General features: G+C 39.5%; 1 protein-coding gene across 1 annotated transcript; it reads right to left on the bottom strand.

The window, feature by feature from the left end:
- Positions 1-40688: 40688 nt before the first annotated feature.
- LOC128358439 (PDZ domain-containing RING finger protein 4-like) lies at positions 40689-87473 on the bottom strand. The gene is made up of 8 exons (XM_053318719.1): positions 87405-87473; positions 59329-59582; positions 54873-54975; positions 49056-49154; positions 46809-46871; positions 44812-44913; positions 43875-44003; positions 40689-42149 (listed from the first exon to the last, which is right to left on the bottom strand). Exons 1-8 carry the CDS (start codon positions 87471-87473, stop codon positions 40689-40691), a joined length of 2280 nt encoding a protein of 759 aa, XP_053174694.1.
- Positions 87474-112295: the final 24822 nt, after the last annotated feature.

Here is a 112295-nt window from a genome sequence, read left to right as displayed (position 1 = left end):
ATGAGAATTATTTATTATATTTGCGTAATTGAAATTTCTAAAGGTTTTAATTTATAATATGCTTTCTTAGTTTCTTCCGTGTGATTCTGTTTCCTTCCTACGTCTTTTGCATCAGCTATCATAACCACTCTGCATAAACTGTACTTGTTGCCCACTCACTCCACACACAAAAAAAAGAAAAGCCATGTACTAGGAGACAGTGGCAAGCTGATAATAATAAATCAATGTGTGAGTGTGAAGACTTCAGAAGTGTTGTTACATGGCCAAAAAGAAGCTGATGTGTCTGGGTCAGTAGCCTCTGGCTCTTCATTTCACAGGCAGATTGATGGACGTGCCTAGAGTAAGCAATAGGTCTGCGTGATGAATTAAAAATGGTCTCTATGCTAAGAAGCTGTTAGATATATCCATTTTTGTCCAGGATTTGGAAAGTGTACTGTGAGTGGGAAAAAGTTTTGTTGTTTTTTTATGTCTTTTTATTGCTGTTTTTTTAAGAAAGATTGAGCCCTTCAGAGGTTTTGTAAGTTACATCTTAAGCTCTGGTAGTCTTTCAAAGCAGATTTGAAGTCAGTACAAACCCTGCACAGTTGAGTGACTCCAAGAGATTTTTATATTAGGCAGTAAATGTACAGTTTAAAGGATTAAGCAAGTGCATAATTGGGTCTGCTGTGTAGTTTCAAAAAAAGCTTTACACCAAAAAACGAGAAAAAAACACACAAGGTCAGTTCATGTCTAACATTGAGTAATGATATGTTTGCAGAAAATTGCTAACTGGTAATATTGAATACCTTAAAGCTCACCCCATAATAAGACAGATGCATACAACTTCAATATGCAAAGCATATTCAGTTTTTAAGGGGAAAGGCTAATGCTGCTACTGCCTGGTTACCCTCCCACTGACTATAATGGTGATTGAGGTCTCATTTTCTTTCGGTCTAACAGGAACTGCCAATGGATTATTCATGTTATTGCTTGTACCACTTGGCCTCTGTGATGTTCAATAGTAATTTAAAGCCCAAGCATAAATTAAAACAGTTGGAGGCAAATGGCCCAAAACAGAGTAAAAAGGGTCACAAAGTAAGGATTATGCAATATTAGGCAACATCCTCTTTATTAAGTAGTAAGGATGGAGCTCACATCAACAGTAATTATGTGAAAAGGACACTTAGACTTTCAAGATAGCATTGTTTTTCACAGTGCATCACACCTGGGGCCAGATGTATAATTTATGCATACTCACAAAAACAATACGCACTCATAAACTGAAAATTATAACTGTCCACAGAAAATGTGAGTATAGACTCGGGCAAGTCAACTATACGGAATACTGCAATGCTGGTTTTTAAATATTACATGAATAAAGTTCTTGCCTCTGAAAAAAGAGAGAGATGAGTATATAACATATTGGACCAGTTTTACAGTCAGGGCTTGCGTTAAGCCAGTAGTAGGCTATAATGTGTTAAACTAGGATAATTAAGTAGCTTTCATGATTGTCACTTAAATTTGGCTTAGTTAGTCAAAGACTATGGAGTCCTGAATTAAGGTATGAAAACCTAAATGAGAACATTTAGGTTTTCATACTTAACCCCATTAGGTTAAGTATGAGCACATGCTGTTGGTCTAATGGTTCTCATAAAATATGTACATATGATCAATTTAGTTTTTATAGTCTAAGGCTGTAATTTATTTGATTTCATTTCAGCCCCCATGTTAACATGTTAGAGCAGCCACACAGCCTGTATGAGCGACTGAGTACACAATGAAGACATGAGAAAAATCCTTGAATCGTGAGTTGCACCTTTCCAACGGGCAACGATGTTTGAGAACTCTAAATAAGGAGTGTGTGCATGCTGAATATTGATTGGAAAAGCAGTTCTTACGGTTCCTGTACTCCTTAGCATCATGATGGACTGTTGATGGACCCTTGATGGAAACATGACATCCATCTATACAGCCAATCACTCCTGGGACGTGCCCATAAAACTGCACTTCATAGTTGACTTGGTCAGCAATATCAGGAAATTTGATGTAATGACTCCATTTACAAATGGCTCTGCAGACTTGGTGAACTATTCTACACAATGTTACTGCACTGGCACCACACAAATCACCAGTTTCACAATGAAAGATTCCAGATGCCAAAAACCTTAAAGTGATCAAAACTTGGAGAGCATTGGGTAAAGGCCTTACTCTTACAAAGAAGAAAGTCTATAGGCTGAATTGAATGTGTTATCCCCAGTGCATTGTCTTGGTACATATGAAAGCAGTCTTGAAAGTTATCTCATCAGAGTCATTTATTGGATAACTCTGATCCACAAGTACTCGTCTGGCTGTCCTCTGTAGTGCATGTTGGTCTTCAAGTTAGCTAGCTTTTCCAAGTTCACACTCCCTCACAAATAGTACTCAGCAGAAGTCTAGACTAGCTCTAATTCTCCCCCTCGCAATTGGTTTAGTTTAAGGACAGGATAAATCTAAGACTAAAAGATAAACCTGTGCAAGTCACTTTTAGTTAAGACAGCAGGCATTTTAGTCGTCTTTTCTATGAAACTTGCTTATTGTGTCTTATGATTTAAGTTTGTCACACCTTAACCAAAATTCTCAGGGCCCTGTAAGTTTGTGGTGCCCTCGAGAGATTTAGAGATAGAATTATGTAAATGATACAGATAGCTACAGGATTTTTATGTATATTCTATGTCCAGTCAGTTTGAATTTAACTTTATCTTTTATCTACCAAAATATGTGTGAAGCATCTTCATTAAGAATAAGCCCATTAGGGTAGATGATAGGTGAGTCTAGACCTGGTGATGGAGTAAAGCCAGCAACAGGAAGACCAAACCTCTCAGCTGAACCTCCTAGACCAACCTAAAGGTGGTGATTTGGAGGTGTTGGATTGTGCAAGAGCTGGTGTGAAAGACAATTATATTTGTAAAACAGAATCCATGTTCTAGTTGGCTCAAGGATTGTGGGCAGAAAGATTATTGGTCAGATAGAAGTCATAACATTTGAATAAAAAGGGACACGAGTAAAACCAAAACGTGAGAGAAAAGATATGTCTGTATATGTTTAAAAGTATTTATTTCCTTTCATTTATACCTTCCCTTTGCAAGAACAGTAGTAAAGTCCTAAATGTCCTTAAACAAGTACTATAGTAGTAATCTGATTAGCAGTGTTGTAGCTTGTTGCTATTGTTTCAGGCATAACATTTGAAGGTTTATACCTGATCCACTTTTGTCTGAGGATCAGCTGTTGACTGACTTGACAAATATGCCTGCCAGCGGGTTTGTACACAGATTTCTTCATATCAAATTGTGCTTTTGTTAAAACTAGGTTGCACAAAAAAAGTATGTATGAATGAGGTCAACAGGTCAAAGCCGAATAAAGTATGAGATCCAGCAAAACAAAACTATAAAGTTCCCATCAGAGGATGCAGGGTTGCAGGAGGTTAATGACCCAGTTATGGTCAATTATGATGTCCCTCTCAGTGGACAACTGCAGGAGAGGCTGCAGGCCTCATCTAATGAATGATTAATGGTTAAACCAAGTCTCCTTTCATCCATAAAGGGAATTTAATCACTTTGGGGGTTTTTTTCCTTTCCCTTTTTCATTTTTTAAAGATAAAACATTGTTTATTATACATTGATGCTGAGTTGCTTCACATAATGAAGAATTCAATTCAATCAACTTTCAGTCCAGTTTTATTTACTATAGAGTGTAGTGTTAACATAGGCAGTTTTCATACAGAGCAGGTCGAGACTGTACTCTTTAATTTAATTTAAAGACACCCAACATTTTCATATTATGAGATGCTGATATCTGATTTCTACAAAAAAAATTCATAATATTAGAAGATTACAACATAATTCGAAAGAAAACAGAAAAAAGTCATTTCAGTATGAGAATAAAGTTCTTAAAGTTGGTCACATATTTTCTTAATTCTTTACTTTTTTCCTCAAAATATTACAACTTATTCCTGTAAGATTATAACTTTTTTCATTAAATTACAACTTTTTCGAATCCTCTGCAGCAAAAAACGGATAATCCTCCGTAAGTATCATTAGCCTATTTATGTTACCCTTACCTTTTTCCTTATCTAACCCTGAATTGTTAGCTAACTTCAGTGACGTGAATATAGGTTATATTAAGGACATTTTATGCACACTGATATATTTTTCAGCATATAGGAGCAAAGTCTTTTTATTGAATATTAATACATAATGTTAGAGTTTAAGGAAGGCTTCCTACAGTTTCATTTGTTTTGAGGGCATCCAGGAAAACAATGAAGACTAAAGTGCTGAGAAGAAAGTAAGAAGTTTGTCACAGCTGAATGGACCAGGTAGAAAATCTGTTTTTCCACCGTGCACCTAATCCATCTCTCTGCTCCCTACCTTTCCTGCTGCAGAAGGACATCATTTAACAAGTGAACACTTCGATCAATAATACATTTGCCTTCACTGTTGAGACAGGTATAATAGTGCTGATATGTCAGGGTTTAAAACAATTAATGTAATTTACCGTTGAACATTAGTTATGCATGGACCTGTCGGTATCATGCAGAGAAGTGAATTTGCCACTGTAAGCAGAACAAGATGAGAAATATGCATATGCAAATAAAATGAAATGAAATCTTCATTCAGTGACTTCAGTGCCTATAGTCAGATATGGATATCATGTCATCATGACGTTCAATTTAAAACAAACTGAGATTCTGCCTAATTTCAGTAAAGATCTGTAGCTCCAATCCCCTTCATATCAATATCCAGTGTGGGATTTGGCATGTTGTCTATAACAAATTCTTTAAATTTACTCTTCAAAGAACAGAAGGTGAATGAGATTAATGGCACATCGCTTTAAAGCTACACTGTGTGGATCAATGTTTCAACAAATAATCTATACCCCAGCTAACGTAGCGGCTCCCCTCTTCTCACTCAGCAGCCATAAACAACAGCTCAAAGAGGTTCCACATTGACCCCTAAGGGCTCTCGCCTCTGCTGCCATCATGTACGTGATACCAAGGCATGTTTTATAGATGCATAACATTCAAACATACAAAATAAGGATGTTAGTACTCATACTCACTCTTATACTGGCATTTTATGGCTCAGTTGGAGCAAATGTCATTAAGATTGAGCATTCAAAATGCGCAAGTAATACCGTCTGTCTGTATTACCACTCATAAAAGAGGATATCAATCACTTCAGCTGACCTTTTTTTCCCCCTGATAAAGTGTCTCATCAGTGAGCCACATCCCGGTGCCTGAAGGCTAAAGGACTATTGGTTGAAATCAATGCTGTGCCAAGGATTGTTAGTGAACAATATGCCCCATGATGAAATGCGACGCACTTTCTTGATTGCATTGTAGACACCACTGACAAGCAGCATTAATGGACTGAGCATGTGATTCACGGTAACTAATTGACTGTTTGTACTATTACGGGCATCCACTCTCATGCACAACCCTGACAGCAGCATCAGTGACCATAAATTGTCTGTGACTGGCCAAATGCCAAGAATGTGTTTATGTTGTCTGTTTGCATGCAGATGAATGTATGGTGGTTATATCTGTGTCTGTCGACTTTTGGAGAACATGCCCATGGGGCCAGCTCTGGCTTGCATTTTTAGTTTGTTTACTGAAGTCCTCCTGGATTCCCTGTAGACTGTATGCCTTCCTCTCACTACAACGACTTCAATTTCACTGTAGTTGTTTTTGACCCAAGTTGTTCTAATTGCTTAATAATTACAATGACTTGAGCATACTTTGTTCTTTGCACTTGTTTCTTCAGTATGAATTGTCTTTTCCCTCCATCTTTTCAGTCCCTTGAGTCCCCAGCCTCATACTGTAGGTCATTTAATTGTCTTCCACATGCACCCACCCCTCCTTCACTGGCATTTCCTAATGAATCTACCCTCCCAAGGCCCCCACACACACAGGTTTTGTCATTGACTATTGGAGCAACTCGACCTGTGCGTGGAACCTTTAATTGTTTTTCCTGAAGTCTGACAGCTGACGACACATGATGGATTTGCCAGAACACTTATCTCTGACACAGAAAAGGGCAATTTATGTATACCTTAAAAAACATTCACAGTCAAATGAGAACTTCTGCAAAATAGAATAGAATAGAAATAGAACAGAATAGAATAGAAAGCCTTTTATTGTCATTGTACAAGAATATACAACTAGGTGCAGTGCAAACAGATTTGGGATTGTTTGGAGGGGTTCAAGCTGGCTTTTAGACCAAATGAAGTCCTTCTCATTTAGATTTGAGAGTATACTCAAAGTCTCACAAGGAAATCCCCACGGCTAAATGGGCTCTTCGACAAACCCCACAATTCAGCGCAAATCTCTACCTCATGAGATGTTGGCTGTGATGGAAGTGTTAAATGAGCTGGGGTTTCTTGAAAAATGCAGACATGCCCCTCATGTGAAACTTATTAAAAGAAAAAAAAAACCTAATCTCAAACTAATTTTGCATTCTATTTCTAGCACTCTAAGGCATTCATACAATAACACTGAAATAGATTAATCAGACACATTACAGCAACAATGCAATTTAGGGTTACCAAGCTGCAAAATGCATAATGAGCTGTATGCTTCCAACACAAATTGCTCCAAGAAAGTCATTTTTCAGACCCCCTTATTATTTTCAAGGGCATTTTGACCACCAAAACACAGAGATGGTTCCTCATCAAAGCTCTTCAACATCATTATCATTATTTATGCATGCTTGGAGTCATTTGTCATATGATATGACTGATAGTAGGTGGTTGCAGATTAACAGAATATTTGCTAGAATATTTCTCAAGACAACCTTATTCAACAACCTTATTCAGAAAACATTAAATTAAAGTTGATCTTGTAAACATGTAGCATTATCACTATACATTATTTAGTAGTCCATGGTGGCATTTTGTTAAAAAAAAAACAAAAAAACCCAACAACATTCATGCTATTACTAGCTCCTTACTCAGCTCCTACTAGAAACCAGGAAAAGTGTTTGCCATGGTCCAAAACATTTCCAAAATTAAATGTTAACTCCAATCAGTTCAGTCCTCTGACAGGACTTAAGGACTTGTGGCTACTGTGCTGCCATTTGTGAGTTTGTCATTTTCTCCCAAAACCACCATGTTCCCCTCAGTAACATGCATTCATAGTTGCACTAAATTGCTTTTTGGTTATACAACATAATGTTATCAATAATATATGAGAAAAAATCAGATGACTTTATAATAAATCAGCTGTCATGGAAAGGGAAATGAAGCGTCAGAGAGGACACTGCCTTTATTTAAAAAGTTGTCCATTATGACTAGAGAATAACCAGATTTCAATTAAAGGGGAAAATCTTTATTGTCATGGGACCCAGAGCAAGTCACTGGCATATGCCTTAAGGGCCTGACTTCACTCTACTTCATTATCTCTGTGCTGCATGCATGGATTTCCTTTTACCTTTATCCTGTGGCCATTCGCATTTCGTTCACTCAATATTCTACCTATATTTGTTTAGGAGAAATCAATTAAACACTGTGATGTCAAGTCGATTGTGAATTGTCACATTGAGTGAAACATTTACACTTGGTGCCCAAATCTTTTATAAATTGATCACTTTTAATCTTTAAAATTGACGAGTCACTATTTGACACACCACCACCAATATAAATTATTTTTTGCATAGTCTCACTGAAGACATACAAGATACAGCTACCATATGCATACAACCTCTGAACCACAGTAGGCATAAAGCAGGAGGTATTTGACATTTCTAATGAAGATTTTGATTTTTTTTTTTTTTTTTGCAGGGGGTGGTTGCAACTTTATATAACATGTGAATGACAATTTAATAACAAGATTACATTATAATCCTTTTTGCAAATCACCAAGCTACTCTGTGACATTGGAGGATAATCCAGGATATAGTAATCCTTTAAACTATTATTGTGACTGAGGATATATAACTCAAATACTGAGTAACTCTTCTTACATAGTCTAACAGACAACAGGGTAAACCATTAAAGAGCCACAGAACCAAAAGTCAGCACTGTTCACTGTTCACTAGGCAACTGCACTAATATTTTCTTGACTGAGTATGTAGGAATGTGGTTATTCTATATGCCATGAATTGGCCATCATCATTAGAAATAGTGATTTTTTATTTTTTTTAAACAGGTCCTACCAGCCTCCTGGCAGTTTTAGTTTGAAAGTTTGAGATTGTTAGGTAGAAAAAGTGTATGCATGCAGACAGTTTTTAGCTGCCTGAACTAGGTCAGAAAAAGTTCATTGCCATAGCTTTAAGCTCTTAGAAGAAGTTTTCAGTATCTGAATCATTCTCACTTCTGGAGAACCTGAGGGCATCAGAAGGTGTCAAAAAGTACACAACATACTATTACAAATATAATTTACACTATTTTGCTGGTGACAACAATATTATTTTGTTGTTTTTTCATCTTTTTTCCTGTAACTGTGCAAAATAAGTGAGCATAGACAGGGATGGATAGATGGATGGGTCTGTCCTTTTGTCTGTTCTTGTTGGGGGGTTTTTTTTGGGGGGGGGGGGGGGGTGTGACTCCTTTGCTCACTGTGCATTGCAATTGTAGATGACAGGTGGTATATAAAATCAGTGGGCATAGAGAGGGATGGATAGATGGATGAGTCTGTCCTTTTGTCTGTTCTTGTTGGGGTTTTTTTTTGGGGGGGGGGGGGGGGGTTGACTTCTTTTGCTCACTGTGCATTGCAATTGTGGATGACAGGTGGTATATAAATGCTGCTCACAATTGTGCTGATCTATGAAGACAGTAAATAACTCCCATTTAAGCTAGCCTGCTAGAGTCTGCAGGAATAGGGGCATCTGTTGACAGCCTCTTTCTCACATCAGTGACACTGATGGCTCTGTGGCAGCAAAACCAATTCTTTTGGCTAGACCTTACTTATGATCCCTTTCATCGAATTGTTCTCAGTAGACTGCAGAGGGGCTGAAATTGCATGGTGACCTTAGTATACATTTGATACAGTTCTACCCACAGGGCACATAACTGTAATATTATAACATAATATATCTGCAATTATGTTGTTTTTAATAAAATGAGAAAGCATTGTACCACCTTGTGGCCATTAGTGAAACACCATTATATTAAATGGCATATCTCTTGAATGTAATATTCCATGGTATCCAAATGCTGCAAAGTTGTACAGACGGGGATGCTTAATAAGTCTGTAGCATTTTCAGCAGTACTCTGCAAATATTTCAGCTGTCAGCATTCACATGCATTTTCTGCAGGAAATGCATTTTCTAGCTTGTACTTGCCTTATACTGATTTCTACATCCTTTTGTTAATTTTTGAAAAACTAACTGTTGTTACAAGAATAAGCGATTTACAGGCTGGGTGGTTTTTCATCTAGCTCCATAACAGAGTGGAGCTTTTTCATTTTTTGCACTGTAGGAAAGGCGATAGATAGATAGATAGATAGATAGATAGATAGATGGGGCTTTATATATTAAATGCAAATTCATTGAAATTCAGATTAAAGATGTAGACATCACCTTACAGGTGTCAGTCTAGATGGGCTTGTCATGCATGAAATGATGGTGCTACTCTCTCTGATTATGTATTATCATATGACAGTTGAAGTTTTCTTCAATGATCTCTGCTGCAGTCTTTCCTGCTTTGCGTTCTAATGGAAAGCACTTTTGAGCAGCAGAGCAGAAAATAATAAAAGTATCATTTGGCTTAATGCTACCACACTGTGAACAACCTTTCATGCCACTGCAGTATCCTTTAATTTCATTAGAAAATGTGTAAATGCGAGGAGATGTGAACAGAACAACTCAGCAGGACTCTCTACTTAGCATCCCCATGCTTTTGATCAAATTCAAATCAGCATCTGCCCTCGTTAGCAAAAGATACAATTCTAAATCATCACCCATTCATCTCGAGCTATCCAGGGCGCTATCCAAATACCTAATTCAATTAACATTTGAGGGAGATGCCTTCTCCTAATCATAATTACAGTATATGCTCAGGCATTTATATAGCTTGTCCACCAAGAGCACGGTCCAGTCCTTTCATAGCACATTGTCGTGATAGTTCCCTGACTCCAAGTGATGTAAGGGAGCTCCACACTAGTTAAGAGCAATCATCAGCCCATATAACATGATTGTTCTTGCCATCAACTCAGCTAAAGGTGTGAAATGCAGAGCACACGCAGCTGAATAGACAGATGATAATCAATAGTGTAAGCTTTATTATTATGATAAGTCTTGTGAGCCACATATTTCTTTCTTGCACTGCGTTTTGATTTTTTATACTTACACTTTATCTGTTTCCTCACCTGTTGCAGTTTTGTTGTGGAAGAAAAAAAGGATCCACAAATTTTAAGACTTCTATTCTACCCATGTTGCCTTCTGGGAATTTACCAGTCTTGCCACAATAACTAAAAGCTGTAATCCTTTTTACTTTAAATATTTTTTTGTCTCTGTTGTGACAGAGTTGGTTTACAGAAACCACTCCTCTCTCCTTAGCTGTCAGGTTGTCATTATCATTCAGGTGTTGACGTCCCATGAGAAATCCTCCCAGAGGTTACATCTCTGTTTTTTCCCCCAGCATACTCCTTCATTATATAGTGAATACAAATAACAATCACTATCTCTCACTATTTTTGTTTTCCGGCCACTCCTGTGGTTGTCTGTGACAACAACATGCATAGTTGTTGAATAGAAATACCTCATCTATTATTGTGGAATGACAATACCTCTGTCTGGAAGCACAGCCAATCTGTTTCAGGGCATCAGTGTGCTAACAGTGATTATCAGATGGAAGGTTAAGGTTGGATATTTCCCAGCTGTGTAAAACCATTGGACACATTTACATGCATATTAACATAATGTGATTGGAATGTAACCAAAGCAATAATGTATGAAAGCCTTATTGCAGTGATAAACATGATTATGATGTTTACTAAAGTGGTACTTTATCTTTTGTTCACCTTGAAAAAGCCATACTTCTAAACAGTAAATTGGAAAGCACAGAAGGCTGCTACTATAGAGCTAAAATAACAGTCTTGCTTCAACCCACATTTTTTTTTTTCTGGCAATGTTTTTGTTATTATCAACAAATCCCATGAAAAGACCCAAACCTCTCAATACAATCCAACTTTACCAGCCTGTCTGTGGCTCTCATTCCCAAGCCCATTGGTTCCCTTTGTCCTCTTGTTTTATGCTAAATATATGTCAAAAAGGGTTAGGACTGTGATTTGTGTTTTCACTCACTGTAAAAATGGTTTCAAATGTTTGACTCATCCTGCAGTCAGGCGCATTTACAAAAGTTCATCCAATCAAATGTGACTTTTGTCATATAAAGCGCACCTCATTATTTGAGGGTAATAGTATCTAACAGAGCAATATGGAGAAAGATAGGAAGCTATGTGTGTATGATGTCAGTGTCCATTTTGTCCATTTTTTGACTGAAATGTCACTTCTAACAACAGGTAGAGGTGTGTGTGGGCCCAACAGTCCTCTGTAGCTGTATCATCCTAAACTCTAAGCTATGCCCACGTTTAGATGTCCAATCAAATGTAACTCTTCACCTCTCAAATATTCTGTTTCACTGGGAAATACGTCAGAATCTAAAGATGCTCTAACTTCCCTTTCATTAGGCCTTTAAAAATGGGTTAATAATATGTACTTTAACATATACATTTTTCAAATTGGAGTAAATAATGTTGTTGTTGTTTACCTGCTGCTTTGTTTCACTTGTGAGATATAATGGCACTAGGAAGATATCAAAATTAGAATATTATGAAATGTATCCTTAAAATTACACATATCCTCAAATACATGGAGTGCAAAATGGGGAAACACAAACAAACCTGAGGAAAGTCTGCAATTCAGCTGATCAGCATGTGTTTGGACTGACATTCATATGAAGCGGAGGAGAGCACAGATTCAGTCAAACACTGAATGTAAAAATCCTAACCGCTGACTACAGTATTACTTGTGGTACAAGCAATAGTAAATTATTTGCCAGTGCACTTTAATAACTGAAAATTGTTCATATCTATACATTTAATTTACTGTAATTTGAATGTAAAGTGAAATCCACTGACATTCTTCGAGTGGAGCTGTCCAAGATTTCAACAAAAAAAAACCCATCTCCTCCACATCTTCTTAATCTACAATTAATCAATAAAAGTACTGCCTTGCAGCAAAAGGCAAAGTCAAGCACTCGACTTCTGACTTGCTCTATAAAATGCCTTTTTTTCCCCCATGTAGAAGTATTCAGCAACTGCTACAAACATTCAAAGTCGAGCGATACGGAATAGTTATCTCTGTACAAATGCCTCCAAGCCAGAAAACCTTTTGTAGATCTTTTGTACTCACAGTGTTGCGCTCTCTCTCAGTCATGCTCCAATGAGGATAGAAGTGTGGTGAATGAATGTTAAAAAATCTCAACAGGAGACAAAACTGACGTATTAAAGCCAGAACCATTTAATGGGTTTGTGGAATATCTGGGGAGAAAATAAAATAATGCATAAAATAATGAACCCGCAAGCAAAAATGGCTCTGCTGATAAAAGATGCAGCATACAGAGGTTGATAATATTCAAGATGGGACCTCTTCATGGCAGCTTTCTCTAGAAAATTTCACGCACTACACTGGCTTTAGATATGCTTGGCAATGGACACTGCAACTAATATAGCTACTGCAAATCCCACAGCATATAAAGGACAAAGATAGCTACTGAATAAATAATGCTTTTATTCCCTGGCTCTAATCTGATTTAAACCCGACTTCTGAAATATTAATCCTCATGTGCTGGCTTAATGATCATCCTAAACACCTGCACCAGTGAAATATTCACATGTAAATTATTATGAGCAAAAAGCCAAATTAACCTTTTTATTTCATTACATTTATATATTTCAGTATCAGATTGATTTCCCCAAGACAGTGGAACAAAGGTTTGCCTCATTCTTAGAGGGCTGACTATAACAAGAGAGTTTCAACAGTGTGTGTTCCAGAAAAAAAAGAACATAGTTTAACAAAGAAGAACATGAGTAAAGTTGCTCATGGGGGATTTTTTGCACTCAGTTGCACTTCTGAGAACTTGGCAATGGTCTGTGCCTACTTTAAGTATTTAAGTCTTTAAATTGTTCTTCCCCTCTTATGTGAGCTGAGGTTTGACTATAATGGTTTGCAGGCTATGCACTGGTCATTCTGCAGAATTGGTTCTAAGTCAGGGTTGGAAACATCCTGAAATAAAGTCAATATATTTTATTTTTGACAAAAAATTCCATGTTTTAGTCCTGACTGCACATTTTTGGTAGAAGTGTATGAATGCAATGTAAAGACTATAGGTCTGTTGTTTGTGTGTGTTCATCTTTTTAACATACATAACTAGCTTCCCCTCCCAACTAGTTGATTCTGTCGATTGGAAACACCTGCCTCTCATTGACCTTTTCCTGAATGGCAATTTGCTGATCATCTTGTTGCAAATTTGAGCCTCTAAAGTTACATAATGTGACTATGATGACAATGGTCGTATGACTTAAATACATTAAATAAAAAGCTATTTTTCATTAATTCCTTCAAATTGAGTGAAACTGTTGTTGTGACGCCTTAGAGCCCAACCTGAACGTGTCTGGGTTTTAAACTTCAGTCCTGTGTGGTCAAACAAAGACAATCAGGTGAAGTCGTGCTGTCATTATCACACTACTGTGAAACTATGAATGGAGAGATGTCTGGAAAAGAAACTCAAGTGAATTGTGATATCACTCACAACCAACAATAGAGAGTTAACAACATCAATTTAAAAATGTTACAGAGGACGTATGTCTATAAACAAACTAAATGGCTGTTACAGCAACAACTGCAGAGGAACTTAATATGACGAGGATATTTCCTCTCCTTGAAAGACAGAACAATGGACCTGGACACCAGTTATCGTGAGTCTCTTCATCATCTATCATGTCTCTTTATCTGCCTTCACTGGTTTTGTTTCCTGATGCTTAAATGGTTAAATGTCTCTCCTTGTGTTTTTAAGTCTTGGCTACTTTCATGTTGACTTTATATACATCATGTGGACTTTATCATGTTTGCCTCTGGACGTGTTGTGTTGTGGCATGCTGTCTGCATAGAATCAGTCCTGGGGATACAGAAATGCTTTGAACAACTATGATTTTCTACATTTTTGCATTTATTTGTTTTCAGTCACTTATTTGTGAATGAGCCATCTGCAGCAAGGCAGTATGCTTGTGAGAGGCATGTGTTTTGTGTGACTCATAAACTTTAATGACTAACTTTATGTAGAATAAGGCAGGCTATCATTGTTTTGCCAGCCATATGAATATAGTGTGTACTAGGGCTGGGCGATATATCGAGTATACTCGATGTATCGCGGCTTGTTCTCTGTGGGATGTAGAAAATGACTATATCGTGAATATTCGAGTATACATTCAATTTACACGCAGTTTGTTTTTAGTCGCTGCCCGTTGAACTACAGGTTTCTCTCACTCTCTCATCTCTCCGCACAGAGAGATAAAACAAGCGCACCTAGGTACGTACATCACATTCTGTTGTGCGTGCAACGTCATATGCCCGGCAGCATGTAGCAGCATGTAGCAGCATTAGCAGCGATCTCAGGTCGCGGGAGCAGCAGGTGATATGGACAAGTGGAGGAGGGAGATTTAATTCCCAAAAAAACAGTTCAGGATCCATCATCTGGCAGTGGTTTGGGTACAAGAGGGAGGACGTTGAACAACAAACCGTAATATGTAAAGTATGTCATAAAAGCGTCACCACAAAAGCTGGTAGTACAACAATATCACCATGTGTGCTTGAAACTCTGCAAGAGCACATCTCCGGCCAGTGACATATTAAAGAAAGTGCCGAAGCAACCAGCATTGACGCAACTGAGTCTGGCGTCTTCTTTTTCCAGAACAGTAATACGACTAAAATAGTCAAAAACAGAAGGAGATAACGTCCGCAGTAACACACCACACAGAGATAGACATGGCCCCAGTGAGTGTGGTTAAAAGCCCGGATTCAGAAAGATCATCGACACACTTGATATAATCTACCTAGCAGAGACAGCTCTACCTTTATATCTTAGTGGCATTATGCACAAAATGTGCACTTTTATTTAGTGTTGTTTGAAATGTTTAATAGTGACATGATGCAGAAAAAGGCACTTTATTGTATTCATTTGTTTAAATATTGTACTGGCATTATGTAAAAAAAGTGCACTTTAATTTAGTGTTGTTTTGAAATGTCATCTCAGTGACACCCTGCGCAAAAGTGCATATTTTTCTTTTAAAATATCTTTGTGGCATTATGCACAAAATGTGCACTTTAATTTAGTGTTATTTTGATATGTCATATTAGTTACATCATGCATAAAAGACACTTTATTTGTTTTGAAATGACATGTTTGTGCCACTGCTTAATAACTCTTTAATAAATACAGTTTTGATGAATTTGTTTAGTTGTGATTTACGCTTTTGGCATGAATGTTTAAAATCAGCATATATTAATGCAGTATGAACAATGTTTAACGTAGAAACGTAGAATCATCATACTGGCATGATTGTATGCATCAAAGTGTTAATTCAAGGCTAAGGCAAAATATCGAGATATATATCGTGTATCGTGAAACGGCTTAAAAATATCGGGATATTAGTAAAAGGCCATATCGCCCAGCCCTAGTGTGTACGTCATGTATTTGTTACATGCAATGGTACTTGTGGCAGAATATACACTATGTAGCTTATTCGTATAAAATGAAAATTTGTAAAAAAAAAAAATGTGTCTAATAAACGCATATTTAAATCTAAATCTTACGTTCATTAGATGAATGTTGTGGTTTCTTATATTACACCGCAATGGAACAGTACCACAAATTAGATTTTTTTTTCTTTTTTTAATACGAAATCTTTTTATTTTGTCAATGTGAGAAATAGCACTTCTTAAAATTGTATGGCTTAGAAAAGCCTCTCCTTATCTTTGTTTTTTAACATTAGTCCTTCCTTTTTAAAAGAATACGGACTTCCTCCCAATCTTCAGACCAGACCAATATAATTCACTTCCTAATATACCTTTGCACATCAAGTCAGAGTAATTACTCAGAGGGGAACTGCATAGGGAAGAGGGATCAATTAGAAGACCAAGCTTTCTTAACTGAGCTGAGAAGCTGTTGACCTGATGTTGTGAATATCTGAGCCACTTCCCTGAAAAGTTAACTTCATTTTATTTGCAGAGATTAAAGAGGATCAATACTAATTTGCCCTTAGGCTTTCTGTCAAAATAGAAAATTGGAAAACTCACTGAGCAATTTTAATTAAGAACTCTCTAATGTTTTGTTGTGTTTGCTGATCTGACATAATTCCAAAGAATCTTAAATTATGAAGTTTGTGATGATGGCTGAGCTATTTGTGTATGTTTATAAGTTTCTGAGGAGGTGAAACAGTGAAAATAAATGCCACTGTTTAGAAATGGCTTGATTAAGTTTCCCTCAGCAAATAGATTACAATTATTGTGGAATATTTAGCCTTTTGCCTACATTGTGAATTAATTAGACAAAACACTTCAGTGGTAGAGGAAATCAATTGTCTCCATATTATGAACCGTAATTACTCTCTTCCTTGATAACTTTATATCCTCCAGAGTTTAACTTAAATGGAATCACAACAACACAGAGGTCACGAAAGGTTAAAGCCTCATATTGATTGAAAAGATAATTAACATGAATGAGTCACGACGAGTAGCTTAACCAACAACAGACATGCTCAGACGAGACAGGAAACCCATTTGATAGTGTTTTTACCAGGGAATGAAACAGCACTGAATGACGGACAGACAGATGGTCAAACATGAATATCCAGTAATTACAAACCGGTTTTGGGTGTTCCCCTTTGGCTGTGCTTTTTAATAAATGAGTATCTCAAGCTCAAAGTCCCACTTCAGCCTCCTCATGAAGGAATTCATCTCAGTACTAAGTCATCTGTTTCTTTCATACAGGTGTAACACTCATCCAATATTTTCTGTCCTCAGCAGCTCCCCAAAGCAGCTTGTCTAACTCATCTGAATCACTGAGTAAAATACTTAGAGAGGTCACTCTTTAATCTCATTAGACAGTAAAATGAACTCACAGACACCCTTGCGCATATCACTATTTAACAATGGTTGACAATGACTTGACAGAGACACATTTCATACATATTTTCATTTGATCAAATACTCATGATGCATATGAAGGTAATTCTGCCCTTCATCTAGACAGGTGCTCTCAGTGTTTGAGGTAACTTGGATTAACTATGAAAAACTTTTTGGTGATATAATTAAATAGCAGTATAGTGGTGCACTATTGGTGTAAATGACATTAACTATTAAAATAACAAGCATTTCATTTTTGATTTAACCATTATGAAGCAACTCTATAACTGTATTTTAAAAATAAGGAAGAAAAATGTCTTTCTGCAGCCCATATTCCCATGCAGCAATAATGATGTGAAATTTATCTCTTAGACAACACTACTCCCATGGTTACCTGGTAACAGAATACCGATACCGAAAATATATAGGTTTTTTCATTCTTGTTTTTTTTTTCTGTCAGTCTTTAAAGTAATGAGGGCATTTTTATCCTTATGGTCAGAGCATGGCATCAATACGGCTGTAGTAAAGATTTGTTTCCATTAAAGGCTAGTCATTCTACAGTTCTATGTCCTTACAGTATATGTCATATATCCAAAAGATGATAACAATGTCTAATAACAATAGAATAGCATACTGTGACAGGCTGTGTGCATTTAATGATTTTACATGTTATGGTGAAAATAAAATATTATACACAAAGATCCTAAGAATTAAATCAGCAACTACTGTGCAAAACATGAGCTACAACTACACCACTGTGCACTACATCAAACTAACTGTGCAGGGTTTTCAAAAACATCCTCCAGAACCACAACAGAAGCTTGAAACAGGAAATAATTCTTAATAATAAAAATAATTCTTCTGAAATATTATCAACATCCAAAAAGTGATGCAAAACACCTCTTCTCAACCATTAACTAACTCTGCAACCCCTTTCCTGTTGCTGTTTCCTCTGATACCTTCTCAACTAAGCCAATTATCTACAAACTCACATCATGAAAAAAATGATTAACACTTAGGTGCAATATTCTAATTACCAACTTGTTAACTACAGTATGATGTATAAATACTTTCAAGCATTTCTCCACTGTAGCTTACAGGGATCTCACCGATGCTGTAAGTCATCTTAAGTCCTCCATCAGATCCCTTGATCCACTTCCACCATTCTTTTTAAAATCTGTTTTCAGTTTTTTTCAACAGATGACATATTGTCAATAACAAACTGCTCTCTCCAGACTGTTATCATCCCCCACTGCATCAAAACTGCTCCGATTAGACCACTTCCAAAATAATAAAATAAAATAACCTGAACTCAAATGCACTAAGCAACTATCTGCAAAGCCCTAACCTCACCTTCCTAAGTAAAATGATTGAGAAGGTTGTATATCAGCAACTGAACAGCTGTTATATAGATAATAATATGATAAATTCCAGTCTGGTTTCTGCATGTCTCATAGCACTCTACTCTTTTAAAACTGAGATGAGGATTAGTAACAACAGCAATAAAAAAAACTTCAGTCCTAATACTCCTAGACCTAAGCTCAACTTTCGGCACAGTGGATCATGGGATCCTGCATTTTGCAAATCCCTATTTATTGGCCTTCCAACCAAAACAAACCATATACTGCAATTTATCCAGAACTCAGCTGAACAAGTTCTAGCCAGGACAAAAAGATCTGACCACACAACTCCAATCCTCCAAAACACTCAGCGGTTACCTATTGTCTTCAGAACACAATTCACAAGCTGCTTCTTGGTGTGCATAGCAATTAATGGTTTGGCTCCACAATACATATGAGGCATGCTATCAGTATAAAAATCCCAGAAGATGTCTTGTCATAAAGTTGCAATCCTAGCACTGTGCCTAGAGCATTTTCAAAGTTCAGTAAGATAGCATTCAGCATTTATGCACCTAAAGAATGGAATAGATAGCCTGCTGATCTTAAAAAAAAGTTAAAGACCTTCCTATTCTTCTCAAAGGAAGTCACAGTATATGTATGAATGTCTATATGTTTGTGTGTATGAGCACATTTCTTGTTTTATTTTATTGTTATGTATTAGTTTTCTCCAATTAAACTGAACTCTCATACTCATCATGCATTTTTAATATTTATATGTCTTCTAAGCATTTTGTGGCTACAGCTTTTGCAATCTTCACACTTCATTTACACTTACTGTACTCTGGTTAGAAATTAATTAATTTGTCCATTTGTCTTACACTTTATTATTTAGTTTGTAGTTGTCTTGAAATATAGTTTCAGTTCCATTTTTGAAGTAAGAAAAGGTTATAAATATTTATTTGTCATGCTTTTGCTTATAAAATAAACACAGCACCACCAATGAACATGGTCTGCTCACTTTGACTTGGTTGAAATATCAGAACAACAGGTAGAACTCTAATTAGAGCTCTGAGCATTAAAACAACCCTTTAACTTATTAAGTTCAGCTCATAATGCCCAAGGACAGAGGTAACACAAAATCAGCAAGCAATTCTCCATTTGCATTTAGATTGCGCTTCCATAATAAAGTGTGAGATTGAGCTTGCAATGGAAAGACATAATCCTACCTCTTTCTTTCAGTATTAGTAAGATCTCATAGAAGACCATGGAGGAGGGCTTCTCAGCTGGCAGGCCCTCCGGTAGTAAACAGTGAAGCAAATGCTCGGCAGATCCAAGGTCTGAATGAACTGATTGAAATATTTCGCCAGTGGGATAATAGACACATAACATTTTCTTAAATTAATCTTATGAATATTTATTCAAGTCTGCTACTTGTTTTAAATTTAAAAGCAATTATAAGAATTGCTGTTTTTAACGCAGAGATTATATTCAGTGAGGCAGAACATGTTAATGGTAGGATAGTGGAATTTGAAGTATTTTAAAAGTTGTATGTATTGAAAAGCTTTACATCTGGGTCCCACATGACTCATCATCTAAAAACAGCAGTAGTTTACAGTGTAATCTTGCAGATAAGATGATGAACTCTTCCATGGTTTCTATATAACAGGGTCATTCTGTCCCACTAGGAGGTGTGACTCCTTTTATTAGATGTATTGATGAAAGCAGCTCTGGCAATCAAGTCGAATGGGCCAGGCCATTCATTTTCATTAGCTGCTCGTATTTCTTTAGACTTCACAGCGAAGGAGAGGAGCAGACCATCTGTGAGGCTCATAGTGGGAATCATCGGTGCTACCTTTCAAAGGATTACCACCCAATTTATAAGCTAACGCGATGCTCATTTTATCTGATGCATCGCTCTTCCAATACACACTGATATCAAAGCAGCGGGACTTTGTTGTTATGAGTCTAAGATTATCAAAGCCTTCGTATTACCATATTTACTCAAGCACACCTACCTGGATGTCAGATGTGACTTGTTTATTGTCCAAGCTTTATTGCAGTGCCTATCTGTCTCATTACATTCTGATATCAGAGTAATTTGACAGAGAATGCATTTGGAGAAGATTTGTTTCTTACAGACAATGGTGCTCCTGTATTTTCTACTTTACGCACATGTTCCCTGCTCTTTTCGCCTACTGGCTCTTTTGAATATGAATAGACAGGTTGAATAAAAAGATATCTGTGAATAGAGTCTCAGTCTCAGGGCAACGGCTGACAACAAATGATAGCGTATCCGCCCCATCAAAAGACTCATTATTCCAGACAATTTCAGTACATTTATTATTTGCAGCGTTTTTTCATTCCCTTGCTTCTTCCTCATGTAGAGGGTATCTTTCGGCTGTCAAACAGTCAGTTAAAATAGTGGCATGATCTATTCATGAGGGCCCTAATATTTCCCTTTCACTCACAGACAACAAACCTGTTTCAGAGGCTTGCTAATGGGATAATGGTGTCGTAATAACCCACACGGTAGCATCTCTGGGTCATTCTCACATAGTCTGCTGTACAACATGAAAAGTTGAGTATCTATTGAGGAGTTCATAATGAATGTTTCATACAAGGCATATTTATCTGTAAAAACCCAGATGGATGCCCTAATTTAACCATGAGGTGCACATGGCTGAGCAACACTGTAAATGCACATAAAAACACTTAAAAAATAAATACATTTTTAGCAATAGACCTAGCAATAGTTTGCCTGTTGCTCTGTAAAAAGACTTGTGATATTATAGTGATGGATTTGGATACTTCCATTTTCTCTGCAACACTAATGCAAATATGTTATTGTGTTGCTTATTGAAGATATAGGCAATACCTCTTTCTACAGCCAAGCTAAGGTCTAAATCAGGGATGTCAAACATGCGGCCCGTGGGCCAGAACCGGCCCGCCGAGGTATCCAATCTGGCCCACTTTCCTTCCTGTCTATTTTCCTTCCTTCCATCTGTCCTTTCTTCCTTCCTTCCTCCCTTTCTTCCATCTGTCCTCACCTTTTTTTCTTGCTAATCTCATAGTAGTTCACACGCGAGTCAGATCTGCTATAGTTACTTCATTTTAGCAATTACAGTAGCAGTGGCTTCTTTCTCTCTTTATGGTACATAAAGGTAGGAGGTGAGGCTAAGTCAACAAGAAGTGCAGCTCCACACCATCATTAGTTGCTGTTAGCCAGACCCCAAAAGCCAGTGCAAGTTGACCCAGTACCTACTACCTGTAGCCTTTAATTAGTTTGTCAGTGAAAAGCTTTTAATATGGAACAGCAACAGGACATGGAGTTACATCCAGGTAACTACTATATCTTTGTGGGTGATTGTACCTTCTCAACCCAAGTTACATAGTACAAGAGCAGGATTTCGGGGCATGGAGTGGGAATCAAAGAGATACCTTTCTTCCTATCAAAGTCAGTGTGCCATCAAAATAATTTTTAAGCTTATATTTGAAGGTAAAATAGTTCATATTGTTTCTTTAAGGACATTAAATGACCTGTAATTTTCTTTAAGTTTATTTAATTTAAGTAAATTAACTTCAAGTTGTTGTGTTTGGCCCTAAACACCTCAGGAACACAATATCTAATGATATAGCTACTCAAGATGGCATTACCCGGGCCTCCAACACCACCATAAGAAATCTGGGAGTTAGCTTTGATCAGGATATGTCTTTCAACTCCCACATAAAACAAATTTCAAGGATTCTCTTCTTCCGCATATGTAATGTTGCAAAAATCAGACACATCCTGTCTCAAAAAGATGCAGAAAAACTAGCCCATGCTTTTGTTACTTCTAGGCTTGATTACTGCAGTTCCTTATTATCAGGCTGCCCTAACAATTCTCTACATCTTCCATCTGGTCCAGAGTGCTGCTGCACGTGTAGTGATATGAAGAAAGATCACATTTATCTGCACTGGCTCCCTGTAAAATCCAGAATATAATTTAAAATCCTTCTCCTCACCTCTCCTATAGTTTGTGCTTTTTCATATCTCTCCTCTCTCCTACTCTTGCTTTCTGCAAGTATTTCTGTCTGTGGAACTGTTCAATCTGGATCTGTGATTCCTAATCAACACCCACTGCTACAATAATCATTATTAGTCCTATTATCTTATTATATTATTACACTCCTGTTAAAAGGGTGTTAAACGTTGACACTGTTGTCAAGTACTTGCTCATCAAATAATATAATAACTTTTGCTATTATTTCACACTAAATTAATAAAACGACTTGATTTGACATGCACGGTGAGTACAAAGAATATTAACTGCATTTTGCATGTTTATGGAGAATGCTTCAAACTTTTTTTGACAAAGAGACAAAAAACCAAACAATACTGAATATTTTCATTTTCAATAATGGCCTGTTACCTTCGCATTCCATTTCATTTGCAGTCCAACATAAATCATCTCAGTCTATAAAGGTTCCTTCAAAGTTCTTTATGCACAAAATGTGCATTTGAGAACAGTCCAATAAATCTCATCATGCCTTTACCAGTGAACAAGCAATATACCTACAGATGAGAATATAAAGAATGTCCCATGTTGATTCTGTTAAACATTTGCCTTTAGTCTGGCAGACATGGCTGCAACTTCAACTCCTGGCCATAAGTCTTAAATTACACTTTTATATAACAGCTTAATCCAAAATTCATAAAATAAGTACCTTTTATGATGCAGCATCTTTGGTAACAACTCATAGGTTACAGCAGTAAATTTCAATAACCCTGTTCACATATACATTCACAACCCATCTAGTATACAGGTCTATTTCTGGTTACAGCCTGAACACCCTCGCTAAGATTACCCTTATCCCTCTGGATACTCAAAATCACATTTGTCCTAGTTAACACTGATATTAAGCAAATTCTGTATTGTGTGTGTGTTATAAGATATGCAAGTTGTGTAAATATAAAAATATGTGTCAGTGAAGTATTTGCACAAAACTCACTATCACTGTATTTCCTCGTGGACGTGGTGTTGGGAAGCTCTCTGAAATCTATTACGTCACTCAAACCTGCATATTGAAGGAAGCGCTGACTATCCTCATGTAATCTTTTGTCCTGACAGCAGCACTTTACATCACAAGCCCTGTCAGCAGGCAATGCCTTTAATAACTCCTCCCCAGAGCTTTTTACCTGAAGTAATGCTTGATTAACACATTTCAATTCATTATACCCTCTCTGATTGAATTATGCATTTATTCAACAAAATAGCAAGCTAATTATTAACAAGATTGATCAATGCAAAGAGGAAAAAATCAACTATTGACAAATGGTCGAAAGCATTTTGAAGCATCGTGTATAAATCAAGATCATGCTTTGAAAACAACTCCATTAAATTGTGGAGATATTTATTTATTAGATTAAAAGTTAAAATGCACAAACTCCAATTTTTGTTATTCAAATCTGATCTACATATTTGACCGATTTTACAAAGCTTAACCAAATTAAAGGAAACTGTCAGTCAGGAACACCCCTGTCCTAAAATGAAATTGCTATGCATGAATGCTAATACAGTTTCATCTGATGGTACAGATTCTGTTCTCTATTGTGCACCCAATATTAAACCAGGCAGCATATTCTAAAGATTCAGTGGAGGCGAGATAATTCCCCAGAGATTTTCAGTGTAGAATCCTGCAGTCACATATCATTGAGATATGAAATATATTGTACATACTGCAGAAGAGGTGCTCTGTAGTGTGATTAATAAGAAACCAGATGGGAGGAGACTTGAGACTGGTGGTAGAGGGAGAAAGAAATGAACACATCCACAAACAGCTGTGTATGAGAGGGTTTATGCAGCACAGGCAACAATAGCAGTTTAGCACAACAACAAAAAATTGCATTTCCAAAAACAATCTAGAGGTGTCACACAATCTCCTGTCATGATTGTTTGGATCAACATATTTGTTGTGCATGAGTTACATGAACTAATAATGATGAAATAAAGTAAAACATGAAGTGAAAGATTCCAGCTTCACTTAATCTCCTTGGTAAGGTTATTAAACCTAGCCATCCTTTGCCAATCCTTCCCCTGTACTTTGAACCATGCATTATCATACAAACTTTTGCAGTCTGATCTTCACTCATTTCATGTTGGGAAAATATATTTCTCTCACTTCTTCTGCTCATACTGTATCACAATATTTACAGGAAGAGAAAAGTGCAGTGGTGTATTTGTGTATCGCTGAATTATGTGATGATCCACAGTACATTAAACGTACTCCGTAACAGGTGTGTTTGAAAACGGATATGTGACTCTAGAGATCAACCTAATGTACACAATCACTTTGACAGTAAATGCAAACTGGATTTCCTATGTTAATGTGGCTCGTGCCAGTGCAGTGTATGCAGAATAAACGTCAAAATACGAGATTCAATACACACAGGCCACATTTTCCAGTATTCTCCATCTGCTGTGAGGTTGTTTGTAGAGCTGCTGAGGCCCCATGTATAATTCTGACAGGTGCCTTTCCCCATCCCACATGCAGCTGCCAATGAGTCTGTCAGCAAACAAAGGAGGAGTTTGCATATGAGAAAGAACAGCTGGTGAGTGCTAATATACAGGCCTACTGAACTCCCAAGGCCTCTGTGGTACACACATATGTAGTCTCAGAGACATACTCAACTTCAGACTTCAGCCCCTTCTGGACCACCCGACAGCCTCGCCGTCTTAATCTTAAATCTGGGTTCATACCACTGCCACCTGTGTTGCCATACTTCCTTCCAAGGACTGATTAAGGCAAAACATACAGCTATGGTAGCATGCAGTTGGATGTCATCCTCACCCCATCTGTGGAATTACTGGACATTGAGGTAAAAAGTGTGCTCACCTTTTGTTCACGCACTGAAACACAGGAGTAGAGGGAAATGTGCCGGTGCTGTAACATGTGATCACTGTGCAACAGACAAGATGAACTTCAGCTACTGGCTTTTGGTGCTTCACAGACACTGTGTGTGTGTGTGTGTGTGTGTGTGTGTGTGTGTGTGTGTGTGTGTGTGTGTGTGTGTGTGTGACAAATCCAGACTCTTTCATTATTGACCTCCGAACTTAAACATAGGGAATCCCAGACATGACCTCCATCTCTCCAGTCAACAGTTTGCCGATCTCTGGTGGTCCGTTTACAGGTGGGAGATTGACCATCTGGTGTTCTGGTGCAGCTAAAACAGCTCTGACATCAGTGCTCTAAAGGCAGTCAAGATGGTTGTGGACTTCATAAACTCACCTCCACCTCCACTCCCCAGTTGACATTGTAGAGTCCGTCTGATTCCTGGGCACCATCATCACCCAGGACCTCAAGTGAGAAATGAGCTCCTTCATCAAGAAGGCACAGCAGATGTACCTCCTGTGGCTTCTGAAGAAATTCAATCTACCAAAGCCAATGACTTGCACTTCTACACCATTACAAACTGGTCACTTCCTCCATCACCATCTGGTGTTCTGCTGCCACTGCCAAGGCCAAGGGCAGACTGCAGCATATAATTCGCTCTGCTGAGAGGATGATTGGCTGCCGTCCCTCCAGAATCTGCACACCTCCAGGACACTGAGGTGAGCAGGAAAGATCATGGCTGACCAATCGCACCCTGGACATGAACATTTTCAAATGCTACCTTCCTGCAAGAGGTTGCAATCTATCTTGACAAAAACCTCATGCCTAATAAGAACTGTTTCTTCCCAACTGCAGCTGGCCTCATCAACAAGGCCTGGGATCCCTACACACTTTACCCCACTCAGAGACAATTAATGTTATATTAATGTGAAACCTATAATCCTATATTGCACATCTGTGCACTCATCACATCTAACATGATGCATTACATTAACGCAAACATTTTGTATTCTTTGTACTAGTAGACTTGCATATTACATATACTGTTTATACTATGAACCTTTGTATGTATTTATTGTCAATATGCTATACATTATTTTTTAAACTCAACAATTCTCTTCACACAGAATATATTTCCACTTATTCTTTATTGTAAAATTATATTTAGTAAGTACGTGAGTTGCCAGTAACTGAGAAGCCACGTACACGTACACGTACACGTTGTTGTATTTTTCTCACTTTGTATAGATATTTGTTTTTACTCTTACCTTACCTGCCGTAGCTGGAAAACTGGTTGCATAGAAAACTGTAATGTTGTGACCCTTAAACCAAAACATTGAGTTTGTCACAGCCAGCAATACTTTTTACAGTTATTTTTGATTGTTGATATAAAATATAGATTAGTGCAGTATTAAATATGATAGACATGACTGACACCTGAGAAAACATCTAAAATATCTAAGCACAAGTAGGTGATGTGGAATAACCAAACATACAGTATATTTTAATGGAGGCTTAACTTGGATAGAATTCACTATCAATGTAAGACTCAAATCCAGCAGCATACAGTATTATTGCTTGCTTAAACCTTATACCTACATCAGTCACCTTCTGCTCCACTTTTCCCTAGCCTCAACCCACTTTACCCAGATAAATCACACACAAAACACACACACACACAAACAGGCAGACTCCATCTGTATTCACTCCACTGGGGGTCCTGCTCAGGTACACAACCCTGTGATGTCACATTAAAGCTGCGGGAGTCTGGGGATCTGGAAAAGAGATGGAGGAACAGGAAGTAGGACATGTAACAATAGGGTAAAATCAGCTTAGAAAATTTCCTCAAGGGGTTCTGAAGGTATCTTCACACAAACAGTTGCCACACACACAAGCCCACACATACACACGCACACAGATGCAAGGCACAATGGCTGCTGTTATCCATTAGGGCAATGATAAGAGGGGTGTGTGGCAGGAAGAAGACTATAGATCTCAATGCAAATTCTCAGTCTCCTGACAGAATGAAAAGACTATTCTTTAGGGGAAAGCGTGCTGCTGTGGCAAAAGCAGGCAGCTTCACTGGGGCGAAAGGAAGACTGGTAAACAAGAATTAAATGATGCCGAGTGTGCACCGAGGCTGCCGGCATGACATTTCTGCTCTGTGAGATTAATAATGAAGGAGATTACAGGCACCTCAATGGGGACACACAAATGAGGCAAAACCCAGGAAGATTATTAGAAGGCTGACAGCCCACGTCAAATAACGGAGAGCCCCAGACAGCTGTTGTGAAATTAATATTTTATGGCCTTCCATCAAAGACCGCAAGGAGGGATCTTTCTACTCACAACTTTATATATCGACAAAACTGGGGTGCCCCTGTGTTGAAAATATGTGCCGGTTATCATTCTCACAATATAATGAGGGAGACAACTCCATTCCAAGAAGGGAGAGAGTGTGAAATAATTCATGGAGGATACAAAGAGTTATATCGTTTCTGTAGACCTCACTGCCTTAAGCCTATTGTTCTGTGAATCAGATGAGACACCAGATTTGCCAAAGGAAGCTATCAAGGCAAGGCCGCAAAATCTGAGGAGGCAGGAACACATGAGAGGGGGCAACTGGAGGTCAGGAATGACATGTATGCTATATATGACAGCAATAATAAGCTAAAAGTCAGAAAGTAGCTTAGAGACGATCACAAATTGTGCATCTTTTCAAAAAAGGGAAATGCTTTTTGCCTTTTACAACTGGCTGAAGGCAGACTAACATGTCTGAACACAGTTAGCATGCCCCGTTTACAGTCTTCAAATAATATGGTGAGAAATGTTGATGTGAGCCGACAGTGAAACAGGATCAAACAGATTCGGATTGACAGGTGAATTTAATTTGCAAGTTTTTGCCCCTCGTTTAGCTCTGAGTGTTGTTTTCTAACAGACACATTGACAACTACTGCCTGTTACACTTCCCCCAAAAAGGCAGGGAAGTCACTGCTGATAGACATCTCACAGACCTGTTTTATCTCTTCTCTACAGCAGACAATGGATTTGTTTAAACAAAGCCCAAAAGATGTCATGGTAGAGCAGGGTAACGTGTTTCACTCCTCTTTATGGGACAGGATGTACTTTTTGACATACTGTACGGGCATAACCAACCAAACAGTCAGCACAGAAAACTAATTGCCTGTTTTGTAGATGTGTAATTCCCTATGACAGGCCCTGGTGAAATGTAACCCATTATAGTTGCATAACAATCTTGGCATTTGAGCATGAGGCCAAATGTAAATAGCTGGTGACAGGTAGTGATGCACGGTTATGGCAGGCTCCATCTCAGTGTAGCTGAAGGTCGTTCAGCTTTGCAAGAACTGTTCATCACCCTCCATGTTTGTATTGTTACAGTGGGACTTAGAATTCATTGCTTTTTATTTGCCACATGAATTCCATTTCACAACACTATGAACCGCATTATGCAAACAGTAAAGCAGCAGCAAAAATGGCAGTATTTGAAATATTACTGTATCATATACAAGGCTCCACTTACTCCATCAACAATGGGGACAAGTCAAAAGCAATGTCATAAGTTAACCATCTCAGAATTAGTTTAATATAAAAATATTAACACGTAAAAATTGCAAATGCAATTAGTGCACATATTTCCAATTAGACAATATTTTCTAGGTTTGTATGCCCGTTTGCAATAGTTTCAAAGCTTGTAGGAGATTGATACCAAGCATTGGAGTGAATGGACCATGAGATATAACTGCCATCACTCTCATAAAAGACGCAGATGGACGTCAGGTTGTCAGCTAATATATGTTGGATGACTCTGAAGCTGAATAATGCTGTATTGGTGCCCGCTTCATAGGCCTTATCACACCTGTTTATCACCATATTCCCTTCATTACATCGTCTCCCACCTTTGGGAATTGCTTGTGATGTGCTTATTTACATTAAGTTTTATTCAATATATTTTCACATTATGAGGTTTCACAGAGGTGGCTGGCAGTCTGTCATGAACTGTAATGTATATTTGACAAATTTATGGTTGCAGATTGCAGCCCATAGACTGCAATGTAATTTTGTTTTACATAAGAGGTTACCGATAAAACCGGTAATACCTGCTTTACAAAAATCTATGCAAGAGAGGAACACAAAAGTTAGGAATTAAGTAACAATTTTAAGTAACCAAAAAAACAAAAACAAACAAAAAGATGAATTGAGAGTCATGAAAAAATAAATGATATTATTATATATTAGTATTTTAGTAATTGAAGAGAACAGTTACTGTGTAACAAAATGGAAATGTAAGGAAAAATAACAATACTATATACTTCTAAGAACATATATGGTATAATAGGACAACTCAAGCAAGTTAATAGATTAACGCTGCGCTCAAGGTATATTAAACTGAACGTAACCATAGCAACGGTTTTGCTTCATTACCAGTAACAACTGCAACATTCCATTTATTTCCAGTGGTCTCCTAATGTGCATTCTGCCCCACTGATGACTAATGTACACTACAACTGTAATGCAGCCAAGCTATTATTAATGTTGTTGAACTTTTTAGCTGTGAAAAGTTTAAACATGCACTGTGAGGAAGGTGTGCAGTAGTTTTTCTCCCTCCAACCATACTACATCTTTTTAATAGTTATGTCAATTTTGAATTTTCTCCTAGGGGGATCAATAAAGTTTACCTTAGCTTAGCTTATTTTAGTGCTATGATTGTGCATCAGAATAAGTCTGATCTGCCCTCATAATGACTCACTATGCAGCTCTTATGGTAATCTTTTAATTTACATTTACTAAAACATATAACTGTTCCTGTGTTTTTAGTGTATCAAAAAATAAACATAGAAATGATGCACCTTTTCTACAGCCTGTATTTTAACTACAGTATATAGCCTACATTGTTGTAATTATAAATCTATAAGATATAGCCTACATTGTTGTAATTGTAAATCTATAAGATATAGCCTACATTGTTGTAATTGTAAATCTATAAGTGTAAATTTCTATCTCTTCATATATTAAGATCAATATGTGTGTTATCTGACCTTTTTATGTGCTGAAATTCTTTGGGTGTACTTTCCCCTGATTCTCACCAGAAACCACCAAACACAGGAAATTAAACAGGGTGTTCATATTTGAAAGAAATATTGAGCCCATTGGATCATTGGTAGAATTAATGCATTGCATTAGTCCAACAATATGACTACACATGAATAGCTATCAGGTCCCTCTGTGTTTCTGAGGATCAAAAGAAATATTAGCTAAGCTATTCAGCCTCCACTGTTGAATGGAATCCAATTTACAATATGCCTACAAGACCTTTTGATAGTAATATGAAGTGAACATGTGCACGTGTGAGGGGGAGATAGAGGACTATGCAATAGAATAAGATAGAATATTAGAGAAGGCTACTGTACCATTCATAAGTACTCTCCAAGCATATTTTATTAAATATCATGTTGAACAGTGAACACAGCTAATCTGTGCCATAAAAATGTTTTTTGTCTGAGTAGAAACATGTAACGTCAGTGTTGAATGGTGCCTGGCAAAATAATAAATAAATCTCACATTTTAGCATCCAGTAGAGGAGTAGATACTGATTTTGCTTAAAATATGGACAGAACACCCTAGAAAGCATGTTTCATTTTTAAGAAAGATGGAACAAAGATAAGATAATCAAAGTAGGGCAGATTAGGGGTAGGGTAGATTTTAACTTGGTTTTTTTAAAGGATAAAATGTAGTTATCTTCGTCAACACTAATTGTTGTGTTCATTTTCATTTGATAACATTTCAATACATACCCATCTACTTTTCTCCTTATTAATGCAATGATGTGATCAATACTTCAGGTTAAAACATTTTTCACTAACGAGCTGTCCTCACATCAGTTTCGCACACACCTTCATAGTACACACCTTTAAACAAAATCAAAAGACATACTTTGATCTTCACCGCAAAAGAATAAAGATCAGAAAAGAGAAGTCTAACCAATATTTGGGCAAGAACAGGATCAGATTTAATTTGTCTATTGTGTGTCTCGATTCGAACAAGTCACCACCTTGAACGCCCATTACCGAGCCAATTAATTGGTTTCTGTGGTCAGGTATGAAGAGATGAAAGTAAAGTTGCTAAAGGATTGTATTAAATTATCTGCCAACAATGTAGGACGTCATGTGGAGCACAGCAGCCAGCTAGAATTCAGCAGAGACATCTTTAAACAAGAAAATGATGCAATAATGCTGCCTTGTTGACTTATTAGTTACCATTTTAGGGGCTATCAATTGTGATAGCCTCTGAAAACAGTGCATTCAAACCATAGCTATTACAAATGTTAGCCATACTTACAATTAAGTAGGCAGAGCCATAAGTACAATTAGACTGCCTCAATTGTTGTTCATTTAATTAGTGTAGTTAATCAGTTACATCCTCCCAGTGTCCAAGGTAAAATGCCCTCTGGTTTCTCCTGCACCTGGAAAACAAAAGTAAATCTCCATTGTTGACATTGTTCAACTCTGTCTTGTCTCGTCTCTGCCTCATCATTTACTACACAAGGACACATCATTGTGTGTTATCGCTTAAAGCAAACTGTCTTTGCAACAATATAGAGGCTCACAAGCACATATATGGCTGGATTCTTATTTGGCTGGCAGTCACATCTGTTACTGTGACTAATGGCTTAATTTTCTCACCAAAGCCTGATCAGAGTCTGACTTAACCTTTCAGATGCTCATATGGGGATATTTCCCTGTAAGTAGATGCTTCCTGTTTCCTAAAAATGCTGGCCTAAACAAAATCACATGCACTTAAGATAATGAAAATGCCCTACTTTGTAATGGCTGTGTACACCAATCTCCTTAAAACATGACTAATATTGCCCTCTAGAAGCAATTTTTATTGATTACACTGCAGCACAGCAGTGGGTCCTCATAATTTTACATACTTTATGAGATGTCTTTGTTCTCGGCTTGTTCATATCCCCAGGTGCCTAAAAACAGAGTACACACCTGAGGAGTTTTGAGCTTAAGGGTATCCTATTCTTTATAATTATTCTCTGAACAAAAGAAGAGCTACTACAGAAGAATACATACATAGCCAAGTGAGATTTACATCCAAAAAAAGGAAGATCCAAATCCCAAAAAAGCATATTGTCCATGTCCAACTTAATGTTAGCATTGTTGTGGGATTCATTCTCATAGTGAAATGCATGACTTGTCCCAATAACCTAGTTTAACAAGCAATATTATCAGCAAAGTCACATATATCTATAGGTGTCCATGCATGCTGTAGCTACTCCATGATAATAAAGCCAGAAACAAAGCCTTCATAACCAGTGTGCCATGCAGATAGGATATTCAAAAAAGGAGGATTGGGATGACAGTGATGTATAGCCTATTTGCGATTGGGAGCATTGGGACATTTTGCCGTGTATGCTGCTCCCAATGAGTATTCATCTGCTCCACTTCTTGAATCTGCACTATTAGTGTGTCTGCAAGCAAGGGCTGATATTATAACTACAAGCAGTATTTCAGAAGCAGCCTGTCTGTGATGTATATGTAGCTCTACATTCTCTCAAAATGTGACCTTCTCTTAAATTTACCAAAGGATATCTTAATAGCTGCAACTTTTTTATACTAATGGTGAGAAGAGAGTAAAGACAGGGCCAAGAAAGAGCAGGGAAATAGTTATATCATAGCGTTATGTGGGATTCTGACCCATTCTGTCAGTGTGTGTATAATTTCTAAGTGTCACTTTACTTTTTTGACAGCAAAGGCAATTTGAAACAAAAGCAGTTATCCTCGTAGCAACGGCCACTCCTCCGTCGTAGTCTTTTTTCATTATAAAACTCAGCACTGTCAAATGGGCTGCGCAGCACTATGAAATCAGTAGCCATGAATCATAAAGCCTGCACAGACTTCTGTAACCTACTGTAATAAAGTATAATGGTGCACTCCATGCTCAAGGTCAGTCACTATGAGAAAGAGACTCCACGGTGCAGTCAACTGCATCAGCCTCCCTTTTGCATTCACTTAATCCCTCAGTAGTTCACCAGTCTCCTATGGACAGCAGCTCACCTTGTTCAGCTTGCCTTCAAAGTCAATGCAGATTATCATCTTCAGGAGTTTATTAGCCTTTTCCTGTGTAGCCACCAAAGATACTTGAAAAGTTTAATTAGAATTTATGAAATTTATGAGTAAATGTGCATGCTGAGGAGAAAGGTGCATGCATGAATAAATAAAATACTGAGGATGTTATGAGTTGCAGAACTGATTCAAGCAGTCAATTGAGAGTATGGACTTATTTAGCTTTTACATGTATGCGGTTTGTTTTCCAAGTTTATCTCTAAACAAAGCACCAGATGAGCTGAGGGCTTTACCATTTCCACATTGGAAAATAACACAACGCTGTCACTTACAGTTTTGTAAAGTTGGCCAACAATAGCTACAAACAAAAACATTAAAATCAAGCAGCACTGCATAGTTTATTTTTTCTCTGTAAAAAAATTAACTCACTTAGGCTTAATTACAAAGTGGGTCTTCAATAGAGAAGATAATTCAACTCTGTCATGATGCAATTGCCCCCATTGGATTACATTGCAGCCTGTTTTGCATCTGCCAGCTGCAGTGCTCTAGCTCAATACTGGATCAATTCCAAAAAATGTTGTCCCCATTAATCACTTGACACAAAATGATGGGAAAATAGGGTCCAGGATGAAAAATACAGAAGTTTCCTTTTTAAAATTTAAATCTTTAAACAATTTACTTTCACTGCCATTTAGAGGCTGTAAATATGCAGACTTAGTCAATGCAGCTTTAAGTAAGTTGAGCTGCACTTGCAATTTGTCGATGATTCAGAAGAAGCATGGCCTACATTAAAATAAAGTCATTACTCACCAGCCAGCTCTCTGCAGAATGCAGTATGGATCTTTCTCAACTTGACTCGCCTGTGGCAAACCCTGGCAGTAGTAAAGAGCTGAGCTTGGACCAAGAAGACCTCCTGGCAAGACTCTCATTACTCTCAGGTGCAGGTGCTGAACAAAATGCAACTGAACAAGGAAAATCTGACATTGCAGTGTATCAACTCTTGCAGAAGTGTGGGATCACTCTGCATGTAAGATTTCATTAGGGAGTGCACTAGGAAGCAATTAAATCAATGTGAAAACAGGTCCAGTTATGAAATTCCTTCATAAGTGTTACACAGTGTAATACACATGAATATGAAATGTTTACTCATGAGCTCACCATGACTAATGAAAGAGTCCTCATTTCAGCAACAATGCTGACACTGAAATAAAATGGGAAGGGGGTGGGGATCAGTGTTTACATTGTGTAATAAATGTGCAACAGGCTTCATGCACTGACTGCCAGACATTATTTATTAATTCTCAAGCTCAGCAAGGCAATCACAGACAGAATCATATTAGCTTTGTCTATTGGATACAGACTCTGACCCACAGCTCATGAATAAGAAAATCAGAAACTTTACTGGAATGTTAATGGGATTCATTGAGTTGATGAATGTACAATGGGGCAAGTATTACATTTGTATACAACACTGAGTTTGCATGGTTGACCATGCAAGTCAATCACGTTCACCTTGGCGGTTCGTGAAAACTCCTGGGTGTAAGACTTTCAGTCAACCATTTTAGGAGGCTAGAGCTCCACTTGTGTAGGGGTATTTTACAGTTTTTTGGATGATCTTAAGTTAATTTAGGCCAAATACTAGTAAAAACTGTATTAGATATTGTATTTGCTCTGTGTGGCTGAAAGGGCAGTAACACTGAAAATATAAATTTGTCTCAGATCTGAGAACTATTGATCCCATATTTGCACAAGAGTTAGTAAAGCATAAGACATTCTGAAAGAACACTACTTTCTCATTTTGTCATTTGCTATTATTGAAGTAAACCTATTGCATAATTTGAGTTGAGTAGTCCTAGTTAATGTTGCAAAGTGATTGTTTTCATCGGTGGATATTATCCAGCTCTTAAGATGTGCAATATGTGTCCAGCCTTCATTAATACACTAGAATATCTCTGGTTGGAACTAATAGTATTACAATATGTTTAGGGACTATTACACATATAATAATTGAAATCCAAACAGTACAAGACTGAGACCTTTGCAGTATGCTTTGCAGTTTGGTGCATCCATTTTATGAATAATTAATTGTAATTACAGCTCTAATTATGCTCTGAAATATTCACAGGTTTTAGTTTAATTGGCCCCTTAATGCATTTGGTTGGGATGGAAATGAAACAACAAATGACACATAAAACAGGGGGGGTGTAAGAATGAGAAGAGAAGTCCAAATCATTTGCAGAGAAATGAAAGATCTCTGCCAATAATGACACACAAACACATCCAGCAGAGAGTTTGAATGCAGAGAGCTGCAATGAAGCAAATAGTGAAAAAACAGAAGATTAGCCATTTCAGCTAATCCTTAAAACTATTAACTTGTATAACTTTGGTATTATATTCACGGTTGGCCATAGTGTAAGCTAAGGCCTGCAGTGTTTGCATTTGAGTTTTTCTGCACTACCAAATACCGTGGGTAGTTTTGTAATAAGACGTAATCCACTGTAGTATGAAATGATCAACACACAGCCAACACAGAATGCCACTTTTTTGCAGCCTAGAAGCAATCTCCAAAAGTTCATAGTCCAGGTATAGAACGAATATCTGAGCAAAAAAACACCACTTTACTGTGGTTAACATTTCAGTTAAAATGTCATTCTTAAGCCATAGCAGTATGGCTGTATGTATGGCAATGTCGGTCTGCCTGTCAGTTGGTCTTCCACTTTGGTCCAGTCTGAAATATCTCAACAACTATTGGATTGATTGTCATGAAATTTTGCACACCATTCATGGTACCCAAAAGGATGAATGCTGTTGGCTGTGGTGATCCCCTGATTTTTCCTATAGCGTCACCATGAGGTTGATGTTTATGGTTTTGTGTACGATTTAGTGGCATCTAACAGTGAGGTTGCAGACTGCAACTAATTGAATACCACTCCCCTCCCCCTTCCCTTGCAAGCATGTGGGCTCATTCTAAGGTAATGAAAACACAATAATTCTTATTATATTATACTGTACATTACATCTGCCAATAGATTGCCCTAGATCTTACACACTGGTCCTTTTAAATGTTAAAATGTCATAATTTGTCTAATACCTGCAAAAACTGTGTTTATTGCTATTTAGCAAACGTTAGCATGCTAATGCATTAAACTATCATAATTAACATAATGATTAACATAATGCTAAATGTCAACATATAAGCATTGTTGCTGAACGCATGTTTATGTTAGCATTTAGTTCAATTCAGTTCAGCAGTTTGTCCATTGCACCACTACATCTGGTATGATAGGGTCAATTATCACAAAACAGCAGTTATAATATCAAAGATGCCATCAATTTCTAAAGTGAGTTCAAGAGACATGTGATCTGAGTCAATTACCAGTTTGTTACATGCTTCTGAGATTAGGTAGGAGTAGGGCCACTATGAATTAGATTGCACCATCACATGTCAAGTGGATCTGTATGTCAATAAATATGAGTCTCTGTGAATGAATAATGAGAGTTATTTGTTGTTTTTGCTGTTCAGGGAATCCTAAAGGTTATCAGCAAACATTCATAGCAGAGGCAATGGCAGGGTGTGTGTGTGTGTATATGTGTGTGTGTGTGTGTGTGTGTGTGTGTGTGTGTGTGAAGCACTGAAGAGGTAGATGAGCCACTGCTATCTGTTTGACATTTCTGTCAGTACTGGTATTTGAACTGCTGGGTAGCTCTGACAAATGCCATGGCTGTCACAGGCTTGCTTTTAATTACACCTGACTGGGTCTTTTAGGGGCTCAGGGATTAACTTAATTAGCTAGCAAGTACTCAGGCAAGTTCTGGTGTTGGTTGGTACAACCCACACAGCTTCTTCTTCTGTGGCTTTTCATTGGCATTGTAATGATCTCTGTCTACAGAGGGTGAGAATTAACAAATGATGGAAAGGAGCTAATGGGCTCAGGGGATGACAGGAGTGTGCTTTTCACTACCAACTTGGATGTTAATGTTTTGTTGTCGTATAAATGGAGACACTTTTAAGTGCCACAGACTGTGTTGACCATGGAGTACAGACAGCTTGATAGAGTTCTTTACAGGCCATACAGCGCATATTAAGTGTTTCGAAAATATTAAAAGAGTAACAAGAAAAGCAACCAGTGAAAATAAAAAGACAGGGTGCTTGGCAGCAAACACATAGCTATTATGTTTATGGTTGACCAAGAACATTTTCTATAGTCAGGAAAGACTTGGTTCCTTTCATATTTGATCAGTTTCTTAGTAAATAGTGATGTTTGAAGTTGGAAATACAAAAGAGCAGAGAAGTACAGAACTGTCTTTGGGCAATATCCATGACACTTCAATTTCAGCTATAAAACACTGACAACTTAAGATAATACAGAGACCAGAGTATCCCAGTAGCTCTCCCCTGCATATGACAAGGCCATAGAGATGATTAAGTGGTTGGTACATTTTAATGAACACAAAGCCATCCAAGTGGAAGGCAATTTTAATTGAAATCTCCTTATGTTTAATAACTTAACATATTCACAGAGGGGAGAAAAAAGTGAGTCACTCATGAGAAGATATCTGAGGTGAATAGGTGTCCAGTGAACAAGTAATTGAGTTTCTCAAGCAGCTTCACAAGACTGATCTTTACCCCCAGAGTGGCTTGCTGTTTTTTTGTTGCTGCTCTTTGCACTGCTTACCCCCACCCCACCCCCACCCCCCGCTTAACACTCTCTATCTCTTCCTTTTTATCTACTCAGCATCATCACAAAAGATAAAAAGAACACCACAGATGGTTATTGTGGCTCACTTTCGCACAATTCACACAAACTAGTTCACAAAGAAGACACATTTTAAATCAATTTATGAGGCTAAAAAGAAAAATGACTTTATTTAATTAAAAGTTTGTGTGCTGGAGCCTCTGTATTATGAGTTTTATGGTCACAGTCTGCCCTCGTTCACCAGCTAAATGTTGTAAAACACATTTCACAGTGGCATGAACTGCAAAGTAGCAGCAGATTTGAGCTCTTTAACCGCTGAATTTAAAAGAAAAAACATAATCCTGTGAAATTTCATAACAAAAAACAATAATTTATTATCATTTCTTTTGAAAAGATAACCATTATCACACATTTTAACTGGCTACAAATTTGCCAACTATGGATTACTTAAAATTAAACCATTGGACATTGACTCAAAACAAATACAGGGATTGGTTTTAAAATTTCAAATTTACAATATTTCGGTTAAAAATGAGGCAATTGGAATGAATTTACTTCACATGTAGCTGAACTTTAGAGACTGCTGATAAATAATATACTGATAATTTTACCGGTTTCATTTTTCATTGATCAAATATGCTGTGTTCTGAGTCCTGCTCAGTGGCAATCATCCTTACACAAGTTTAATGTGACTGCAAACATACTTCAGTAACGACTTTACAATAGCTATATATGTGTCCAGTTGGTAGAAAGTCAATGTATACAATGTATGAAAAGTGTTGAGTAATAACCCTCTGTTGCACACAGATATACGTAGGAAATCAGATTACCACACTACAATGTATCATTGATTCAGTTTTCACTGTTAAGGCTATGCTGAGTAAATGTGTATGTGGAGAGTAAAAAAATCTGTAAAAATACTGGTATGTAAAAGCTATGAGCAGGTCCATCTGTATGGAGAACAAAACTCTAAATATGAATAAAAATATTAAAAATGAATTAGTAATGCAAAATTATTTGAATCAAAGCTGCAAACCAGACAAACAAGTCCACCAGAAAAAAAAGACAAAACAAAAACTGTGAAGCTGCAAGTTCTGGCAGTGAGTCAGAAGTTTTTGGACTGTTCCCAAAAAGTTGTTTTTCATTATCTGGCCCGTGAAGCAGCTTCTTAAGTTTTGTCTCGTTTTTTGTGTCATTGGGAAAGTGGCTCAAGTTCACAAATTACAGAAATAACATATAAAAGTAATTTCAATGTAAAATGAGGTATCCAACTTTTGAAAGATGCTTTTACAAAGTTGCTGATGATAAACTATTAGTTGACCAGAAACATTTGCTGATAAAATATTAACAATTTACAATGTTAAATGATTCACAACCTCAGAGCACGTCGTCTGCCTTGCTTCAATGGATGGAATACCTTTATTACAATATTTATATAGTAGTAACAATGGGGTAAAAATTTTGTTGAAATACATGAAAATGTTGTAATTTCATTACCAATGTTTGTTGGTATGAAGTATTCAAAGTACAAAACTGCATTCTAAAGTATAATTAATTTAAAATGAATTACATTTTAATGATCTCATCTTTTAATTAGGAGCAGGTTATAGAGTACTTTGATTCAAATGTGAGATATTCATCTGCCTTTAAAGCTGAAATCTGCAACTTATTTTAAGCTTTAAACTTAAAGTTATTTTACTTACAACACAATTTTTGTCAGCTCAGTGTTATCATGTGACCGACATTCCACAATTAAGTCATGTGATGACACCCTTAAGTGATGAAGACTATGCGATGCAGCTGAATGCTCAGGTAGCTTGTTCTTTGAGTAAAATTATTTTGTCACAGTTGCTGCAAATGGTATGTTCAAACCTGAGCCAGTGCACAGCAAGTGACATATCTGTCTGCCATTTCTGTGGCTACATATCAACAGCAAAACACAAGCAATGGTTAACATTCAATTCTACAGGTAAATGTTTAGATAAATTACCCTTACTAAGCTAGAATCATTTTTCATTGGGCTAATTGCTGATAAGACACCATCACATGTGACCCCTGGATACTAATGTCAGCTACCTCTTATCAACGTACAGAGGCTTACAGATTTCAACTTTAAAGGATAATAAGCTGTTAATTGTTGACATGTTGAACAGTAAGTGAAAGGCATTAAACTCACTGAGTCACTGTTTTGCAATTTGCAAGTATGTATGTAAAACATAATGCAAAAGAAAATATGAACCTTTCTTAAAAAGCCCATACTTTCTAGAGTCATGGTTACAACATAAATATGAAAATAACAATTGAAAAGATAAACATATACAGAGCAAAGTGATAAAAATAATTCCATAGAAAAAAAATGTTTTCCCCGCAGAGTGATGTGAAAAACAACTCTGGAAAACATGAAGAAAATGTCATGACACCACTGATAAATTCTTTACAAAATGCTTTTTGAGTTACAAAGTGTGAAAAATATTACTATTGTCCTCATAAAAACGCCACATTGAACGAGGCAATTATATTATACCGCATGGGGTAGAATGTGTGTGGTTTATTTTATACAGTAGTGACTGATAAGAAGGCGTTGTGAACCTTGGCTCCCTCAGGAGCCTTCGTACCATGGGTCATCAGCTCCTGGATGGTCATCCAGTTGTCTAGGATCTTCTTGTTACGTTTCTTCATCATCTTTTTGTGGCTGAGCTCAATAATGCTGACTTCCTTTCGACCCTCGCTGCTGCTCTGAGGGTTCTCCTTCAAACTTTCCAGCCGACTGCGCTGCATGAACTCTCGTCTTTTCCTCTGTTCCTTTGCCCTGAGCAGGTGCTGCTTTCTTTCCTCTTTGCTCCAGTACCTCCCCATCTTCATTTCGCTCATTGCATCGTCATCCGTGGTCATTCCTCCACTACGCTCTTCTTTAATCTTTAGTGCTCGCTCCCTCAGGATCTTGTCTCTCACAGGCCTCTTGGTGATGTAACGTGTGCCGTCACTGCGGATCTTTACCTTCCACTCCATCTTGGGCTCATTAATGGGCCTCTGAGGCTCTTTGCAGACACTGAGCAGGCTGAGCTGGCTCTGGGCATACTCTACAGCTGAACGCTGCTGGATCAGCTGCATGTAGCTCTGGTAGTGGCGGGCATGAGCTGGGATGTTGACCTGTCGTTGCTGGGAGCTGTGGGAAGGGGAGAAGTAAGGAATTTGGGAAGCACATGGCTTTAATTTACTCCTCCTTTCCTCCTCAGCCTGAGGTGTCTGGTCTGACTCAGAAGGATTGCTGTGGTCAGGGCTGCTGTTGCCCAAGATTGGAGCGCGCCATCCTGGGATGGGGCTAGGGCTAAGTGAGTGGCCAGTGGCAAGGCCACCACAGAGGTTTCTCTGGTTGGTGAGACTGACCATCCTCTGGAGCGAGTGCTCTGGGGAGCGATCCATTGCCAAGGGGGTGCTCCGTGAACTCTCCGCCGTGTTATAGGCACTGGAGCTGTCCTTGTCCGATTTTTCCAGCCTCCCATTAATGTCTTCCAGTTTACCCTTTGTTGGCTGATGGAGGCTTTGGTTTTTGGTGGAGGGGGCAGAGTGGCCTGTGGTAGAGGACTGCTGGCCCTTACGAAGCTTGTGGGCCTGCATGATGTTCTGACATTCAAGCTCGATGCTGCGCAGCTCCTCGTTGAGCATGCGTAGCTCATGTTGTACGCCACCCTGCTCCCCCATGCTGCACTCAATGGTGCTGCGGCGGCTGTAGAACAGGTCGTACTCACCGCTGTTTCGAATCTGACACTTCAGCTCCAAGAGCTGCTGGAAACGATCACCCTCTGTTTCCTCATCGTCTTCATCGTCTTTGTCCTCCAACCCTGTGGAGCTGGTGATACAGTGTGTGTCCCGATTGTCTCTCAGGCACTGGGACAGACGTTTTTGGATGTGTGCCAGGACATTATGCTCTGAGCTCTCAATTCTGTCTTTGATACTCAGTATACTGTCCTTATGATGCAGTGTGGAGCAGGTGGGCTTGTCATCTTCTTCTTTCTGAAATTTAATAAGAGAAACAAAACCTGAAATAATATTTTGACACTTCTGAGGAAATGTGATACACTTCTTTCCATGAATGATCCATATGGAGATGTTTTTTTTTTTATCATTGTGTTTTATCTTATTGCATTTAGTGGAAACTTACTGTGCATGTTAGCCAGTATTGATTATTATCATGTGTATTATATCTGAATTCTGTAACTATTTTTGAAAATGTCTTAAGTGATAAAAAATGTAAATGCTAATATACTTGTAATTGTGCAAGTCTTAGTTTTCATTTTTAGATTTCTTAATATGGAATGAGGACAAAATACAACAAAAAGTCACTAGAACTATTTAAGTGCTCAAAAAGTGCAAACCTATTCTGCATTCTCCTGAAGGATTACATTTGCTGCTGTGTGCAACTCGGATATACAGCTCTGTTACTTCAGGGATTGTTTCCTCTCTTCCAACTCTTTGAAGTCACATTTACATGGATTTTTGTGGTATGCTTAACCTCCCAACAAAACAGAATTTTAAATGATGATTACTAATGTTCGGAATTTAAATAATTCTTTGCCCCCTCCATAAATATTCATAATCATTATTTTGTATTCATATTTCAAAGGCCGAAGCTTGTTTTCACTCAGTTTTCTGAAAAAGTCAATGAAGAGTTTGATTCCATCCCTGCCACTGGCTAGATCTCTAGGAATAAGTTAATGAATAATAACCTAATAGAGTCAAAGCAATCACTGGTTAGGCTGATGGTATGGTGCTAATAAAACACTAAGAGCTTGATTTACTAAGATCCCAAATAGTGGGTACTAAATTGTGTGTTTTGTTTGTGTGCGTTTTGCGGGTGATCTACTAAGTATAACTGAGTAAATGGAAACAGGTGCAACAGGGTGGAGACAGAAGTATGTAAATGAGGGTTTTGCGTGTCTGAATGGAGAGTTTGGACGAGCAGAAAGCTGCAAGCGCAAAATGAAATGTGATCAGGTTCTAGTGGAAGAGGTTAACAAATATATTGAGTTATTAAAAAAAAAAATATTACCAGAAAAAACGAAATTTGGGAGAGTATTTGTGACAAAGTTAATGCTGTTAGTAAAACCAAAAATATTCCACTCCAAAAATGTTAATACAGGTGGAATAAACTCCTGTATGTATTCTGTCATTGTGCCTCCTTCTCCTCCTCTCCACAGTAACAGAAGTCATCTGTGCGCAGTAATCAGCCGGGTAATATCTGTCCTTCAAAGCTATTATTTATAGACGCAGTTAGCATCAGAAAAATTACCTTCAGGTTTGGTAAATCACAATGTGTGTGCTAAATAACATATTTGCATTTTCTCCTCCCTGTGTTTTGCAATCTGGAGTTGAAACGTCCCATATTACATATTCATTATGGCAAATGTACTAAATGGACAGCGTGTATTATCTTGCACAGTTGCAAGACGCAAACCTCAGTGTGCTGCGTTAGTAGATCAGCTTGCACACTTTTTACGGGTAATGTCAAGTTTGCACACGTTTTTACACACGCAGACCTTTAGTAAATCAGGCCCCAAGTGTTATAGTCTGTAGTCAGTGGGAAGGTTAACTTGAATCTATTGCTTTTTGGCTCCGTTTTAAAAAAAATTCTTCTTCTTATTGAACGGAGCAAATAAGAGAAAATGGGCTTTTCAGAATTTCTAGAAGTCAGATCACAGCCAATCTAGTAACACAAAGCATATGTTTCTGCTGTCTAACCTGTTCATTTTCCTGCTCCTCCTGAAGGGCAGCCAATTCCATCTCCTCCCTCTGCTGCTCCTCTAGCATTTCCATCTTCAGCTGCTCCAGGAACTCACTGTGCTCATCATCCAGCCAGGCCTCCTCCAGCTAGGGGTGAATGAAGGAGGAAATATGAAGAGAGAGGGAGACTGAAAGGGGCGAGTATTATTTGTCAAGACCTAAAGCTTGTGGCAACATAGTGTCTCAAAACAAATAGTTGGGTGTTCCAAATGGGTGCACAAATGGGATTTTCTTGAAAAAACACATCAAGCGAGTTTTTGAAATAAGAAACTGCAAACATCAGTGTGGTCTGGTGTTTCACTGACACACTGTACAGTATCAGTCTAACAAAATGCTACCCGTCATCTTTTAAACATGCTTCTAATTTTAAAATCAAGTCAGTGCAGGTTAATGGTCACAGGAATGTCACCTTTGACCTATTTGCTCTACACCATCTATCATCTATTTGTCTGCTCTGAAATGGGATCCATATCTTAAGAGTTCAGATTTACAACTTAGAGACACATTTAATTACAGAGTGTACTATTGCTCCTGGCTCATCTGCACTGCGGCAGTCCTTTCGCTTACTCGCCATCGGCCTTGGGCCTGAACTCACTCCACATTAGCATGCCATTAGCTTTTATGGCTTACCGTTGGAAGTCAATTACAGTGGCGCTACATAAAAATAAAACATGATGAGGTGTCTCAGTGGTGGCTTCTACTAGGAGTGGTTGTAACAGTGGGGAGAGAGGAGGGGGATCTACCACAGACTGATGAGGTTTACTCTGAGCAAATATTCTATAAATGACAAACCTTCAGGGTTGTAATTTGTGAATTCCGTGCTTCCTTTACCCAGCAGGTGCTTAAGTCAGTGGCTGAAAGACACAGTGTGTGTCAGTGTGAGTTAATTTCTAACCTGCATCTCAGGTCTGGCAACCAGCAGTACGATGTTCCTGCACTCTTCATTGGAGAGTGCAGCCATTGCTTCCTCTCTGTCCTGCACATCTTGACCATTTATCTGAAAACATACAAACATGATTACCACATTTACTATTAAGTCAGCACAGCAAGCAAGCAAGCAAACATGTATTGTACACACACATGCAAACATTTGAACACAGGCCCATACACACACAAGGAGGCCAGCTTCATTCATACAGCCCTTTAGAGAAAAGAAGCAACACAGTAAAAGTGACACTCCACAATAATGCTTTCTCTTCCTGAGGAAACTGTAAACATTCTGTGCTGCTCTCTAATATGAGGCAAGGCCCAGCAGTGACTATGAATGGGACAGTGGCTCTGGGCCGAGGGAGCTGTTGTGTTCTCCAGTGTATCCGGCAGTGTACATACATCTAGCCGTACAATTAACTGGCCACTGACAGGGGGCGTCCATCTTTTTGCAGGCAGAGTAATGGCCCTGTCACTGGTGTTTAATAGTGCCAGAGTACTAGTCTGCCTCACAAACACACACACACCCCACTCTCCTGGCTCAAATCAGTCATACAAGACGTGGTAGACACCACAAGACAATTAGACGAACAGCGCTTTTGCATCCGCCCCCCTCATCTAACAATTGCTTACACAGACTATATACTTCTCCCTTGAATTTATTCCTGTTTCCCTTCTTATAATAATCCTATTAAAAGACACTTAATGCTTATTTGTGTCTGTATTCATAGACCTTCAGATCAACTGCCATTCATAGCTCCGAGTCATTATGACAGTCCAAGAAAATTTCGCATGACCTGTTTGTACCACTCATAATTACCTCTCAACATACACCTCTGTTACCCTTAAAGCTTTACTAATTGATATAGTTTAACAATTAACACCAATTAAAAGACTCATTTCACACATAAAGCTTGTTTTGGTTTTCCCAGCTGCAAACTCCTCTATTTTGAAGCTGATTGTTAGAAGCAGCTGTGGCAGGAAGAAACTGTATTTACCAAAAACTTCCTGACAACCCACTGCATCAGGTGGCACACTAAGTGACTGGCAGGTGAACATAGTGAAACACCTAGCAAGTTATAGAGATAGACAGATATTTTTCGGAGGTGTGAATCGTTAAGCTTGTTGTTTTGGTTTTCCAGTCCACCAATCTGTCAGTCTGTTAGTGACCAAAACAGAGCTAAAAGAAGAGAGATATTGGGGTTATGCTGCATCTACAGAGGAGGCATACAATGTATAGTGCCTATGTGTATTCTGTGTAGATAGCTGTACTGAGTAACAGAACTTTATCAGACACACGTGAGATGGACATCTGAAAAATGTGGTTGAAGCACTTTCGGAAGGGACATGGCATCCATCAGATCTCAAGAAAAACATCTCAAAATGAATACTACTGTTGCTCTGTATGCAGATTGTGTAGTGACTTAATAAGGTCATAATGTATGAGAAGTTTTCAGCTTGTTTCACTGCCCCCATATGACCAAAATGTCAACTTTAGCATTAAAATTAGTAGCACTGAACCACCTACATTAAAAACAATAATTACCCATTTAACACATAGAGACAACATGATCCAGCCCTCAGCCTAGGAAGCACCTCTTCTTATCGAATGCAGAATTCTTCTAGATCTTAGGCCTGAAGATGAGGCTAGGGGCTAACAACAGTCATAGCCCCTCAGCTACCCTACAAGAGGCAGCAAACTGTAACACAGCACCTTCCTGAACCAGAACTCTTAAAAACCCCTGTTGGTGCTGAGTTTGTAAATAAAACAGCCGAGGGGGCATTTCTCCCCCTCTAACAGTCACAGCGGGGGAGAGTTCCCCCTTTAATGTGCTGCCATTAAAAATGAACGAGCTCTCATGCTGGGCGACAGTGGCTGAGTGTGACAAAATGAAACTGTTTTTATGTTGAATCTAATGAAAGCTGGTGTAGAAGGGGCAAGTGAGAAAGAGAGGTCTATTGTACCTGTAAAATGCGATCCCCCTCTCGGATGCGTCCGTCTTTGGCAGCGATGCTGTTTGGACTGATCTGTAAAGGTAGAGAAAACAGCATAATGTCTCTTTCAATGTTCATTCAACTCGAAGACTGCCTGAAAATGTTTTAACTCATTATGAAGACATCATCCAGCTAGACATGTCTAGACTGTTATTAACAATGTGAGCGACACACAATAGGTGTGCTGCCATGGGAAGACCTTTGATGTCAAATGGCTTTTCTGCAGCTTTCTGCTAAGTTTTCAAAGTAAGTTTAGCCTCATTTTGAAAGATGAACAAAGGCTGCAAAGAATAGAGTTATCACCATTTATCACTTAAGTGAGGTGGGTGGATCTGAGAACGTATTACATTCTGGCAGGTTGAAAGAGTCCAAGTCTCCACATATAGCATCTATAGCTTGGAAGTCAACCTCAGTACATGATGCACCTGCTTCTCCTGTAACTAATGCTAGTGAACAAGGGGGCAGGACACTCTTTCATCAACCAATCAATCGGTGTCTGGGGCTATTTGTTTCACTCTCTCCTATCAAGCTGGGATCTCTGGAGATGGCGAGGTGCTGTAGCACTCCATCTTCATGATGGTCCACTCCTACACACAGGGACCACTCATTAAATTGGTAGGAAGGTCACCAGAAAAGAATGGGGGTAGGACTGGAGGGAACAGAGGAAACTGAGGGCAATATTTCTGCATTATGGTAAGATTACCCAAACCCTGAAACATCCACAACTGAAAAAATAACAGGGAGGATTTATAAAGCTGTGTTAGAGAGGTGAAATGACTGTGGTTACACAACAAGAAGGTTTTACTATCTTTTATGTGTGGAGTTTGCTTATTTTTCCCCCAGGTGATCCCATTTCTTCCCAAAGTTCACAGATGTTAGGAGGACTGAAAACTCTAAATTGCTCATTGGTGTGAATGATTGTGTTTGTGTTGCAATACAGGTCGCCCTTTGATAGACTAGCGACCTGTGTAGGATGGACCCTGCCATTTTGCCCTATGCATGCTGGGATAAATTCCAGCCCCTGTGACCTTGAGTAGAATTTAACAAGTGTAAAAAACGGATTTATGGGTGGTCTGAGTAAATGTGCCTTTTTCTTCTCTTGTTCTCTTGAATTATTTACTGTGAGACGCAATTGATACAAAGGTAAATAGACTTGAATATCAGGAAAAACATAATGTGGCCATTCAACAATAGCTATGAAGTTGGGAAATTCAGCTTGTTTTAAAATGACCTTGTATTGTTGTGTGTTCTCACTACTTATGCAAGATCAGAGGACATAACACCTCTTCTAACACATCCTATGTACAGTGACATTCAGCCACCTCATCTGAATGCAGCACATTCCTCTTAGCCCTACTTTTTTGCAGAGCGATCACTTAAGGATGCTGCCAGGAGCCACAGACCACAGTGATTTATATTCTGCTCAGCTCTCAAAGCGAACACCTTGCGGGGTCCAAGTCAACTTCAAACGAATCTGAGAGAAAGTTGAGCTGAATAGAGAACAGCATTTTCTGTGCTTCCAACAAGTGGGAGATAAATTGAGTTTCTTGGCTAACATGATGTCAGCTGTTATGAAAGGACAAGATGCACAACTCAGATAAGACGTGAAAACTTTTTTTTCTGTCTTGGCATTTTGTTTTGTAATCATGTAGTTAAAACACTGCAAAAACTGCTCAATAATATCATTTGTGGTTGATAACAGTTCTGACAGAACAGACTCTTCCCAACAGAGAAACCTGCTTTGCTCACATGAATACTAAAGGAAATCATAAAATGGAAGATGAACATTAAATGCCAGTATTGATTTAGACTTGGGAATATAGATTTCTCAGTTGTTTAAGCATTTTAACTGAAGCACTATGATCAGCTACTTCAATAGCATATTATATGCAAATGGGACAATTCAAAGAACTGAAATATAAAGGATCTTTAGAATATGCATATACCTTTTGTCCCAAGAGTATTAGTATTTTCATATTTTCAAACAGCTAGCAGTCCTAATTCTGCTGGTTGGCAAGGAAAAAGGATTTATTTTCTACAGTATCTCCAGGAGCAAGGCACAGTGGGAAAAGATAAAAGAGAGGATTCAGTGTTTACAGAGTTCCCACTGCAAAAACGTAAGTATGAAAAGTTAATGCCAAGTTAAAATATGCAACACTTGTGGTCTTGGATGAAGGATAGGACATCTATCCAGGATAAGTCAGGATATCTACTCACCTCACTGACATAGATGGCCACATCCTCTTCTTCATCTGTCCTATAGCACAGAGTTAGCCCCAACTTCTCCTGGCTGCTGAGTCGACACAATTCCACTTCCTATGCAGATGAGAGGGAAAACACATCAAATGTAAAAACATGGGTAAGTGCCCTATTTTAACTGTGCAAGTGCAATGACAAGCATAGTGTGGTAAGTCACAGGAGCACAGACTGTGTGGGTATCTCTGAGTGCACCTGGACATAGAGGACATACATTTCACCACAAAGCCAATTTGGTAATCGTTGTGGAGCTTTCGATCATATTACACAATATTCCTCAGCAGATGAAGTAGGGCTGAAACTAATAATTATTTTTATTCTCAATTAATCTGCAGATAGTTTTTTTGATTAATTGTTTGGTCTGTGAAATGTTAAAAAAATGTTTAAAAAAGCAGGTTACCATTGCCAAGAGCCCATTGTGATGCCTTCAATTTGCTAGTTTTGTCTGACCACTGGCCCAGACTTTTAAGGTATTCAGTTGAGTGTTATATATGTGAGAGAAAAACTGCCAACTCTCACATTTAAGAAGCTGCAAACCAGATCATTTTTGGTAAACAATTACTTAATTATCAAAATAGTTGCAGATTTATTTTCTGTCAATCTACTAATCGATCGACTAATAGTTGCAGCACTAAGATGAAGTTTTCCCACTTGTCATAGAGTTGAATGGGTTCTAAATGGAGCTAATGGTGTGTGTTCTGCTCACAAAATAAAGCATAGCTAAAACAGTTGTGTTGCAACAGATTTATATCCTCAATTTGACCTTGAACAATTTAAATAAATCATGTAGTTACCATTACACGAAAATGTTGCCACCATAACGGCCACACAAACACAAGGGTCTGCTCCACTCCACTCAAGTCTCAGCACAAAAAATCCCACTTGTTTTTGAGATGCTTACTGAGTCTAGATTGCAAACTATCGTCTGAAGTTTTTGAGTCTAAAAAGTGTTTGATCATGAAAGACATTCTCAGCTCACAGGGTTTGACTAGTGGGGCTTTGATAAATGTCAGAGGACCTCAAGTGTTTTTCTTTCAAGGAGCTGCCAAGTTATAGAATATGAGACTATAAATAAACTATAATTATGCTAATGCTAGCAGATATACATATTTGCTGCAACACTAAAATATTCCTCATCTTCCCTTGGGGAGAGATCAACAAACTATTGACTTACAAATCAGAGGTCGTTGAATTTCCCTCGAGCCACTTGGAACATAGCTTAGTACCCTGGCGTCAGTTCATAAATACAAACACGGGAAGTGAGACTTGATTAACTGCAGCAACAATTTGAGTGAATGGCACACTTACCTTTCATCTAATATCAAAATATGTGTTGAATATGGAACCAAACACAAATTCCAATTTCAAATGTCTCCGAAACTTGCAGACAGTTAACGTACATAACACCATTTTGCACTCAGTTTCTCACAACAGCAGTTCAGCCAAACACCAAACAGCCCAGCCTGTGCTATGTCTTCAAATGCTGAAACATATCAAGGGTGTTGAAGGGAATCAAGTGTGAAATGGCCTCTCCTCCCAAGGTCTTCATTAGAGCAGAAACGCGCTGGCTCTCAGCAGCAGGAGTGAGGTGGTTGAGTGGAGAGTGAGGATGGAGGGGGCAGAGAGAAATGAGGCTGGGCGAGGGCTCTGGTGGGGCTCACTGGGGTCTCACACAGAAACAGAGAGATTCATTTCCTCTGTGACAAGTGTGTGTTGGCTGGTTACACGTGTCAGATGTGGCAGGACTTTAGGGGGGGAAAGGAGGGGGGAAAGGCCAATACCACTGCCAGAGAGCCACCACCTGGTGCTTCTGGTTACCCCTTTTAAGCTGTTCATGACCCCCCCTGACTTCGTTGCACACGCACACACACACACACACACACCTTTAGGCACAATTCCCATTTTCTCCTTCTCCCTTGCCACTCATTCCTTCCTACACTTCTCAGGGACCTGCTGCTGCGGCTGGGCTACTCACACACATACTGTATGTACAATGCATAAACACAAAAGAGTAACTCCTGCACAAACCATGTGCTTACACACACACACAAACCCACCCAAAGTATACTCAGCAGAGCACACACATTCTCACAGACAAAGACAGACAACATGAGCTTTGTCGTTTTATCTTTCACAACAGCCTCCACCTGACGGGCAACTCAGATCTTTAATTGACTGTCTCGGAAGTAATAACAACTTCAAATCCTGGCTGATACTGTATGTAAGGATACAACATGAAAGAGGGACAATCGAGGCAAAGCGTTGGTGCTGACTACCTAAACAGAGTAAACTACAAAAATCATCATCAATCATTATCATTAGCTGTATTAAAATGTTACTAATGAGCTACCAATGCTATTCTTGGTAGAGATATTATGAAAGTGGCACATATCCTGATGCAACGAAGCAGTCATGGAGGTAATGGGAGCTATGGAGAACACACACATCTTGCATGCTAACATAATGCAAAGAAGTTGTGGGAAATATTGAAACCACTTGCAATGTCTCTGAGATGTCTATCTAAAAATAAACCACATGCTGAGGCAAAGTAGAGGTGTGAGCAGGTGTTACATCATCCTTATCTGGCTAAATAAACCTAACGTTACTTCTGACTAATTAATGACTAGATCTAATGTAGGAGACCTGTGATTAAATGATCAGAGAAATTGAATTACTGCATGTTGGATGAAACCTCAAACCTGCATTTGTGTGCTTAACCATACATGACACATAGTGTGCATGTACATTTTTATTTACCAAATATTCTTTCAGTTTCTTGTTTTGAGACAACATTGTGCAGAAAAAACACCCACTCACAATCAGATGCCACAGTAAAAGGATTCTGTCTCTGGATCCATCACACAGACAATCACCAATGTCTGTCTCTTGCCTTTTGATTTTTTTCCCTCCATTTTCCCGACAAGCTCTCTGCCTCTCAGGAGATTGCAGCATGGCCCGCGGATGAGGGCTGACAGTAAATTAATGACTGCAATGGCGTGATTTAGGGGGAAGATTGCCACCTACCATCAAAGCACATTGGATGCTGTCATAATAATCACGCCTTTGATTATCAGTAATTGAAAAAGCAGTCACAAATGCATGGATTGGTAGCACAGGCAGGAAGCAAAGGAAGGCTATCTCTGAGCTTGAAGTGCTTCTTTTCTTCAGAACCCACCAGAACAAATCAAATAAATGGTCACTAACATGGTGTGTGGTTGTGGCCATATACACATGAAGGGATCTGAGGAAATGAGTGATGTGTCTGTGTGAAATTCTAGCTATGAGGCATGGCATGTGTGTTTCATTAATCCAAACAAGCCAACCATCAGAGAAGAAAGGGGACATTATAGGCCTGGGGTTTGTTCAGTCTTAACCATCAGTGGCAGAGACAGTCTTAAACTCTCATTACCTAGCTCATTAAGTCAGACAGGACTTTAAAAAAAAACAACAAACAGGATTCAGGCCTATAACTGTATCTGTCCGTCACTTACTTACAGAGACACTGACAGACTGAGTGATGAAGTTAGACCATTGATAAGCCAAAGCTAAGTATCCCAGAATGCATTTTGCACAAACCAACATTTTATTAAGTTTTAATACTCTTTCAGGTGAGAAAGTAATCATTTAGATTCCCAACATGTCAGTTTTTCCAAATGACACCTATTTGAGAAGAGATATATGCTGCGCTGCCAGTGTGGCTTACTGTAAAGCACTTTAACATTCTTGGTAAATCAAATCAAATCAATATAATGAATATTAATGCAAACTTGCAAAATGCACACTGTATTGTGGTCATTTACACTTAGCATTCATGATTCATTTGATAGTTAGTTGCATTAAGTAAATGAAATAATATTTAAGACATGTAAAAAGTAGCCTAAATCTTAACCAAACCCTTGTTATAACAGCACTATAGTCTCCACCCAAAATTTGGTGCAATGTATTTTTTAAGTATTTTTAATGTTTTTTTTAGCATGAAAAACGCTATACAAATAAATAAACTAAATAAAATGCTGTTTCATACATGGTCCAGCCATATACCAGGTTTTGACTCAGTCTTGCTAAATAAGAAATCTGCATGCTGAGAGGAATATAGTAAGGAGATATGGGGAGAAGGTTATGGAAAAATACTGTGAATGTATACTTTGGTGACATCTGGCATCTCTGCACCTCATCAACCAGTGTACTCAAAAACTCTCAAATGCTGATTACCCTAAAGGAAACATCAATGTCCGTGTGTATTAGAAAGGTGAATTAGATTTAAATTCTCTGTGATGTGATGGCAAACTGTTCTCCCCCACTGTGCTTTTCCATCTAACACAGATAATTTAATGAAATGTCTTTCCTTCATTCTCTTTTCTTTACTTCAACAGGGAGTGAGGGATCAGGTCGACTTTGAAAGTGGCTTTCAGCAACATCCCCTTTCATAGCATTTTTAGTTGACATACAGTAAGTGGGTCTGCATTAGCGTGGTATCTAACTCCCAGAGCATGAAATAAAAGAACGGCTGCAAAGCATACACAGTATAATAGGATTTGTTAATAGCAATGAGGCATAAAGAAAGGCTTTAATATATTATATTTGTTCCGATTTGACACTGGGGCCTCTGTGATCCAAGTGGGTGCACAAATCTCTTTAGGATGTGAAGACACAGCTCAAGCTCAGTGGGTGGAAGCATTCAGAACTAATTCAAATAATACAAATAAGAGGAGGGAGTGAGCAATCATCATAGATCAGACCAGCCAGAGCCCTCGCTTGCAATATGCTCGCACCTCAATGACTCGGAAATAAAGAATATTGGTCCAAAGCGGAGAGTGGAGTCTGTTTATCTCTTCCTGGCACAGTTGAATCAGTGCATCTGTATGTATATCTGTATGTGTGAGAGATCAAAAGCTTTATCCAGCTGCTCCTGTTACTTACACTCTAGTAAGATGCAGAAGCAAAGAAATCTTTTTTTATCTTATTAGCACCTGCTGCACACACCTCACTTTAATTGGTTCTGATCGAGCTCAGAGTTAACTTTTTCTTTCGTTTCAGAGTTGTGAAAACAATTAGCAAGTCTCAGGTATCAGTTTTTCTAGTTTCTGTTTTACAAAAAAGAAAAAGAAAAAAAACATGGCAGCGTGTCATCATTGTCAGTGGAAGTAAGAGATTTTTTCAAGCTGTCTGCATTGTGGCTGATAATCTGTCAGTTATTTGCCTGTAGAGTCAATTAATGTTTGAGTTTTTCCAACAAATGATAAGCATAATTAAATATGGACTGTTAAGGGAATGTGTGTCCATGTGTCCATATGTTGCAGGGGTTAGGTGAGTACTTTGTTCCTATGGATTTTTGAGGTGGATGGACAGCCAAATCAATAACAGAGTTAAGATAAAATCTCATAACTACACACAGGTTGATATTTGTTTTTTAACCTTATCTTAAATGTGGTTATTAAAGGAATACTTTAGCATTTTACTTTACTTATTCGATTTTTTTGCCAAGAGTTAGATGACAGGATAGAAACCACTCTCTCATCTGAGTGTGGTATTGATCTTCTTATCTAACTCTCTGCAAGAAAGCAAATGTAGTGTATGAACTCTGTAATGGTGACTCAATTTGACTTTCTATACTTAACATACTGTATCTGTACTGAGATTTCTGATTTACAGGATCTGAGAACATAGTACAACAACAGTACTGTGGGTCTGTGAGAAACTAAAATCAGCTGATAGTACTGACCATGCTGGTGAATATATCAGGCTCTAGTTAGCAGTGATGTCAAGTGCAATTCTTACCTCATATTCAAACTCCTCTGTCCTCTCTCCATCCACTGGAACAGGGGAGAGGTAATCTGTCCCTTCATAGTATTCCTGGTCCATTGTATGCAGAGAATGACAGCTGTCAGGGGAGACAGATAGAGGAAGAATGAGAGGGAAAGACAGACAGACAGGGAGGCAGAGAAATAGAAAAAGGCGGAGAGTTGGGCGTAAGCAAGATCCTTTTCCTCATTTTCTCTTAAATGCTTTTTATACCTCAAAGTGACAGGATTTTCCTCGCCTTTTGTCTTTGTCTCTTTGTGGAATCTGACGAATAAAGGATTTGTCAAGGGCTTTCAGCTTTCACTGTAGCTGGAGTGTGTGTGATAAAAGTAAAGCCCCTTGTTAATAACAGCATATCCACATAATTTGCTTCCTGCTATTGACAGACAAACCCCCCAACATTGAACAGTGTAATTCTATTATGTTTCCTTCAGTCACTGAACAAAACAGCATTGTAACGGTCTAACAAGATGAGCAGCTTCAGTGCCACACAAGATAATCGTGGTGGACGAAAAACTTTAAAGGGACTCTCTGATCGAACCCGACTGTCTCAAAACAATCGTCCACTGACAAAACCAGACTGGTAAATGTCAGAATGCTTTATGCTTTAATGCTCCAGTATTACACATAACAACTTTTGGCAGCGGGTGTAAAGAACTCAATTACAAATTTACAACCTAGCCTCAAAAATAAGAGTGACAAACATTTGTTATACCTATAAAATGTGCTGTATATTGGATTGTGCACCTGATCTCAGATGAAAAGAAGAAAATGTGAGTTTTATGGGATACATTGATTACATTTGGGCTGGGCCTGGGGCTGTAAGTAGGCCGCAAGCACGCGTTGCACTGTGTTGCCTAGTTTTTTATTAGCCCATTTGCTTTAATCACCTTGAACACCTTCCATGAGTCAAAATGGATACGCCAAGCAGCTGCAATTATGGCTAGAAGGCCCTGTGGGGAATACTATGGTGATCATGTGTGATAGATATATATATATTTTGATCAGGTCATATATAGTGCTTTATACAGCACCTATAATGTAACACTGATAATAATACAAATTTCAATGATGTTTGTGATCATAGGCAATATAGATGGAGCAACTGGTCGCATCCCAGAATGTTTTAACAAGTCTCCAATGACAAACAACAACAGAAACAACGGAAACTCAAAGAGAATTAATGATCTGCTCTACCAAACAAACATGGTTCACAAGAAGGTCCTGACTAGGAAGTTTGGCACAGTAAAGCTTGTGTATCTCTACTGTTTCATTCCCAAGAGCTGAAACCTAGATATTACTTTATGCTAAACTTTTTTTGTTCAATTTACTTTTCCTTTGAGATGAGCAAAACTGAAATGCCAGAAGAGGAAATAATGAACCCAGTTTATTATGTTGTTTTCCAGGAAAACCTCAGGTTGATACTTTAAACTCTTAATGTTTTCTTTGTATAGATTTTTTATGCCTCACAAACTCAATAAAAAGACGTATCTAAGATGTGTTGACGTGCCTAGTGAGTGATTTTAGACAATTTTACTGAGTACATTCATGAGACAGCATGCTTAATGAACATATTCAACTCAAAGTGAGAGAGAGTTATGTTTCTGTGCATGATTCTCTAAGTAAATGGGTGATAGGCAATAGGTATGATGGGCCGTTATCATACAATAAGTGAAAATTGTACAGGACAGTTAACCAATCGCATGTGCTGTGTGAGGGACATAATTGTATCAATAAAACCAAAATTTGACCCCTTATATATGCTCTCTACAATAATTTATGATTTAATACATTAATAATATCCAAAAGGGGGTAAATGTGAGGGACATTATTGTAAACATATGTATAAATGCTTGTATGAACTTGGAAGGTTAAAATGCTTTTCTGGTAGTCACAGAAATCATGTGTGTGTGTCTGAACAGTATGTTCTTGTGTGTGAGAGAAACAAAGAACATCTTTTTATTATGAACCAGATCCTGTCATGTCTGAGTATGATCATGCATAGAGTAATCACAACAACTCCTAGAGTTTGGTGTGAAACAGATTAAGAAGTATTTGCCCCACTGTTCGGGGATTTCACCACACACGGATGCACTGCTTTCCGGCATGAACATGGCCTCCAGAGCTGTTCACTACCACTCTAGTCAATGATTGTGATCCCACTAAGCATGCTGCGGCACGTTTCAGAAGCATCCCAGAAGCGGCTCGATGCTCCGCTGCGCTATAAATACATACAGAGGCTATTTTCAGTGGAAGCTGCTTCAAAGCCGCGTCAAGCTCCACAGAACAGGTAGAGCTGGACAGGAAGTCAGACACAGAAACAGCATAGCACATCCTGTCCATTTTTAAAATAAAACAACCAATGCAGATTCCCGATCGTATTTCAGGAATAAACATAAATAAAATAGACAAATAAAGAGACCATTTAACTACATACACAGAAAGAAAATGTGAAAATACTATAGTGAAGTTAAGTGCAAGAGGTAAATTGCCACAACAATGTGGAGGCTCATCCTGGATGTCAATCTTATTCACTCCTTTGACAGTTCTCCAAACAAGTCAAATCTGCCCAGCTGGTCAAGGGACTATAAGTCACATAGGACCCAGGAAGTCCACTTCCCCTGAGGAAAATAACTATACTCGGGGTGAGAAGAGATTGCCTGTGATGATTATAGAGAATGGTTTGAATGATACAGCATCTGAAATTGAATGAAAATACAGAATTGAAGATCGCGGAAGATGTCTGAGAGGTAAAGGCACACAGGGGTCATGATCCATTGACAAAGAAATGAATGAATAATGTCATTTGAATGTCTGATGATGTGATTATGAACCCAAACTGAAATCAAAGGGTGCGATCGCTTCGGTAGTGCACAATAAAATAGGTAAAGGTCAAAGTAAAGAAGGTCTAAGTTCTCAGGATGTGCAAAAATATTGAGTGATAACTACCTCAGCACCACCTCCTTCATATTCTACAGATTCAGCCCTAACAAACTCTGTCAGAACAAGCGAAAGCAGGCACAATCACAATCTAACTGCATAATCCTCTCATATGCAGTCAAAGGGGCCAAGAATATGCAATTGTCCTACAGCAAAAACATCGAACAAAACAAGCCCACCCTGTATGTAATAAGATCTGTGTGATGGTAGAACTTAAAACTGAAACAGGGGAGACTTCAGGGAGAATTCCTTGAAGAGGATCATTGTTGTGATGTGAGGGTTAGTGCTGAATACAGAACGGCTATCGATGGTTTGTGTGAGAGACTACATATGCAACACTCCAAATAAGCATGTGTTGGGATGCTACAAAGACTTGCAAATAACAACAACAAACAGTCTGTCCCTGATTACCCAGTAAGACTGACTAAGGTTTTTACATACGAGATAACCAAAAGTAGCCTAGGAACAATAACTAAGACTTGTTTCCTGCATGGCATGAATTATATTAGCACAATAGAACTCAATTCAAGACCATGCTATCCATGCTGAAAAAATACAGACACTGGCAGCAGCAAGAGCCTCTCAGAGCAATGAAAGATCAACTGACAGACACCGAATGGCCTACTTAAAGGACACCCACCCTACATAGTGGGGATGGGGCAGAGGTTGAGGACGAATCAGGACTTCCAGGGCCTCATGGCAAAACAAAGGGGCTTGCTGGAATTGTGGAAGCCTAGATCAGTGGGTCAGAGACTGTTTTCTGTTGACTAATCATTTCAGCACTATTAAATTGCTTGTCATATAGCTTTTCATTTTCTAACTTAATGTTTTGTATTTATTGATACATTTGAGTTAAGTACAAACCAAATGTTGAAATTCCAACCACACTTTACACATATATTGTAAAGTGTGGTTTATAATATATTATAATTAGGATAAAATACCCAGCCATTTATTCATTTTTTATGTACTTGGTGGGTCCTATTGCTAAAAGGGAAATATCTGCTAAGACGTGAAGGACAATGAGAAGCTAATTTATTAAACAAATCTATACTTGTCAGAATAAACCTAGCAGCAGGTGAGTGAGTACATTTGTATTTTAGAGGCAACCTTCTTACTTGTAATGCCAATCCTGCAAACACTGATATTTCTCCTTCATAGCTCAATAACAACTCTCACCACTTTTTTTCCTTCTTTATAATTACCATCAGTCACAGCCAAAGTCAAAATAAGGACACAAAAACAAACACTGTATTCTTCTTTGTGGCACTGAACCAAAATAATTTGTAATTGTATCCTATCAAATTAAATTGAGATAAATGTAATATATCAAATCACTGACCTGCTTAAAATGGTCTTTTTTCACATTAATTTGTCCTAAGAAAGAAAGACTCAGTTTCTTAGTAAGTATTGTTGATGTAATATGGGGAAAGCAAAGAATTTCAAAGTTTCTATGTATTTACAGAAGTGTATAATCATTCACCGGACAAACCTGTCAGAGAGCATGAAGGGACAGACGTCAGGCACAGGAGGGGTTGAAGGCCGGAGCTTTGCCAGCGCCATGATGTGTTCAAAGGTGATGTCAGTCTGAGTGCACACATCCACCACATGGATTTCCTGAGGGGGGCCATGGGGTCGGCCACTGGGGGTCCGCCTGATGACCTGAACCACAACGGGGTCCTTGGCAGTGCGAAAGGTCTCCACAGTCTCCTCACGGCTGGACTTGGACAACTCTTTCCCATTCACCTGAGGAGGAAAGAGACAAATATTGTATATACCTGAGTATATTGTGTGTGTGTGACATGAAAAGTCAATCTGTCTCATTTATTGGATGTATTTTGTTGAGCTTTTGGATCTCACGGAAGCAGAAATGCTTTTGGGTTAGATGTTATCTCAAAGGTTCATCTAAGCTTCAGTGTGGGGCGTCAGATGACCAGCAAAAATGAAAAAAGGGAAGCAAAGAGACAGCTAATATTACATTTGACTCCTATTAGCTTTTCATGAAGTGACAGATTGCAGGTCGGGGTCTGATAAATGGATGTAAAACTCTAATCTAAATATACTGGTTTACAAATGGTTTTGTCAGGCACACATATCACAACAATATCACATACAAATCACATATTAAATAAGTATATAAAATATTTGAATTTAAATACAAATAAATTCACCAATATAAATAACTCAGTACCACTTTCCCATGTTGCTACAACAGATCTATAGGTAAGTGTGGATTCATACAGATAGCTATTTTTCTCTATTCAAGACACATGATCAAAAAGAAATCTTTATGAATGCACCCTTGGAAAACATACAGACAAAACCAGTTTGATCCAACATTATCAGAATGTTAGATCAAAGCCCAAATAGCCTCCTTTCGCTCAGTCCATCTTCAACCTCATCTCCACAACATGGACTGAATTTTCTGGCAGATTAAAAACCATTTGCACTACAGCTGGCACATATAAAGAAAATCATCGCTTCATTTAGCACCAGTAATTTCTCTGAAAGAGAAACCATAGCTGTGGAATACCTCAGGGAATGCTCTTTGGTATAAATGCTAAAACCAGAGATTATAATTTAGATAACCATGGAAAGAAGGTAGACGTAGAGTGATTACACGTGCAGTTGTATTTAAATTTGGTTTTGGAGGGGAGCATTTTGCAAGCATGGTAAGCTGAAATGAGTCAAAATGATAACTAAGAAAGTTAAAGAGGACATTTATATTTGCCAGTGTCAGCCATGGACAAATTTAGCCATGTTGTCAAAAGCAGCAGTGTTTCATGACTCAAATCACAAACTCTTGTTAAAATGCAATGCACAAATAGGTATAAAAACATATAGCCTTGTTCTTACAAAATGACCTAAATTCATGAGCAGTCAACAGTGTGTGTGTGTGTGTGTGTGTGTGGTGCTTCTAAATGAACACTGAAAACGCAGAAGCCGCTGGGGAACAACAGAGAAAGCTTCAGATATTCTACCGCTGAGGACTGACTGTGTACTATGAGACACACTCCTAGTGAATTTGACACAGCGCATCTTGAGAAATGACTCAACATGTTTTTGAGCAGCAGGAAAGAATTGATAGAATATGACAGTAAAAAATCCTCCATAATGTCAGGCTCAGTTGTAACTCAGCAGGCATAGCATAATAAAGTATGTGATTGTTTAAGCACTATGTTTTTTTTAAATATTCTCTTTTCATCTGGGTCCTTGTGTTAGTGTGTCCTAACCTTCCAACTACACTACAATATAATTACACCAAGGTTGGTTCACCCAAATTATATAAAACATTTTCTCAGTTTTGTTTTTAGGAGATCTAAGTCTGTGATTTCTATGAAAACAATGGAGGTAAATAGAATTTGGTGGTGGTCCTCAAAAGCACCAAATTGTATTTACAAGATTAACAATAACATCTCTTACCAGAATGTTATGGATGGATTATCCAAAGGTTTTACTGGAAACCGTTTTTAGGGACTATTTTTTGGGGGTTTTATCTGTTACTGGAAAGACGTGTTTGGTGTTTTTTTCCTCCCTATGTTCACGACCTGATAACAGAACAGTTCAATATTTATAATGTAACATTAGTGGTGATACAATAAAACCTCTTGTCCTGGGTTCATCTCTCTGTGCATGTGTGTTTATATTAGTTCTTTTCTTTCATTCTTCGATGCCTGTCCTTAGAGACTAAGTGATGGCCTACAAAACAACAAACAACTTATTTTCACAGCAATAACAGTCACCATATATAACTCCCTCAGCTCTTGTTGTGGTCTGGCCTGCTCCCCTGCCTCCTGACGTGACCTTTGTTTGTAGCCATGTTGTATTAATCACCTGAACAGGAGATAAACTGGGTCAACAACACTCCTGTGGAACTGCAGGGCAATTTGAAGGAGGAGGAAAAAAGCATCTTTCATCCATCCTTCCCTCACACTACAAACCTGCTTTAATTCTGATTTTTGGACATTAGACATAAATACTATATTAAACAAACATGGGGGCACTATAATAATTAGCTCATACAGTACAGTTCCTTTGACTGTCCTATTTTCATTCAGTTTCCCTCTCTCTTTCTCTCCTTGTCTCTCCCTCAGCAGCCTAATCCTGGAACAGGGAGCCTGGTGGAAACAAAGGAGTTGGAGCAGACAAATGAGGCAGCCTATGGTGTATGACAGTCCCAGAGAAAAATGATCAAATTTCCCAGCTCTCTCTAGTGCAGCCTGTCCAGTCCAGGCTCCTCCTCCTCCTCCTCCTCCTCCACCTCCTCCTCCAAGCCTCCCCGCTTGCTGGCTGCACACCATGACCATAATAAACCAAGAGGAAACACGTCAGGAAAAAGAGGAGGGAGTGTTTTTTTAATTCTCCTCACTGGTTTTCATGAGAGCCAGATGGAACAATTAATCCCCAATCAACATAGGAATATTAAGTAGCCTTAACTCCTACATGAGGGACTTCCATCCTTGTTCCTTAGCTGATATCTCTCCAGCTAAACACACTTCTTGAGTTAGTTTGTGGGGAATCTGCACACCAAAGTCCTATCTGACAGATGGGGCGGGTACCTATAAGCCTGGCTGCAGCTTGCCAGAAGTCATCAGATATACTCACACTGAAGATCTGCCTTCAGCACAGTCCTTGAGATGTCTTGTGCCAACTTTACTCTGATAAATATCAGCTTGCATACCTAAAGATGGTGAAGGTGACTTCATATAGTGACATTTTATGTGAATACATTTTGCAATTGGCTAAATTTCATAGTAGATTTAATCTTGTCACCATTTCTTCTCACATTCATTGACTCCACTTCTACAGCCTGTAGCAGCTTGAAGTTTCATCACACATATTTTGATATAGTTACACAAACATAAACCAAAACAAAATCTACTTCAAGTGGGAATGCAAAGCACACAAATACATATTAATTCATAAACACATGCTGGTAAACAAAATCTGTTTGAAACTAATTATTTATCAGTTGGAGTGTTTATCATGTGCAAGTACTTAAAAATCTGCAAAGGGTCGACATAAGTTTTTCTCTTGTATCTTATCTCTTATTTTATTTGTCTGGAATAAAAACAATGGTGATCATTTATAAGAGATCATTTGCTAGACAATCGGGCCAGGAGATGTTAAGCTGGAAAGGAAATGAGCGCTGGAATGGAGTAGCTGGACCAAGACACATGTGCTGGCTGTTTGCGCATGGATATGCAGCAGCTGTAGCCAGAGGAGAAATGTGTTTTCATTCAAAGCCCCCGAGACGACCACCAGCTTTCCCGCAACAAATGCAGTAAACCAGCTTAGTGGAGTGTAACCAAAGGATGAAACCCGTTTTCTTTCTTTCAATTTCTCCGTGGCAGAGTCCCATATTGACAAAGACATTCAACAACTGTGTAGTTGTGACGCAGCTGAGTGCTTTAAGTCTCCACTCCAGTAAATATCACCTGTCACTTTAAGCTGTTCTGAGCTGTTACAAGCAAACAAACAGACTTACTTGAAAACTTCAGCAAAAGTCACTGTTTTTACAACTATAAGCCTGTAGCTGCCTACAGCAAAGCACAATCCTGAAGGTGCTCTCATCTGTGTCCCATCTTATCAATTTATCCTCCAGGTATGAGGACAACCAAGAAAGAACAAACAAGTGGCAGCTTAGTTCGACTCCTCGGGCTTCTCCTCTGTCAGTGCTTCTGTCTCATCGACTGCTGCAGCCCCCTACCAATATCGCCAAAGACCGAGGGCAGAATGTAGTGACAGTGGCAGTACAGTGGGGCCAGTTTATCTGTTAAGATGTCAACCTCAGCCACATCTGACACTGCTTGTGCTGAGGGACAGGAAGCACAGACACTGCCAGCAGCTTGCAGGGGATTACTGATAGAAGTGATTGATGTACTTCTTCTGCGAGGAGAAAAGGCAGCCTGAGGCAGTAGACTCTAATAGTCCATTAGTTTTTTTATGCTTTTGACTTAACTGCATACATTGCTTTATGGCTTGCATGTAGCACGTTGAATCTTAATGAAATGTTTTTGTTTTCAATTTTACAGAGTATGTTGTGCACAAGAAGAACGTGTCTTTACTCGTATCCTGGTTAAACTGGAAATGCACTGAAATGAATGAAGCAAGGTCATACTTTCTACTCAAGCTGCACTGACAAGTAAACAAGGCTTTCAGCTGCAGCAGAAAGAACATCAGAGGCTCATATTTAACAAGCACATGTAACCTTGGGTTTTGTGCTTAACATCTCTCTGTGCAGCAAGCCTCTGTTACACAGTCTGTATCTCCTGTGTGCAGTCACCTGCTGGTTTGAGTGGCAGCCTGTGGGGTGTTAAGTGTATGCAGGCAGATGGAGGAAATATAACATGTAGGTCATCTAGCCTCGGGAGTGTGGTGCTTACAGACGTCGATTACATGCCTGTTCCATCTCCTCATCTTTTGGGAAAAGGCAGCATGACCCCTCAGTATTAGAGTCCAGTCAGCTGTGTGGAGCCCTCAGATAAAAGAGTGGAAGGCAAATGAGAGGTTGTGACTGTACCAGAGGTGGGGTAGATGGGGACAAAGTTAGCATGGTCGCTACAGCTGTGCTCTGCAAATAGAAGAGGGCACATTACGACTGGTCAACCCAGTACTAATAGAAGAGAAGCCTCACACAACTCAGACATATAGAGTAGCAAAGTAATAATAATAATTATTAATAATAATAATAATAATAATAATAATAATAATAATAATGATCACTTTATTTATATAGCACATTTAAAAACAAAGTTTACAAAGTGCTTTGACAGACAAAGCAAAAACAGTACAATACAAAGCAGGAAACACAACACAGGGAGCAATAACAAGACTGACATTTGACAAGATGAAGGTAGAGGACAAAGAAATACAGTTAGGAGGTGATGAAAATATAATTAAATAAATACAAATATACATATATATACATACACACATAAATAAAATAAATGCGATAGTGTTAAATAAAATAAAAGACAGTAGCAATAAAGGAACAAACGACATCACATAAAAGCTAGTCTATAGAAATGAGTTTTAAGAGTGAGGAGTGCTATGATTTTTAACCACTACAAAGTCAAAGTCAGTTTTTCTCTCAATCATGTCATCAATGTTTTTATACATAGAAACATAGGTATCTTCAGGGTTATGTAAAATCGCAACTTTTTTTTACACTGGTACTGTAAATGGTATCTTTTCATCAAACTCACAGCAAGAAAGCAAATACGTGTTTTAAATAACTTTCTTTAAAGTGCTGAATGCTGTTTTAGGTTCCTCACAAAGTAGCTTCAGTGGCTAACTACTGTACAAAGGCAAACATATTTTACATGCTTGGTTGGATTTTGTATACCAAACAAACCACACTTGTGGCATTTTATTGCTTTTTTATAGAGATGATAGTTAAGGACACAAAGGGCAAGTGATGGAAAACACATTCATGGTCTGTGCTATACAGTCTTTGGGGGCCACAAGGACAACCCTTGAAATTGTGGTTGACACTCCTTGTGTTTTTGTGCACGGGACTGTATCATTGACTTTTTACCAAACAAAGAGATATTCACTTAATGCAGTTGCTTGTCATTTGTCGGATGATTTATGTTCCTTCAAGCCTCAGAAATGCTCCAACTGCCACTCAGTTACTATTGTGTATGCAGAAAATTTACTTTCACTTCCAGGACCCTGGACAGCAAAAATAACTCCTCCCACTTCACCTTTCTATTGTCTGTTGAGTTCCCCAACTGAGTCTGTGCAACAATGGAGCTTGAGGACAGGAGTCCTGCTCAATGCTGACTGACACCTGAAGTCTCTAAGCGCCTGAACAGCAGTCGCTACACTGCAGCTCCAGCAACAACATCAATGTATTTGCAATTCCAGTTTCAACATGTGAAACTCAATTTGCATTTTCATAAATAAAAAAGTATGTATGAGTGAGAACAGGAACACTCAGTTGAGAAGTGAGGTTAAATACTCAGAGGTAATTGCAAATGGTGGAAGATTGAGATCTGATGTGAGCACAACTGCCACCTTATCCACTTGGTGAGAAAACAGCTCAGGTTCCTCTTGACACCCAAATGTCTCATTTCAATAATAAGTGTCAGAATAAAATACGGCCCAATGTCCGTTACAGTACAGCCCTTATGACTGCATAAATCATTCCATGGCAGCCAGCGCTACTGTCTGAGCGACTCAAGAAACGCTCCAATGACATGAAACTGGGAGAGAAAGAGAAAGAGAGAGAGAGAGAGGGAGAGAGGGCGTGAGAGAGAGAGAGAGAGAGAGAGAGAGAGAGAGAGAGAGAGAGAGAGAGAGAGAGAGAGAGAGAGAGAGAGAGAGAGGGAGAGAGAGAGGGAGAGAGAGAGAGAAAGAGAGAGGGAGAGAGGGAGAGAGAGAGAGAGAGAAAGCATGTCACTGGGGAAATCTGACAATCCTCTCAACATCTCTACAAGAACCAATGTACAGGCCTCCTTTAACCCCTCCTACCACATAAAACACACTTCACAAGGCCCCTGGGCTATTTTTCACATTAAAGGCCCTGCACGCTGTGGCTGGGATTTTATGCCCACAGAACATTTGATGAATTCTGCCAATTTTCTTCTCTGAACATCAGTCTTGTGTGGAGTACTCCCTTTATTGCGCAACTCGTTGAAAGTGTATCACCTCATTCTATCCGCTCTAAAATTCATTGACCAAGTTTTTACATATGTTTATTATCCAATCTCTTGCTGTAATCGCTAAGTGCAAGAACAACGGCTATAAAAGGACAAAGGGAGAAGAGATCTTAGCACTCTGAATACTTAATGTCACTCAAGTGTTGAGCAGCAGGCATAGGTGGAGTTCATGAATGGATTATGCAATGTCACCATCTACTACCACCACCATCCCTCTCCCCACATACTGGGCCTAATCTGCTGCGTCGTGGTTCATTTATAATATACATAAACAACAACAACATACACAATAAATAGGCGGCACACCAATGACCTGAACACACAAAGGTGTGCATACAGATACAGATAAGATAGACAGACACACACTCACAATCACACAGAAAGCAGTTCACATGCAGTGTTCACAATGCTATAGACATGAAGGATTGTTGGGTAAGCATTTCATCAGATTTCTCATTGTACTTGGCCCTGTTTGTGAGCTGTGAGGTTAACAACATCCACAGCATCCTCCTGTTCTGCTTAAGATCACTTTCCCATGAAATTAAATCTAAACAGCATTCCATGTTCATCACTAACAGATTACCACTGAATGCGAGATAATTGTACTATTTTATTTTCTCTGGATTATGAAATTCTGTGTTAGAATCGAAATATGATTTGGGACTGTTGGGGGGAGAGTGAGTGCAAGGTTAATCTGCTTGTTCAAGGTTAATGGTACATGCAGGGTATATTTGTTGAAGAGATTTAGAGATACGCAGTTAATCTCTGTGCTTAACTTTTAAGATTTTGCCATCTTTGAGTGAGTTTTTTAATGTAAAGCAGAGGGAGAAAATCAAATTAGAGTAAAAGCGGCACTTGGGTGGATGAATAACTAATGGATGAACAGCCTCCTCCTTGGTGATAACTGGTAATTGGTATGGGGGGTAGGAGAGGAGCGGGAAATGAAGGGGGGGCTAGCTGGATGAAGCTATGTGCTGTAGGGATCAGCAAAATGGTCTGGCTGGCGTGAAAAGATGTTGTAAGGAGTAATGGTGCCATCCATATGCTGACTGAAGAAAATCAAGTGGGTACTGCCATGGAACACCTCTTTATGTGCTGGGAGTGAGCCAGAGAGGAGGTAAATGTTCCTGGTGGCAGTGTTCAACACCATAAAGGCGAAAAAATACAACAAACGCTCTTTCCCGACTTTGTCTGTGCAACTGTAGCTTATTTATGTTGCCCCCTTGTGTGCAATACTTATCCTTACACAAGAAAAAGGGAGCCAACATAGATGAAAAAACATTCTGCTTCATGACAGTACAACTTGGCTTTTACTTTTAGGTTGTTAAAGTGAATAAGATATGATACAGGTGGATGACACAGGCAGCAGATGGCACTAGCTACGCCAACGAACGGGGCTGGTCTTATTCATGGTGGTCCGGGGAGGCTCTGAAAGCAGTAAATTGTTTCCTTCACGTTTAATATGCTCATCCTAGCAGCAAAGGCAATTAACACTGGATAAGCACTATTTACATAATTCCAGACACATTTGGGATCACAACAAAGGCGTCTGATCCGACTTCCCCATCCCTCGCTTGTCCAACTGGCTCTTTGTCTACGAGGCTGTCGCACACTTGCTGGTCTGGGAATGAGTGTGGAGGTCAGACGGTGGCACGTGGAGCTTTGACAGCGTAAATAATAAACTGGGAGGGTTTGAAAGGTCAGTCAAGACCCTTGCAGCTGGCCACTGATCTCCCTGTTAGTCATTAACTGGGAACCAGGTCAGGTGCGGTGTCAAGAAAAGAAAAGAGGATGGCAAATGAGAATAGAAAGTATAATAAAAAAAGGAGAGCAAATTTAATCTAAAGGGTATTTTAAATTGCAGTCTACTTGCTAAAGAAATGTCACTCTGAAATGTTTCACATATTGTGTGTGTGATTGCAGGTAATCTTGTGCCTCAGGATGCTTTTTTAACACATTCCCCAGAGGCACATAGAGTAATTAGTGCCCCATTACAAATGTCAACCACCACAAAGGACAATGACAACAGAGCTTCAGATGCTTCAGAGACAGACAGCGAGCAGATCTGGTCAATTCTGCCAATCTCAAAGGGAACAAAGGTTAGGATTATAGATGACGGTCTTTGGCCACGAGGGTTGAACTTTCATTCACATCTTCATATCTTGATTCAAGCACTGTAGATGTTTCACAGAAAGCAAATGTGGGTGATGTCTGGCTGTTAAATGTCTGATGTTTTTGATGAAATGTCAGGTTTATAGAGTTGCAGGATTACAAGGCCCCTTTGGTGCTCAATGAGTAAATATGAGTTTATTAACTTCAGAGCACTCAGCAAACCTCAACATCGCATGGATCAAGCTAACATACTGCAGACACTACAAGCTTTCTGATTTTACAAAGAGCAGTTTTAGAAGTCTGAGGTTTGTAGTTTTGTAGAGTAATCACATTCACCTGGCAGCAAACAAATCCTTGAAATCCTTAGAAAACAAAGACAACCTAAAAGACTTCACTGTGTGATGGAGCAGACAGCATATAGACCAAAAGACAGTAAAATGGCTCTTTAAAAGTTATTCAATTTCAGAGAAGGACACACAGCAGTACCTCAAAACTTCCAATGAAAGCCAGGGCTGTCCAATTAGGACGGCATTTACAATGAGACAGTGATGAAGTTGCTGATGATAATCTTATCCTTGTAAAGAGCAGCGGCACAATGCATGATTAAAAGGAAGGACATTATCTCAGAAGAGTGATCACAAGTGTAATCAATCTACTTCAAGGCTCCCTGCTGTGTTGTTCATGGCACAATGAAAGTGCCAGAAAGAGGTTAGGAGAGTCGATGTCTGTGGTTTTCTCTCAACCCACTCGAGTCTCACTCCTTGTCAGGTCCCACAGACAATAAACAAGGGGAAGTGAGAGGAAATTGGATGCATTTTCAATGTGTCCTACTGTGTCCTGATTACATGTGTGGAACAGTGGAGACAGAAATGATGCTCAGAGGAGCTACTGTACTGTATACTTAATGAAAACAAATACTGTCCTTTGCTTAAAACTGCCAGACATAAAGTATTCCATGTTTGGGTCACAAGAGGTAGAGCTGGTAGGTCTAAGTAGGTCAAGAAGCGTTTTTTCATGTCTTGACACAATGTCTATCAATTGCATATGTACATATGACATAAAAGTCAGGGTTTTTTGGCTTGTTTTTGGTCTTATACTCATGAATACAAAATAAGGTATTTTGTTACTAATGTTAGATTTTGGATGTACTTAATATGACTTCATATTTGGGGCAATCCCATCAAAAGATCACATACAACTGTTTCTCCTAAATAATATAAATGTACTCATGTAATCACATAGAAAAAAATAGGTTCTCCAATCCAAAGGGATATTTAGACACACATTCACATGTGTTCAGAAGAGGTTCAGACCTAAAATATTAATATTACAATTAAACATTAAATGGTACTATTAAATGTTTATAATGATACATGGATCATAAAGCATACTGATCCCTTCACTTATATTTTACTGGCTAAACAATGAATTAATTGAGAAAATAATCAATAGTTAAAGTAACTGTATTATATGGTTGCAGCCCAACTAAAGTCCTGCACACGTGCAAAGCAGCCACTCCACATATGTTAAACTCTGATAATATCCAACATGTCACGTCTCACAAGACTCAAGACTGGGATCATCATCTATGATATGAAAACATCAGAGATAAAAAAGTGTGTGCCCTGATCATAGTTCAGTAACACAATGAGGAGCATCTTTACTGTGCCACTTCTGACAGCACAGCCATCCAACCTCTTCATCACACTGGATAGTAGGAAGCGATGCCAGCATCTGGTTCAGAAGTAAGTTATCAACTTAGCTATCATTCAGCACCGGAGCACTGAAGCATCGAATGGAAAGACTAATTTACAGCTGCTATCTTGCTGCTGGTTCTCTATGTATAATGACACAGCTAAAACAAGTGTAAGGATTTGACTGACAAAAAATCAGATTTGACTCAGGGGCTTCAATGTTGTGAGTCATCAACGTATAGCGGCAGTCTTATTGATGTTAATGGACTGAGCCAATTTCAGACAAGTTTCATTGGATAACCATTAGCAAACAGTATTTTGTAGAACTGCATGCCATAAGATTTCTTACAAATAACAAGCAATAACTCAAATGAACAAATTAAGCTTCACATTAAACAGAAAATCTTAGTTTTCAGTGATTTTCTGGCTGAATGTATGATATAAAGACCAACAGGAGTCCCTTCGTCCCTCTCTAACAGCAGGAATTAAGTAACCTCTAATGGAAAACACAGTAAACTATGTCAGCCAGTCTATTCAGATTGTAATGAAACACCTGTCAAAACATGTTTATATGACCTGAAGCTTTGCAGAGTAAATGAGCTGTAACATTACCTCGCTTTTGATGGAGAATACATTAATGAAAAAATAGTCCACCTGGCACTTTTAATATATGCAAAAAAAAAAAAACAAGCAAACAAACCAATCTTGATTAAGAACACCTGGCACTGTTGTTGTTTGAAGAGTGCATCCAAGAATGAGTGCAATGATTTACACAGCAATACACAGTGAAGTTCCTGATGAATGAATCTGCAATTTTTTGAAGTTTCTCCAAAATGCAAAAAAAAAAAAAAAATGTGTTGATGAACATATTGAGCTTGTGGAGGCACTCCAGAGCTGCACTTATTAGCTGGCACTTCAGAAATATTTTGACATCACAAGGAGTACGCAGGCAACTGTCCTGCATCCACTGATTGTGCAAGAGGGTGGGCGATTGGGGTGGTGGATAATGTGGTAATGGTATGCATGTGTGGTGGCGGTGGTGATGATGGGTGTAGGAGGGGGGGGTGTTCACACTGTCATGGGAACCATAAGTAGGCCACGTATGTGACGACCAGGCTGTGTATTTGGTGTCCCTTGTTTCATAAGGCTCAGGCTCCTCTGGCTAATGGGTATAATAAAGGATTGTTCATGCCAGGGGCCGCTCATTTATTCTCATTCCTGAGAGTGCGAGGGGGCCGCTACAGCAATCAGCCTCTACTCACTGGCTAATTCCAATGTAGATTTATAGTCCGACTGTGTAATGGATGCTCTGTGTGCACGTGCTTGTGATTGTTCCTCTGTGTGTGTGTACTTCAAACACATCCTACCTGCGCACAAAGTCGGTATTGTTTTACAAGGCTTTATCCCTACAACTGCAAGGCCAAGATTAAATTTTAATCAGCTATTAAACCCAATCACAGGCATGGCTTGGATACCAATGAAGCTTACATTTATAGCCAGCGCCCACACCTGGACCATACAGGCTGCGGCAAAGGCTGTCATCTGTCCTGGCTCAGAGACAGGAACAGGTCACTTGTGGCTGTAGTGGAGAGGAGAGACACTCCTGCCAGACAAAGATGACAGCTGCTCTGCTTCCCCAGCACAGAGAGTGTGGTACGAGGCGTAATGAAGCCAGGAAAAGGATGTGAGCACTGAAAAAGGAGGAGGAGAAGGGAGAGCATGACACTGGACTTGAAGCCTGATTAAAAATGCCAGCTTTCTGCTACAATGAAACGTAATGTAACATGTAGGCAATGTCATGGGTTCTGCTTGTATTTCTATGCTCTCTGCCTGCTTTGGCAAAAAGTTCCTGGAACCAAATTTTGGCCATTTGGCTGCACAAATTGATTCTAAATCCAAGTTCCAGGTATATTCAGCGATGCTAGCAATGCTGTTCATCATGACTGGTCAAAACAATAAGAGATATTAAAACAAAGACAAAACAATAATCAACACTGACTGCTGAAGTGTAATTTTACTTTTTTTAAAAAGAGAAATTGGAGAATGATGACGTTCAAACCTGGATAAGCATTTATAAAGAAGATAAAGGTTCTATAAGAAATGAAAAGGTGTATCAGGGAAATGTGGGAATTGGGAATGAGACCTGCCAAAACAGTGTAGGGGAAATATGAATAAAAACAAGATTATGTAAAATTCAAGGATCACAGCATAGCAAACAACAAATCCACTCGATACACCAGCAGGCTTGTTTTGTAATGCTCCAAGGTTATGCAAAGTCTCAGGTCACAGGTTTGCCACATTAACCAGCAAAAGTCCTTCCCTCTTGTCTATTTTCCTTATTTTTATTTCTCTTACCACCACTAACAGATGCTCAACTGTGGTGTGGCCTTGTCAAATATGAGCCTATTAGTCCTTAGGAGGTAGCGCAATGTGCTCTGACACCATCACATCCACTCCCCGTCTCTGCAGGCACAAGCTCCTAAACCAGACATCACAAGCTGAGGAAGGCTGAGAAGTCAGGCAACAGCAGGGTGCAGCAGACCACTTTAGCTGAAGTGGAAGTTCTTCTTTTGTTCTTGTTTGCCGGACGGTGTGCAGAGTTGGCAAGTGATTAGGTTCATTTATACCACAGAAGACGCTTGGCAAGGAGCACCGCTCCATGTGGAGCCAATGTAACACTAGAATGAGACCAAATGGCTCTCTCAATTGTAAGGCAGAGGGTGGAGGGTGGTGTATTGGTGGAGGGCATCTGCTCAACATTTACCTAGTGTTTTATAATTAGATGAGTGCAACTGCTTGGGAGCAAAGCGTCTGTTGCACTGTGATTTTCTGATAACAATTCTATGACTTGGAAACAGGTGGAGGAGGGCTGTAGATGACAATTAGACAATTAGTGAGGGTAATAAAATATGAACCATATTGCAAGTGAAAAGGAATCTGTGTTCAAAACATACAGACTGGCGGTGTGGTGGAGGTTGGTTGTGACAAATGCTAATTGGTCCTGAGCAGCAGTAGGGTAATCTGTTAAAGCCTGCTCATTTCTAGCATTTCTAGTTCCCTCTCTCACTCAGTTTTACTCTTTGAATTCCAGATATCAACATTTAGTACAGGATGATAACAGCTCAGTGGGTGGAGAAACAGAGTCCATGTAATCAACCCAGTCTCACAGCAAAACGTATCACAGCTACGTTGGTCTCATAAATTGTGAGATGGCTTTATCAACAACACACAGTTTCACCTGTCATGGCAGGAAAAGGTGTAATCAATAAATATGAATTAATTCTGGCTCTATGAAGTTCAGTTGTACAAGTAAAAAAAAAAGATAATAAAAAAAATACTGACTGTTGAAACAGCAGGTGACACCACACCTCCTGTTTCACCACACCTCCCTCAACACTCTAACCTTCACTGCATTATAAGAATGCTCTACTAGTTCCTGCTTAACATTTGAAAGTTAAACTACATGACAATAACAATTACAATGTCTCATCAAAACAGCTAAATAGACCTTGTGGTGAAATTATTTTGTCATCTACTGTTTCCAAGATCAAGAATGAAATAACAGACTAAACTTTAAACCAACGTAGATAACAAGTGCTAAAAAGCTGCTGACAAAGACAAAAACACCCAGAACAGCCACTAAATGGACATTTGTGGTCAAGTTGTTTTGTCCATTCCTCTTTTCAAATTCAAGAATGAACTTTCAGATATATAATTTGAATCTGTTTGAATTAAGTTTCTTTTTTTTTGGGACAGTTTAATTTCTTAAAAAGCTTTCTGTACATAGGTAGGTGAATTTTAGCCTTCTGGTGCCTCATGGAAAACAGTATTAAGTAAGTAAGCGTTTTGTAGGACATACAGGATTAAACAGAACAACTGACTGTAATTTCCTTTCAAATGAGCCCACCTGTTCACCTAGCAGATACAGCATCCATTAATAAATATCCTGCTTTAGCTATTTAGCACATGCTACAACCTGGATTTGTCACCTCAGACATGTAGCTCCTCTTCTCTCACCTACTGTCTAATTTTAATGTTACCTCCAGTGTTGAACATACAGTACCAGACCAGTGACTTGCACCCTAACTATAAATTTGAACTTTATTGACTTATTTGTGTATTCATGTGAAACATTTATATAGCCTGCTTTTGGTACAAACATATTTTTGCTTTTCTGATCAGTTTGAGTAAACCTCTGCAACAAGCAACATCTGTATTCTATAATGTTTCATATACAAGACTGCAGACTTCTCCATTGCTGCAGGCTTCAGGTTATAGTGACCATTTTCTGGCAAATATATCCTGGATTCACCTGGGGCCATCACTAAGGTGTGGGCTGCAGTGTAGACATGTTGGACAAAGAAAGAGAGGAATAGCGGAACTCCCTCAGTTATGTGACTGCCAAATTCATTCCTCTACAAAGAACAGCAAGCATGATAGATTTTCCCCAAGCAACCGGTATATTTCCAGACTCTGTGTTTCCTGAAATACAACTCTCTCCCTAGAGCAGGGAAATCTAGTGGAAAACTGAAAAAGCATTATATGATGTTTTGGTGTGCAAACACATACACACACACACACTTAAATAAACCCCCCCTCTAGACTAGACAGACACGCAAACACACAGAATCACAGTGTCAGTATCTACTTGCTCCTTGTCCTGTTTTTACCGTGTTCTGTCAGTTCCCTGATGAATAGCAGTTCTCAGGAGGAGGAAGTAGCCCATCTTCATCCCACCCCCTTTGCTCTCTCTCTCTATCTCAAAACATATTCTGCTATTGATTAATTTACAAACAGTCTAAAATGTACTCAGTGTCTAAAAACAGACATCCTTGTATTGATTATCTCAGTGCTATTCCCTCAGGCTCCCTCCCTTCTAAGGCATGCCTCCAAGGAAAACACTGTTTCTGAATCTAATTCACTTCTGTCTAACTGCTATTGCTATAAAATGATGGCAATTTCAGTCCTTTCAAAGTGTATATATAACTTGTATAAATCACAGACCTTGTTTACAGTTCAATAAAGCATAATTTTCTGCTGAGTATGTTTGGCTGAAGCAAGCTGTGGTACTTCACTGTGGTCTTCTCACACTCATCTCTGTTATTTTTTAGGGAGCTCTTAGCGTGTCTGTGTCATGACAGCAGCCACTCCCACTTCACATTTGACAAGCGATGGAGAGACATTGACATAGACCGATGACACTCAGAGTTAGTGACGAGCTACTGACACTAATGGACTACCACTCAGCACTCCCCTGATATTATCCAGTCACTGTCTCGTCGTCCTCTATCTGTGCCTCTCTCCCTCTCACACACACACAATTCACCTCAGAGGATAGTCGGGTCGACTCAGAGGGAGTCTGCACATCCGCAACAGTTTATTTACACATATATTTCTGCAAATCGAAAGCAATAGTAGTCATTATTACATTTTTATGTCTATTATCTGTTTGTCAAAATAGTCTTCAAATTCATATGCATTGTAGCGTACAGTACCAGTCAAAGCTTTGGACACACTTTGTCATTGATGTGAATGGGAAAGTGTGTCCAAACTTTTGATTGGTACTATATGTCCTGTACATCCATCCATTTATCTACCATCGATCCAGGTTTTAGTGGTGGCACACTAAACAAGGCAATGTAATCACTCTGGTGTGTTATGAGTAACTCACCATTTACACCAATGCTTTCAGGAGGCTTCAGAATCAGACATCTGAGCCATCTCAACTGGCTCATATCAATGCAGCTAAGCAGTAGTTCCACTCCATACTCCCTCAAGATATCACCCTTCTCCAAAGGATGAGCCCATTTACCTGAGAGGGTAATCTGATTTTAATCTCATTCTGTTGGCTAGCATTCAGAGCTCACGACCAGAGCTGATGGTTCAAACACAAAGCAACTGATAAATTGAGAGCTTTTATCTTCAAGGTCAACTTTCTCCTCATCTTGAATGTCCAACATGCTGCACCAGATCTTACACTCTCTATTGAACCGTTTAAGTGATACCTCAACACCTTCACTTGAGGTTGCATGTTTATTGTGAATCACTACCTTCTAATGATGAAGAGCATATTGGTCCGAATGAAATATCAGATCGAGAGCAATTCAAACTACAACTGTAAGTCAATTAGCCAATTTAGTTATTATTTAAGTAAAAGTGACAACATTTTATGGACTCATTGATTAATCAAGCAGATTTCAATATTTTAGCCCTAGCTAAGGAAACCATGGCCCTCCTGCCTGGAGCTCAAGAGGGGAGTTCCCAGGTGAGCAGTGGTGGACAGTAACGAAGTACAAGTAATTCGTTACTGTACTTAAGTAACTTTTTAGCGGATCTGTACTTTACTTGAGTATCATTGTTTTGTGAGACTTTATACTTTGACTCAACTACATTTGGAAGAGGAAAATCTTACTTTTTACTCAACTACTTTCCAAAAACCTGTCGTTCCTTTCAATGTTCCTTTCCACAACATGCATGCATGACCAGCTGCTGTGACAGGTCCAAATGAACGTGCACCGCAAGTGTACCAATCAGAACACATCGTGTGTCGAGCAGTTTTGGCCCGGCCCCCTACCTGGCTACTTGTCCCAACTTGCCTTCTCCTCCATCCATATCTCTATTAGCATTCAATTGACAAAGTTTCGCTGTCCAGTAGCCTGCCCTGCCAACACATGGAAGTTAAAGAAATATGTGTCTAGTGTGGTTTTCCCCCTCCCTATTAATTCCTAATCAGGTGATTTCTATTTAGTATGATGTGCTTATGATAATTTCAAAAGATATCAATACCAGATATCACAAATGGAAAACATTTTGTTTTCAGGGTGGTGTTAGTGGGCTTTTTAACCTTAAATGACTTGATTGAGTGTATAAAGGACATACCAAGACATTGGAACTACATTACACCAAATTACTTTTACTTTTGATACTTAAGTACATTTGAAGCCAAGTACTTTTATACTTTTACTCAAGTCGACATTTAAAGGGAGCACTTTCACTTTTACTGGAGTAATATTTTACACTAGGTATCTCAACTTCTACTCAAGTACGTGGTCTGTGTACTTCGTCCACCACTGCAGGTGAGTATCTATTGACTTAGCCTGCAACAGTAGAACCTGCTCTGGTTAAATCCAAAATGACAGGACCAAACCACTACTGGACTGTGGATTTACCAGATGATTAAAAAAAGTATAATTACATAAATACAATGTACATTATGAATGAATATATATAGAATTCTGCTAGGTAGGATATTGGTGTTGCCTGGCAAATCCATATAATTTATCAGCCTATTGCCAGTAATATAAAATACAATTATCGTTGAGATTGCAACCAAAATAGTGAGTTTGGATTACACCCATGTATTTCAATGGTCTTTGTTAAGGTTATGATAACTTATGAGCCAAAAGAAAATAGATTTGTCAAGCTTTTACCAACTATAATGCAACTTCTGCAGAACGTCTGCAGAACAAGGAGCTGATGAGGCACATGGCCCCCTCCTCAGTGTGTCAGTCTGCCTGTTCGTGATAAGACTGTGAGAGGATCTGGGTTGTGTAGGAGGTGCTGGGTTGACTGCCGTGCTGCGGGGGAGAAAACACGGTCGCCATTCCAACCTTGCAAAGATCGCATCTACTTCCTACTGTGAACTTCTGCTAGCTGCTGTTTCACAACTACGTGTTGTGTTGTAAAAATAGTTTCCTTTCTCTCACATGCTCATGTGACACCTTCATTTTGCTTTCTATTGCAACAAACACAATTTATCATATGGATATTAGAATTCGACAACCTCTTCCATATGAACTATTTCTTAAGAGTATCTGCAAATCCATTAACCCACAGACCTTCTCACTTCAAATTCTAATGCTATTGGACTTTTAAATAGATTTTGCAATCTAATTAAATTACATTTACACTGAGGTTTCAAATAGAACTCACCCTCCATTGATGTGGCATTGATTTCATTTCAGAAAGGCTGGAGTTTTTAAAAAGCCATTGTGATGCTCTCATTGCAAATGCAGCTCATTAAAAGCAAGGCCTTTGGAACTGTGTCAGTGTGTCAGTGACAGCAGCAGCAACAATGAAGCCACGGCTCCGCTCACCACGCTAGACTTAAACACTCAAGAGGACTGCAATCTGAAAACAGAAACCCTCAAGCTTGACTTAAAACGTAGCTCAGACCATGCTGACTGGTTATTATACTCTAGCAAATAATAACTTATACAACTTGCTCCTCATGTTTTGAGTCTTGCCTGGATTTGAGGCTTTTGAAATGTCTGTTAGATAGCGATTGTCACTGCACTGGTCGCATTCATGGAGCGTCTTAACACTTTCCCCTCTAGGGCCTGGCCATGTGAACTGTGGTGCGGGGAGCTGTGAGTGTGTGTCACCCTTCCCATCAAATGCCTGTCAGGCTGGGCTTATCAGGGGAGCTGCAGGGGGTGCTCCCTGACCTGTGGAGTGACAACAGCATGGCTGCCTCACCCGGAGGGCTTTGTGTCACCCTGACACCCCTGGTGCCACTCCTCCTCCACCCCCAGTGAACAGACTGATCCCCTGACCTACGCCAGCCCCAGTTGTCCACCAACTGAGGTGCGCGGAGTATATGTGCACATAATTACACGCACACACACCTGTCACAGACAATCCAGTCTCAGGACTCATGCAAAGGTTCAATTATAAGAGCAAGAGCGATGTAAGAGAAGGAGAGAGGAAGAGTAAATGACAGATAAAGAGTGAAAAAAAGCATTACGGAGAGAATCTACCACATGAACTGGAGGCTTTGCCACCTCTTTTATCGACTATAGATCACCCAGGCAGCACCTGCCATGACACCAGCCTATTTCTCCAAATGTCAGCTGCGATGTCGGAGCTGATATCTTACAGCTTGCGGGAAACTGGACGCTGAACTGATTTGTATTGCGCAGATAAGAGAAAGCTTATGTATTATGTCAGGTCCCCTCTTATTTCACCAGCAGCACAAAGGGGACCTTGCTTACCTCACCGTCCAGAAACCACAGTTAGAAAAATGCAGGTCTCTGATTTACAAGAAAATTTGACAATTTGATGTTGTCTTCATCATTTTGAGCAATGAAATATGAGACAATATGCTGTACATCTCTGCAAAGTTTTTGACATCTTAGTTTATTAATTTCAGTGATGTCTGTGTTCTCATTTTGTGAAATGATGTACAAATTCTTGATTTCATGAGAACTGTGACTTCTAACATATTGTCTATTGATTATTTTTCATGCGACTTTTCCTGCATTTGCCATCTTGTCATACATATTGGTTGGTAAGAATCAGAGTCAAAAAGTGCAAGTATGGAAATGATTAAAGCCCACCTGAAATCCTAGTTCCAAATCTTAATTATTTCTCTATAATATTAAATGACTGACTGTCTGAAAGCAGATGCTACAATACAGTGTGAAATAAACTTGGTGTTAATTTTTGTAGCTGTAAAAATGATCACTGATTAGTGCTTAGAATTACCAGATCTCCATTTTAAACCACAGGGAACAGCACAAAGTACAAAACAGACATCTCTAATGTGTCATAACCAAATCTCTTCTCAGTTTGGTAGAAAATTGTCTGCTCATGTGGGACTCCATAACTCAAGAACTGATTGAGAAAATGTGTTTTCACATTCTTAAACTTACACAGTTACCTAACTTTTCACTGTTGTTATGGTTATTACACGTATGTAGAGGTTTTTCTTTTTTACTCCCAGTGTGCAATCCTCACTAATTGGGAGGAGAAGGAAAGATGCGCTCTCGTGAATGGCAATAAATTAATGAGGACCCTTCTGTCTGCTTAAACACAGATAATCAGCTAAGAGGCACCCTGGATGCAGATGCACAGCCCCCTGTGTGTATCCCATAGCTCTTTGTTTTCACCAATGTTTGTAGTGAAAAGCACAAGCTGTCAGGTCTGTTCTCACTTTACACATAATATACACACAAACACTACCACACACACACACACAAACAGACAGAAGTTAGGAGCAAAAACAGTCCAGTATCTCCTATGAAAGCAACCACACACAGAGACACACACATTAGCATACAACACATACACACACACATAATATATACTTCCAACAATCAAGCGTAGACACAAGCCAATTTAGACAGAGACACAAATAATTCTGTGCGTACAAACATTTCTGTGCACACACGCATACTTCCATACACACTCATGCATGCATTCACTAGAGAATGTCATGTTCTGAGTTATACTGAGGGCAACAAGTCATGGCTTATAATAATGGGGGCAGAAAAATATGCCTCCTTTGTCCTTTGTTTACTGGAAGAGATATGGTAACAAACAAAAGACTGGGAAAGAAAATATTGTATATTCCCCAAGCCAGAGTGTAATGCCGTTTCCCAGCCACACATGCATACACACACACACAAATGAGTCATCTTACACCAGGTTCAATTCATTAGATAGATACTCTGGTTCACTGGGGATCGGTATTGAGATACTCAGGCATGTAGTTCATTTACTCCATTGCTCCTCAAGTCTGATTGAAGTTGACAGTCTTTGATCTTGATGAGCATGTGGAAATAAAACATGCACTAAGACAAGGTTCAATATCACTCACGGATGACGCCATGCTGATGTCATCCTCATCCACTAAAAAGTTACATTTTACCAATGTGAGATTCCTTTCATCCCAATAAATTAATGAGGTGATGGAAATTTAAAAAAAAACAAGGTGAATAAGTTTAATAACCTCTAGGACCTTGTATGATTCCATAATTGGTTTCTTGTTGTTTCAGTGCACGTACATGAGATGAACCTCAGTGCCTACATCAGCCCCCCGTCTTGATACCTTCAAACTGCAAAACAAGCTCTCCAAATTTGACATCCGGCAGTGAGACATAGAGAAAACTGTACTCTGCTAAACAGCTTTGGTTGCCTCAGGAAAAAGGTATGTCATGGTTTGTTTGTGCGGCTTTTCCTTGGTGGTGAACTGTGAGTGAGATGAAAGAAATCAGTGTAGAAGGATGCACATACAGGAGATAAAACTCATTTTGAAGAGCAATGTTCATGTTGTGCTGGAGAAGTGTAAGGAGATGAGCGGGACCAGAGGCTTGATATATGCCTGAAAAGGTCAGCTGGGTTCTTATTGAGATAAGAAACAGATGAAAAGGAAAAGGTCAGTTCATCAGCTCCCTCTTAAATCCCCTCTGCTACTCCACAGTGAGATTTAGCGGAGTGACTGATAAAACCCATTGACTTCATGTCTCATGGAAAATGTGGCATCAAATGTATCCGAAGAGTATAGGGCATATTTCTGAGTCGAAATGACCCAACATGTGAGCTGGATTTTAATGTCCTTTTTAGTTGCCTCTTACCTCAGAGACCAATGTGTAACTATTTGAGCTGCTGCAACCCACTATACAGACACAGTCAAGCAACTGACTGAGATTCACACTGAATTAGATGATGAAATCTTCAATTATACAGTCAGAGTGAGGATATGGTTATGCAACACTCTCTGCAGCATCTTCAACCTGAGAAGTATGGGAATAGCATTAGACGCTGAGCGGGGTGCTGGTAGACTGAGGGGGTAAATACTGCTGTTTTGTAAACAGTCTAAGTGGAAAAATATCATCTCAGCATATTTAGATCTCAATTTCAGCTGCTGGGAACCTTGAGACAGACAGCGAAGAAGCTTGCAGAAATACAGTTGTGTTGTAATCATGGTTGGCTGATAGATCAGATCTGGTTAGAAGCTATATGATGAAGTGCACAAAGAGCACTGGAGCACAAAGAGCACTGGAGCAAGATGGGAATGACTCCTAAATATGTTTCTTTATATTAGCAAACAATGATCATTTTATGTGTTTATATGCATTTGTCCATTTGTCTACCTGAAAACTTAATGTGAGCCTCACAAATATGGACTTTTATATTTCTTGGAAATGGACAGAGAGCAGCATTGAAAGCCCCAGATTATATTTCAGGCTAATCTTTCCTGGGTGGACACAAGATCAATCAAGCAGCACGTATTTTTTCCTCTCCTCCCCCTCTTTCTTCTCTCCTATCAATTTTAATGGTTGAGGGACATCTTTCAAAAAAACATAATGGGACAAGAAGATGGATGAGAACATTTGTAGCTAACAGTATGGAGATAGTGCCGAGGATGTGGTGGGGCGTGAGAGCAAGGTTCAAAAGCCTTAATGTACCATCAAAAGCCATCAGAGGCACATGTATGCTCATATTATTACTCATGCATGTTATTATTTCAATTTCGAGTCAAAGAAATGGTGTTTTTTCCCACTGTTTTGTTGGTGCAGATGGCTCTAAGTACTATGACAACCATAAGCATCAGACACTTTTTCTACTGAGGAAAGAAGTTGATAGGTGTGAATCAGCAGCAAATTCACAACAATTCTAGGAACACCACACAATGGGATCATTAACTTTGAGTCTGATGATGGGATGTTACTACAATGCTGTAGTCTCGCTCTTCATATTTTCATGTATGCAGGCTTGTACCTCTAATATCAATAATATGAATAATATGAATAATAATAATAATAACAATAATGATAATAATAATAATAATAATAATAATGATAATAATAATAATAATAATAATAATGATAATAAACAGGGAGCGGGATAATTAAAAAGGGAGAGTTTCATTAACATCAAAGCCTCGGAAGTGCTACAACTACAAGTCAACAAACACTGTCAAAGCAGAAAATTAACTTTAACTTTGACCCTGAAAATGTGTCCTCTCCCACTTTGCATCTCTATACACTGAAAGCACAACTAATGCCTTGGCACAAACAACACAAACGTAAACTCAAACTCACATAACACCACATCAGCATCCCTCTGGAGCTGGTTTTATGTATGTGATGATCCATGCAGCCCGGTGAAGCTTGCCAACCCTTTTCTCAGAAAGCCTGGCTTCTTGTGATAGCTGCTCAACCTTTTACTGAATATCCATTACACACATGGCCAATGGTGTCATAGAAGCAGCAGCAGCAAGTCAGCTGTGTCCTCCGTAGACCTTCTTCGGTCCACAGGTTTCACATCTGGTGGTACTACACAGGACAGAATATCCACCCAACGGCAGGACCGAACTCCTGGGAATCGCACTTCACCACAGGAACAAATTAATTCAGGATCTGCTTAATTTCACCTCGGTCTGTCCCGTCCTGTCAACCTGGTGCCACCTCGAGACGTGACATCGGGAAACTCTAAGATTCCATTACAGTTGGACTTATGAGGGCTGTCACACTCTAAAATCCATGAACGCAGCTTTCTGGTTTTATAGTTAATATATTCACTAAGACTGCGTTTTTGTTTCCTGAAGAAAGGTGTGTGTGTGTGTATGTGTATGTGTGTGTGTGTGTGTGTGTGTGTGTGTGTGTGTGCGTGTGCTCTGAGTGCCTCATTCTCATTCATATGCATCAGCAAGTTATCAGAGACTGCTGTGCCTCATTGAGCTGGGAAGCTGCTTTCCATTTATTTCTCAAATGCAGTGGAGAGTGATTCTGCTCCCGTCTAATAAAACTTACAAAACTAGCTATACTGCTTTCGAAACTTCTACTAACAATAAAAGAAAGCCAGGATCATTATCAAATTACAAAACACGATAATGAAATATGGAGGGTCTGTATTCTGTGCTGTGAAGGATGAAACTCATTATTCAACAACATAAAGCATGGCTAGCTGCTACAGTACATCCTAGTTGTGGCTCCAAATCACTGCTAACTGCTACGTTCTGACTCCTAAAGGACTACTCTTTTGGATCCTTTTGTTTTGATTGCAACTGTTTTTGGGAAAAAAAGGCTTTAGTCGAAAGATAATGCAGACCGCATCAACACTCTTGCAGACTGCAAAAATCTCGTTCTACCCACATAACTATGAGTTACGCTGTGTTGCTCCACTCATCAACATCTGCCATCCTGCTAATTAGCTCCAAAAAAGCCACACATCGCTGGGTTTCAGCGGAGCACAGACAATGTGTGACACTCACGAGGGGAGCTCACGGACACAATGGGAATTACAAAGCTGTGCAGGATCACACAGCGAAACAACTACAGTATGTTTTTGTCTGCTGAAAATGGCCTGAGCAGCAGCCTGATGGAGAGTGCAAGCTGTAAGAGTCTGGCTGACCGTGGTGAAAGAGCTGCTGAACTTTGGGTCGATAGGTTCAACAAGGTTTCATCCTTGTTGACCAAAAAAAGAAAAAAAAAAAACGTCTTGCTTCTCTTCCGCACAGAGGACAATCATTGGAAGGTTAACTGGAGTGGAATCCAACAGAGAGCTTGTTGGAGCCAAGGGTGAAACAAATTTAATCAAAGAAGAAGAAGAACCAGCATCAAGAAATAATGAAAAAAGCACGAAAAAAGGACAAATAGAAAGACAAAGAAAGAGAACTGCACAAGAGATGATCAGTGGTAGATGTGAAAATAAGACAGTGGAAGTTTGGAAAGTAAGAAAAAGAACAATGCTACAGGAACATTCCTGTGTCCTCTTGTCCAGGCAAGAAAGCTGTTACGATAAATAAAAAATGTCAGCCTTGTAAGATAGCTTTGCAGCCCAGCTGAGGAAGGTGAGCACATTTCCATGGAGAACACCTGCAGCTGTGAGAACAGAGAGAAAGAGGGAATGAAGAGAGAGTGAGTGAGCCAGCTACTCATAAATCTCCCACAGCTAGTGGGGTCAGACAGACGGAGAGAGTGTCAAAATTGTTTCTGGGTGTGAAGGGAAAGGGAGGAAGGTGGCTAACCAACCACTGTGACTGACTCCTGCTCCTCGAATCAAGGCCGGTCAGTCACGCTGTGACACCAGCAAACCACTTCTATCTCATTTGCATACAAACATTCACAGACTCTGCATAATCAAAAGATAGAGAGAGAGAGAGACAGTGTGTGTGTGTACGTCTGTGTGTGCTTCTGCACAGTAGATAGAAGGGTAACAAAAAAGAAAGAAAGAAATGAGAAGGCAGGAGTAAGGAGGATGGAAAAAATATGGAGTGAGGGTGAGAGCTGAGCAAGCTAGACAGATGAGATATGTAAGAAAGAGGATTAGGTTTTCGTGTGAGCGGTGAGCGCAGCTTTCCGCTGTCACAACACACTTTCCTGACCACAAAGACACAGTGACACACTTCTGTAGCTGCAGGGACAGTTATGCTACCCACAGGAGAATCTCCTCTCTGTCTGTCTTCCTATTCTTTTTTATCTGTTGAGTTGCTGTTTTCATGTAGTTACTGCACTGTTGCCTGGGGCGTACTGCTTGTTTTGTTGTCTCTGAGGACATGTGTGAATGTGCGCATGGTTATGTGCCTGCAAGACTGTGAGAAGATTTTTCTATGAGGTTTGTTTTGTTTATTAGTAAACATTACTTCATAGCCAAAAGTCCACATGTTAACTTTCTCTTCCTCTGTTTTTTCTTCTCTGTGCATCAGTGAAGTTTCACTCTTTCACTTCTTTCCTTAATCTCTTTTTCTTTTTTTACCTTTTCCCCCTCCCTATCACTTTCTCTTAACAATGGCTTACACTCTATTCCCATCCCAGTCTTTATCCTCCATGCTCCATATCCTTCCCACCTTCCCTCCCACAGTGGTGATCAGAAAGTAGGTGCTGATGTTGCAGCTCCCGCCTGAACCAGCTCGGTATATCAGTGGGTGGACAGACATGCCAGAGAGCTCCTGTCAACAGCGAGTGTGCCCTGGAGAATGGCCCACTTGGTGGATACTGAGCCCCTCAGTTAAACCCCAAGCAAAGGAGTCAACACTATTTCTTAACAACTGGTGCGGAGAGAGGCGCAAAAGCCAAGATAAGCACCAAGACAGCACAATTTTTATGGTCCTTCTGGGGAGAGGCGGGCGCTGCAGTGGCTACCGACTCATCCATCATGATCCCTTGACAATGCAGGCTGTTTGCTAATATTAAACAGACCATTAGTGATTGCAACCTTGTTTATTGCTGATCTAGAACCCTGTAGCACAGCTTTCTCCACCCATTTATGCATTTCCAAATCTGACTGACAATGTCCATCACCAGAGTTTGGCAACATCTCAAGTTGCACACGAGCTGAAAGCCACAGGCAGTAGTTAACTCAAGCTAGTTTACCACCCTCTCGTATTCTCATACTGTCGCTTCACAAGGGTAAAGAGAGACATTTCACGTCTAATTAATGCACAGGATGGTTGTATAAAACGGCTAATGAGGCTGTGATCACAGTGGCGTGAAGGCAGGCGTTATTGGAAGAGGGGGATGAGCACTACTCCACTTCTAGGAGATACTGAGCTTCACAGTTATTAGCCTGTCACAGGAAGAGGGCTGATGAGGAGGGGTGGGGGGGGGGGGGGTGGGGGGGGGGCTGGAGGTAGTTAGGTGAATGTTTAGCTGTTTATGTGTGCTGCTTCTCCTTAGTCTGTGACGTAATGTCCTCTGCCTTTTTGTCTATTAACACACTCAATTAATTATATATAAAAATCCCAACATGCTAGATGTAAACTGTGTAGTTAACAAGTTCTTATTATCAAATTCTACAAGAGTTGCATAAATGTATAAGATAATAAGATCAAGAACATCAAGAGTGTCCTCTAAGAAGAACGGAAAAACATCTGCTGGCACAACACTGAACTGTTTCACAGAGACACCAGAAACTTTTAATAAAATGCCACATATAACACATACTGAACATCATCCGAGGACTCAGACATTGGCACAAATACACCATGTGAACATTTCTTCAAGTCCTCAGGTGCTCCCATTCTATAAAAGAAACTTGCTCCCTCAGCACAGCTCCTCAGGCAGGATGAATGGGCTGCACATCAGCCGCTCTCTAAGCAACTGCTCATTACTCACAACACATCTGCTAGAGAGTAAGAAGCCTCTTTACCCTTACGCTGCCTCACTTTCATTTTGTGTATTAATCTCTCATTCATACCTTTTCCATCTTCCCCCCTAAAAGACTCCCAACAAAGCTGCTGCACTGGTTTGCAACCTCTTTCCAAAAACAAGGGGCAGCAGCCTGGAACTGTTCTCTGCACAGCACGCATAATCAATCATACACATCACACACACACCATCGATGCCAGAGTCAGCCGTGCTTCTGCTCACCTGTGCAATCTCATACAGCAGCTTGTAGTGTTCCTCTCGCTTCTGTAAAGTGCACAGATTGCAGCCCATTATAGTCGTCGTGGAAACGCCAGGCGTCCAATTCTCCTCTAGTAGTGGTACGGACACAGAGGGTCACCCTCCACACTGGAGCGCTGGTTCTCATCAGTCACTCCTTAGCAAGCATCTCTTTCAGGCATCCCATTCACACATTCAGACAGTCAAAAACAACCCCAGTTTAGAGACACAACGAAAGCTCCAGCTCAGACTAACAGATGAAGGTTCAGACATGAACTGTGTAGCAGCAGCTTCAGCATCAGCCGGTGTGTCTCCTCTCTCCTCTCTTGCTCCCTCTAATTCTCAGACTCTCTCTCACACACATACAAGCACACACTCACACGCTGTAGTTGTGACTCTCGCTCAAAGAGACACTCCCCCCTTTTTCCTACTCGGTCTTGGCGCACATGACTACGCTGTTACCAGCTCATGAATAATGAGGCAGAGCGTTCTGATATTCATGAGGGAGGCGAAGTCAGAGGAGGAGACAGGGTAAGAGGGAGGAGTGTGAGAGACCAGGAGCGCTGGTTCATTACAACTGAGGCACATTTGTACAATAAGCTCCTTTGTGTGAGCTGCCCCTCTGTGGAGCCTGGGCAGGGCAGAGTGCGCTGAGGAGAGACACTGTGGGCAGAGGAGGTTTTCTTAGACATATGGGTACCCTACTGCATCTTGGGCTCTTGATCAAGGGTATGTTGCCATGTGTATTTATTGTTAATGGAAATAAGGTCATATTGGCCAAGGAGATATCAATTTGTAAATATAATTAAAACACATAATAGAAATAGGTTTAGTGCCTAATAACTCGATTCATTCACAGCAGTTAAAACAATTGTAATAGTTCATTTAAGTAACTTGTCAAAAATGCTAATTTTCTGGTTCTTAGAAAGTCACTACATACAACATTTGTTGGTTGTACAATTTACACTAATTTTTGGATATTTTATAGACAAGACAATGATGAAAATAGCTGTAAGTTACAGTCCTCATTAGATTTTAGCATTTTCTAATTAATTCACAATGAAATGATAAATTAGGTTATAAGGCTGGTCTACAGTATACGATAATGGACCTCGATGTTGCAATGACCAACTATGTGAATGGTGAAATATGAATTGACAAACTGATTGGGAAGACAAGTGGCATAATATAAAAAGAAAAACAATTTATTCCATGTTTATATGTCAGGAGACACTACAGGTGTCACTGATAATGGGGGTCGTTGCAGCAAATTGGCAGTCAGCAAAGCCAGAGACTTCAGAGACAATATATCAACTACTGTCTTCCCTCAAACTGAGATAATTGCAAGACAGTAGACCTTGACTATTGTCTCAGCCGTGGAACCCCTTTCGCTAGCAGGAAGCAACACTAACGAGCAGTAATTGTTAACAAATTGGCCTCCCAGCCAACAGCGGGGCTCGTCGTGCAGAATACAGCAAAGAGTAGATGAGCACTCATCAGCTGGCTACTGGGCATCCCAACCCCAGGGAATCCATAATCCGATTTCAGGGCTTTAATTTTGCTCCACTGCCTGGAGGCAAGCCAAACAGAAACCTACATCATACAGCACCATTACAGTTAATACCATCCACCATTCTCCCTCTTCATCTCCTCCCAAACCATCCTTGCTACCGTCCACTCCTCATCCTGAAGAATCCACAAGGAGTGGGGTTTTTGCGGTTGCCAGGCAATATCAATCCATGAAGTGCTGTTCACTAAAGTGTCAATTTGACATCAAAGGGTCTTGTTGGGAGACTGGTGAGCAGCGATATAATACTGCATTTGAAGAGCAGGGGTGCTATGTTTGCTTACGGTACAATGGAATGAAATAAAGATATGAGGCAGTCTTCTGAAATTGAATATCAAGGACTGAATGCTATGAAGTGCTTGTAAGCAACGAGGGCTGCCTTTCTAGTTGTCAGAGATGGAAAAGGTGAAACACTGAGGGTCAAACACAATGTGCTTTCTGCATAGAAAGACAAATATTAGATTCAGTATGAACTGACAATAACCAATCTCAGTAGTACACATGAAGTACTGTACTCTGTGTTTAGGTCTGGACAACCATTAGATGTTGGACTCAGTGACCCCTAAAGGTTAAGATGCTCATCGGTCACCCAAATGGACTTTCTCATCATCTGTGAAGCGAGACCGATACAGTAGCCTCTGCCTGCGGTCAAGCAGCACCTCTCTATGGGACATGGAGAGTGAAGGATGCTCTTTGAAGAGTGCATTAAGACTGATAAAAGCCCTCCTGAGGTGCTTTATGGCTCAGGGTTTTACATTGTGACAGGGTGAATTTACCTGAGACTGCATTTCCAATGCGACCTTAGGGCCAGATTGGCACATTATAGTTACATTTAGTAAAAACCATTTACTTTCTGACAAGGTGAAGCTCTGCTGGATGTATAATTTGTCTTTCTTCCTGTCCCCAGTAGACTGCTTCAGTGGAAGTTATGATCATTGTTAAAAATATAGGATACTCACTCAATAAAATGTATTGTTTAACATTTATAAGATTAAAGTAGCTTTTGTGTATAAAGTGTGTATTTCATGCTGATGACAAGTGATTGTGTCTCCTTCTCTTGTCCTTTCGGCTGTCCTTTCCTACTGTCCAGTGGTCGTTTATCATCTGCTCTGCTCTTTGCCTGCTCAGGTAGAAAAAAGCTCTCAATCGTGTTCATTCTCTCAGTTAATGGGCCTCACATCACAGGGCATAGAGAAGCGACCTGTCCTCACCATGATGGGTGCATTTTGAGGTTTCTGCAATTGCATCTGTGACAGACTGATATTTAAGCTCACCTTTAACCTGGAGATATAACCTTCAGCCAAGTGTGTAATGCATGTATATGGCCAAGTTTTAAACCCTCATGCCCTTAAACATGCCTGCCTAATGCTCACACAGGCAGTCTATATGTATGCCTTATCACACATTTGCACAGCACAGACAGGCACACAAACAAAAACACAACCGATCAGAATGCTGCCAGTGTGGATTATGAAATCACCCACACCCGCAAATATATTTGTATCGATTTCTTGTCGTGGGATAAATACCGCCGAGACTCACCACAGCACAAAAGTTGGATCAATTCAATATTCCACTGCATCTGGTTCAACAGGCTGACATGCATTGCATCTGAATTACTTTAAAAATAGGCAATATGAAGTGTATTTATCATCTCCATTCTGTCTGCAACTCTTCAAGGCGTCTGTAGCTGCCAATTACTGTTTTTGTCAGGGAAGCTCTTAGCAGCAGCTCATGTGAAAGAAGATGCTCATCATCTGAGAAGCTGATATTTCACATATCGCACATATAACATGAATATTATTACATCTAACAGAAGTTTAGGTTTAGGACAGAAAGTGGGGATCATCCTAGGCTAATGGAGGAGATGTCTTTATTTCAAAACACTTATGTGAGCGTATGGTTACTTTGATGACAAACAAGAAAGCATCCTTAAAGAGCTTGAGATTTAATAAGAAGCAGATATTGCTGTGATTACTGGTCTATGGCAATGTCTGTCAGGAATATCAAGTGTCCCCACAGTGTTTAATACATAAACCGGTTTAACAGGCCGGCTCTGACACACCAGGTGGGCAGAAATCTCTTCAGTGTAAGCACTGAAGATTTAAATCCTGTTCACGTGAATGGAGAGCCTTCGGGATCTGAGAATGGTTTGTGATGTGACGCGTAGCTCAGATCTGATCGCCAACTGCCGCTGTAAAGCAGCCGCTCCTCCTGGGTATCCATGTGACCTGATTTGGGAATAATTAAATGAGGCCCTTTTATGAATGAATCATCGTCTCATCCTGCTCCTCTGATGACAGCTTTGACGGTAGTGGGTCCAGCATCCACACACGAATGCACAGGTGGGTGCTTCAAAGCCAGTGTGGTCAAACTGCGGGAAGCCAACCAAAACATCTTTCTCAATGACAATAAATTATTAAAATGGCTTGCATCTTTAATTCATGTGGGAACATGACCATGGATATAAATAGCACATTGCAGGCTGCCTTGCATGATAACACATGCAATGTTGCTTTTCAAGCAATCAATATAATCACTGTGTAATTCATAGCCTGAAAAGCAATTTAAACGCATATTTCTGCTCACACTAAGTGTCTATGGCTTTTTTAAACAATGCAAATTACATCAATTAATTATGAATTAATGTGCTATTTGACCCTGATTAGCATTTATTGTTAATAATATGGCAGTATTTATTTATCTAACTCCTTAATAATAAGCAATAACATATGGATAATCTTGACGTTATTTATGAGTAAAACAAAACAAAAAAAAAGACTTTTCCGATGAATTTATAGTGACATGTAAACGTAAAATTCAACAAAGCTTACCTGACATTGGTTGAGAAAGTCTGTACTGGCATTTTGCTTGACATTTTTATGAATATCATGTTTGTGGCATATGTTAACCAAAGTGCTAATGAGCCTCTTCACCGAGACCTCCCGCCATCTCCTTGGAGTTTTCCTTTCCCTACTGTACAAAGCAGCACATGACATACACACACCGCGCGATGCTGACGTTCTACATGAAATCGGGTGAACCCAGATGCCCCCCTGCCTGTGTGAAGATGAAATGAAATGCACATCAGACTGGAAGCTCCAGCTTTTCTCTACTTGACTTTGAACACGGTGAAGTGATGACATGTGCCAAACATTCAGGTAAGTCGAGGGAAAAAGTCAAATACTAAAATGAAAATGTCTGTCTGCAAGATCAAGATGAAATACCAGTCATGAGTGGGTGTTGCCTGTACCTACAGATCAGATCTGAGATTTTGTCTGTGTCTAGGTGAAATAATGATTGAAATAAGGGTTGAAAAACATGACTATATTGCACATACTGTGAGTTGATAGAATTTTGACTTGCCATACCTTTAATATCTCTGGTGGTGAAAGGTTATGACAGGAAATGTGTGAAGTCAATGAGCGGGACTATGCAGCTGCTGTAATGAAATTTAAATCAGTCTAATAAAGGGCCATCATTTTTCAGGATTTTACTGAATTGTGCAGAAAGGTAGTTGTGTGCACATCTTACCATATATTTAGGCCAAGTGGGGGATAATAGGTTCCATGGCAGAAACCAGAGTATCCGCACACTGGATGTGAGCTGCAAAAAATGTACTGGATTAAAAAACAGTAATGTTTGAACCCTGCCAGGTAATCATAGGCAAACAGGTTGGTGGTTGCCTGACAAGGACTTAAGGGTCAAAACACTGCCTTTTTCAATCTACTCAATGTTTGGAGGCTGTAATTATATTTGAGATGTAACTAACAACGATTGTCATTATAATCTATCAATTATCTTTTTTATTAATTGAGAAGTTATATGGTCTATAAAATGGTGAAAAATATAATTCACTGTTTGCCGAAAAAACCAAGATGCAACTTAAAATGTATTTTTGGCCCAGACCTGCAGTCCATAATCTAAATATATTCAGTTTGCTGTCACATAGACAAAATAAACCAGAAAATATTCCCATTTGAGAAGCTGGAATCAGATCATTTTCTTACTTTCATCACAATGGTAAACTATTAGTTTTCTGTCAATCGACCAATCGATTAACTGAATAATCATTGCAGCTATACATGCAGTGGTTTTACTTACATTATACTGGTTTAGATATAGATTTTATCACCCACCCCTAACTGGAATAACATTTTAATCACATTATAGCAGTAAACAAATCTCTTGGGATATTCAGCAGTCCTACTTCTTCACCTTGTCAGAAATGCCTATCACATGGTAAGTGACTGCATCAGTTTAACACATGTAAGAGTAGTGACCTTTTCAGAGAGGAAAAATTCAGTCTGACACTTCATGCTGCAGGACAAGAAGGGAATGAAGGCAGCAGTGAGTGAAAGACAAGACACTCTTGTTTCTTTCTCTGCTGGACGTTCCTGTCTGCTTTCATATTCATCTAACCCCAGGCTGCAAAGTGTTTGGCCTTTGCTAACTGCTGCTGTGAAACATTCACAACCACATAACGCCATGACCCCGACACCACCCGTGTAGCAAGACACCCTCAGGACATCCAGCACTATACTGCAACTTGTCAGGTGCAGCTTGTAGCAGCCTACCTGCCTGCAGCTCAAGAGAAACGAAGGAAAAAAGCAAAAAAGGGGAAATGTCAGCTCTCTTACACTTAGCCTTGATGGTTGTTGAAATTTCCCCAGCCAACCTGTGATGAATAGTATTCCTTTCAGATGCACAATGCACTCGAGCATAAATACAGCTTAGATTTGAAGTTTGTGTGGTATAGCTGTAGCTGTAACAGACATATTACAGGTCCACAGGTCTTCGGCTCCTGTTGCCTGAGGTGTTTAATGATATTTGTGACCAGATAAAAGCCCTCTATGCATCAGACTTTAACCTTTATTATTTCATTATCTGACACACAGTAACAAACCCAAAGCTGTATGAACCTCCACTGGGCAGTTGTATGAAAAGGTTTGTGAGGTAACACTGAATCATGAAAAAAAGGTGTTAAACTACAATACATACTTTGAAGAGGACATACAATGATAAATTCTTAGGTCTTAGATCTTACACCTACCAAGATTGGATATGTGATCTCATATCTCCATGTTGAAGAAAGCCAGGAGTGTAGTAAACAGCACAGCAGGTGTTTTACATCATCTTGGTTTTCAGTCAAAATGCTTTTGGTGCAGTCAGTGAACAACAAAGCCTTCCACCATCCTCTTTATTTGTTAACTCAACTTCTTGCCTTTAAAATACATGCATGAAGTTCAATAACTGGACAACCAGAAATACACAACGCGTTATTTAGTGTTTTAATATTCAAAACATGTATGTTCAAGAGCAAATAAAGAAGGTTAATCAATTTTGGGTATTGTCATGGAAGCTCAAGGTGGCAATTCACACTGACAACAAACACCAAACGTGTACAACAGGCGTGTCATTGATTTCAGACTCTGCCCACTGCTGGCCGAGTACTCGTCAATATACAGTCAATACACCTTTGATTGTGGATGAGAGTTTTGTGCTCCTGAAGAGAGAAAGGCGAATCTATAGAGACAACCAGCTCAGAGGGCAACTGGGTTAGTCTCCATACCAACCTGCTCTGCTCCATCTACCCTGCTCCATCTAAGTCCTATGCTGATTCTAGCATAAACAGAAAAAACCTGCAATCTCTCATTATGTCCTACCAAGGCTTCTTTGAGGCAATGTCACAGACGGGTCATCTCATTTCAGGGACACAATACCAGTGACCTCATGTTCTTTTTCCCAATGTCATGTTGAGACAAAGTCACATAAAGCACATCCAGCAGCTGTTTGATGATTTTGCTTTTCCATTAGGAAACCATTAGGATATTGTACCAAATGTGGAGAGAACATTTTCAAGCATGCAATTGAGCAACTTTAAAGCGATGGTTCGGCGTCATATGCACCATTATGTCTATCTAAACACTGCCTCACCCCTTTTTTTTCATTTGATTGCAAATTGGTGGAGTTAGAGCCACCAGGCGAATGGCTTAGTACAAGTGCTAATGGGACCAACAGTGTATCTCGTAAATGACCCCACTAATAATGCCTGGATTGTTATCAAACTTCTACAGTAGTACAAATAGGGTCTTTACTCATAAATTGATGCATTGGAAAGTTTGTAAGTACACCAGGAGTTTATTAAAATGACACTTGCCTGATGGCTTTTACTCTGCTGGTACTGCTAAAGCTATAAACATCGTTGAAATCTTGCGCGAGATCCCGCACAGAGCACATTGAACGTGAAGATGAGTGGCTCAATTTCGAAGGTTGTCTGTATCTATTTGAGCCTGAATACATGTTTGATAGTAACCTCAAACTCTGCCATGTCGTTGATGTCTTCTGCTGTACTCTAGATCACTGACAATGACTCCTGCATAACTAACTCTATAAGGTCGACAGCTTGATACCAGCCTCATTATAATGGTTACAATCAAAGCAAAATAAACACATTTGTAATTGTGTGTTTTGTGAGCTCCTGGCAGCACGACTGAATCATAAAAGTAACAAGCTGACAGAAAAAAGATTAAAAGAGGAAACTAATACAGATGTTTACCGATGGACTGATTTATTTTACATTTTATTTCAATCTGTGGTTTTAAAGTAATCATGCAATGTGTGGTGCACTGGTAATATGACCTTGGTATTAAGGTTTACTCAAATCAACTGATATCGTTTCCTCAATTGCTGTAAAGCAGGGAGGCAAACGCAATTTAGGAAAGTTGAAAAATAAACAAAGCAACTCTCAATCTAGTCAGACATTGGCAGCAGCACAGTAATTTGTGTTTGCTCTACATCGATGCAGCAGCAGACCTCCACTGGCACCCTTCATGTACTCTATAATTTGTGTTGTGACAGGCTTGCTCATTGTGTTCCTCCAAGCGCTTCAGCTGGCCTGGTGCACAAACACACCTCCATTTCCTCTATGCTGTGTTTTTTGTGACTTCTATTCCTTGTTGTGCGGGTTGGGAGAAAGTCATCGATGTGCCTGAGGATTAGCTTAAAACCTTCACTTAAACTGCAATGCTCCAGAATGAGAATGGCTACATATCCAGTGGTAATAACAGACCTGCAGATGGATCATGCGCTTGTTTTTCAGTGCACAGATTAGTCTGGAATTATGATGATACCTAGGGGGCAGGAATCTTATTTTCTGCCCCCCTGATAAGAAAACAAGAGCAGACGACCACCAAAAGGAAAAAGAGGGAGAGGGAGATGTATGTGATTTAACACGCTGTGCCGCATGCTGGTATGTTGGCACTCCAATTTAGGGGACTGGATCAGATAGTGTCTGACGGTTAATGTTTCAGTGTTGGCTCCTAAAAAAACAGCTTCATGTCCTGTAGCACAATTGAGTCTGCCATGTTTGCATCCATTTGGCACTTCATAGCACCATGTCTAATTACATGTGCCTTTATCTCAAAAGCTCTTTTCATACATAATACATCTTGATGATGTGAGTGCGCATTTTTTACCATTAGCAAAAGAGAGGTATATAAGGAATGAAGGAGGGAGTTATTGAGGGAAATGTGAAGGTCAGCATACTGCCTAATGTAAACAAACTCGGATCATTATTCAATCAGTACAGATTTACTATTATCAAGCAAAATAACATTCTCTGGTTCTAGCTTCTCAAGATTTGCTATTTTTCTCTGTTTTACATCTTTGTAACTTGAATATTTTTTGGTATGAACAAATATATGTATGGGTATGAACTGTTGGACGGACAATAAGATAACAGTAGCATAGGTAGAAATCAGTGTGGGTGTGCACAGAGAAAATCAGGTGGGCCTAGTCCGTCCAAGACCAGTCATACTTAACAGTATCTGAAACACATATGGTAACTGAAATAGAACATTGCAACTATACGTGCCTGAATGCACCACAGTTCTGTCACACACGTCCTATTCATCAACAGAGGTAATGTTACAGGCAACAAGACAAACATTAACAGCATCGCATAGCCTCAAACACAGCCATATATTCACACAAATACAGCGCAGCATATGGACAGACTTACACAGGCACCAACGTGCTCAGTAACATTAATAATGACACTTGAACACAGCCTGGCACAGCAGCAACATAAACCACACACGTACACACATACACAAATACTTGTGTGAGTCCTCGAATGTGAAAAACAGACAAAGCAACATCAGTATAAAATCCAATTGTACACCCACCAAAAACTATATCATATAAACAGCAATATTGAAATAGCCAACAACAGGCTACTACTGTCCATAATTGTAAAATTAGCTTACTTTTAATAGTTACAGCAGTAGACGATTGGGCTTGGTGCAGAACACTGATATTTCATTATAATCCAGTGCTTCAGTCAGTTCTCTTTCAAAGAAAAACAGAGACAAAGAGTTCATTCTGTGTGTCATCATTAATGCACTGATGCCAGTTTTTATCCAACTGAGTGTTAAAAAGAGTCTTTCAACAGTACAGAGTCTTGCTGCTGCTGCTGATGGGGAAAGGGATGAATTAGCAGCCACGTACATATTATTACTTACTGACTTGGCACTTGCTGAGGAAAAACTGGCGTAGGTGTCTGGGTTGAAAATGATAACTGAACTTCAGCTGAATTCTCTTCATCCTGCTCCTCATGACATATTTCTGTGACTGCTGTGTTCAACATGATATTCTATCTTAACCCACATTATAAGCAGCTAGCTAGCGGACAGTCGACTGTTCCTTTTGTGCAATGCGCAGGCTGTACACTGAGTGAAAGAGGAGGAACAGACTGACAGACTGTGACAGAACCCCCCAAGGGATGGCTCCTGGCGTCCCAAAGAAACCAAACAAACAAAAATCAAAAACCGAGCCGGGCTGGTGGAGGGAGTCTGGAGGAGGGATAATACTTGACCCCCCCCCATAGTCAAGCAGGAGGCCCGTAGCCAAGGTGGCGCACTTCGAGATGGGAAGCCCCTGGTGACCGGTGACGGAGGCAGAATTTGAGGCCAGACCCCTCCGGTGGCCGGCAACGGAGGCAGGGAAGGGACCATGCTCGACGGGACCACCCTGGGAGCCGTCAACAGAGGCTGAGATGGGACCTCTCTGGAGGCCGTAGGCAAAGGCAGAGACGGGACCCCACTGGAGGCTGGCATCCAAGACCACTTGTCCACACACTGGGCCCAAAAGGATTAAGGAGTTGGACAACCGGCAGCTCAGGCACCGGGGGTGGCTTAGCGCAAGGCGAGGCAGAGTCAGAGGCAGGCTGCTCGTCAGCAGAGGACAAGGCAGAGTCAGAGGCAGGCTGCTCGTCAGCAGAGGACAAGGCAGAGTCAGAGGCAGGCTGCTCGTCAGCAGAGGACGAGGCAGAGTCAGAGGCAGGCTGCTCGTCAGCAGAGTCCGGGGCCTGGGGTTGCTGCTCGTCCGCAGAGGCACAGGCCAGAGCCGGGGATTGCTGTTCGTCAGCAGGAACAGGAGCCGGGAGTTGCTGCAGGAGATATATAGCACAGCCCAGTAGCCTGGGGTCGTGCACTGATAGCAGCCGTTAACTGTTGTTACTGCATAACAAATGCAGTTATTGCCTGTGCTTGGGCATCAAAAGACTGTCTTGTTTGAGCTCGAATGGCATTTAGTTTGGTGTGTCTCTCAAGGATGCCCTCAAATCTGTCAAGGCATCTCACTGGTGTGAGGTTGTGCGCTGGGTCCATGGCTGGCCAGGTCGTACTGTAACGGGTGGAGGAAGTGGCAGGATCCAATTGCAGCACAGAACACCAGTGAGCAGTTTGAAAAAGTCTTTATTACAGTCCGCAAGGTAACTGAACAGGTATAGGCAGAATGTGTAGGGAAACAGGCAGGGCTCAGGGTCACCGAAGACAGAGTTGGCAGCAGGTAAGACAATGCCAGTAGCACTCACGGACATGAGGTTGACCAAGCTGGAAGTTCTGGGCTCTCCTGACAGGATCGAAGCCGGAGGACGCCACACAGCCACAGGCAAACAGGAACAGGCGATACTCGAGGTCAGGGACAGAAGGCTAGTGCATTTACCGAGGAAGACACGAGGAGATGAGGTCAAAAGCAAGCAGGGTCGAAACCAGGGAATCAGTCCGTGAATAAGTGCTGGAAGGTCTGGCATGTAGATAAAGCAAATGCAAATGACAATCTGGCAAAGAGTGAGTGGACAACAGGAGTATATATACTGGCTTGATACAAATGGGGTGCAGCTGAGAGTCCAGGTGATTGCTGATGAGCTGCAGCTGAGTGCCCAGGTGAACAGAGTTAACTGATGAGGTGGGTGTGGCTGATTAGCAGGAGTGGAGCAGGGGTGTGGTGAATGGAAATTTACCATCAGCAGGAGAAGAGCAGAACAGACTGTGACATGATGTTCCAGAAAAAAAGGAAGCCTTCTGATTGGGTGTTCCTGTGTGCCAAATAGGTGGGCCCAGGCGCACGTATGCCCACCGAAAACTACACATCAGGCTCTGAAATGGCATTTTCACAATTTTTTGGCATTTGAACAATTAAGAGGTTAATCAGAAAATAGATAGGTGTACTGGACTGACTTTATATTCTAACAATGACCACGAGGGACACACACATACACACACTCTCATTCTTTTGTGCTTTGAACAAGTAATTGTGGTTTATCTTTGTTTGAGAAAAATCACAGTTTGATAAGAACATGCATTTGCATTTTTTTAAGAGGGTGTCCACAAAAGACAAGCAAAAAACAATTTCACAATCCACTGAAACGTCTGATTGCAAACACTGTATTGTTTCCCTCTCCGTTATCTCTGACAGAACAAAGAGTCTAGAAAGACTGGATCTTGATCAAAGTATATGAAATTAGGTAAATATTTCACACGGTTATAAGATTCACAATCAGAATACCCAATTGAGACCTGACACAGTTACCTCTCATATTTATACACCGTGAAAACCAATATAAATAGATTTTGTTTTTAAATTTAAAACTGTTCTTTGACATTGACTACCCTCTGTTGCACTTGAACCTGAATGTTAAGAAGTATGATATCTCTGTGGAGTTGGACTTTTGAACTCATAAACAGACAAACAGCCCTGACTCCTCAATGTCAACATTTGTCTCCCCACTACTCTATATCCCAAAGGATTAATTTTTCAGTTATAATCAACACTAAATTGTTTAATGTCAGATGATAAAGTGTGAGGGTCTGTGGGCATTTCTCAATGAGGGGTTTTCTAAACCTTGCTGTGTCTCCATGGCAACCCCGGCTGTTTGACAGAGCTTAAGACAAAGAACTGTTCTGCAGAAATTCATCTTTAACTGGGCCCTTTCTGCTTGAGGCAGAGCCAGGCAACCCCCCAGTTAACACACACACCAATGACCCTTACAAAGAGGTTTTCAGTATTTGACTGCATTATTGTGAGAACACTGAATAACAAAGCTGGACTACTGTGGGCCACTAAAAGAAAGTTTTATATCAGAAGAGAAGAGAAACTATTTGAAATCCACACAAATTATTTTGAATTACTCATTTGGCAGCAGAAGCAACAAAACATTGATCAGGAGAAACAAACCATGGTCAACAAGCAATAAAATCAGAGCTCTAAATCTTAAGTGTGGATAAGAACTACTGCATAATCATATAAGACTGTATTTCTTAGTAGCAGACATCAAATGAGATCTTGAACACTGTGTTTTATTGATTTACCTGTTGTTCTGCTTGATGGACCTCCAATGGCTGCAGGGCATCCTCACCTCTCATGTGGGACAACAAATCTGCTATGACCCTGAACTGAGGCATCACTGAACTGAGGACTTCACACCCTTTTACAAATGACCCAAAATAACCCTAACCCTAACCTTTGAGAAATCAGCTCAGCTTATTGTTGATCAGATATTGCTGTATTGAATCTACAAGGGTGACCTCCATCAGTGTTGGCCTACAGTGACACACAAGGGAATAACGGACTGTGTTTCATTGGGTAAATGTCTGTCAGGGCCCGGGGAATGTGGGAGGGTGGCTCATAAAAAAACTCACACATGCCCCCAGATCGCATGGCTCATCGTTTAATGGAGTCCATCTCAAGGTTTTGGGTCAACACAGGTCAACGTTTCCCCTGTTTATTTTGGTGAAGAGAAGGTTGGGGTGCGTTCTCCTGCCAAGACACTGTTAATACACAGGAGATAAATTAACAACCCCCTCCAGCAGCCTTCTGGGAATAGTTTTCACCTCACAGCACACGGCAGATTAAACCAAAGGGGAACAATATTCACAAATCAGCCAGTGGTTATGAGGGAACAGGCAAAACTATCTGTCAGGGAGCGCTCTACCCCCCTCAATAAGCTCTCTGGTCCTAGGAAACCACCACCATCTAAATTCTGCCCACCAAGAGATGTACTGGGAGGGCCCCGATTCTTCTTTCAGGGGACGTAATACATTTTTCATGTCACCTCTCGACAAGGCAAGAGAGAGGGATTGTATGCTATCAAATCACAGTAATGCATGGAAGTGTTCCTGTGGAAATGTATTGTTCCTACACATGCCTATTAAATTATTGTAATATTGCACTGTATATGCAGCATATTGATCACTGGTGTGTCATTTGAATTTCAGATGATAGTTTGTTTGTATATTATAAACTGGGTCGAATACAGGACAACAGATTTTTATGGTTAAATCTATTTGAAAAAGAATGAGTTATATTTTATTCCAGGACTATTTCCAAATAGCAGAAACTGTTGCAGACATGTTTCCTCAAACTGTTTTTTACACTAAGTGATGGGCACACAAAGATAGAACAATTGTGATTATTTCACATGAGATATTTCAGTATTTGTGTTTTTGTCTGGGCTTTTCTGACTGACTTGAAGTGGATGAGCTACAGTTCGAAAAAGGTCATGTTGCGTACATTTGAATCCAATGTGATGACAGTTAGTGGATTGTTTGCTGATGTTGCCAGGCTGCCATCAACCAAATCTGATACAACTACACTCACACAGTCCAGATGAAGCGGATTAGCTGATTTTTGATTGTTAAACTCTAATAGATAATATCTATGTATTTTTCTGTTAGTTTTCATTTTCTCTTATTTATTTAGTGCTGAATATTCAATGCTAGAGAATTAAGACAGGGGGATATACATTATGTGAGTGACTTAAACAGCGTTGTATAATGGCTTAAATATGGTTGTATGTATGTATAGTGTTAAGTTTCTCCTGACATCTTCCTCCAGTGAAAGATAGAAATTCATCTGTCAAGCAGACAAGAAATAGAAAGTCACAGAATGTCATGTTAGGAGGGGGTGACCCCCAAAAAACAACCTAAAAAATGTCAACAGTCCTGACAACCTCCAGGAGGTTGACAGCAGAGTGAGGATGTGACTAAAAAAAGAATGAGGCCAGAAATACAAACTTGTATAAGATGCATAAGTGAGATTTATGCATCATTGGAAGTATATAAAAATGTTTTATGATAGAAAAGGATTCATAAGGACTGCACCGTATAGGAAGACAAAGTCACTACCCTTAACACTGCCTCAGAGTATACAGCACTGCACCCGTCAGGAATGCAGCAAGACTACCGTATTACAAGAGTTGATATTCAGGTGAAAAGTTTTAGAACTTATTTTGTTTTTATTGATTTTCTTGGTTCTTTTATTTAAATGTGACAATACACTTAAAGCTGCTACTGTATGTGAAGGATTTGAAACGTACACCATCAGAATTATTTGAAAAAAGCCATAATCACATAAATATTCTAGGACTGCAACTACCTATTATAATACTATTATTTTCATTATCAAATGATCTGTTGATTATTTTCTTGACTACATGATTTCAACTCATTTTGCAAATAAAACTAGTGAGTAATGCCTGTTATTATGAATGTCTTCCTGTGTTCTCATTTATTTGACCAACAGTCCAAAACTCAGACAGATATAGATTCTAATATCACGTATGACAAAGGAAAGCATTGAACAGACACATTAGAGAAGCCAGAACCAGGAACTGTGATTCTTTTCTTAAAAAAACTGCTAAAAAAATTATTCAATTATCAAAATAGTTGCCAAATAATTTTCTGTTGATTGAAAAAACTGATTAATCATCTAATTGTTGCAGCTCTAACAAGGTTGCAAATGAAGGGGATATATTTAAATTGTTTATATAAATCTTACATTTTGGCCATAACTAGTTCTGTGTTGAGACTATTATATTTAACCTCATTATATGGTACATTTCCTATAACAGAGAGACCTCAAATAGCACTACAACAGTACACAATACAGCTCCCTCGATGATTCTTCACAGCAGCATCCTCGCTCCTTGCCTCACCCTGTCCTGCTCCTCACATCATAAAACTGCTGTTAGCTAATACTGTGTGTTTAATTCCTCATTGTGGTGTTCACCTCAGGGTGGCCCTGCCAAACCCTTCCTGCAAGAGATTTACAGTCAGCCATTTTGTGGACTAATTGCCCGATCCTAGTGCATGGAGGTCAGCCATAGCCAACACGGGCAGCCAGGACACACACCTGCAACAAGTCACGTCAGGCAGAGGGCAAACTCTCTCAAACAGCTGGAGACACCACACACCGCACCAGGAGTCTCCTTGAGTTATCTAAAGTAAGTCAGATTTAATTGCTCACACTGCAGTCCATTGTTTGGAGATACACAAGCGCCAAATCTTTTTTTTTGTTTTTTGTTCCCCATGACTGTATGTTGCTGGAGCATAAATCAAAGTCAGATAAGAGGTGAACTTGTGATAGTGGAGATAGATCTGCTGCATGCTCTTCCTGATATGGATCTAATTTCATCACTTAAGATCGTATTTGTGATTCATCTTCTCCTTCTCCTTCCCCTCCACCCATATCATCAGCCTCCTGTCTTTCCACATAACCTCCTACCAATCTCCTTTTGATTGGACGGATAATACTGATGCTCCCACCAGGAAAATATTAACAATCAAGCCAACTAGAGTGGTATTCAGAAGATCATTCACATTAACATTTCCAGTAGATCATACTTGTATTATATCTAGTTGTCCACTTCATTGACCCCTCTTATTAGAACTGAAGAGTTAACACTCCTCACCATTTCCCACACAGACTAGAGTGGTTCTGGGGACTAACTGACAGCTAAGCACAGTTTTGCCTTTGTCTGGTTATTTTTAATAGCTCTTCTATTAAAGGCTACTACAGACATGCTATTCTGAGCACTCTCCCTTTATTGGCATCAGCTGACACCCCCATTATTCAGTGGTTCCCTTGACTTTATCACTGCTGTTGACCCTTCCATCTATCTAATTAACCACAATTACTAATCACACAGGCCACATTCCCAGGACTGTACGCCCTCCATCAGTGAGCAGGGACAAAGGCTCGTTAACGGGGCCTCCCCACCATTATCCCCGAGAGGTAGAAAATAGGGATTCCTCAGGTCAATTTGGAATCAAAGGCCATAAGATATGCAGAGGTACTGCCAACATGCAGGTATAATGGCACCAGGCCAGTAATACAACAATATGAAAACAAGACTGTGGCGAAAATAGACCTTCTGTTTCCCCCTGGCTGAAAAAGAGAAGCATTATATAAATCACAGGCTTCAAAGTTAGTCGAGAGCTACAACCTGCAAAGTGAGAGAGGAAGGGGGAGGAGGGGTGGGGGACGATTTCAGGTTTCATTTTACAAGAGGAGGTGGAAAAAATCGATAGGCGGAATGTTGGCTTATTGCCAACTTGCTGAGGGAAAAATGAGTTGATAACCAAAAGTAGCAGGGTTTTTTTCCCTTACACCACACTGGCAGCCCAGGATATTACATCACAAACACAACAACAAGGTACAGCTGAGCAGCACACACACACACACACACACACATCTTGCTGGTGGAGAGACACACAGAGGCAGACATTAGAGATGTGATATCCAACAAATAGCTTTTTTTTTTCTTGTTTTAGAGAATCCTCCACCATATCAGACGTGTTGGTTTAAATCATGGTGCAATATCATGTGGTATCTTTCTAAGAATTTAGAACAATCCAATTTCCAAAAGGCACTATGCTTTATACAGCATGTAAATTAATGCAACAGTTACATAAATTAGTTGATAGAAAATTGGTGGCCAGACTAATTTATCAAGAAAAACAAAAAAATTTACTGGTTTAAACTCAAATGTGAGGATTTGCTGCTTTTCTCTCTTTTACTATATTCACACAAATGAAATATCTTTCAGTCTCTGTGGACTTTGGGATGAAATGCCAGAGATACAATTTGATTTGAGTTCAATCTATTGTCGTTAACAAGCTTTAGGCTGCACTTTTATTTATTATGTACAAAATTACTGTTATGTTTATTCTTCATCTATAAAATGCTTTTTGCCAGTCTACTTGTAATAACACAAAATTAACAAAAAATGTTACTAAAAACATTATTTTCACAGTAACAGAATTCAAATCATTGAGTCACACAGAATATACACTCTTGTTTTTCTTTTTAATGTGTGTTTCCACAGCTCAGTGAGTCTGACACGCTGTGGCTCACATTAGTGAGTGAGACCGTAACCCTGTGCAGCTGCTCATGTCAGTGATGGGCATCAATAACCGGCGCCAGGCCTGTGGTTCGTAATTGTGTTGGAGGGGTCAGTGTGGGGTCAACGGGGCATTCCCTGGCCTGTCTAATGAAGGGAACACAACTCTGCCTCACACCAATACTCTGCACAGCCATCTCCAATCCCAGGGCCCATTGCTTGTGTCAATCACTCCATCAGTAATAGATATGATGTACAGCCAAACGCTGCCAAAAGGCTTACAGGCCATCAAAACATACAGTGAAATTATGTTTCTGCCACTGCACTCTATCATGTTGGTTTATTCAACACATCGCATTGTATTAGTCTTGATAGTACAAAGTAGGTTTGAATGAGACACTGAATGTATATGATTACATTGTGAACTCTTTTAATTAAATAGTCTGAATTCCATGTAATTAAACTGAGAATGAGTACAACAACCAATTCCATCTGTGCATAAATTAAACCAGCCAACACTAATGTTAGCATGCTCACATTGACAATACTAGCATGCTGATGTTATGTTAATATTAAGTATATATTAGATATAATGTTTACCATGGTCCCCAACATAGTTTAGTATGTTATGACAACATGCTGCCAATGTAAAGTACAACTAAGGCTGGAGGGAGAGTTATTGCTGTAGTTTTGCAGGTGTTTGGTCATATACAAAAGTGTTGGACAAATTGTAATGTTATTCAGATGAGGCTGCTAGATGAAAAGTCGGGGATCACCAAAGATTTACCTCATGGGTACCATAAATATCTGTACCAAACAGCAATGTATCCAAAAGTTGTCAAAATGTTTGAGTCGTGACTGACCAGCCATCCCCTCCTCGGACCCAAGCTGCTGTCTATGAACTAGACCAGCATTAGAAAGGAAACATTGTGTGTTGAAGAACAAATATATTATTATATTGTTCTATAAATTTCCAACCATATCATCCAGCCTTACCACCATGTGCAGTAGTCTTAGATATATGAGTCAGTGATGTGGTCTCTTCTTTAAAACTTATGGAGAGGCCAATATATGAGGGTCTACCGCCCACCCAGCTCAGTGATGTATTACAGGTGATCCATCACCATTGGTTGGCCTGCGGCAGAGGAGCGCCTGATACACCCATGTGTAAAACATACGCCAAGGGCAGGTGAGGCTGTCTTTGAACTCTTAAGTGGAGGTAACAGAGCTCATATTGGCATGATTGGATTAGACTTGAAATGCCTCCAGGAGTTTGTGCACAGGGGAAATGAAGTGAAAAAGCTTATTTTGTTGAAAGCACATATGAGTCTGCCTTATCAAGACCTGGGAGATAATGAGACGAAATAAAGAAAAACAACCAAAATGTAGTCATGCTGAGATATCCACAGTAATGTGTGTGCTTGATATTGAAGGACAAGTAAACTATAACTAAATAAAAAGATGTTGCATTATATCCAATATCCGGATTCAATTTTTTTTTTTTTGCCTCCAATTGGAACACCAATAGATTAGGGTGGAAGACCAGCTGGAATTGAATTAGCACAAAGTGAATGGCTTTGGTTACATGAAGAACAAGCCGTGTCCAATCAGTGTCTCTTTTCCAAGTAAGACCCTCCAAAGCATCAGTCAATTACGCTTTGTTTGAATAGTGGGAGATGGAAAATGCTGCAGAGGAAAAACAATAGATGAGGGTGAACTGAGGATGGAGAGAGTAAAAGAGAATGAAAGAGAGAGGATGAACGGAAAAAAAACGAAGAGATGAGATGGTGGGAGGGCAGAGTGCATGTGAAGATGGGAGACAGAGGTGGCACGGAGAGACAGTGAAAGAAAATTAGAGAGAATACGTGAGAGAAATATGGCTAAACATGTCAGGAGCAGCCAAAGACATCAGCAGCTTATAAAAATAACCTGTCCAATTATGATGAGGGACTGCTCTCCTTTCTATCTGGGATGCTTTACTGTAGATGAACCCTCCGTCTCACTCCTCATATATACTGTACATCTCCTGTATATGTTTAGATGCAGTCATATATTGCCTCTGATAATGTGATTCCAGAAAATAGATTGGAGTTGTTCACCGTCTTTTATAAAGACGGATTGTTCTGTCAATATCCAATGGCTGGCTAGCATTAGCTCGCCACGCAGCATATGACTTTCCATTCCCCAGCAAAAATTGTGTTTAATGCTTCCCTGAGAATGTATGCCTGCTGCTGTTTCCATTATCCGTTTAACAGCCCTTTAAAAGGAGAATTTATTTCTGTAAATTAACTCCTGTATAACATGAGTGTATCATGGATCATAAACTTTAAGTCAATACAGGATGTGAATATTGTGGTTAGAGGGAGAAAATACCTAACTGACCCTTTTCGCTGCAGCTTGAACAGTCTCTGGCAGGTCCGGCTGGGGAGCTGGGCAGCTGTTCCTGCTAGAACTTTATCCTATTCTTCCTCCCTCTACAAGGTTCCACCATGTCCCACAGTAGCCATTTGCTCATCAGCCTATTACTTTCAATAGGTGTCGGAGTAATTGGCTATTTCACACATGTAAGGGTTGAGCTGGTAGAGGGTAAAGGCCAGGCAACCAGGCTGTCAGTGTCCTGCACCAGAGTCATCCATCAATTATTATCAGGCACAAGGAAAGCCACTGTGGCCCTGAGCCGGCACTTTGTCAAACCTCATCCAGGGCTCCCTGGTTAATCCATGAACATGTGTGAGTTTAGCAGTGTGGATGTTCTTCACTGTGTTCTTGTAGCTCCTTTTGTGTGTGTGTGTGTGTGTGTGTGTGTGTGTGTGTGTGTGTGTGTGTGTGTGTGTGTGTGTGTGTGTAGCTTTAATATGATATTAAAAGCTCTCCAAGGCATTTGACATTTCCCCTATACAGTTCATTCTAAATTTTATAAAGCTATTAATTCTGTAGATTCACTTCATTACTGATGTTTACAATGATGATGGACATAACAATATATACACAGTAGATTATTTATATTGCCACTTTATTGATTATCAATCTACATTATATTCTATTTATTATTTTTTACAATGTTTTTGATGGGAGCTACATAACACTGTGCATCTGAGCTGTACCTGTTAGTCATTTCTTAGCTTGGCAGAGCGATACTCCACAAGACACAAGAAGTGGCCTAGTACCATCCCTGTCAGAGTTCTGTTGTTAGAGCTAGAGGTTCACAGATGAAGCTGTAATGCCCCAACTCTTAATGAGTAACCAGCATTACAATAACAAGTAGTGACACACAGAACAAGTAAGGGGACAGCACCTGCAAACATTGAAAACCCAGATCACAATGTCCTAGCCCCCGATGTCATATTATCAAATGTCTTTGTTTTTTGTCCAACCAACACAGTCCAAATAGATTCAATTTGCCACAATGTAAGACAAGGAAATGCAACAAATTCTCACGTTTGAGATCCCTTGACATTTTGCTTGAAAAGTGACTCAAATGATTAATCAATTGCCAAAAAAAAAACCCAAAAAAACCCCAAAACATACATTTTCTGTTGATTGATTAATAAACTAACTATTGCAGCTCTAGTTGGCTGACAGGCTAATTCAAGGTGGTGTTACACTACATCACAGTGTCTAGTGGCCACCATACAGTAGTAGTCCTCAGTGTCAGATTTGATTTATAGTTCAGTGTTGGATTGGATTGGAATCGCTGAAACACTAGATGAACGTGTCATACACTGTCAGGCCATGCTGTGCTTTAATTACACACCCCAAAGTGATTGTGTTTACTTTCTTTCAGTCACTTACTGATATGAGGCGATGATGGGAAAGTTCCTTTGTCTCACCACTGAACAGGAAACTATTGCTGTGCCATTGTTACCTGGTAAAGTAATGGTGTTTACATTCTTTCATTTGGATGATGGAAAGCTGCGATCACCAGCAAGCAGAAGGTCTGCAGTTTAAAAATGTCCACCATTCTGGAAACTTGAGGGAGAAAACAAGCCCCAGTCTCGCTTCAGTTCACGACAAAAGGTGGCCCATTCCTTTGCGTGCAGTACTAGCATTTCTAATAATGGTAGACGGAGGAAATGAAAGATGAAAAGAGAAAACTATGAAGAGATAAGCAAAGAAAACAACAGATGGATTTGAATTGTTGTCTCAGGCTATAGAATCAGGAGAGAAGCTGGTTGGCAGGTTTTCTGACAACACAGCCTGTCCCTGGACAACACTGAAATGCACATCTGGAGAAAGAAGAATGGATGATGATGGATTTCTCACTCACAATCACTGTGATGTTTGCATGTAGCAGCTTCAGAAAGCATGTAAACTGCTGTGTCCTCTGCTGAAAATGTACCACTGTCTAGACAGATCAAACATAGTTTTTTGGCATTTCCTACTCCAATGCAACTTTTTTTCATTAGATAAACCATGAAATTTCAGAAACGGTATATAAAAATATACCGTTAGGGCCTTAATGCTGAAAAGTAGCACACCACTGCATGCCGCTTTATATTCATAAAAGGCAATGAGTCACTCTCTTTGCTCCCGCCATCTCTCAATCTTTCTCTGCAGTAAAAAACTGGGGGGAAAGCTGAAGGAGGGCAGGCTGCTGGTTGGTTGGCTAGTTGGATGACTGGGTTCCTGCTGACAGGTTGTGATAGGTGTCATCTATCACCTATGAAAAGGCCTGAGGGCTCACCACACCAATCACACCAGTGCCAGATGTTACAGCCGAAGCACCACGCGCACATACACACACGCACACACACACACATAAAACACACACAAACAAACAATCTGACATTCAAACACATGCAGAAAGCTGCCATTGTTATTCACAATGAAACGATGTCACATGTATGCGTGTTAATAAAAAAAGTGATATATTGTATTGTCCTTTTTGCAAAAAAATAAAAGACACAAAATTTATAGCGGAAAAACTTATATTTTGAACACTAAATTCAATATTAGACCTGCTGGACAAAGAGAATGTCCACTTCTGAATATAACACACCTCGCCTGTAGAATAAGGCTGTGGAAAACAAAGCACAATGACTTCCCTATCGAGTTATCAGCACAGACAAAGGAGGGAAGCCCCCCCCCCCTCCCGTCTCTGACGGACCCATGCAGACAAAAGGGAAGGCCACCTCACTGCATTAGCAATTACAGCAACAACTTCACATGCCCCCCCCCCCACCCCCCTCCCCACCCGAGGGGCCAGACATTATGAGCCCACCTGTCAAGTACCCACATGCCTTTCCAATGTTTCACAGGATGCACACAGGAGCAGTAACTCTCAATTAGTCTGAGCAAAAAGAGAATTTTGAACCAACACTGTCATGAAACCCCTAAAAAAACAACTCTAATTAAAGGGCGAAGATGAAAACGAAATCAGAAATTTAAATCTGACTGTGCACAAGCTGTCGCAAGGTTAACAGGGTCTAAACAATTTTAATAAGATGGATAATACACACATCCATACACATGACTAAGATTGCTTTCATAAGTCTTTTTCATCATGCTATGCTTGCTAAAGAAGTCATCCAATTACTGAGTGGAAATGGCCATATTAGAATATGTAATAACCCCTCTGCTAAGTGTCTCACCCCTAATTTGATTGATCGCTTTTGCTTAACCATCATGGGCTTGGAATATGATTCATTCACTTTTTAATCTGCAGCATAATTCTGCCAAAAGCTCTGAGAAGCTCTACATTCGGTTTGAGCATGGCTGAATGTTTTCCATTTCTGCTGGTGTGTTTCTGAGCTGTGTGAAGAGGGTGGGGAGGAGGGGGGGTGGCAGTGTTTGAGGTAATGGACCTCTTCATGCTGTGCATTCCTAGCATGGCTGAGAGGTATGAAGGGCGATCCTATGGTTGCCTCTACATCACACTCTGGGATCCGTAGAGAGTAAGGCAGCAGTAGAAATGTTAATGTTGATTTATCAAGATGAAGTGTGATGGTTGTGTTAGACTGGGCTTTGATTTTTCATATATATTGGTAAATGTAACCATATATGAAAACCTAACAAATTAAGATGTCAAAATTGAAGTGTTTGATGAATGGATTGCTGGTTAAATTTCACAACACTGCAAACCCAAATGAATTTATCATAGTTGCAGATTTCTTGTGGTTTAGAATATCTGTTACAATCTGAATAATTCTTCCCTAATTTTGACCCAAAGAAAGAAGACTGTTTTCTTTAAAAAAATAAAAATAAAACAAATATTAACACAAATTACAGCTTCAACACCGTGGAAGTGTGAGACATATCCCCCGGCACAGGAAAGACAGACCCCAATAAATGATGTCGACTCGCCATTGTGTTGACAAAATAAATTTCAATTACGGCCATGTGAAATTGGATTTCCTCAGAGCATTAGGGGATTGAGAATCGTTGAAAGGTTTCACACTTCTGCTCAGGTCCTTTTTTTTCTAAATGACAGTTCGTCTTGGTCACGGGACTTGTAGCTTGTTGCTGTTGAGCTTCACTGCTGGCTTTACTAACACTTTTATGAAATCAATAAGTCACTCTGGACAGATGTATTTTCTCTGGTAACAGCTCACACAGAATTAATACAGATGATTACAGTCTGCAGCTGTGCTGGGTCATTTTCTTCCACCTGGTGACCTTCCATGGTGGCTATAGGTCCTCTTAACAACCATTTTGCACCAATTCTCTCACAGTACCTGATCAATAACATGCAGAGCTGTATATTATTGCTATAAATAAAATTTGTGAGTTCAATAAAAATGTTTTAGATCTGTTGCAGATCTGATTTTTTATAGATCATGTGTGTGCAAAAATGTACATCCAAGTTCCACAAACCTACAAAACCAACAGAGATTGTGGTATAAAA

Source organism: Scomber japonicus, chromosome 5 (assembly GCF_027409825.1).
Source record: "Scomber japonicus isolate fScoJap1 chromosome 5, fScoJap1.pri, whole genome shotgun sequence".
Lineage (NCBI taxonomy): Eukaryota > Metazoa > Chordata > Actinopteri > Scombriformes > Scombridae > Scomber > Scomber japonicus.
Note: the sequence above shows the minus strand (reverse complement) of the source record. Positions and strands in the feature narration are given on the sequence as shown.

What these genes read in the sequence shown, in the direction of transcription:
- LOC128358439 (XM_053318719.1), bottom strand. Translation starts at nt 87,473, where the DNA reads ATGGGCTGCAATCTGTGCACTTTACAGAAGCGAGAGGAACACTACAAG. An exon ending in CAGAGGAGTTTGAATATGAG is followed by an intron (nt 49,155 to 54,872) that starts GTAAGAATTGCA and finishes TCATCTGCATAG; the next exon opens with GAAGTGGAATTGTGTCGACT. An exon ending in TGGCCATCTATGTCAGTGAG is followed by an intron (nt 46,872 to 49,055) that starts GTGAGTAGATAT and finishes CTACCTTTACAG; the next exon opens with ATCAGTCCAAACAGCATCGC.